A 117,963-nucleotide genomic window follows, 5' to 3' on the forward strand; every position below is an offset into this window, starting at 1 on the left:
GTTAATATTAACATGCTACTTTCACATACCATTTCAGTCTTGCCGCCATCGTTAGTTCTAGTTATAATTTGACAACCTTATTTGGCTTATTTTTGTAGGGAACAGACACAAAGAGAAGGAGGAGGATTATTTGGATGCCAGCAGCACTTGGAAACCTTAATAAAAGTCCCAGAGGAGAGTTTGTAAATTCTGTTAGCGCTACAAATATAGATCATGAAACTGTCCAATTGAAGCAGTGATAAAGAACCCATAACAGAGAGAAAATATGGCAGTAAGAGAGTTCAAAAAAAGCCTTACAGCCAGATAAACTATGTTGAAAGATTAGTTTAATATAATTTTTTGATTTTGCTATGAAATTCTGAATGAAAGGCTGCGCGCGAGACTGGTTTTTCGCTGGGTTGAGTCGTGTGGGTTTTTGAGTGAGATACGGCACAGCAGCCTGTCAGTTTACTCTTGCTAGGTTAGTTTGGCTATTATCATTTATATTTATCTGCAACAATGGATATCAGGAATTGGTTCATGAAAGGAATATGGCAACTCAGCGCCAGATGCAGGCAGGCACGCACATTAGAAGAAATCAGTTACGTTACTGATACGTTGGTAACAAATCAGTTACGTTACCAACGTAACTGATACGTTGGTAACAAATCAGTTACGTTACCAACGTAACTCATTTGCCAGGGACAAGGGAGGCTGGCAATCAATTATATTTTGAAGAGAAATTGACTCAAGCCAGCTCTCTCACAAACTCCGGCTCTGGGCGCAAGCAGACCGCTGCACACGCTATCTGACTGCCTCGCTCAATCTCTCTCTCTCCCTTTCTCTCCATCGCTCAACCTCACTCCACCCTGTGTGCGCTCCTCAAATTTGCCTGCATGCTTGCCCAAGTTGGCACAGTGTTACAAATGTGCCACAAAACCAACCAATGGATGCAGCCTATAATAAGACCGTCAACAGCCTTATGGCAACCTAAAACCCCTCTGTTTCCGTAAAAACAATTCACGACGGGTGGGCCCGCCCTGGTAAATCAAATGCCCGCCCAGAGACGTGTCTGCCGCCGGATTGTTTGTACCATTTTCAGGCGATTTGTAATCTGTTCTAGAAAAACGATGTGTTTTTTAGGATTTCAAGAAGCATATAGAACAAACAATGGATGTATTTTATGAACATTTATCCATGCTGAAAGTAGATTTAGATGTGTTAGGAGTGAGATAGAGATTATTATCTAATATGCATCTGATGAAGCATTGCATGAAGTCTGTTGATGATCAGAGGCTGTTCTTGGGGCTGCATAAACGTTTTTTTATTTTTGTTTTGTAGACAGACCATGCAGGCCTCAGAGTTAAACTTGGGCCTGCGACCATAGTTTTATTGTATTTTGTTTTGAAAATCCACAGCGGAGGTTTGTGTCGTACTACATGCGGTGTATTTTGCATATCTCTCAGTAGCCAACAATCTGTGAGTCTGTTGGCTCGGACTAAACTCGTGTTTAAAATAATACTACATAATAAAGATTGTCTACATTTCATAATAAGAGGTGTAAAACCTGAGAGGATTTTATATCGCATTTGAACTAAATGCAATCTGTATTTGTATTGTTGATTTAATGTGTGAACGAGGCGATATAGAGAAGGTTAAGCTGTCATTATTAGGCTGTAATTTGTTATATACTGTTGGAATGGGTAAGCAGGCCTATTGTTTTTGGATATTTGTGGAGTTAGGTGGTCCATGAGTGTTTTTTATTGGTTAAGTGGTCCTTGGTATGAAAAGGTTTGAGAAACATTGCGCTAGTGGATTGTCAAATTATACAGATGGCTAGTCCGCCACTGATAATGTCTATGCAAACGTTATTATTAATAATAATTTAAAAAAAAAGAAATTATAAAAAAATTAATCAATTTTTAATTTTTTTAATTTTCCATTTTTATTTTGTAATCATCTCGCAACCCCCACTCGGGGTCTCAGGAACCCCACTTTGGGAACCCCTGATCTAAAGCACAGTGGGAGAGGTTGGCTCATACAGTCTGTTGTGTGGGGAAACAAGTGTCACCTTTTCGTGAAGCAACTCTTCTCACAAGATAAAGACAACGTTGAAGCAGCTGTTTTTAATCAATACTGTGATTGACTATGGGCGTGAAATACCAAAGAGCAGCAGTCGATACCGCACAGTGGGCTATCTCTTCAATCTTGCTTCTCCCCAGAGTGATAATGACAACAATAGATGTAAAGATGACGGGCCCGGGCGGTCTGCATTTCCAATTACACAGCTCTATTCAGTAATTGATTTCAGCATTTGTAATTTTCTGTAATCCCGGCGTTCACCGTGAGAGTAGAGGAATCCATTTTCTGCAGGAAATGAATTGGGGAACGGCCGGAGATAAATTGGATGTTGGAGAGCACACCTGAACACAAGTGGGAGAAGGATAATGAGAGTAGTTTCACCCCGAGACACCTCATGTGATTGGTCGAGCTCAACCGCCAGCGAAGACCCTGCAGGGTCGTCGAAGAGGAATTTATTCCATTTTGTTGCAAATTGATGGAGATGAGGGCAGAGAGAAAGTACATTATGGGGGGATGGAGGGAAAATGTGCGGCAACATTCATGCATTGTGAAGAGGATGTTTCTCAAAGAGCAGTAGAATAATGTCAAAGTGAAAGGACTCCTTTCAAAGCTGGAATGCTCAAAACAGAGATGCACAATAAATGAGTCAAACACATTCATACTTCTTTTAAAGCAAATAAACACAGCTGATGTCAAGTGTGGTAAAGGAAAATATAGAAATATTTGGTAAGATAAGACATCAATACCTCTCTCAAACTATGTTCGATGTAAACCTACTGCCAAAAGCTGGTTAGCTTAGTTTAGCATAAAGAGTGGAAATAGGAGGAAAATACTTCCCACAAAAAGAGCCTCTAATGTTAGCTAATGAAATGTCTTGTTTATTTAATCAGGATTAAAAAGCTAGTATTCTAGAAACTATTATTAAATTCAGGCAAACGCTTTTCTTTGTTAAGTTTTTGTAGAACTCCCCGTCCCCTTAATAATCAGAGTATTGCTCACAGACCCATGAACGCCGTTTCAACGGTTGCTAAGGAAGGATGTCAATAATAATCTTTGTTTACACACGCTCAATTACAGTGATTGGTATGAGTTTTAATTGAAGGCAGACTTTACATTTGACTGATATAATCATCTCTGACAGTAATTAAACTGTATGCATATTTATTTACATCAAATTCACATTACAGTTAGTGACAATCATAGGCATATATACAGTCTACGGTCATAATTACAACGCTGAAGCATGACACTGTTGTATACAAGTAGCTAGTAGTTCTGTAGTTTAGATAAGAATGGGTCTTGTTCCAAACTTCCAAATAACATGGTTTCTTTCAGGTCCCCAAAATCCCAACTTCTACACACATCAAATCTATAATTTAAATAGCCAAAGAGTTTCGTAATTCTCCTCAAGAGTGCAACAAAACATTCAAAGCAGTCGATTCAACACAATTAACAAAAAGGTATTCACCTGCCTCAGTTTGAAAGTTAAAGATGTCTTATTAAAACCAACACAGCTTCAGAGTGTCATCAAACAGACCCGAACAACACATGTAATTCAAGTTCAATTAAAGGTGTATAATTCAACAGCTCTGGTTCAGTGGAAACAGAGAGTCATGAATAAATATCCTCCTAAACAAAGCAACAAGGGACATTAAAAACTCACAATGTTTACAGCCGTCCTCCTCCAGTGTCACTAATCTTATTGCACACCTAATAATATAAATATGACTCAAGATATTCAATTAATAATGACCTTTTTCCAGCAGTGAAAACAAGACATATGTTTAGTACATTTCTCTGAAAGAGTTAAAGAGTAACAATAACAATAACAGCATAGATGGTACATATATATTTATACAAAACTTTACATTATAACAAATGGCCAGATCTGGGACAGCTTAGTTGTGACGAAAGAGAGATTGCAGAATAAAAACACATAAATACAGACTCGGTGCAGTTTGAGGCGCGTTGTCAGTCCACCTATCTGGTGTTGATTAGCCTTTGCCCGTTGCCATGGCAGCGGCAGCCCAGGGCTCAGAGCAGGTCGGGCAGGATGAGGCCGGGGGGTTTGGGCTCCACACAGTTGATCCAGAAGTTGGCACAGCTGGCGTGGTACTGGTGGCCCCCGTACAGCAGCTTGAAGTTGTCCGTCTCCGAGTTGAACGCCTGTCAGAGCGAAAGGGGGAGAGATCACACACCTGCATCAGGGAGAGGCATTAACTCATCTGAGCTCACAGGAGGAGAAGCAGGATATGAGACACTTTCCTATGCCTTTACTGTGTGGTGATTTCATTCTGGATAGGGTTACAATGATGTATCAGCCTCTAATGCATCCCAAGGGTTAATGTTTGAATACTAGAAAGTCCCATGTTTATATGAGAGCAGCACTGCAGCTCATCCTCCATGTTCCTGACGCTGCCGTACATCTCAGCCTCTGGCAAGAGAAGGGCTTCAACACACATGGGTTACATGCAATGCAAGGAAATCATATTTACCATGTGTACAAACACACGTCTGCATTACGCTGTAAGCAAGTACTGGTCCACGTTTATGCAAAATAAATACAAAGCCTATAAATAATTCAAAACCTATAGTAGTCAAAATGAAGAAATATAAACAAATGACGGTTTCCTAAAAGTGCAGTCATCTTAAAACTAATACAATAATCACACACATGTCTTCAAGTGATGAAGAATAAATACAGCTCTGGAAAAAATAAATAGACCACTCAAAATTGTTCTCTCTACATGTACAGTATGTATGGCAGCCATTCCTTTCCCGTGTCTGTTCAATTCCAACACAGAGAAATGTTGTCAGTAGTTTATAGAATAAAGTCAAAAAAAGGTTAATTTTACTCAAACACATACTTACAAATAGTAAAACCAGAGAAAGAAATAATTTTGTAGTGGTCTTTTAATTCTTTTCTGAGCAATATTTATGGAAAAATAGGGATAGGGGCAAATAGAAGACTAAATAAAGAAATAATAGATTATGTTTAGTTTAGACAGTCATTGAATTACCTAAAGAGGCATTTTAGTAGCAATAGAGCAGCTGAGGTTAAGAGGACAGTGTGTCAGTAGTACAGCTGACCTCGGGCTTGACACACAAACATGATTATCATTGCCTTTATGCAACATCATATTTATCTAAAGAGTTCTATTTAGCAGTTAAGAGTCTGATGCTATCGAATATCTGCTCATCAAACTGGCTCGAAAGATTAGCCATCGTTTCATTTAGAGTAAGGGTGCAGAAGGTTTGTCCGTGCTGTGTACCAGCAGACACGCTTCACTTCATTTTGTTTAGCTGGAGACAAAGGGCAACATGTCCAGAGGGGCACCCCACACTCGTTGCTCCATAATATGATTTGCTTCTGTGGCTGATAACCTCAAATTGTGTAAAAGCCAAAGAAAATGAACAATTTGATGATCTGCTCCCCACTTGAGGGCTGTGTGTAACGAGGAGAACCTAATGTGTGTGATGAGCTGCTTCAGAGTTTGCATCCCTGGTGAAATGAGGGGGAATGAGTCATGTGCAGTGAATCCTAGCCTCCCACACAGAAGGTAGACACATGCAGAAAGCAACAACTGCATACCAAACACAGCAGAGCCTCTCCACCTGTCTGAAAGCAGTCTGCAGGATGAAGGACTTCCTCACACACTCACATAAGCAGAGCAATTTCCTTTTCAGTGCTCTTCTGTGCCTTGGCCTACTTGTTTGCACAAAACCTGCACCTACGCCAGCCAAAGCTAGAACATGTTAGCGGGGGGGATGCAGCAGAGTGAAACACAAAGACACCCAGCAGAGCCTTCCCCTCTCTCACCTGTTCTCCCCCCTTCACCCTCACCCACTCAGACTCCCTCCTAGACTTCACCTGTGTGGCAGTAAGTGTAATGCCAATTGTTCAGTTTTCACTTGACAGATGTTGTACATGCAGCCACTACACTCTGAGAAATGAAATATGGATGTTGTTTTCATTAATTGCTTTTTTTTATATTGAAACTACTAAGTAAATGCACTTTTTACAATTAAATCAAGAGACTTTAATGGCATTTATGTAAAAGTTAAACGTTTTGGGATTACATTACCATGTTGTATTTAAATGATAGTTATTTAAAACGCACTGATTGTCCCAAAGTGCTTGCCGTACTTTCTCAGCACATGCACTAGTAACTACTCTCAAACACAATGAGAGTATTCATACTTTCAAGCCGGTCAGATCTTCCTCAATAATACAGCTGACCTTTGCAGCTGCATGTTCGTGTAAGGCGGGATCAAACTGAGCTCTACCAGGTTACACGATAATCAAAACTACCCAGGTCTTCTTTTTTGCTTTTTATTCTTCAACAATGAAAGAACAAAAAATAAGCGAGGCATAGTTACCCTCACCCTCCTGGTATTGTTCCTAATCAATGTCTGCAAGGGCAAGAGGAGTCAGGATGTGCATGCAAAGTCCAGATCAAAGGTAAGTTTGCGCAGAATAAGCAGCGAGCAGATCAGCGAGTTGAGTCCAAGTTATTATCCCTCCGGACTCAAATATTCCCTCTCAAAGAGATGAGATTGATCACAAATATTGATGAAATGTCTGTTGAGTATGCTCATGGTAGCAAATCAGTGCAGTCTTCCTCAGCAAGGCTTCTCTCAGAGGACACCATTACCGTCATGACGCTTCACTTTCTGTGCAGAACACTGAAGGGTGTACATGATTTCAGTTTTGAAATGCTTTGAACAGGAACAGAGATATATCCAGCAGATCCTGTGAAACGGTTTCATGTTGAAAGTAGTGACTGAACGCCAGTGATATAAATGTGATAGACAATCAGATGTTGTTCTGTCGCTGTTATTATCGGCTTCAACAAGACACAGAACATTTCAATTACATCTTTGTTTCGGAACATACTGACAGAGGGATCTGAACATTCTGCACATCTAGACTTTGAGGTGAAAAGAGACGCAACACACATTTTCTTCACCAAAGCCTGTGTCAAACCCAACTTTGGACTGATTCACTTTAACATTCCCAAAGATGACCTTCATCTGTCGGTACGAGCCTGCCGCATCAATTACTGCAATGCTTTCACTGTGAGCGTAAAAGCAGTAATGAAATAAATCAGCAGCCATATTAGCAAACAAATATTCTTTACAAAGAAAACCAACAAGAAAATCGACAATGATTTGTCATGTGGTATTTGTTTTATACTGAACTTTTCCAGACTGACATTTTGCCATTTCCCAATCCTTTGAGGCGTGGTATTAACAGAGTCATGCATTCAACTGTTTAGGGACCCTGGTCCCCTGAGGTGCAGATCAGCAGAGTGTGACAGAGACGGGTCAACAACAGGTTGCAAACAAATCTAAGATCCATATTTCTCTTTGCTCTCTTGCCACACTTCCTCAAGTAAAAGCTACACAGAACAATCCATCCAAACACTCAAGGCACTTCAGAAACCTGCATTAATATATATACGTATATCAAAAGGAATGCTGAATGTTTCCAGTGCTTCTCCCTCTAATTGCTCAAATGAGCATTTATCATTAAGCAGAGGCGCTGGAGCATCATTAGCAGAAAACGATCACTTATGATAAAACATGAATGCAGACAAACTGTGATGAAGCTGCTGCAGGCGGCTCCTTGCTGCCTCCTGACCCGAAGGAGACACAGATGCTACCAACACATATTCCGTTCAACAGCAACAAGAAATACCATTTGTGTCAACAATAGGAATAAAACATTTATAGCAAACATTGAAATACTCAGCACAAATAAAGCAGGAGCTATTGAGCTGTTCTGCGGTTACATTTCTTTGATGGCACATCAACATCTCTTCCCCTCAGTCCCTTTGGTAGAAAAACAAATCAGCACCTCTTCACTAAAGGACATTTCAACAATCAGTGCCGTCTGCAGCAGCCTGAGCTCTTCTTTCACCTTCATTATACTCTGAGGGGATGCTATTCTCCACTTGGCTTTTATATTCGCTTTCACCAGTGGCTCTGCTAAAAATGCAATTAGAAAATGGCTTATTAATCTCATGCTAGTGGCACAGAGACAAAATAAAGCTGCATTCATTTCAGGCTGGCTCTATGCAGAGTGGGAGGTGAGAGAGTGTGTTTGTGTGCAGGTCTATTCTCGATTCAAGGTCCCTGCAGGTTTCGTCAACTCAAATTTAAGACTTTTTAAGACCTTTTTAAGACCACTTTGAATAGAATTTAAGACCTATTTCACGGCAAGAAAGTATGAAGGAAAATTGCTATGAAAGAAGAAATACGTCCCATAATTACTTACAAAGTAAATGTATTCATGTTCAACATGAGAACAATGACTGAACATAACACCTTAACAGTACACAGAACTGTGTTAGCGTGTTAGACAAAAAGTGTGTATGTGTGTGTGTGTCTGTGTGTGCTTGAGTGTGTGTGTGTGTCTGTGTGTGCTTGAGTGTGTGTCTGTGTGTGCTTGAGTGTGTGTGTGTGTCTGTGTGTGCTTGAGTGTGTGTCTGTGTGTGCTTGAGTGTGTGTGTGTGTCTGTGTGTGCTTGAGTGTGTGTGTGTGTCTGTGTGTGCTTGAGTGTGTGTCTGTGTGTGCTTGAGTGTGTGTGTGTGTCTGTGTGTGCTTGAGTGTGTGTGTGTGTCTGTGTGTGCTTGAGTGTGTGCGTGTTAGTGCTGTGCAATTAATCGTATTTTAAAATCGCAATTACGATTTTGGCCTGCACAGTTACGAAAACAACATAATCGAAAAAAAAGATTATTTTGCTTTGATAGGTTGTGACAGTGCAAGACAACATATTTGATCTAATTAATTTTAGTCTAATTTATTTATCATATTTATATATGTTTAGTAGCTTGTGGAAGTGCGCTCCAAAATATTTGTTGATCTTATTTATTGGTATTTATTATTTTTGATATTATTTATTTAATTGTATCATTTATTTAATTAATTTTTGTATTGGTTTTTCAGTTGAAATATACATTCAGGGTAATCAACAGTTAAAAAGATACTGTTCAAATTATTATTTATTTTAAAGTTCAATAAATGGATGTTTTAAGAGTCAATGAATAATCGTATTTAATAATCGTGATATTAATCGCCCTAGTGTGTGTGTGTGTGTGTGTGTGTGTGTGTGTGTGTGTGTGTGTGTGTGTGTGTGTGTGTGTGTGTGTGTGTGTGTGTGTGTGTGTGTGCTTGAGTGTGTGTCTGTGTGTGCTTGAGTGTGTGCGTGTTAGTGCTGTGCAATTAATCGTATTTTAAAATTGCAATTACGATTTTGGCCTGCACAGTTACGAAAACAACATAATCGAAAAAAAAGATTATTTTGCTTTGATAGGTTGTGACAGTGCAAGACAACATATTTGATCTAATTAATTTTAGTCTAATTTATTTATCATATTTATATATGTTTAGTAGCTTGTGGAAGTGCGCTCCAAAATATTTGTTGATCTTATTTATTGGTATTTATTATTTTTGATATTATTTATTTAATTGTATCATTTATTTAATTAATTTTTGTATTGGTTTTTCAGTTGAAATATACATTCAGGGTAATCAACAGTTAAAAAGATACTGTTCAAATTATTATTTATTTTAAAGTTCAATAAATGGATGTTTTAAGAGTCAATGAATAATCGTATTTAATAATCGTGATATTAATCGCCCTAGTGGGTGGGTGTGTGTGTGTGTGTGTGTGTGTGTGTGTGTGTGTGTGTGTGTGTGTGTGTGTGTGTGTGTGTGTGTGTGTGTGTGTGTGTGTGTGTGTGTGTGTGTGTGTGTGTGTGTCTGTGTGTGCTTGAGTGTGTGTCTGTGTGTGCTTGAGTGTGTGCGTGTTAGTGCTGTGCAATTAATCGTATTTTAAAATCGCAATTACGATTTTGGCCTGCACAGTTACGAAAACAACATAATCGAAAAAAAAGATTATTTTGCTTTGATAGGTTGTGACAGTGCAAGACAACATATTTGATCTAATTAATTTTAGTCTAATTTATTTATCATATTTATATATGTTTAGTAGCTTGTGGAAGTGCGCTCCAAAATATTTGTTGATCTTATTTATTGGTATTTATTATTTTTGATATTATTTATTTAATTGTATCATTTATTTAATTAATTTTTGTATTGGTTTTTCAGTTGAAATATACATTCAGGGTAATCAACAGTTAAAAAGATACTGTTCAAATTATTATTTATTTTAAAGTTCAATAAATGGATGTTTTAAGAGTCAATGAATAATCGTATTTAATAATCGTGATATTAATCGCCCTAGTGCAGAGGTGCCCAGTACGTCGACCGCGGTCGACCGGTCGACCGCGGGGGCAATGCTGGTAGATCGCGAGTCATTCATAAATTAAAAAAAATCCAGCTCCGTTAAAATAGACAAAACAGGTTTTGATCCCTCCTCCTTTGGCCTCCCTGCCACTTAATTCAGGAGTTGACTTGATTGACAGAAAAAGCGACCTATTGCTTTCCAGTCTGTTAACACAGAATGCAAAGCGATACAAAATCAGTCAAGTGCCGGGAGAGACAAACAACAAAATGAGTGCGGGAACGAGCAAAAAGCTAAAGACATACCACTTCCACACAGAATGGGAGGGAGAATCTTTGTTTGTGATGTCACATTCAAAGGTTATTTGCCTTATTTGTAAAGCAAGCGTCGCTCTGCCAAAGAAAGGTAACGTGGAGAGGCATTATCGGAGTGTTCACAAGGCATATGACAGCGACTTCCCTCCGAGTAGCGAGTTGAGAAAGAGAAAGGTCATGTATTATTGCTACACAAACATTATCTCTTAGTCTTAGTGTCGCCAACTCGTTTCTAACATGCAAAAAGACAAACAAATGCGTCTATGGTCGGTGTATTTTCGACCTTTCCAATCCAGACCAGATCTCTCTCCCGTCTGTGTGTGAGGGGGCGGGGCAGTTTACACACACGCAGCTGCTACATGCCAGCAACACACGGAGGAGATGGTGGAGAGAAGCGCTCCAAGGTGTGGTTACATGTTACCCGTCTTGAGGTGGACAATGCTCGTCACCAAAAGAGTTTAGCATGTAAGGGCGGTAACACGAGCAATTTGTCTAAACATTTAGCAAAAGTGCACCACATTCAGACGGAGGAATGCACCGGGTTCGACTGTCTTTCGAGTAGCTCTGTAGCCCCATCCACGAGTAACGTTTCCACCTCAGGTGTTATGTATGCTAGCAGCAACACACGGAGTTAACTACATTATACAAACATGGGTTAATGATTAGAGGTAACTGAGTTATTTATTTTGTTAAAGTTTCAGCTATTCTGTTTCCAGTTCTGTCATCAGATTATTTAATAAGATTTGTTAAAACATTGTTGTTTCTTTTGATGTGAAATATTATTTATTTAATTCAAATAAAAAGCAATGTTAATTTTGTTCACAATTTGTTAAGTTAATTTAATAATATATGTATTTTTGAATCAAGTATTCATCTTTATTGTCTTCATTGTTAGTTTCCACATGCCTAAAACAACCTCAAACTAAATCTAAAAGTTGATGGCTAAATAAGAGCGTTTGAGAAATTGTGCAAGGCACACAGTAGTAGTCCGAATAGTCGATTAATCGTTTCATTAATCTATAGATTAATCGATAATCAAATTAGTCGTTTGTTGCAGCCCTATTGTAGTTATTCCATGTAAAAATAAAACGTGTTATTCAGCAACCCTTGCAATTTGGGTTTTTATTTTTGGTTGGTAGACCTCGGTTAGCTGGTCATTTCAAAAGTAGCTCACCAGCCAAAAAAGTGTGGGCACCCCTGCCCTAGTGGGTGTGTGTGTGTGTGTGTGTGTGTGTGTGTGTGTGTGTGTGTGTGTGTGTGTGTGTGTGTGAGTGAGTGAGTGAGTGAGTGAGTGAGTGAGTGAGTGAGTGAGTGAGTGAGTGAGTGAGTGAGTGAGTGAGTGAGTGAGTGAGTGAGTGAGTGAGTGAGTGAGTGAGTGAGTGAGTGAGAGAGAGTGACAAGAGCTAAATTCAGAGCTCTGCTGCCTTGGCTACAATCTTCCATCGTTGCTGTTGTATGATTGGTGTTTAGACGATATTTAGCATCCACAGCACCTCCGCTTTTAGGGTTAACGTAGACCCAAACGTCGCCCGGAGGTCCCCCGGTGTTGTTGCGGGAGCTGCTGCACTAGCTAACGCAGCACTAGCTAACGCTACATTAGCAAAACAAACGCTAATTTATTTTTGCAAAAGGTGCAGCAGGCTTCAAACAGGTTCCCGCCACTGGTTTCAACCAAGCACTAAATTAGATGTTTTCCAACCAAATACGGTGGAACTTACACTTCCCCATATTAATTTGTAAGTGGATTCGAAGATACATCATTTTCTGACTGCCGCTAGCTGAAGCTTGGTTGCTAGGTTACTAGCTGGGTGTTCTCCAATAAGGGGCCGGGGGAAACAAAGTTAGTGATTACTGGTTCCATGTTGATTTAACTCAATACAAATTGTTGGGGGGAACTGAAAGGCTATTACCGTACTGGTTACTTTGCAGCCCGGACATTTCCCCCGAAACACATTTAGACGCGATCGCAATACAGAAGTACCTTTCAAATGTAAGACTTTTTAAGACCCCGCGGGAACTCTGTCGATTGTAATGACTAATGTGTAAGCCACATCTGCTGGCATCCATGATGCCTCTCAGTCAGCCATATCTCTCCTGGACCATCCGTCTGCTCCTGGCTGAGCAGCAGAGTGAGCAGCAGGGTGAACGTGAGAAACAATCAGCGCCACCGTCCTGCCCTCTGAACCTCAGGGTCCAGAACACCATTAGGCCCACGTCGAAGAAACAGCCTCTGTAGGCGAGGAGGCAGACACACAGCAGCTCTGCACATACTGCACCAGCCGGAGATAATAAGTGAACACTTATCAGAAACACCAATGATTGTTAGCTGCAAGGAGGTGAGCTGTTACCTCAGGAGAGAAAGGAGACAGGACAGACAATGAAACCCATCCAAGACAGAGTGATGACCTTTGTGACCTTGAAGAACCAATCCCAGAGTGCAACAACCTCCCCTGAGGTGCCAAAGTGACAGTTCTCCTCTCTCACTTATTTCAAGAGCGTACATTATTATCCGTTACGGTGATTGTCCAATAAAATCTGAGCAACCTTAACAAGGCACAACAAGCTTTGCATTTCTTCTCATGTTGAAGCGGTGCACATTAGGGTCCTGTTAGAGACAGGTGTATGCTAAGCAAATTAACCTGATTATGCTAACATTGATAGCCGTGTGATTGTACTTTTTATCATTTCTCAAACTACAGTAACTATTTCTGCACTGCAATACAAGGAAGCTTGGTTTGCTTACGGTCATAAGCTGGTGAGGAAGCCCAATCTTTACCAGGGACATTCAGATTCAGCCTCAGTCTTTCATCATGTGTGTGGCCACAAAACAAGTGAGTGGGGGCAAAAAACCCTTCTATAGCTAGCAAAGGCTGCTCTGCCAGCTTTCATTATTCTCACTAAAATCAAGTCTGGCTTGAAAAGTGGAACTGCTTTTGGGTCATTTCAAACGTGATACATGTGACTTGTGAAAATGGATAGCTTGCCAGGCATAGAAATGGTAACTAAGAGGGGTGGGCCTTAGCGACAGGTCAAGAAATCCCAAAGTGATTTTGGCTGATTCCCTTCATCTACAGTACAGTGTGGGAGAGGAGCAGTGGAGAGAAGTGAGTCCTGTCACTTTGGACCCCCATCATGCTTGTCGGTAAGAGCAGAATAGGCCCCCAGTGGGAAAGAGTTGAGTGAGATATATTTGACAGTTAAATGTCTCATACTCGTTTAAACAGACGTCCAATAGTGCTTTCTTCTTTTCTCTGCAAAACGTTTCAAAGCCAAAGAAATGTCAGTTGTTATCCAGTGTGGATGAGCATAACATTTTTGTAAACATGTGTCCGGTTAGTTATTCTGTGTGTGTGTGTGAACACTAACCTTGCTGCGAGAGTCAACGTTGAGCAGACACACACCACAAGCCAACTCCTTGGCATTCTTAATGCCGTGTCTCAAGATACAGGAGGAGAAGTCGAGGGAGGTGTCATCAGGCTACACAGAAAAAAACACATATTTTACTTCCTGCCGCACCGCTAAATGTAGTCATTTATGTTCTTATAATAACAGCAGAGAGAACAACTCTGCTTACAGTAAACATCTCCGAGCATCATCAACCTTTTAGAAAGACTCGCCTTGACTTCAGCTGTGTTGAGTAAAAACAAACACGACCAGCATAAATATATTTTCTTTTAAGAGAAAAAAAAAGCTTAAATTAAACATTTTTTCTTTTTTGTATTCTCTGCCCCTTCCTTGAGATGCTGTGTCATTATTCTGAAGTGTGAAATACGATAAGGCTCCTTGGTTTCTGCTTTACAGACGGTAGCAGAAAGCTGAATAAATAAATCTATACAATTCTTGTCCTCCCATTGAATCTGAAGGCTGACCTATCTGAAAGCTCAGCTACATCGCAAACAAATCAATGAATCATTGATTTTGAGCTAATGGACTGCTGATATTGGATTTGTTAGTATTTCATTATGCCATTGGCAGCCACATGTGTATGTGTGTACCTGAACTTGAAGAGTTTGAACATCGTTGGAGCAATATATTGATTCATATTATTTATTTATTAAAACACTTATTCTCTAGCTGTTTATGTTAATATTAAATTAATCATCGTTAAATACATTTTTATTTAGAAGGCAGTTTTGTGGAATTGGGTGATCTGGTGATTATTATATATTGAGACAGGTGGTGGTGGGATTAGTGCACCATCACGAGCATATGTTTTTTTTACCAGGGAAAACTAAGGAAAAGCCACAGGTGAAACTATTATTCTTGATGTATTGTATAATTGGAATACAACAAAATAAATGCAAGAAAGGATACTTTGGCATGGACATTGGATTATTTTTACTGCGTTAGATTTGCTTTCAGGTATCTCAGAGGCAATTTCAGTTTGAGTTTATTCTCTGTTTTATTTCACCACTACAAACATGTTTTGAAAGATTCTTTTTATGTGTTTGGGAGCTTCACTTTAAAAACTGTCCTGTGCTCTAGAGAAAGATCTCCTTTTGTTTGAGTGACTTACAGCGAGCTTGGCCAGCGACATGAAGCCCATGAGATTGTTCCACACGCGGCTGATGTCCTTCAGCAGCTGCTGCAGCTTCTCAGAGCACACAGCCGTCGCCTTGACGCCCAGCTCCACACGCCTGGTGACACGATACACCTCCACCACACCTGTAACAGGAAATACACAAGTACAAAAAAATCACAAAAACATGTTGGGTTGGTGTTTTTGTCACATTTTCAGGAAAGCAAGCTGTGTTCGGTGCCGAGCTGTGACATGTTTCCCAGTCACAGCTCGTTAAAATCAGAGAGGCACACTAAGGGAGCAGGACCTCAGAGCAGGCTGGGATAACACATCCCACCAGAGCTCACTGTCTGTCCTCTCTGTCCTTCAGGAGGTGTAAGGCCTCTTTAACAGCCTCTGGTTCACACTATACAGCTACTCCTGGCTTCTTTATAGTAGTGTGTGTGTGTGTGTGTGTGTGTGTGTGTGTGTGTGTGTGTGTGTGTGTGTGTGTGTGTGTGTGTGTGTGTGTGTGTGTGTGTGTGTGTGTGTGTGTGTGTGTGTGTGTGTGTGTGTGTGTGTGTGTGTGTGTGTGTGTGTGTGTGTGTGCGTGAGTGTGTGAAGCTTGTGTTTCCTCACCCAGCAGGTACTCCATGCCCTGAGCAGACTGGATGACCTCGGTGCACACAGCGGAGCTGCTGATGCTGTTCAGGATGTTGTTGGCTTTGGTGATGACCTTAATGTGAGGAGACAGATGCTACAATTATGTATGTATATATATATATATATATATATATATATATATATATATATATATATATATATATATATATATATATATATATATATATATATATATATATACATACACACACCCACTGTATACATTTTCTATTACAATATTAACCTCTGTCAAGTAGTGTATGCCTTATGTATGCATGTGAGTTCTTTGACAAATTACCACAAAGTCGGATCTAACAGTCTTGTTTTCTGGCCAAAATCCCTTTTACTGTGATTGCCACCCTCACAATAAGTGTTCTCTTTAAAAAACATAAATAAAATAATAAGAAAATCCTGTACTCTCATGAATACAAATATTTCAGGTAACGGCAAGACAGTGTTATGTATTTGTGCTATGTTTTCTTCTGTCAGACTTTGAGACATTTTACATAAAAAAATTAATGGAAATCATTGAGGTGTTTGCAGGGGGAAGAAAATGATTTATCCCGAAACAAATGTGTGACAGCACACAAACAAAAACAAACCTCCAGAGCACTTTCCAGACACCTTTGCCACTCGTATGCGTAGCGCTCGCTCTCCTGCAACAAAGGAGCACAAACATATCTGAAATGAACACAAAGGAAAAAGAGAACTGAGGAACATTTCTGTAGCATTTCACATTCCTGAGTACTGCGCTGATATTGTTGGTGATAACACCGCTAACATGTGGTTTAGCGCGCGGCCCTCCTCACCTCCACCTCCCCAGTCAGGTCCTTGTACTTGTCCCTGATGACAGGCAGGGCGGGCTTCTCGCTCAGGGTGTTGGATCGGTCTCTGAAGGGCTGCTCTGGAGCCGGAGAGGGGGGGGAACGCCCGATCTCCTTATCGCCCAGACTGTGACTGCGTTTGTGGGAGCCTAAGGCAAAGACAGGATAGTGAAAACCACAAATATATTAAATAACTTTTTCTGCTATCAGTTCAGCATCCCATGTTGATGAGATATGCACCTGTTTGTTGGTAATCATTATACTTCCATTCTGTTATGGCTAATTCCACCCGGACAAGGACAGCATGAGTAAATACTTCATTTGTGACAAAAAATAATTGCTTACAAAACAGAGGCACAAATATTCAGGTATGAATTATTCATAGGGCCTCACAGACGGACAAATCCTGGCAGAGCACCACAACAAACACAGGCTATTCCATTGGGGCTGGCAGTTAGTGCATGTGTGCGTGTGCGCGTGTGCGTGTGCGCGTGTATGTGTATGTGTATGTGTGTGTGTGTGTGTGTGTGTGTGTGTGTGTGTGTGTGTGTGTGTGTGTGTGTGTGTGTGTGTGTGTGTGTTGTCCAGACACAGGTAATTTACCCCCCTCAAACTCCTCCACCACCCACAGAGACATGCGTCATCCTCCACAGAACCCAGAGGCTCCACAATGATCAGATTACTGTTGCACTGGGTGAGGAGGAGAAAGTAGAGCCCTCTTCCTCACACACATTTAACGCAGAACAGGGAGCTAAATCTATTGGGCAAATTAGCTTTTATCACCGTGCAGGAAAGGCTGATCAATTATTCGTGGAGCATGACACCAGCAAACAGCATTTTAAATAAGAACAGCCTTTTGATGGATACGGTTGATTTGTGCTCATGGATTTCTTGGCCTCTGCTAATCCATCTCAGCAGTCACTGCCATTAGAGCGGGGCGGTCATCTCAACACTGCCATCTAACGTCTAACAGCCTAATTACAGATCTGAGGGGCCTAACATGTGGGGGTGAGTGGCAGAGAGGAGTGACAGTGTTGTTGTCTTTTTTTTTTGCCACACGTTTATAGCGTTTCACAACATGTTGATATTTATCAGTAGCAAATTGGTAGAGAGCATGCACACATTCATCTACCCCAGCTTTTAATCCTTGAAATATTATTGTAAACTGAGTCATTTTGGATTTTGGAAATAACTGTTTAAATATATAATCTTGAGTTCTAGTCTGTGAGGCATCTTTCAATTTAAAAGTAGACATGCTCTAAGGCGGCAGTGGCTCAGTCTCTAGGGACCGAAAGGTCGCTGGTTCACGCCCCGATCGGACCAACAACAACAAAAATCGGATTAGCTGGTAGCTGGAGAGGTGCCAGTTCACCTCCTGGGCCACTGCCGAGGAGCCCTTGAGCAAGGCACCTAACCTTGAAACTTTATCCTCTGTGTTTGTGCATGTATATACTCCCTGTGTGTGCTATGTGTCTAAACACAACAGAACGATATTTCCCTGTGATGGATAAATAAAGTATGTCTTCTTCTTCTTCTCTAAACGAGTGATTTAGGGCTGCAATTATGACTGTATTCTTGATCAATTAAATGGCTGATTATTGAGTAAAAATTGTCAATCAAATGTTCTCAGAACCAAAGATATATAGATAAATGAATGTTGAAGCTCACCTTGAACACACAGGTCAAAGGTCGCCAGTTCGTTCTTGATCATCTCCTCACTGGACTTGACTTTGGTCTGAGCGCTGGCTTTGAGGAAGTCAGACTTGCCAAACTTAGGCTTGTCCGCCTGGAAGGCTCCAAACTCATCAGAGGCCTCGCTCTGGTTCCCCTCGGAGCCGGCATCAGCGTTGGCGGCGGGCGAGTCGGACTTTTCAGAAACAGTGCTGGCAAAATCCCCAAAGTCGTCCTCGTCATCCACACCTCCCTGTTCGCTGGAGCCAAAATCAGCAAAGGCTTCAAACCTGTCGTCTGTGGATGAGCTGTCCTCGGTGGCGAAGGAGGTTGTGATCTTTGCTACGGAGCGGCTTGTGATGTTTTCCGTGCTGCCAAAGGTCAGCTCCTTCCTCTGAGCTGGCACTAAAGATGGAAGGGAAGCTCCTTCAAAGCCCTGAGGCTTTCGGACCTCGGGCAGACATTCCTCCCGGTCTGACCAGTCATAGCTGGCCAGCGTGCTGAGGGCAGAGGTCCCAAAGGGGTCAAATTTCATGTCGTCTCCTTCTGTAATGACAACACAGACATACCGGTGGTTCCTAGGAATAGCATAGATGCTGTCATGATAGGTAGATTGATGAGCCTGGAAGAAGGACTGAGATGTGTATTGGATTATCACTATGTCATCTATTTTAGGCTCCTCGTGTGTATTAGCTATCTTCACCTACTAGTGATGCCTTACCCTGCAGACAGGTTTTGATATATCGGTCTGACATTTCCACCTTCAGCCAATAAAATACAAGTTCATCAGATGTTGTTTTTGGTGCTGACAGGATTGAGAATTACAAACAAAGACAGAAAACTCCTTTCTAAAAACAATATCCCAGGTTTCCTTTGATATTCTGCACATTTGACTGACTTTTAACCTTAGACATAGTCCATATGATACAGTTCTCTGTGGATGACCTGGAGCAGTGTTTTTAAAAGAGATTTTTCAGTTGAATAATTGATATGGCATTTTTCAATCATTGTGCCAAATTCTCAGACATAATTGCAGACATATTTTGTTATTTTGGGAGTTCTGATCCTATAACTTCCCTGTCATATTATGTAGCATCGTCTATTCCGTGTAGCAATAGTGGACTGATGAGATGCATCGTCAAATAACCCCCTTCAGATATTTTGTCATTCAAAATCATGTGAAAATAAACTCTGAAATACACAGGCAATCAAATATACTGTAATTCAGCATATCTACAATGCTGACACCTCTATTATTATTATTATTATTATTATTATTGTAGACTAAGGATAGTCGTTGTAACACTAATGAATACCCTCACCCACATTTGAGAGAGTTCTGTTTTAACAAATTACCTCAGAAACAATAAACAAGTTGTTTTGATGTGTGAGCTGAATCATGTTAAAAAAATATAATGCCATCATTTTGGTGAAACACAATAAATACTAATAGTGCTTTTCTGTAGCGGACAATTCCCTTTTCACTGGCAACACTTGCTGTTCTGATTTGTGACAAACAGCTCTCATAACCACAATAAAAGCTGATCTCTGTAAACTAAGTGGAACCTGAAGGATTTTGTCTCATGGCTCAAACAACATCAATAAAATATATTTCCTGTCACTACCTCTGCTCTATTCCTTAAACTGTGTGGACAGGAAACAGTTATGACACACACACACACACACACACACACACACACACACACACACACACACACACACACACACACACACACACACACACACACACACACACACACACACACACACACACACACACACACACACACACACACACACACACACACACACACACACACACACACACACACACACACACACACACACACACACACACACACACACACACACACACACACACCTTGTTAAACCCTTCCTATTTTGCATGACACAGCCCCTTAGATACAAAAAGCAATTTGTGAAATTGACAAGGACCTAGTGCTGTACGCTTTGTGTCATTAGATCAATTTGTGGCATCTCAAGAAAGGAAAGGAGAAAAAATAAAGACGGTACGCATTTGAGCAATACCAACAGTAATATTTATTACGACAGTATGAGTAGAGAGAAAGAGAGAAAGGTCACAAAGTACTGTGAAAGAGGTCTATTATTACAAGAGGTTTGTCAAACGTACACTTGTAAAATTAGATTCCAGTCATTTAGTATACAAGGGCATGCAGATTCAGGAGAAAAAGTGAGAAAACAAACAGCCAGAAGGTAAAACGAAGATAATCTGAGGATATAGAAGCAGGAACTAGAATGAGAAGGCACATTGACAGACTAAAATCAGTTCTGGGGAGATGACAGACTTTGTTTTACCCATTAGGATGTAAAGCAACAGGTGTTTTGGAAAAGATAAGAGTACAGAACACTTGAAAAGCCAGGTCGAAAACATATTTCAAGCTCAAGGCAGGAAGCATTAACCCTTTGAGGACCTGGGGGGGATCAATGCTTGTTTGGAAAGGCTATGTACTGCACTTTAGGAGCAGTGAGGACTTCACAATTTAAGAGGCTGCCATCTTTATACATTTACAATTATCAAATAGGATTTTTGTCCCGGTTTGTATTCCAATAGCAAATGAGATGGTCACAATGCCTGCATTGATCTGCGTACAAAATGACATTGTCTTGTTCAAGTACTCAAAGGGTTACAGAAGACAAAGAGGGCAATCCTTTAACCTGACATCCCAGATAGGGTTTTAATTACATCCAATCACAGATGCAGAAACAGATTTAAAGAGACAGTATCCTTTTTCTTTGCTACAGTACTTGTTGTCAAAGCAGGGTAATGTGCACACACTCTTATGATCCCCTAAATAATAGCACATCATAAGTAATCAAGACAACAATGTTTGGTTTGGAATGGTAACCTAAAATATTGTCATCTTACTAAATACTGTTGGCTAATTTACATAGTTTGCAAATCACAACAAGATCAAGGAGTCTTTCATAATAAGAGCTCATATTCCTGTAATAAAAATACACTATTAAATCTGTATACATTTTCTCCTTTCATAAAAACAGCTTGGGTATTCTATATTATTTTCTTGTCAATTTCACAAATTGTAAAGGCAGGCACACTGCAGCAAAAAGCAAGGCAGGAAGGGTAACACTAACGTCATTATGTTCTCAGAGAGCCAGACCGTAGAGCCACACGTGATAATACATGCCGCAGTATCACAGATAAAAGACAAATAATCTTAAAAGAGTAAATAAATAGAACCAGATTCCTCAAAAGGAACCGAAAAAAAAAAAAAAATACTGTCTCTTTAAGTTTACAAACATGTCCGATAACACAGTGCAAAGCATAATGAGGTGCTCGGCCTGCTACACTTTAACAACAGGTCAGTCCCAGAGCTCTTGGAGAACAAAACATCAGATAAACAAGAGAAAACAGGGGGAGGTGGAGCAGCTGTTACGGGAGAGTAAAAGCTTCCTGGGAATGTATCAATGTTAAACTGGGTACTGATATGAGCAGTAGCAAAAACGCCTACAAGAAAAGTTAAAAAAATGAAAAACTAATATGTTTTGAGTTGCAAGGCTTCACAACGGTTGCATGCCGCCTCAGGTTACAAGAGGAACTGATGTTGAATGTTTTCTGTGTAACATGAGCCATGGAAGGTGAAATGCTCAATGAATTAATGACAACCATTGGAGGGAGAGCTGAAATGTGCATAACCTGATTAATACTAAAACTGGGTAGAATGTCTTTCAATAAATAATAAACCCATCAACAACACAATTTAAAATGCATCTTCACTTTCATGGACATGAGGTAGGGGGGGGAAGAGCCAACACACTTCTATGAAAACATCCCATAATTAGACGGCCATTTGATTGAAATAATACTGCATGGGATGTTTCAAAATACTGCAGGGTAATACAATACCGGCCATTCAACGGCCTGATAATAGCATCCTCTATGATGCGGCCAACATCCCAGCTTCATTTGTGACACATTAGCTGTTGCTCTATTTCAAAATAGCTTGTTTAATATGTAAAGAAACAATTAATGTTCAGCAAATCAAAATGATGTTACTGTATGCGCTCAGCACCAACCTAATGCCTAGCGTTAGAAGGTGAATGATGGCTTACAGACAATGCCTTTGTCCGCAGCCCATTGTGCAAAACCTGTGATAAAATAAATAAAACAGGACCGCCACCGTAATAACCTCTGTACTTGTTGGCATTCAATTCAACCTCTCCGTTTGATTGGACGGCACGTCAACAACACGCACGCCTCTACAAAAGAGGAGCAGACCTTCGCTATGAACTAGGATGGCCATCACATCAAAACCAACCACCGATCGTTTGAAAATAAATAAGAGATATGGGCCAGGACCTTTCAGTCATTACGATTATAATACATGAGTGTAGGGAGGGAGGAAATAAAAAGAGGGAGGAAGGAACTAAGGATTGGAATAAATACATAAATAAAAACATAAATAAATGAGATGAACGATGAAATGTAGAATGGACTAAATGATGTGTCTAATCTGATATGTTATTCATGTAGTGTTGCGTCTGTCTTCAGTATTTGAGCATATTACATTTAATTAGGTCCTCATTACTTTGCCCTCCTGTTAGTTTGTCTCAAGAGGGCACTGAGGAGGAGAGGCCCCTTGGATCTAATACTGCGTGTGACGGAGCGGGGGGGCCTCACCAGAGCAATCGCACTAATTCCTCACCTGTAGCGGGGGGCTGGTGGGCCGAGAGACCCGGCAGATCCAGAGAGCTGTCCGACATCACGTGTTTCAGGTCTCCGCCCATGTCCGAGAGCTTCATGTCCAGCTGCACTGAGAGCGCGTCCTCCGAGTCGTCCTTTCCTACGCTGCTCCCCCCGATGGACGGGAGGTCCAGGGACTTGACAGAAGCCGAGTCCTCTTTGGCCTGTTTGAAGGCGGCCACCTTGTCCACCAGAGTCTTTTCCGAAGCGCCGAGCGCGGTGCAAAACTTGGATGACTGAAAGTCGGCAAAGTCATCAGTGTCACTCTTGAGAGAGGAGTAGGAGCCGCCGCCGCTCTCCTTAGTGTCTTCGTAGGCCAGGCCTCCCTCCAGAGACAGCTGTTTGAACACGTCGTACTTGTCTGAGCCCTGCTGAGGTCTCTGCTGAGTGGAGGTCTCCCCCACACTGCCGCTCTCGCCTTTAGGCTCCCCACCAGAACTGCCAAACGCCATGAAGTCTGCAAAGTCGTCCTGAGGCACTGCCACAGCTCCTCCTGCGGCTGAAGCTTGAGCGGAATCAGAGGCCGTGCCAAAAAGGGCAAAATCCCCAAAATCATCCGTACCCCCCCCTGGAGGTTTGGCTCCACCTGGTAGGAGCACTAGAGAGGGGGGCACGGACACTGAGGGGAATGTGCTGGGTTTTGTCTCAGAGGGGGCAGCAACAGAAGAAGCTATAGAAGAGAAAAGGTCCAGGTCGGCCATGTTGAGAGGATTTTTGGACTGAGAAAGAGACACTGATGGCTGCTGCTGCTGCTGCTGCTGTGGGAGCTGCTGGAGAGACTGAGAGGTTGGGAAAGCAGAAGGGAAGGCAGGTTGAAAGATCTTGGCCTGGTCTGAAGGTTCTAATGGAGAAACGCTGTCCGCGGTTTTAAAGTCTGTGAAGCCATCATCAGCGCTGACAGACTTGAAATCTGCAAATCCTTCCCCTGCGAACCAAAGACAACGTTTTAATATAAAATAAACATCATGGCCGACAATAAGGGTAACTGACAGCTGAACCAGCCATGATTGCATAACTTCTTAAATCCTAAAAGAAAGGAAGACGCTGGATTATTTATGACTCTGTTGGTCAATGAGTGTCCAACCAACCGCATGCTACATCACTGCACAAAAACCTACGTCATCTAAAGACACACAGTCCCGCACAACCATGCAAAGACCTGTTTACATTGAAAAACAGAACATGATGAAACAACTCTGCAAAAATAAAGTCCATCTTAACAAGTTATGTTGTCTTGTTGTCTCTGAAAGTCTTCAACTTTCAAGGGGAATATTTCTCCCAGTGAAGTAACACAGCTCTCGGAGACCACCATTTATAATATTAGAAGAAATATATCCTTTGATTATACACCAGCAACATATATATATATGAGTTTTTATATTGTACAATAGAATAAAGTGTAATACTGAAAAGTAAAAATAAATGTCGTCAACAGAATGAGTCAGAATATGTTAGACAGTGTACTTGAGTAGCTATGTGAGCCAATGGTATAAATAAGGATTTGTGAGTTTTGCTTATATTGTATAGGTAGATGTGAGTCTTAACAATAACTTTTAACAGTTTTTACCTTTTGTTATCATTACTGTATATAGAGTGGGCTGTTTTATTTTATTGTAGATAAATGAATGAAACTCAATTGGAACGGAAATTACCAGTTAAGATGGATGTGTTTTTGCAAGGAGAAAAATGACACAAAGTATAAAAGAGCAGCAGAAAAAGAATATATATTTGTCTGTCTCGTATAAAACACAAAGAAAAAGTCTGAAAAGTGTTTCAGCGCTTGTTCATCCTCGGCAGTATAAGATATGCATGACTGAAACAGAGAATCTGTTCACACTGCCGCTGTACGGTGGAAAAGAGATAACTAATGGGCTCATTAAGGAGATGGAGCCTGACAATGCCAAGGGAAGGTCACCGCAAACCATGACTTACTGGAGTTGTAAGAGCTGTCCCCATCGGAAACTGTTCTAATGAAACAGGGAGGGGAAACATACTGGTATCAACACGGCAGGCTTGCAAAACAGGATACAGCGTAAAAAGGTTTGCATTAAATATGGCATTGTAGTGACCTGACGTCCCCTGAGTTATAAAAGAAGGTTTAACTAGAGGACATCTCACACTAGGGACCATCTCAGAGCCCAACAAGTCCTCTTTGTCATTTTGCAAAGAGGCCAGAGGAATTGTCTCAGAAATACTCCAAATATTGTGTTAGTATAAGTGTTTTAGACAGAAAATTATTGAAAGGAAAGGAAAGCGGGGCTGAGTTTCTTACCAAATGGTTTCTTGTCAACAGGTGGCTCGAGCTGTCTGAACACACTGTATTTGTCTCCTCCATCTGGTTCAAAACACATAGAAGCAATGGATAAAGTTTGAACAAATGAATAAACAGAGAAGCAGTTGTACACTTATTACAGTCTGCATGGCAAGAAGTTAAAACAGTACCAACAAAACTGTGTCCTCATATTGGCTGCTTTGGGAATCATTTCCTCTGCATTACTATTACAGCACACCTTAGGTTGCAGTAGTAGCATTTAAGGGACCAATGTTATTGAATAAGTAATAAAAAGGCTAGATTGAGGTTGATCAAAATGATAATATATTAGACTTTGAGAAGCATTAGTTGCCTATACTCACTAGTGACATTATCTATGAGTTAGTTTAAATATCCACGGATCACATTTTCCCCTCCCTTCCTGACCTGCTTTTTTCCCCAGGGTTCACCGTCATTTTATAAAATGTTTCTGCTGCACTATTTCTTAATGCCCTTAATGTCTTTCATCTTTGTTAAGCACTTTGAATTGCCTTGTGTTGAAAAGGTGCTGTATAAATAAACTTGCCTGGCCTTGCCTGCAGCATTACATGGAGAGCAAATATTGTTCCTAACAAATCCATGTCCACTCTATGTGAGGTTTAGAAGGTACCTGAGACGGGAGGTGTGGGCTCTGCAGGCTGATCCACAGACAGCTGCTTGAAGACCGCGTACTTATCAGAGGCTGTGATGGAGGCGGACGAGGACCCAGACACTGGAGTCAGCAAGGCGGGCGCACTGCAGGGACACAAAGGCTTCAGTCAGACACGAGGAATAGTTCAAAAGTAGAGTTTAATCCCCATAAGCTGATTGAACATTTGCTCCACGCTCACTAGTTTGGTGAATGTTTGTTACAAGCTTTATTGTGACGATAATGGAAGCTGAGGGAAACGTAATCTATCATTTAGCTTTTTACATGAAAATACTGACGTGTTCAATTACCACTGAAGGCTGGCAATGTGTGGCATTATGCACATCACCTCAATTATAAAAAGAAAAAAAAATGCATGTCGACTAGAGTAAACAAGCAAGTGAACATGAACATTGTGTTAAACAAAACACATAGAAAGAAAATAAAAAATCATCAAACAAATAAAATAATGTAATCCCTTGTCCATTACATATACCTTGACTTAAATCAACTTACATTTAAAAGAACAGTTTTTTTATTTTGGGGAGTTTACTTAGTTGCTTTCTTATTCAGAGTTAAAAAATAAGATTGATACCATTCGAAGGATCTAAACCACTATAAAATAAAATAAGGATTTAGATTTTAAAAGTATAACTTTTCCGTTGTTCCAGTATGTATCACACAAGCAATTAAACTATTTGTATTTCCATTTGCGTTGTTTTGCAGCCACTGTGAGAAACAACCTTTTTTTAAATAAAAATGTAAAAAGTAGCTGATTTTTGGGGATACTTCAATACAAAACACCAAAGAAAGCCACACTCCAGAGAACAAGAGTATCTTCTCTCTGTAGCACATCTGACAGTAAGTTATGTCTGCCATACCAACATGAGCTTCTCAGCTTCTCATTTAATTAGACAGCGATCTCAGGCTGTGGGGAATTCTTCTTTTATTGCTGAAAAAGTCAAGAGTGTAGGTTTTCAGAGGAGAAATAGGAAGAATTTGAAAACGCCCACACAAATTAGATATGAGGTATTTTTGTCCTTCTTTCTCTTTGTCTTAGAAAGGATAACTGCCTTTCAGCTTTCTCTTTGTGGAAGGGAAGTATCTCCAAAGGGGCTTGGAAAGTAATATCAAAAATGAGCTTATCTACTGTCCACTGAAATGAATTCATTAAGTGATGACCCAATCCCATTGCTATTCTAAAGAGGTTATTATGAGATATTAAGACAGTGTGTCTGACTGTGCAGTTTGCAAGAAAGACAAAGCGAGAGGACACAAATATTATGCAGAATAGCTCAGTTATAAATAGCAAAAATGGGCTGAATATTGGACCCTGATTAATGGAAACGTTTCCATCTCTTTCTGCATAAAAGCACAACTAGTTCCAGTGTGAAAGGAGACATAAATAACGAGGAATACTAAATACTTTCATGCATTTCCTGAAATGTAAACTCAGCATAAGGGTCATTTCAGGCAGTGAAAATCTACAACCTTCAGCTTTTTAAGATATAGCTAATTAGGTAAGATGGAATGAAAATTGGGTTTTGCAGTATTGAAATATTTAATTATAGTTAATTAATCCTACTCTGCGTCTCAATTGCACTCACAGCCATTACCTGTTCTGATGCTGAGGTGCGATGGTGGGGGGGAAGCTTCCACCGGACTCCCCCTGAAACTCAGTGAAGGGTAGTTCTCCTGCTCCTGCCTTCGGAGCCTCCTGGAAGTCCTGGAAGTCGTCGTCATCGGCTTTGGTCCCCTGAGCCAACAGAGGGTTAGTAAGTCAGCTGAGATCTACTAAAGGAACATTCAGGACTAAAGGAACATTCAGAACTAAAGGAACATTCAGGACTAAAGGAACATTCAGGACTAAAGGAACATTCAGGACTAAAGGAACATTCAGGACTAAAGGAACATTCAGGACTAAAGGAACATTCAGGACTAAAGGAACATTCAGGACTAAAGGAACATTCAGGACTAAAGGAACATTCAGAACTAAAGGAACATTCAGGACTAAAGGAACATTCAGGACTAAAGGAACATTCAGGAGTAAAGGAACATTCAGAACTAAAGGAACATTCAGGACTAAAGGAACATTCAGGACTAAAGGAACATTCAGAACTAAAGGAACATTCAGAACTAAAGGAACATTCAGAACTAAAGGAACATTCAGAACTAAAGGAACATTCAGGACTAAAGGAACATTCAGGAGTAAAGGAACATTCAGAACTAAAGGAACATTCAGGACTAAAGGAACATTCAGGACTAAAGGAACATTCAGGACTAAAGGAACATTCAGAACTAAAGGAACATTCAGGACTAAAGGAACATTCAGAACTAAAGGAACATTAAGGACCAAAGGAACATTCGGGACTAAAGGAACATTCGGGACTAAAGGAACATTCAGAACTAAAGGAACATTCAGGACTAAAGGAACATTCAGGACTAAAGGAACATTCAGGACTAAAGGAACATTAAGGACTAAAGGAACATTAAGGACTAAAGGAACATTCCATTCAGGACTAAAGGAACATTCAGGACTAAAGGAACATTCAGGACTAAAGGAACATTCAGGACTAAAGGAACATTCAGAACTAAAGGAACATTAAGGACTAAAGGAACATTCCATTCAGGACTAAAGGAACATTCAGGACTAAAGGAACATTCAGAACTAAAGGAAAATTCAGGACTAAAGGAACATTCAGAACTAAAGGAACATTTAGGACTAAAGGAACATTCAGAACTAAAGGAACATTCAGGACTAAAGGAACATTTAGGACTAAAGGAACATTCAGAACTAAAGGAACATTCAGGACTAAAGGAACATTCAGGAGTAAAGGAACATTCAGAACTAAAGGAACATTCAGGACTAAAGGAACATTCAGGACTAAAGGAACATTCAGGACTAAAGGAACATTCAGAACTAAAGGAACATTCAGGACTAAAGGAACATTCAGAACTAAAGGAACATTAAGGACCAAAGGAACATTCGGGACTAAAGGAACATTCGGGACTAAAGGAACATTCAGAACTAAAGGAACATTCAGGACTAAAGGAACATTCAGGACTAAAGGAACATTCAGGACTAAAGGAACATTAAGGACTAAAGGAACATTAAGGACTAAAGGAACATTCCATTCAGGACTAAAGGAACATTCCATTCAGGACTAAAGGAACATTCAGGACTAAAGGAACATTCAGGACTAAAGGAACATTCAGAACTAAAGGAACATTAAGGACTAAAGGAACATTCCATTCAGGACTAAAGGAACATTCAGGACTAAAGGAACATTCAGAACTAAAGGAAAATTCAGGACTAAAGGAACATTAAGGACTAAAGGAACATTCAGAACTAAAGGAAAATTCAGGACTAAAGGAACATTCAGAACTAAAGGAACATTTAGGACTAAAGGAACATTCAGAACTAAAGGAACATTCAGGACTAAAGGAACATTTAGGACTAAAGGAACATTCAGAACTAAAGGAACATTCAGGACTAAAGGAACATTCAGGACTAAAGGAACATTCAGGACTAAAGGAACATTAAGGACTAAAGGAACATTCGGGACTAAAGGAACATTCAGAACTAAAGGAACATTCAGGACTAAAGGAACATTCAGGACTAAAGGAACATTCAGGACTAAAGGAACATTAAGGACTAAAGGAACATTAAGGACTAAAGGAACATTCCATTCAGGACTAAAGGAACATTCAGGACTAAAGGAACATTCAGGACTAAAGGAACATTCAGAACTAAAGGAACATTAAGGACTAAAGGAACATTCCATTCAGGACTAAAGGAACATTCAGGACTAAAGGAACATTCAGAACTAAAGGAAAATTCAGGACTAAAGGAACATTAAGGACTAAAGGAACATTCCATTCAGGACTAAAGGAACATTCAGAACTAAAGGAACATTCAGGACTAAAGGAACATTCAGGACTAAAGCATGACCTTGTTACCTGTGCAACAGGGAAACTGGCAATGAAGTTAGTGTTTGAGGGGGCTGGAGCGGGGGCTGTGGGTTTCATGGTCATGACTGGTGGTGCTGGTGTGGGCATGGCCATCGCCATGGAAACCTGGGGCTTGGTCATCATCTGCTGCTGGTGCATAACAGGGGCCAAGGCCATAGCCAGGGCCGGCAAGTTGGGCACAGGTGGAGAAGGGAACTGACCGAGGATTTCTACATTCATCGTTGGGAGGCCACTCTGTAACAAAGGAGACAGGTTTAAAGAACATTACAAGTGATGTTTATTATGACGTTTTTCTTACTGCCACAAATCTAATGAAAATACCAAAACCAAAAAATTATTCCTTGGTGCTATATAGTTTAATTGTATTAAAAAACTATTGAAAAAAATGGATGAGGATTTACGATCATGACGACTTACGGCCCGTCCACACACAGGCATGAAAAAAATCTTTCAAAGCTTTGCCCATTCACTTGAATGGGGTGACGTAGAAGATTTTTAATCTTCGCCGAACTGCATTGTGGGGAGCGGAGCATGGCTTTGCAAGCATCGTGAGCATCAAAAGTTGAGCAATGTTCAAGCTGGGAGAGCCAGAACGCAGTTCATTTCCTCATATTCCAAACGAGAAATTACGGTAGCAAATCACCCGGTTCTTTACGACTAGAAGTATTTACCGGGAAACAAACCGGAGGAACCAGGCATGGAGGGAGGTGGTAGAGACAGTGGGTGAAACTGGTAGGTTTTCACCTGTTTGGGGAGTTTATATCCAGTTTACTTCGTTTTAACATTGCTATTGGTTTGCATGTCGGGAGCGGGAGATTCATGTGATTGGTTGTTGGTCGCAAAAAATCGTCAAGCTTCAGACACGCCCAGCATCAAGATTTTTTTCATGCCTGTGTGTGGACGGGCCGTTACTGCTGTAAGCTACTTCTGCAACAATACAAAAAACTGTACAACAGAATCAGTTGTCTGTATACACCTAGGTCGGTTCCACGGAAAAGTGCATTCATTATATATAATTATGATTCATCCTTTGTTGAAATAGCACTGAGACACACAAAACGACTATTTGTTGGCCTATCGATCGCTAAGAAGACCATCCTTAAAAACTGGAAATCCTAAACCATAATGAGCATTCATCCAGTCAAATCTACTCATAGAGCACATAGTTAAATAACTTGTATTTATTAATCAATGCCACCTCATTACTAACACCTGCTCACTTACACAAAACTTCAACGTCAAATGAATAATACATTGTTCATTTAAATCAATAGAGGTGTCATGGCACAGCGGCTAAAAGAACCTTTCGATCTGATTTCATCATATAATTACTTAAATAGGAAAAAAGGCTGATGTTTGTATGTAAATAATTGTTCTATAGTTAAGTTCCTTTTGAACAGGTGTCCCTGTCAGACTCTAACCTCCAGGAGAGAGCACTTTTTTGTGCTTGCTTTTTATGCTCTAGGTTTACATCAACAATGGTGTTTTATTACTCCTCTCATGGAAGCAGTGGCATGCAGTTTTGCGTGATCTGCCTGCAGAATTTCATCCCCCCAGGGGTGGCGGTGACAGATCCGGGCTAAGGATGATAAGAAGTTGCTGCCAAACTCGGCTGATAGGGACTCGGCCATATATTGGGCTTACAATGCTTCACAGGCCCCGGGCTAAGTCAATGCGCTACCTCTTTCTCCCCCTTCAAACACATCTTATTTCAGTATGGAGTTCATGGCGCAACTTTGTGAACACCATGGGGGATGATTAATGAAGTCGATCTAAGGGATCATTTGTTTTGACTGAGGTGTTTACCTGTGCCACGCCAATTAGTGCAAGTACAGTGTAGAGCTCCTCCTTGGTCAGCATTCCAGGCGTCGTGCGGTTGGCTGACGCCCAGATTTGCCCCAGTGCTTCCCTAGGAAGACCTGAGGACATTAGTATGGGGTAGAGCTTGGCTGTGTCTATCCCTGCAGGAGTCATGGTGAATTCAAGAACCTTCTGGAACATTTCTATGGGAAAAAAACAGAAAGGATCATTTTAATGTATGCCAGAAATTGACAGGAATACAACTCAGTTATCGGCTTCATTGGAAATTAAATAAATTTCCCACAAAACAGTGTAAATCTGATATTATGTATAATGTTAACCTGGGATGAGGCTGTCGTTGTAAACCCATGCTGGCAGCATGGGCTGGATGTGCTCTTGTTGTGGATACACGGCAACACCTGCTGTTACAAACAAACAAACACACACAGTTAGTTGTTATAGCAAAAGCCGTGTCCGGGCATACGATTTGCAAAGCCTCTTGGCAGCTGAGCCCTGCTTGTATCGAGCTCAACAAAATCCTACAACTGATGTCTGGAAGGCTCTGTGCAGACGTAATGCTCCCCTGCACTGAATCACAAGCGTCCTGCCACATCAGACATCTATAAATCACTCTGAGAGACATTCTTAGACTCAAGGAGGGGGGAGACAGGAGATTGTCTTGTAAAAAAAATCTGATTTTGCTTTACATTGACCCAAAAAAACTTCTTTCTGCAATAGCTTAATAATCATTTAAAAAGAAAAAGAGCTATAGTTTGTTTCCAGTCCCTAACAAGGCATCTGTTATTGTGCAAGGCATCTGTTTACTCCCATCAGTCTTGGGCAGTTAAATTAATGTTATTACAAATCTCCCCCGTCTCCATGAGGAGCCTCTTTATTTCCCTGGATATCACGGAGGACACGGACACAGACAAACAAATAACAGCACAAAGGATTGGCCAAGTGGCATGCACAATCAGCTCGCCTCGGATTATGTTTGGGCTCCATCCCTGTGCGCATCCCTGTTAAACCAAAGCAGTCAGCATGCGCCAGAGGGTGTTACACAGCGGGGGAACAGACAGCAGATTATTGAGTTATCACCTCAGGAATTTAACAGACCATTTCCACAATGTGTGCGGAGAGCGGCAACATAAGAAGGCCCGTCCACCGAGATTTGGACAAAGGTTTCAAGCGGGGTGAAATAAGAGCAGAGACTAGGAGAAGATGTAAAGATCCCGCCACTGCATGATAATCTCAGAGGTGAAGAAAATGTCAGCATGATTTCACTTCAGAAACTAAAATAGTATAATGACCAGTGGAGAATATGATGTTAAACCAATTATGATCCAAAGCAGGGGTAGGGAACATCCGGCCTCCGGGCCGTATCCGCGAGACCATTTGGTACGGCCCTCGAGGTAATTTAAAAACAAAGGCAAAAAAGAAAAAAAATCAAGAAATCTAGACCGACTGAAACAATTGAAATGGCCCTTGAGAGGAAAAGGGTTCCCCACCCCCGATCCAAAGAGATAGAATAGATGTAGCTGCTGCAAAAGGTGCAGGATTATTTGGTGAGGGTTAGAAAGAGTGAAAATATTTCCCGAGGACAGAAAGAAAAACTACTGCTTTGATTTTGTGCAGCAAAGCAAGGGAGAGAAGAAGAAGCTATGAAATCTAATAAGCAGGCACTTCTCTCACCACTGTCACTACGGGTTTGAGGAGACGAGGCAGCAGCTGATGGGGGGGCGCCTGGCGCTGACACCGGAGCCTCAGGAAGCTTTTCTGAGACGAAGACAGAGCTCAAGTCCTTGGGGGCCGCAGCCCAGTTCCTCGCTTTATTGCTGGAGTGAAACTGGGTTGTAACTTTAGTTCTAGGACCCATTTCAGCCAGACTCTGCCTGGATTTAAAGCTAAACTGCGCCGTCCTATCAGCAGAAAGATCGCATGAGGAGAATAGCTTCTCTTCCAGGGACGGGCCTGAGGGGATGAATGAGGAACAGGTTTCTTGATAACACACACTGGCTTTCACGGCAGTTGAAGATTAAACATTTTCTAAAGCCAAGTTACACTTTTTGTTGCTTTAGGGGGATTAGGGAGATACAGAATTTACTTTTTGGCCCTTTTTTTGATTAACAGTCAATTTAAGTTTTTACTTATTTGCTAAAGAACCACACCTGCAATAAAAAGTGTGTGTTTGGTCTTGTGTAATATATCAAAGCATTGCTGTTCAGAGATGTAGAGCTGTTTTATCAATGTGGTAGAGTCATATCTAGGAAAGGCAGTTCACCTGTTTCCTGACTTCTAATGGCTCATACTTTAGCAGTAATAATCAACGGGCAATTGAAGGTTTCAACAAAAATCTCCCAGCTATTTTAAAACCAAATTGTGTGTCTTGTTTTTTGTTGATGCTGGTTTACCTAATATTCCCTCTCAAATAACCTTCCCCTAGCTTGATGATTACATGCTTGCAGATCCAAACATGTCCATAAATGAACTGAGGCTGGGCTCATTAGCATGGTTAACGAGTAGTAGGTTAATACCCCACCAAATGAAAGAAATGTTAGCTTAGCAAATATCAACCTTTATATCTTGATGGTTACAGTATATGTATGTGCTTTCTGCTCTATACGTGGGTTCCTGTTACATTCCTGCTTGCATATAGTGTATTATTCCTTGATTTTCACCTTGTACATTTTCAAAGAGCCAATAAACAATGTCAAATTTCTTGTGCAACCTTCAACTTTGATTCTTTATCATCTGAACAAGAAAAGAAAATTGATAATTTTTCACAGTAAGCTTCTTGAAATATTCCTTAAGTCTCTCTCCTTGATCCTGAGGCCATCTAATCTTCTTATTCAAGATGCTAAACAACTAGGTCAGAAATCTCTCAGAGGAATTGGGAGATGAGACTTGATGATTGAGGGCTAGCTGTTGCATTTCTCTGGACAGAAGGTGATCTTTCTTTCCTGTCATTCATAGTTTAGAGGCCGAGAGCTGTCACGGAGCAGCTGCTCATCCCAGAAATTAGACGGCAGATGACACATGAGTGTGACAGTCTTCGATCAAAACCAAAAACAGATTCAGTTTGAATGACGGGTTCAGCTACGATATGTTTGAAACCTACTGAGAAAGCTTTTCACTTTCTAATGATGAAGCAAGATGGGCTTCTTATTGATTACGCATCCTTGTTGTTCCTATTTGAGGTGTCTGGTAGCTTTAAAGGTTCGGGTAATGAGGCCATCTGCTGTGCTGGCTGCATGCTCTCACACTGTAACGCAGGCCAAAACCAACTCACAATCCAGAAATATTAAGCATCAGCAACGAAAGCGGCACTATACGTTAAAAAAAAGTGTTAATGGTTGAGCGTAAACTATGAGGATGGGAAGGGGGGGGTGTCAACAAAGAAAAAGGAGTTACCTTGACATGTAGATTGGGTGCTGGTGTTGACAGCAGAGTGTTGGGTATCAGTGGGAATGGACACAGAGGCAGGGAGGGACTGAGGGAGGGAGGAGGAAGAGGTGGAGGACAGACCTGAAGGCTGAACTTGGGCCTCAGAGGACATGTGGAAGTTGGAGGGAGGGAAAGCATTGAGAGGACCCTGAACAAAGTCACTAAACTCGTCATCGTCCTGACAGAAACCTGTCGGGGGGGCAGAGGACGAAGGCTGGGCGAGGGCCTGAGATGAAAAGCCGAAGGTGGAGGAAGTGGAGGAGGACGGAGGGAAGGAGGCAGGGCCGTCTACAGGCCCCTGAAAGTCACTAAACTCATCAGTGTCCTCGCAGAAAGCTGGGGGGAGGGAGTGAGTGGTGACAGACAGGTGTGGTGGCGATGAGTCTGCAAAAATGAAGAAATAATGATGATGATGGCACAACACATGACCCAAACTACAATGAAGAATGAATAACGGGCTGCCCATTGCAAGAGAGATAAAGATACGAAAAGGAAATTGCAGAACTGCAAATTCAATAATATTTTGATTTAATACAGGGTACAAGCGTTTAAACTGACGAACGATAATCAAATTGTAAAAGCTGCCAGAATAATGATTCTAAAACAAACTGCTTGTAAGGGTGGATCACAAGGTTAACCTAAAGGGCCTTGAGATTATTAATGAGATAAGAACAAAAAACATAGCTGTGCAACTTACATTTATTACATTTTTAAATGTTCTCTTTTCTTTTTCTTATGAATTGCGAGATTTGTGTAGCTACAAAAATAAATAATACAAATGTGAAACTCTTCGCAACTCAAGACATATTCGACCTGTGGCAGAAGGAGCAGACACAACTGAGTTTCAGTTTGAACGAAGATACAAACATAGATGTTTTGAAAACAACAGTTTCCTGTACGCACTGAGTAAGTTAAGGGAGGGAAATATATTTTGTTAAGACAATGTTAATTCTCCAGAACGTGAACACTGACATTTTATCAAACAAGTAAACTAAAGACAGTTCAAGTGTAGTAATGAAGTGAGGGAAAATAATATCATGTGAAGTAAAAGGAATGGGATCAAGATTATGTGATGAAAATGAAACAGAACTCAAACGGCTGAGCAGTCATCATGCTGATCTGCCTCTAATCCAGTTCATATTGTTGTACAGGCGCATTTGAACAGAGAGCGCATATGCTGATGGAAGGGAATAAAACATCATGGATTAAAGGGAAACGTGCTGAGTGAGGGTACCTGGCTTCTTGGTCTGTGATGATGGGGTGGGGTGCATCTTGGCGTCTCTGCTGAAGCCATCCAGGTTGCCTTTGATTGCCTCCAGTGCGTCATCGCGGCTCTTCTCCCCTGTCTGAGTACAACAGAAGATCGAGAGACCAGAGGGTCATGTATACGAGCGGTGGACATGTCATTAAAAAGACACGTTAATGTGGAGAGAAACTCACCTTGGGTTTGACACTGCTGAGCAGCCTCAGCTTCTGTTTCTGCTCCTCAAACTGTCGTCTCTTCCTGTCCTCCTCCAGCATCTTCTGTTGCTGCTCCAGACGTTTCCTAAAGGGCAAGAAGAGTAACGACATTATGGGGAGAGAAGTTCAATAGTTTGGGGAAATTACAAAATATGTGGATTAGGTTTTTTGAAAGAGCAAAAACAGAGTAATAATACTGTGTGCAATTTCATTGACACGTTCATAAATGAAATGGAAGAAAGTAGGATGTCCATCAAACAGTAGCTCCTTCTTGATTCCGAGTATGATTGTAACCAATAAAATAATAACCATTATTTCTATTTAATATAAAACCATAAGCACTGTATATTACCGTAATCTTCGGACTATAAGGCGCACCTGAATATAAGCCGCAGCAGCGGCATACCACTCTCGGTTCCACTTTTACTTTTGCGCGCTACCTGTCTCACTCTTTTCCGGCCTCCAGCTTTTCCTGCTGGAACCCGCCGCTTAAAGGTGGGGGTCCGCGGACCGGCCATAGAGCCCATAGAGTTAAAGGTGTTGGCCGTTAGCTGTAAAAATCCATAGATTAGCCGCACCGTTATATAAACCGCAGCGTCGAAACATAGGGAAAAAGGCGCGGCTTTTAGTCAGAAAATTACGGTAACTTAAATGACAATTATTTTTGGGGGGGGTTCAAGTTAGCTTAAGAATGAGTCAGCATATTGACACCCCCCTCCCTTGTAAAAAAAAGATATGGTATAACATGAAAATGCTATGGAAAGTTATCAAATGAGTGGTAATAGCAGCAGCACTGGAGCGTAACGAGAGTCAGTGTCATAGTAACATTTTAGTTCTGGAAAACAACTCAACAAGATTAAGAGTTGACAGCCATGCAAGCGGCTCTGTGTGAGGCTGGATTTATGGAACAGCAGAGCTTAGAGCTAAATCCTAACATCAGAACGCTGAGATATATGTAAGCATTCATGCTAACGCACAAACAAACACAAAGCAGAGCCGTGATGTCAGTGTTAGGGTTTCTTACTGGTGCTCCTCTGCCATTTGTTTCTGCATGTCCGCCGTGTACTGGGGTCCAGCAGGTCTCATACCCATAAACTGTGGCTGACCCATGAACTGCATCCCAGGGGTCTGCATCCTGATAGCCATCCCACCCTGTGAGATGCAAAAAGAAATCAGAAATATATTGAATTATTATTATTAGATATAGTTCATGCTTACAGTAAGGGAAAGTGAGCTCAGATTCAAGAACAGAAATAAGATGCAGTCCAATACAGAAACACAAGCTCACCTGCATGGGCATTGCTCCTTGGGGCATCTGTCCCCCAAAGTGCATTCCCATCATGCCCTGCATGTTGGGCTGCATGACTGGAACCATAGGGAAGCCCTGCTGCTGCTGCTGCTGCTGTTGCTGCTGTTGCTGCTGTTGCTGCTGCTGTTGTTGCTGTTGCTGCTGCTGCTGTTGCTGTTGTTGCTGCATGGGTACCATGCCTAAAGAAACACACAAGGAACAGAATATTACATTAAAATGTGAAGCATGACAGTAAGCATGTTTTGATAACACTGAGAAAAACTTAAAACATGTCTGCAGATTGTGATAAAAAAAGTCTGAGTCTGAACATAATTCAAAATTGCAAATCAATTTCCTAGGCAGCTAGGAAAATACACGGGTTCAGCAACAACAACCTGCCTTTGTGGTAACTAGTGTGACAGCTTGGAGGAAAACAAGAGGACCAAGGGAAGAAATAGAAAAGTGTCTGTTTGTTTTCCCAGATGCTGTGTGAGCTGACAGCCAGAGACGAGCGACCGGCCTGCAAATGATTCCTCATGTTACGGCCCAACAGGGCTGAATAAGTGGCTTGTTTAGGTGACAATCTACTTAGTCTAAAATGACAATGCTAATGGGAGCATGTAATGACCCCTCAGAGACGTTTTTCCCCCAGTGGAGTGTGGATAGTTTATCGAGTATTACTGCAAAGTAAACCTAGATATGACAAGCTAGCACAGCTCAATAATGGGCGACAAAGGAATGCGCTTCAATGTTTTGATTCATGCTGCTCTTTACTTCTGCCTGTTGACTTACAGTGATCTCAAGCAGCAACATTTTGGATCAAATGTTGTGGAAGCTTGTAAATAACTTGTTACGTAAAAATGTTAATGATGACAATAATTAAAAACAGTGTAACTTTTTTGTTTTTCAAAAGGAATATTTAATTCAAATGTTCGGACATTTTGCTAGATGAGTCACATTTTGCTAGGTGAGTCACATTTAAAATTCAGAACAAAAGCTTGTTCCATTTATGTTTAGGCTTCTGATAATCAAATTGGTAAAATATGGTCCAAATTGGGTAGTGGCCATAGGTTGTGCCAGGACTCCATGCCTAGAGCCTTTAAAAGAGAGCAGTTTTCCCTTCAGTGGAAGAAGCAACAAATGTTTTACGTTTTATGTGCTACGGTCAACTTAAGCCGGGCTGTCAGTACACAGGAGGGGAATAAACACCTTTCTGCACTATGACTGTCCCACACGACAACAGCCTTATATTTAAGAGCAAGTATTTGGAAGTCAATAGACTAGAACTGCGACAGTTGAACCGACACATTTTCCTCCTTAAAAATAACCATCTCGTCTCACAACATGTTGTATGAATAGGCTGCCACTACTGACTGCAGCAGAGTGACTCACCTTGTGGCGGTCCCAAGCCCCCTCCAACAGGATACATAAAACTAAAGGAAGAAAACAAACAGGAAATTAGCTTATATGATTGAAGGCCAAAGTAAAGAAACAAACAGATAATACATTACGGTTATCTAAAACAGCAACATGTCCCCCTGTAACCTTGAACAATGCAAAGTAAAAGTCATCAGTACTTCATAAACTGCGCCTGTGCACCCCCTGTGGAAATGAGGCGGGCAATCAGAAGCCTTCGTAAAGGGAAAGTCATGACTGTATTTAGATTTCCTAACTAGTGATTGCTGTTATGTGTGCTGCATAACAAGATAGTATTCAATAGAGTAAATATAATTGTATACTGTACACTGTCATATTATTACAACACAAACAAAAGAGCTCGTTATTATAGAGAGATTATTTAGCCAAAAGTTAATGACATTTGAAACTGTATGACTGAATAAAAGGTGCCTTTACCTCTTCAAACTATGTGATTGGATTAGGTTTGATTGTGTCATTGAGTGTAAATGCCTTCCTGTACTGTAAGAGCTGTTGACAAAAATAAAGTTTATTTACAAAGACCAGATTTAAGCTTGATTTCCAAACAGCAAATCTTCGAAATGTTGTTATTAATGCCAGACAATCTGCAGGAATGGTAGAGTGTTTTTTTTACAGATGACTTGGACTCTGTGCTGTGAAACATGCCTTTAGGAGATAATCAGAGAGAGTCTCTACACGACGGCCAAGTCAATCTAACCAAAGCCAACCCACACAGGCCTTCAGCTATTTGTCAAATAACTTCTTACAGCCCAGTTCTTCAGGCTGGAACAGGGGATGCAGAGACAAGCAGAAGAAAGAGAATGACTCTGGGTTTGAGCATCACTAATCCAATGTGCGAGTGACATTATCATATTAGTAACTTTACCAACATAACTAACAAAGGGGAAACAGGGAACTCTTCACCAGACAATCCAAGTTATAGCCAAAGCAATTACAAACCCCCTGAGACGAATAAGGAATGACTTAGACCGGAACTTGACTATAAAATGAAAAATGTCCTTAAGGAAGCTTTGTTCATTTAACATTGTGAGGAAAGTGTGTATCTTCGTGCAGTGCAAAGGTTGAAAACTGTACACTAGGGTTGTATCTTAAGATTATAATCGGGATCAATAACCATGGTCATAATTTCCCTACTTGTGTTGTCTGGAAAGCAAAACAATGATTTACAATGTATTAACAGAGATATTAAACAGAGGAAAAAAGCCGATACACTGTTTATTTGAGAACTTTGGAACAGCATTTCTGCTGCTAAATGACCTAAACAAAACTCATCAAAAGCTAATCAATTCAGCTATATTCTAAAAAGTACACAGCAAAAGTATATATAAAGAGGACACAATTTATTACACAAAAATATATTATAACGTTAATAAATAAAAACACACTGTAAAGCCCCTACAATCACCATTTGAAAATAATAATTGAACAACATTATCCTATTAGCAGGAAGAAGTGGTTCCCCTCACAGTACTGATGCAATAGGGCGTTAGCTTCAGTCAGTGATGGTGCTTGACTCGGGGGGGTTTCACACTCACATCTGCTGCCTGTAATACCAGCAGCTTAACAAGCTTTTATAAGAGCACTACAGCTCTGCTGCCCACCACCCTGCAGCAAATAACAGGTCAAGGCTGGGCAGATTAACATGGAAGGAGATAAGCAGCGAGCAGCTGTTGACGCCTTGTAAAAGGCCTCTGATAATCCCCCAGATATCATACAACTGTTCATAAAGACCAGAGGACACAAGCAGGTTCAGGAGTTACTGTCAATGTCATCATGACCAAGGACGCTTAAACAAGAATGATTTCATATTATTCTGAAGCTGCTCCTTTGGTGGAATATACATTAGTTAGGGGAATACAGACTGAGACCCTTTAAAAGAGAACATTATGAGCACAATGTTTTTGATAGGAAGTCTGTAACTATTGAGAAAATTGATTCATAATCAAGTAAAATGTCGTGGTTTCAGCTACTCAAAATGTAAGGTTTTTCTTTATTTTCTCCTTTTTATTTAATGAAATACTAAATGTTTTTGAGCTTTATCATATCTGATTGACACCGACATGCAAAATCAACAACTACATATCTACCGACATGACATCAAAATTAAGGCTGTGATTGTATTTGTCAATTACCCAGTTCTCCAAAACAGATATACGATACGATACGAATACGACATACCTAAATACCTAATATATCTAGTTATAATTCACACTTGGAAATACCAACCATTCCAAAAGAGAACAATACACTAAAAGCAAAATAGAAAATCATCTGATATTCATAATGTTAACTGTCTGACAATCACCTGGCCTGTAGAAGACCGACAGATCTGCATGCATGGAGTGACCATCAGCGGACACAACTCTAGATGCATCATGCATTTGTGTTGCTGTTTCCGTGGGAGGAATACAGTCACTGCGCAGAAATTCATTGAAAAATAAACTCTAAAAACACCCACAAAAAGTAGATGCAGCTGTCTAGCAGGTTTTGTAAGTTTCAACACTGCTCTACCTCATGGCTTTGTACTCTCTCCTGACAGATTTGTTATGTATTATTTCTGTATTTCTTTAATCAAATCGTGCACGGCAGGAAAAAACACTGAACTAAACCTTTTCCAAAACTGAATTCCTTCATTTACCTTCATTACATTGAAATGTAAACCGATTTGAGCATGAACCAGATTACAGATGCACCAGGGTAGAAGTACATACACTTAATGTGACAGACAGACACCTCCCAGATAAAGGTGAGGTATTTTTTAGCAGTAGTGAAAACAATTGTAAATAGTAAAGAATGACCAACATGGATAATATCAGTTTGTACACTTGACTGGGGATGATTCAGAGAAAAATGAGTTGTCCTACTCTATTTGGATTATTCCATTATGGTCTGTTTTGCACAAATCCAGCTATTAAAATAATATAGAAGGTGAAGGAACTTCTAAACCTCGGACTACAAATCCAATATTGACATACAAGAGTCCTACTCATTGATAAGAAACATTGGGACAAAGGCTTACCTTAACACCGTAACAGGACAGCTTGGATAGGATACATTTACATTTCTGACCGTTTCTGACTGTGACTTTTAGAGAGGCGGTGCAAAATTACCAGTAAAACCTTCCTGTGATTGAATATCCGGTCATTGTTTGGTCAAAAAGTTGCATTAAGTGCCCATAATTTAATCAAACAATAGGGACAATTTCACAGAAATGACAGCACAAGTCAAATACTGTCAACCATACAACTGTTATTATCACCAGGTCTTCACATTACACCTGCTTTTTCCTACTACTCAGTGGCCACACTCATCCACAGCCTTGAGGGTTTTGGTTTCAGCCGTCAGATCAGTATCACAGGGCTAGTTGAGATGCTTGTAGTCAGAGCATATTTATTATTAAAGCTGCTCGAATTCAGGTTATGAAATAATCATGAGGCTGCAGACCATCATAATAATACTGCTCTATTAACACACCTGTAGAAAACTCCTCAAGATGTAAAACGATGTGATGGTTAGAGAGGAGGAGTGTGCATGTGACACTTGGTTAAGTGCGTGATTAATTAAATAACTACTCTTTAAAAGATATGGAGTTGCCCTTAATGTGTTGAAAGGTAAATTATTAACTAAATCAGCAGCTACCTGCACTTCCCATCTGCTTCATTTTTTTAAGCACTTTACAGATACGTAATACCCCTATGGCAGATAATGTATGTAATAGTCATAAAGTTCATAAGTAAGATCAGATAGACTGTCAGCCGTCCAGGGGCCTGACTGCACAGGTGCTAGCCACTTTCCTGACGATGCTATAAGAGATGAATATGCGTTGTTTTCTATATACACATCATGAAATATCACCAGATACCGCGAGAGTTCCTGACGGTAGCGGTTACACAAAGCATGACACGTGTTCTTTGTAAAAATACGGACATTTTGGCATTATATTGGTACACTCTGAGCATACAAAACCAGCTAGCTTACGTTAGCTGTGACACCTGACAACCATCTCATCTCATCTCATCACCCTGCACCCGACAACAGAACAACCTTTAGTCGCTGTCTTGGAGGCCATTCTTTGGGATTACTGTGTTGCTAAACGTCACTCAGAGGCGGATAATTCACAAATGGTTAACATTTAAGCGACAGAGTTGATTTTTAAAGGCTAAAATACCTGCCGCCTCCCCCAGATCCTGGCCGCAGCGCCATCTTGATAACAGCAGTCACTAGGAGGAAGATGACGTCAGCCGTGACGAAGGGTGTGTGTCGGAGGCGGGCCCTGAGTACAGCTTCTCAGGCAAAGCTTGCTTCCTGCTTCCGGGGTGTTGTTTTCACATGGGGGGGCTGTTATTAACCTACAAAAACCTAATCTAATTCATTTTATGCACCAATGTGTGCCTTCTTTACAGTATGTAAGTTTTTGGGTGGAAATTTCTTATTTTGAAAAAATGAGAAACACACAATTCAAGCACTAGGTGATACTTTTTAATATAATAGAATATTCATCAGTAAGGCTCCAATGCATTTTCTATTTCTTTTAAATATTTCATCACCTGAGCTTCTTTTTTACCTGCAAGATATAAAACAGGGCCCAACATATAGATTAACAGAACTTGATATTTACTGCAATGAAGGTTATCTTCCAGCAGATGTCAGTGTTTAGCTTATTGGCAGCTTTGTTGATGCACAGTCATAATATACATACAGTCTGCACAAAGGGTCTTTGCTCCTCTTTTATAACGACACCTGTATGCAGTGCGTGCAGTCTGAAATGTGTTGCAGTGTAGCTATTTCTAGACAGACATACCCTCTTATGATTTTGCACAAAGATGAGAATGATTTAAATCTGTGTTCTGCATGTTCCATCAGATGGAGTCAGAAAACTAAATATTGAAAGGGCATCTTTCTGCAGCACACTTGCATTTTCAAACACACTCTCAAAAGAAGCTTCAAAGTGACAAAAGTGTTCATAATATGAAAAGTTGTTTCTAGTTTTTTTCAGCTCATAATAAAACAAATGGATACTTATGTTTGGGTTATGTATGGGTGATTATTATTGAAAAGAGAGAAATATTTTTATTTTAGTGACATTTTATTTTGTTTTTGTAAACTCCCTCAACCTGGGCTTTAGCTACACTATTGACCTCCATGGGAGCAGACAATATTTCTGTATTTCTTTACATCTATACAATACAACATGTTTATTTAAATATGTTAATGTCTACCAAAGAGCCATTATAATGCTTTCATGTCAACTGTAAATAGCATCTAATGTGTTGTCCAACATTTTTACCGGCTGCTTGAATTATTTAGGCCATTGTGCATCCTGACAAAGTGATTCAGTTTGCAGTTTCATTGTTACACCAATGACAAGGTGGAGCTACAAGGAAAAGCCTCTCTGGCATTGTCTCATTGCGGCTGTTGTTGTGAAAGATTTACAGCTTAATGAGAGCAGTGTAAGACAGCGGATGACAAGCCCCGCTGCTATCCATCACCTGGTCTGCTCTCAACCTTCCCATACCTCTGCTCCATTCAACAGCAATGATTCAGAGTCCATATGCATGACAGAGGGACTGATGTGGCCTTTTAGGCTTCAGAGTGACTCTAAAAGTAAAAAACTGCAGTTTTAATTGAACCATTTTGATCTTATTTCATTTACTGTCCATCAAGCATTTAAAAAAAGTGTAATACATACAGTCTAATACAAGTCAGATAATATTTTGGGAATAATTACAGCAATAGATTACAATTTTTAATAAAAGGATTAAGCAAATAAAATGTGTTTACAAAATACAATACAATTCATAGAGTTTTCATACAATTTCATAGTTCTTGGTGGGCATTTAAAGACAAAGGTTTTGAAGACAAAGTGAATATTTTAGTGCGTATTTTACATGTAAGTTGATAAAAAAAACTAAACAAATGGATGTCACTAATAATTAAGAAGATATTAAAGTGAGGCAAAGAAAAAGAAGATAATTAAAATTCAATCTCCTCTCATATTTCATCTACAACTTGAGGCAGCTGTCAGGAGCATGACCAGACTGTGATAAATCTCCACAGGCCTTAAAAGCCTGTCATGGCCTAATGCCAGACGTATGTACCATTTAATGACCTTGTAAATGTTTAGAGGAAATTCATTTTTACAATATCCAGGTAAAACACAAAGAAATTACGGTTGTTTGTGGCTTTATGTGGTATTTTATCTGAAATAAATCATATGGAATAAACCAGCATCAAATATTAGGACCATGAGTTGTTTTACTGTAGATGTGTTTCTGGGTGAAAATGTCTGTGTTCACTAGGGTCTAAATTCACCAATTCATTTGCATGTGGGGCTGAAAACCTGTTATAGAGAAATCCTGACAGATTGATGTTGTCATGCTGATGCTGTCACAGGCTTGATGCTGGATGTGTTAATGATTTATGGGGAATGGTGGGATGCCCAGAATGGGACCCGGGTTAATGTTCACCTTTCTCGCCGGGCCTCCTCTCTGGGGGGCTGCCCACAGCCCGTCCAGATCCAAGCGACGAGGGGACATGACTGACTGACGGAGTCGGCCGGCCTCCAGCTAAACCCGGCACACACAGCAGGGAGGAAGCCCACAATCTGCCCTCAGAGGAGAGGAGGGGACAGGAGACTGACGAGGCCTAATCGTCTTTTTGATGAGTCTCAATGGAAGCAATAAAGAGCAGTAGAAAATGTATTTAAACTGTTGTAATGAGAACACTTACAAACATACCACACTGGTGATAATGAAAGTCCTGCCTCTGAAAAATGTTAAGTTTGAGCTTCACTGTGAAGAATTGTAGTTTTAGACCAGACGTCGGCTTTCATATATCTGCTGGAGAAGGAACGTTTCTGTAAGCACAAACAAGTAGGACTGTAATGTGGTCATTCCCAACAGGATTTTTATTTAACATGGATGTATTTAAGTTGTTGAATACATTTTCTTAAAAGGAAAAAGAATGCTGCTATTCCTCAAAGTAAGGTATCATATACAGCAGCCAAGATGAATGTCCCCTGAAAGGCGCTATACAAATCTAAGTAATTATTATTATTATTATTATTATTATTGAAGTCATGAGCCTCTCGCACTTGATGTGTATTATGTTGTACCCAAAAATGTTCCTTCTTATTAAACTGATCAGTAATAATAGTTATATTACCATATGGTCCATATAAATTATGTTCGACTAAAATAGCTCAAATAAACACACAAGGACACAACCTAAGTCTCGTCAATGGAAGCAAGAGTCTGTGAAGATGTCAAAGCTAAAGATATCAAAATAAGCTAAATGGACTATTATTCAGAAAAGAAACGTCTTCATCACATGATTCAAATAATGTAAAGACATGTTTGCTCTCCAAAACGTTCACCTGTTAAGGAAGTAGGTCAATTCAAATGACTTCTCACATTCACATTAATGCCCTGTTTTCTTGTCCTTACAATAGTGAATGCTAATGAGTTGAATTGAACAGAAAAACTTGAGATCAAAAGCCAGCAATCTTTTCACGCGTGCGGCCTGGCTGTCACTGTAGGTGGTGCTGCTGGCGATGTACGGTGAAGGGTGCTGATTGTTGCTCTGGAGGCCTGAGTGATCTCCATGACTGTGCAGCAGCACAACAGAGGCCTCCTTGATGGGGGCTTTTGATGGATTCTCCTGTCAGAGCAGCTCCATACATGTGTATGTATTTCTCCATAGAAATGTTGGTGTTAACTCTGGTCGCAGTGACCAATTAGCCCTGGCAGAGAGTGGCCTCCTGACCCTTGACCCCTGCTGGGTAGTCTTATCCATTAACCCCTTGGGCCCCAGCTGGAGTTGATGTAGTATCCTTTATTCTGCCTCTGCTAAACACACGGCCACATTCACCCTACAGCTTCCACTTTCTGTCTCTTTGCCCCTCGCCTCTGTTCCCCGGGTGGCAGCTCGCTCCTTGGGTTGACCTCTTGAGTCCTCGAGATGAATCTGTTATCTCCATCTTCACCACCCTGCAGCAGAGATACACTCTCTAAAAGAGCTTCTCCTACATTGTATCTCTATTTAGTGTGCATGGTTTCCTTTTCTTTTTGTATTTTAGTGATTGCTTTCAGGTAGTTTTTTTTACAGACTGTTCCCATCTTTTTGCTTATATCTTTCTAATACACTGTTGGGGGGAACATATAGATGTTATATCTGGCTAGCATTTGCAATTGTTTGGAGCTATGGTTAAATATAGTAAAGGGTGCCAATCTACTGAAATTGCCCCTTCTCTGAAACTGAGAGCAGACTGTCCAGTTCCTGATCACTGAGCTGGACAACAGTGTGCCAGCCCAGCACAATGTTGTGAAGATAGAAACCTTGGTAACTAACGGCTGAGAGAAAGCCTGCAGTAGTTTTTTGTAGACACTAATTGATCTAAGTCTCCTTAGGGTAAAAACGTTTATGTGTCCTTCTAGGGCTTCAGTGTTGTGAGCGCAGTCTACAAAGCTCAATGGCCTTGCTGATTTTGGGCTTTAAATGATTCTTGTTGCGCCATATGAAGAAGCTCTAGATCAGTCCTCTGTATTTGTGGTCTTTGTTGATGCAGCGGACAATGGAAGCGTCATTAGGAAACCTTTGGAGTTGTATTGATACCTTCTATCAGTGATAACAGTAGCTGTATTTATGGTTTTATTGCAGTATGTTTCACAGTATGTATCTTTAGTGCTGATTGAGAGGCTAAACTTGGCCTGACTGCAAATGTGGGCAGACTCAAAGTTCAGAGTTCAGTAACTCAATACATCAAAGAAAGTGATTAAATGGTTTGAATGATGGGTTTAAGATTTTCTTAAAAATGTAATGGATTGACTGACAACATTTACCCAGATGAACTTCATCAGGCCAAAGTTGAGGCGTGATCAGTCATGACCTTCCCTGTTTTATGCTCCGCTGCCTGGGAGACATGCCAAGCCTCTCACAGGAGGTGAAGGGAGAGTCAATGATCCTCTGTTCCCTGGAAGTGTTCTGCTTTAATCAGACAGACAGCGCTGCACCACAGCCACTCTGGAGCTGACGGCTATCTTGGAAAATAAATGAAAAGTCCCGTGAAGACTTCCTTGAAGATGAATACTTAATTTTATTCCTTGTGCTCCTCTCAACGGCGCATGTCATTGTCATAAAACCTATTGAGTGTCAAAACCTGGATCAAGACTGGATAAAGAGAAAGGAGACCAAACATGATTTGTTTATGATTTGGTTTGTCATTATACTGTTTTAACCTTTAGTTTAGTCGTTAGTTGAATGTACGTTTTGTTAAAACAATCATACCAAACTTGGATTAGGAGAATGTTTCTCTTGTTAAGCATTATTGCTTTAAGCAGGAATTCCTAAATGAGTAATGGTGCCCCCTGCTGTGAGACGTGGAGCAATAAAGAGTAATTTAACCTTTTTAAAAGATTACTTTTCCCAGAAAGAAATAGTCTGCGGGGGCTTGCCAAATAGCATGCTGACGTTTGTTAAAAAGTCTGCTGGTATTCTTTCAACATTTCATACAAAGTTAGCTGTAAGATAAGAATAAAATGAATCTACCTAAAAATACAAATAAGTTCAAACTGACCTAAAGTGCTTCCTGCCTAAGCACAAGCTCTTTCCTCAAATAATAAGACTGACAATACATCCCCATGGAGACAAAGCAGACAACACCTTCTACCATTATCACTCATTGGTTTTCACGTATAAAATGTTTATACAAATTATTTAGCACATTTTTTCAAGAACCTGCCAATGAATCAAGCCTGTATTCAAACCCTAATTCTGAATTAAATGTCATGAGTTCAGTGTTGTATTTCAAGTTCTAACAGATGCTAATGAGCCCTCCAGTGTTTCAGTTTCTTTTACAGAAAAGAGCAAAAGAGACACTGTCAGATCTTTAGAGGCTTCCTGGGTCTGGAAATCAAAGGCCTCATTGAAAACCAAATAGAGCAACATCAGTGGATTACAAGGCTGCAAACAGCAGGGCTCCACTGTGTAGGCTGCAGGTCAACGCAGGGATAGGAAAGCACAGTTAAGGCTTTCTCAAGGAAATCACTAAACTGTTCTTTTTGTAAGTTTTATGTTTGAAAGTGTTAACCCTTCTTTTTCTTTCATTTTCAACCATATCCATACCACTTTAATTGCTTGTTATTTTCTGTGGGCAAAATAGGGCAGTTACATCACATGTCAAATGTCTAAGTGTTGTTCTTTTTAATGTTGTTCACGTTGCTGTTTTTTTTTTGTCACAGGAATTTAGGTAGGTAAGAATTTATATTAATAATTAAGATTATACAAGGTAAAGATGAACCTTTTTGCAATTCCTTATAGAAATATAGAAATCCTCTCATCCTCATACAGTATATAGATTTAGATATCAACAGATGTTATAAGTCTTTATATTACTGCAAACTTTACACCTCCTGAACACCTGATCAGCATGTGAAATATGCAATGTAACCCTAGAGCCATGGGACATTGAGCTGACTTAAAACCCTTTGAAGATGAAGCTGTGTTTCTTTTCATTACAATAACCATATTAAAAGCTATACATGAGTTTTTTTACATAAGGCTCTGTGTCAGTACCAGATAAATGCTGAAATGAATTATGCTATCGACAAGTCAAGTTCAACGACCTTGCTTGAAATGTAAGGTGCACTTTAGATCTATGAACTTCAAAGAGGCTGTTTGTCTTATCACGCGCAACACCACAACATCTTTGTAGAGGCTATAAACAGCTTTGAAGAGACGGAAAATAACTAAGTATCCTACTGCACTGAAGTACACATTTGAGGTACACTGAATTTGTATGTTACCTTATATTTCCAAAAGCTATTGGTTACAAATCATTGGCCCAGACTTAGAAAGTTATTGATGAATATATATATTATATCTATAATAATATTAGAAAAAACAGGATCAATGCTCGTATGTATTATAACACCTCCCACATTTATATCAAATAGTTCAATCTATCTTTCAATCGTATGCCTTGCACACACACAATAACCAAAGCCATGTAATCATTTTGAAAAAAACAACTTTTACTTGAAATATCAACATTTTCTCAGAAAGTATAAATAATGATTTATGATTGATTCCATTTTATACAAAAATAATACATTAGGAGAAAAAAAAATCACATCCTGCACAAGTATGAGTGCCCTCTGATCAGATGGGAGTAGGTGTGCCTATAATAACAGTCACACACCAACCAACATAATAATAACAAATGTGATGACCTAATATTGAACAGGAGACTGGATCTGACCCACTAATGATTTGCAGGGTTGGAAAAGTGTGTAATTAAAAATAATTCCTGATGCATAATTTGGTCCCAATGTCAACCTTTCCCATCGTTGTCAAGCAAACCGAAACTGAAACTGTGTGTTGGGACAAACTTTGCATACAAAGTCAATGGAGAGAAGGGAGTTTGCCTAACAGTACTAATAGTTGGGGGCGAACAAACACAGGCTCCAACGGCAACATTTGTGGCAAATAAAGTTTGCTTCTGCCCGAACACACCTTGGCAGTGTGAGCGTGGGCGTCTGTACCTACAGCAGCCGCTTCTCTCCCCAACATTTCTCAGCCTATGTGGATTCCTGGATGATTAGAGCAGCTGCTGTCACAACACTGCCCGCTTTCAAGTCCCTCTCCTTCACAAAATACCAGACGTACACAACTTGTTTTGTTTCTGAATACTTGTCAATATTTTCATCATGACTCTGGGGGGTTCCTGCCGGCATGATTTATGATAAGGAGTTATTAACAATGTTTGTCCTATTTGGTATCTCTTCACATTAAGGCAGGAAGTGGGAGAAGGAGAAAGAGGAGGAGGGAGAGTCCCATTCCTGAAATTCACCTGAACCTGTGTGCAAACAACACGGAGGGGAAGGGCCACAGTTGAAGTGTGTGAGTCAGTCCTCTCTGCGTACATTGAAGTTGACTCTTATTCTTTGGCATATTTGTCACACACACACACACACACACACACACACACACACACACACACACACACACACACACACACACACACACACACACACACACACACACACACACACACACACACACACACACACACACACACACACACACACACACACACACACACACACACACACACACACAAACACACACACACACACACACACACACACACACACGCACACACTCATCCATCTGCTCTTGTGTTAGTTTACAGGCAGCTTTATCAACAGCAACTCCAGTAGGCCTATATATATATATAATTATATAATGTATATATGCAATTGTTGGTGATTTCACTGATAGTGCATATTCATTTCCAGTCTCAAGTATGTCGAGTTCTGTGCAGAATCCAGTTATACAAAGCATGTCTTACACCGATTGACACATTGCATAGTCCTTTCAAGATTGTCAGTCTTTTCAACCACAGTATAAACAACTTGAACAACTTGAAATGATGAATCCCTCTGTATTCATCGCCTGCACTAAATGAGTGTAGAGGAAAACATATGGAAGACTCCTTTTAAAGACTAGTAAAAATGTCCAATGCATGCATACAAAATCAATACAGGGTTATTGTGATTGTCACACAAATCTGCTCACGTGCAGGGCTGTTTGTGAAGGCCTCCAGGAACTTGAGTCTTTCAGCCTTCACAGAGGCTGATCACTGTCTCTGTTAGTTGCAGGGTGCCTCGATATTTCCACTTTAAATCACAATGTAATTTAAGTGGTCCCAGAGCCTTCGTTTAAGTCTGCACCACTTAAACAGTTTTTGAGTGCTTTTTGGGTGCTTGATTTTTGTTCCTTTGCAATGTCAGAAAAGAGGGTGATCGGGGGCATAAGAAAAACTGAATACTGTTTTCAAAGATTGTGTTTAAAATCATCCTGTTTATCATTTGTGTGCGACGGAGGTGAAGCAAGTCTCTTCACTGTTCAGGTGAGTTTTTTTGTTTTTCTCCCCCTCTGTCCCCATTTCTCATTTTCACCGTCTGGCCCGCTGCCTCTCCTTTGGTTTTGTTGACTGACTCATCATCCAGCGCGCCGTTGCCGGTTATTAAGAGTTGTCATGGTTACTGCTGTGAGAGGGTGGAAAAATGTGCCTCCGTTGCCGGGCACCGGGGAAGTCAGGTGGACGCTCTCACCAAGCTTGAAGAGGACACTGAAAGGAGAAGGAGAAAAATGTGAGACAAAGTAGTCCTGCGTTACATAAAACAATAAAAACAATCTGTCCAGTACCACAGGTTATGTGATGGGCAACAAGGCTTCCTGGAGGTGACACATTTCAATGTAAATACCAGTGGTGGAAAGTAACTACATCCAGCTTTGAGTAACTTGAGATTATCCATTTTATGCTACTTTAACAATTATTTAAAAAAATAAACATATTCACAAAGGTTAAAGAACTAGTCAAATTAGCTCCATCTTGACAAAATGCTGCTTAAATGGTTCAATAATTACACTTTTATCTATGCAGTATTCTTAATGGAGTATTTTATAGTGTGGTACTTTTACATTAATCCTTTATTTAAATACGTCTTCCACCACAGGTAAATACAACACCCCTGCACCTTCATGTGTGTGCCACACCTGACCAAATACATTCCTCATCCCTCTTCTCCTGACTCTCAAAAGCCTTGTTTCCATTTAAATGCTCTCCTTTATTTTAGATTGTTTGTGGAATTAATTTTTCCCCTGGCTCTTCAGGGGCGGAGGTAGGTGACCCTGGTGTGACCCTGCGGCCAGCAAACAGCTCCACCTGATAAAGCTGACCCGCAGCTAAGACTTGAGTCATTAGACGCCAGGCTTTGAGCAGAGGTGAGTTTGAAACAGACTCAGGTATAATGGAGGGTTCTCGTTAAACAATGAGTTATAAAGCCGGAGCAGGGCTGGTTGTGTCATGAGAAAAAAAGGCTGCCCCGTCCAAATAAAGCCCTGATAAGAAAATACCTGGGAGAGCCTGCTAGCTAATTACCACCTAAATAAATGGGTTGGTCAAATGTCTCAGGTGTATGATGCCCGTAGTGGAAAATACATATTAAGTATCAAGAACTGTATAATTTTAAGGTTCTAGTGTTTTTGGTCTTAGTACTTTTTAATTCACTATGTTTCATAAGGAGTTTTTTTACTGACAGATGTATCGTGAAGTTACTTGGTATAAAATGCATTGGTGCTGTATCGATTAATGGACACAAATCCAAAATGTGTCCATGAAATATCTGAAATCAGTCTATATTTATACTTTATACAGTCATATAAAAAAGTGTGCGTCTTGTAAAACAAATAAAGCGTCTACAGTAGTTATATATAGTTGTGAACATACTGATATCAGTATTTATCTTATCTAAAATATCAAACTAAAGAGAAAACACGTGAATATTCAATATTCAAGTTATTTTACATTGTTTGTACATTTTTCTTTTGTTTTACAAAATTAAAACAAGCTACACCCTGACCAGAAGGTATATTGCCTCCTCATGGAGGTCTGTTACACTTCGCCCCCCCACTGAGGATATACTGCACTCTGAGCTATCATCCCTTCAACCCATCTGTCTGTCAGTAGCAGCACTGCGTTACGAGTGCTCTGACTCAGCGTGGGAAATTGAGCGTGTGAAAGTACCGTGGACAACATTTCAGGCTAGAGCGATCACTGAGAGCAGGGAGAAGTAGGAAAGAGGAAGAGGTGTAATTACCCAAAAAGAAACTCTACCCCCACTCAGCCCATCTCATCTCCAGCCTCACTGTAGCATGGAGCAAAGTAGCAGCACACAAGGCTTGAGAACCCTGATTAAAAGCGGGGCTCATTTCCTAATCGCAGAGGTACTCTCACCAGGGAGAGGAAAGTGAAAGGAGGCAGCATTAATCAAGAGGCGTTCAGGCTGATGGAGCAGGTGATTGATTAGACGTCTTTTTAAGAGGAAATAGGAATTCTGGGGGGTATACTATCCATATATCTGTCTTGTCTCTTGGTTTTAAACCAAGTGAAAACATTTAAATATCAGCAGCAGCTCCACACAGAAATTATAAACATTAAAAGGAGCAGTCTGCACACCTACATAAAAGATTTGTGTGCAATTTTGTTGATTTAAAATTGTATTTACCCAGGAAAGACCCCCAAGTTGCACCATCTTGTTTACAGCACCATCCTAATGTGACAGGAATTAAACAAAGTCAACACACGATCATAACACACAAACATTTCTCCCTGTCATGATGTAGTTCCTGTTGCTGTTAGTGTGTGCTTTGAATGTGTTGTTTCTCTTAATCAGAACAAAGTAAGGGCGATTTATGTGTATAAACAGGAAATGAGTGTGCTAGTCAAACAGCACTATTTTTAAGAGATTTGATCAAACGTTAGAACTCCCCGTTGCAAAATGTAATAATTTTAACAGTAACGGCGATACCATTTTAATGTACTGCTGATTATCATGCAAATACCCCAATAGTGATCACAGACTTTTTACTTTTTTACTTTTAAAATCGCAACGGCAGACAGAGAGAGGTAAGAACATGCAGCTGTTGCCCCTGAGATGAGATATGATGTGAAGGACTCACCGTTTTGCCTGACATGGAACTGAGGGCGCTGAGGCTGTTGCCGTCTGTGACCACCATGGCCGAGGGGAAACGTGACGGGTGGGAATATTGTGGGGGCTCTTGCTTGTGAGAATACACTGCAGAGGAAAGTCAGATAGATTCAATTATATTTACAAAAATTATAATTATTTTACAAAAATGATATAACACAAAAACAGTATATGTTGTAGGGTCTTAAAAAACATTGAATGTTTATGATGATCAAAAGGTAGCAAAGTCACTATTAAAGAAGATCTGGTCCAAAATCTAGTAGTTTCTGAGGAAAGCTTTCACATCTTTCTACTTTTAGTATTGTAATACAGATAGGAAAGCAGCAAAAGATGACTGTTTTACGCTCTAATTGCATTAAAAAAAAAAGTAAACTAAACTTAAAAGATCATAAAAGAGTGGAGAGCGTTTTTTAAGGCTTTATTTCTAAAATATCCACTGCTTCAGATCAGTTCAAGTTTCCCAAAATGCTTCTTAGGGGTAATTTCTACACAATGATTTTCATTTTCTCCAATTACTCATTTGTATTGTTTTCCTCAATATTTCGGATTGTTTACCCTTTCAGACCTTAAAAATGATTTGAAAAAAGTACATCACTTCTTTGAACTGCATACACATATCTGTTACAGCAACACAAACAACAAAGGTTTGGAACCACTAGTTTAACTGACATACAAAGCATCCTAGAGGCTCTTTTACATATGTGTAACTTACTGTGTGAGTGAGTGACAGACATGAATGGCTGCTGGCTCATGTGGCTGGGGGAATGCTGCATCAGGCTCTGTTGGTGGGGGCTGTGGAGCTGCTGGGAAAACTGCACCGGCTGCAGCGCTGCCAGGCTTCCCGCCACGCTGTTGATCACTGGCACCGACTGAGACTGTGATGTGTTCAAACCTAGAGAGACACAGCAAAACTTCAGTTAAAACATTTCCATGGTGGAGTAAATGAAATGACTTTCTCTCTTTTCTAAAGGGTTGGAGGACTTACTCTGTGCTATGGCCATGACTCCAGATAGAGGCATGATGAGGTTCTGGTGGTGGCTGTGATGGGAACTGTGGATGTTGGTCAGTGTGCTGACTGGAGGAAGTCCTCCACCTGAACCTGAAATCTGAGGAAAGATAAAAGAAAGATACAATTACAGTACTGATTTAGCTTTCTGATATTTCTTACATGCAACACTTTGAGTGTCTGCTATTTAGGTTCACATAAATGCATTTTCAAAGTGAAACAGATGTTGGGTAATAAACTAACAACAGACATAAATGTTGACTCAGTTCAGATTATTTTGTATAACACTGCACTTGTGTCACTCCACTCATACACAGCACACAGGCAAATACTGATAAGGAACAAATGTGAAGAAAAAAGCAGACTAGAAATTAGGATTGTGAATGAGTTTGTGTAGCATAAAGTAACTTTGTATTGCTTCATACAAATACATAAGTAAATATTTGCAAAAAAAAACATTAATGCATTTAGTAATGGATGTCTGGATTGAGATCCTCCCACTCGGTGGCTCTGAGACTATTTGACTACTGCCAGCTGCCCACAGTGGACAGGCCGGCCAAACACACATCTGCAGATAAGAAACTGCCCGCTCTGACCTGCTGCACAATACACTGCCTGCCCTGGCTGTGGTAATTTCATACAATGACGCTCCAAAAGGCAGAAGTATTTGGGTCTGTCAGGGAAGTCAGTGCACATTTGAATATTACAGTTGACCCTGAACAAGATAAGTAGTTCAGTCAGTTTGATTTTGAGTGAAATGGAGACAGAATTTAGCTCCAAATAATATATTTGTATGTTTTATTGCTTTAATGTGTCCTTTTCAAATCTTTAAACCTAATACCCTGTTTTTGTTTAGATGTATTTCAGAAAGGCTTGTATGACACCTTACAAAGGGTCTACAGATGATGAATAGCCTTGTTGCTAATTCTGACATTGTTGTTTACTCACTTATTTACCCTGTCCCTTCTAAAATAAAATAAAGTGAAACTAAACTTTGACAGCAAATCACACATAATACATAAAAAGTATTGTTGCACCGCTGCTAAGGGTCACTGCGCAGGTTTCCTTGTCACTGATCAAATATTGGACTAGGGCAGAAGGGAGAAACTCTGAAGTTGAAACGAAAAGAAACATTGGGCACAATCAAATGTTGGCGTCATTTCTCTGGGAGAGCAAGCAGCACTCCACCTGAGGCTCCTCTGCGAGGCATTTAATCAATGAGAACAGAATGTGTCTTTGTCAGGTTTATTGGCTGAGTGATGAACATGCCTGGTACACTGTGGTGAAGGCTGTGCCCTATAGTCCACCTTCCAAACAGAGCAGCACAATGTGTTAATTGTTGGCTTTTGCCCGTGGGTCCATGAGAGAGGAGGTCCAGGAACTTGCTTTGTACGTTTATGCTAAACGCAGGCTGGGTCTTATCTAATCTGAGGCCATGAGGCCCCAGGTGTGTTCACTCACCATCTTGGCGTCAGGTGAGAGCAGACTGTGGCTGTGGTCCAGTCCTCCCGGAGACACCTGCTGGAGCACCGATTGGCTGGTGGCCATCCCGTTGCTGCTGTGGTGACTGATGGTCGTGGAGGAGGTGACCTCACCGGGGCCTTGGCTGTAACGCACTGAGAGAGAGACACACAGTTAGTTTCACTTGTCCTATCCTACAACTATAACAGCTGCTTGGTCCTACAGCTATATTACTGATGTAGGCAGAGAGATAGTAGCCTCATTCTGTGCCTAGAAACTCCACTGTCACTCCAATGAACCTGCTCTTTAACTCAGACAGGGGAGGACAGAGCAAACAAACACAGCGACCTGTCTGCTGCTATCTGTGAAGCTCAGCCAAGGCCATTCACTGCGTTCCCTCACTCACAACAGTCTCTCTGATCAGCACACACATGCTACTGATGGTGTTTGTAATTACGTCAGTGTGGAGTTTCACTAGTATCATCAAGCAAATGTAGAAGTAGAGGTTAGAGTTATATTTTATATTATTGTTTGTTAAACTGTCAGATGTTAAATACTAATGGATCAATGTGTGAGCACATTTTCACTATGGTGATTAATTTAGTTGAACAGAAAAATAAATGTGGTTCCCCTTAACACATTTCTCAAACCTTGGTTTTACCCTCTTAAGACTAAATTAAACAATCAGAGAATTTCAAATTTGTTAAATCTATGGAAAGATGTGAAAGTAACTAAAAACTAAACCTGTCAGTTCAAAAAGAGAAAAATATGTTTATTTGTCATCAATAAAGTCCTAAAAATGTTACTTAAGTACAGAAGTTCAGTACACCTTATATATGTTCACAGTGATGTATGTCATTCTTCTTTTAAGGGCTATCACAAAATCTTATGTCTAGACCTCTTGTTTTCTCTCACTGGAGGCCCAAAGGAATGCTTCTCCCCACCACAACCGACAATCAAATTCCTGTTTGCCGATGCAGGCCCCCTCTGATACCAACAGAGTAAACATTACACAATTACAAGCAATGTCAAACACATTCTTATCCTATGGTCTCAGCCTCACACAGACACAGAGAGCGTCCCTCCCTCAGTGACAGTGTAGAGACAGACTCTGTTTGCACTCAGATCTCCCATCTTGCCCGAGCCCTCCGTCCCTGACCCAGGTGTGACAGCCTGAACGCCCTGTCGGGGTCGCTCAGACATGACAGGAGGCATTGATATACAGCAATTCTGAGATAAAACGGAGGGAGAGGCGCTGACACTAAATGTGACCAATGACGGGGGCATTGATTTCTTGTCAGGACTCGAAACTGGAACAGGATGTGTTTGCTCCGTGTGAGGAAAACAAATGATTTTTCATCGTAAAAATCGTGCAATTCTTTAAGAAGTTGGATGTGTACGGATTCATGATAATTAGATGCTTTATATTCAAATCAAAAGTTTGAGAACTGGGAAATACATGCTGCAAACAGTGATATCACAGTCGCTCCTATGCCCTTCATAAAAAAGTTACAACCAGTAGCTGGCTAGCTTAGCTTAGCGTAAAGACTGGAAATGGGAGGAAACAGCTTCCCTGGTACTATTCTTTTAACTACAGACACTTAAAAAACAGATAACGCGCCGTCTGAAGCCAAAGAGCCATATTTCATCCTATAACTGCCCTCCATTTTGTTCAGCCCACAGACTTCATATTGTCTTCTGCAACATACTAGCAACCCCACTACACTCCACCGTGCCTTGTAAACACCGCCGCAGAACAATAAAGCACTCCATTGGACTCATGACCCCCATTGCAACACAATAGAAGAGGACTCATAAAAAGGCAGTTATCTTTGAGCTGGGCGACCTCTTAAAGTGTCAGAGGGAGAAAAGGATGCTATTCAGGACAGTTTTGTTTCTTTGGGTGCAGCAGTAATTCTAGCTGCAGGGAGTCTCATAGTAAGTAGAAGGACTTCCACGATCTTCACTAAGACACTCTCAGTTACTAGAAAGCTAATGTAAAATAAAGGTTTTTCTACAAGCACAGATTAAGTGACTAACCACCAAATTAAATTGTAATTTATAGATTCTGCAAAAGCTAAAGAACTGCTCTGGCAAGATGTGACAATCCATGAAAAACTGAAGGGTCTTTTTTGAGAGCAGGGGGGAGGGCGAGAACTTCCGAAGGGGAGTGGTAGCACGGATCTTCAGCAGGTTTAAAAGGCTCTAGCTCCCTGTGTGACCCATGTAATATCAAAGCCTGCCTCCCCAACCCCAGGCAGTGCTCATTGTAGTGCCGCTGCATATGACAGACCTCCTGGGTCTCTGCAGGACGTATCCAGGCTCTTCTTTGTGGCTCTCTGGGAGAACAGAGCAGTGGAAAGTGTAGAGCTAGGCCATCCTTTTTCCTGTGTGTGTGTGATGTTTCAAACCGGCCTGAGGTGACGGAAAGCAATGCAACCTACGGATAAGACCCCCCGTACTGTGTCTGATCAGGAACTTCTGAGTCTGCTTGTTTTTTAACATGCAGAACGATGATTCAGTGTAATGGTGACTCTAGCTGCCAAGTAATCATCTAAAAATACTAAATTACAAGTAAAAATCCTGCATCCATATGCACATGGACATAAGTATTATGAAAGTTAAAGTACTTGTCAAGCAGAAAAACGGCCCCTGTGTCATAAGTATAATATTTTACATTATGCGAGTCTTACTAATGTTCCAATGTCTAGGCAGTATCTGACTGCTGTACCTAGTTTTGTCTACTTTATATACAGTGAGAAGTTTAGTGCAGAGGTTTCCAAAGGGGTTAGTCCGCTTCAAATGGTCACAAAATATATCTGAGGAGTTGTGAGATGATTCATGAGGCAGGAACAGGAAAACATTTTTTATTTTTTATAATCTGTGCTTTTTGTAAGGTATTTGAGTTTTATCACTTTGGGGTTTGATTGTAAAGACTTTTGGAGGTGAAATTGCTCTTTGGGGAACATGGCCCCAACCAAAACCTGCTTTTTATAAAGCTAAATCATTAGGAACAAATCCTTTACATGCATTGTCATTTTTGTAATTATCATATCATTTTCTGAAAAAAGGAAAATAAATATTTAGATGATTTAAAATAAATTAAAGGGAAGTAAAATGTCAATAATGTCCCTCCAAAATATATAGGAGTAAAACTATAAGTTAACATACAATGGAGATTGTTTGGTAAATTACCCCCAACCGCAATGTACTACCACCACTGCAAACAACAGTTTCTTTAAAAACGAATTAAATAAGAAAATCAAACTAATAAATTGGCCAACAAATGTATGGATTAACTAACTTGTTTGGGGAATTAATGCTTTGAAGTCAAATGTCATAAATTAGATTGATTACGTGATCTCAGTAAACAATATAAGTGGATGAACAGTAGGTAAATATTAAATAAGAAAACACAGGTGCGTGTGCTCATAGAACTGCCAACAAATGTAATCTTGCCTGAAATCAGTTTCATTTCTGAAGGTAAAAAAGCCACCGCCAAAACCGCACATCACAGTGTTTGACTGTCCATTCAGTTGTGACCGACTGATCAACGAGCTGAAACAGAATCAATAAAAACTCCCAAAGTACGAGGAGTTTCTTTGATCTGACCCAGCAGTGACCTCTCTTGTGTGACTGAAGGTGCAGCAGCGGTTTAGGGGGGGGGGGACTATAGCTTTCTCTGTAGGCGCAGAAGGGGTCATCAGTCCTGTCTGGCCAGAAAAGAGCCCATTCCTCAGTGGACAGCTCCTGCTGCTCCAAGTCTGCACCCAGCCTCAGCAACTATACCAATGCCCATAAAGATGAGGGGGGAGGCTTTCAAATCAGTCCTCCTCAAGGCCCAGCAGAGATAAATGAACCTAGGTTACAGTCACTGCAGTCTTCTAATACACCACAGACAATGGGACCGCCTGCTGAGGGAGAGTATAGAGAGTTGAAGTCAGAGGAGACCCTTATCAAAGGCCTGGGAGATGTAGTAGCAAAGGATTTTAATTGTCCATTAAGCATGCATAATACAGGCCGTGCCCTAGCAACGCAATGAGACGCCCTGCTGGGATATTATTGTCAGGCCAGGGGCTGACACTGAAAAACAGCTGATGCTGTCGGCAGGATGCCAGCAGGACACCTTGTAAGCAGCCAGCTGAGCGTTTTTTTCAGGGGGTGGTTAGAGTATGTTTCGCAATGCACCGAGTCTTCCCTTCTATAACCTTATCGCTGACCCCTCTGGCTTGGCAACCTGAGGTCAATGCCTGGTCAGGTGTTCTGGGCATCAACAAAAAAAAGCTCAAGCAAACAGACAATCACCAAAGGTAAAAGAGCAAGCCAAGGCAAACAGTTTGTTTTCCCTTCAAAGCTCGCCTCGTGTTCGAACACGAGAGGACAACAATAGGCTCTGAGTGAGACTCTCAAATCACAGTTTTATGGAGGTGAGTGATGGCACGGAGGATAATGCTCTGTGAGGCCTATCAGCTTTGTTTTTATGTCGTATACACAGGTAGACTCAGTCAATACTAATTACTCCGAATGCAAACATCAGGTGAGGGTGAAATGGTCAGGGCCAAAACGCACAGCATTTCCTTGTTTTGGAGACTCTTTGAACGGAGTCATTAGCAACCTGCATGGGAGGAGGAAATGTGGAAATGACGGCGTTATGTCGAAGTAAACTGGATGTGTCTGTCCCCCCCCCTGACCCTGGCCTGACCCTGGCCTGTCACAGGATTGCTGCCCTTTGTGACATGCTTCTCCATGCTGACTTTGGAGTGGAGATTGCAGGTACAATGTGGATTGTTCTCAGTGTGTTTTCAAAGATCAGAATAACAATGGCATTTGCTCAGCTCACTCACTCACGCTCATTGATCACTTCTTCCCTCTTTCTCTGCCCCTCTGATCACATCAACTGTGCTTCTGACCATTTCTGACAGTGTTTTCACACCAAAGACACTAAATCTTATTATTTGCACTATTATCTCAAATGTAGGCGTAAATATTGTAAATTAAACGTTCTTAATGCATATTCTGTCTCTAGTCATATGGTATTTTTGTGAATGAATGATGAATGCAGATGATGAATCTACAGACATGACAGTTAAGGGAGAACCCCACTGACCTCAAAATATGTTAACAAGTCTTGGAAAGTATTTTGTGTAATAATGTAGGTACAAGGTTTTAACAAGACCAAGATATTGTTGAATAAGTAAGACAATATCTCCATTTATGCTGTGTCAATTGTATGACCTTTTATTTTAAACTGTCTGACAATGTTAAAGATGTGCAATGCTAAAATGATGGACACATGTTGTCTGCTTTCTGTGATGCTGAACTGCATGCAAAGTAAAGTCAACTGTCATCTTACTGGGAGGTGAAGCGCTGTTGTGGGGATGATGTGGCGAGCTGTGTGACAGCAGAGAGTTCATGCTGTGGGACGGTAAGGTGATGGAGTCCATGGCCAACTTCTGCCTGAAGGCTTCCTCTTTACGCCGGTTGGCGAACCAGTTGTAGACTCGCACTTCAGTGACCAGATTTGAGCCGAGGCCCTGAGCTTTGGAGGGGGAGACGCCTCTCTGAAGACACTCAGCTCTGCAGATATCAAATAAATAAAAATTAGGGTTAATGTTGTTTTGGTCAAATATTTCTAGGAAGGTATAGGAAGTTGTTGTTTTAAATGTACCTGTTGCACTCTTCTACTAAAGCTTCCCGCTCCTCCTTGCTGGGGTTCTTCTGCCGTTCGTAGGCCTGGTACAGGATTTGCTGGGACGCAGGCCCCCACTTGAAACGATTACGTCTCATTTTCTTACAGGAGGGTTCGCTTCCGACCTCTTCACCAGTCTGGCCCATGCCCTGACCAGACGGGTTGTACTCTGGGAAAAAAAACATCGGATCCTGATTGTCTTTATCTGTCATGTTGCAGCCAGAGCTGTGCACTGCCTGGTTGAACTCTGCAAAAACAAAAAGATGTACATTCAATAAAACTCATTTCAAAATGCTTTCTTTCAATGCAAAATCACAAAACCAAAATGCATATCTGTAAAACGTTTACCCACATGATAGAGGTCTTTTCTATCAAAGAAACAATATATTTCTTGCTATGATGAATTATGACTAAAATTGCTGTAGGGGAATGTATATGTCATCCAACATGGTGAGGACATGTCAAACCCACCATGATATTAAAACCCCCAAAAAGCACATGCTGTTGCTAACTACACATTACAGGACAGGGCCAATCTGTGAGAAACTCAAATATGAACTTACGTTGGAGAATCTCCCGCTGTTTCCTGACATACCAGGTGTAGAGGGCCGCTCGCTTCGTTGTTTTCATGGGCGTGCCTTTGTTGAGGTGCTGGGAGAGGTGAGACTGGTTGAGCCCTGTGACGTCCACAACCTCCCGTTGGGGGATGTTGTGCTGCTGCATGTAACCTTTGATCATACGGGCAGCACGCCATGGATCCTCTCTGCGTTCAGATAAAACAGGAGCAGAAAACACATTTCACCACTGAACTATACTGCAGTCTTTAGAGGGCAAAACCAGCTTCACATTTCACATTTATTGGGCTGACATAAAGTTCTGGTCTTAAATTAATATAAATACATGGTGAAATGCTTCATGTAAGGGGAAAGAAAATGTTATGGTAATGATTGTAGGCATTAAATGTTGTTTATGTATATCTTTTACAAAATCTACAAATGTGGAAGTATTAAACACATGTTCCTTCACCTAAATGTTTTTCAAGGCTTCAAGTTTAAAGGGTAACAAGTCCTCTCACTGAAAACCCGTTTAGCACTGTAGCCCGTTCAATAGGCTGTAAATATTTTCAAAGGTTAGTTCAAGTGGATTCAGGCAGGTTGAGGAACTTGGACTTAGTATTTGTCGCCTAAACACATAATGTAAGCCTGGAAAAAAAACTAGATCAAGTTTGTGTGAATTTAAAGCAAGCTGTACAAATCTAAAAAAACAACAGCTAAAAAATGAATCAAACTTAGGTTGACAAGAAATTCTGATATACTCAGTTATAAATATACTTGTAAAATGTCTGTATTGGAAACAACTTGATAAAAATATTAGGCTAAGTCATACATTTGAGTTAATATTTATATTATAATGTTTACTCACTTCATTCTATGATCAGATGTTTGTAATTGTTAATCAAAAATACATTGGAGTCAGGATAACTTGAAGAAATATAGTCGAACGTGTAAAATTAGATATATTTAATCTTTTAATCTTATAAAAAAGCGACGTTCAGTTAAACTCAATACATTATTTCGTTTTTTAGTGCATGTGAATTAATACAATCTTTGATTCCAAAAATGAATTTAGCATCAAATCGTGTTCTTACCTGTAGAAACAGCGATTGACAAAAGCCATACTCATAAAACGTCTAATTTCTGCAGCAGTGTTTAGGTCTATCAAAAACAATTCGGAGGTAAAACGGAGCCATGACCTACAATACGAGATTAACAGGCCCAGACACTGACATCGGTAATTATAGCAAATCTAACACGCCTGTTTGTTTTGGAGAATGTGGAGGCCTACATAAGTCTGCGGGTTAAGTGGGAGATGTTAGTTTATAACTTTTGACAATGAATAACCAGATCTCCATTCACTCTAATCACACGCCACTGTGTATCTTTCCGTTGATGATTTATAGAATAAAATTAATAATAACTACACGTGGGTTAGTTTTGATATTCTTCCGGTCGTGTTAGAGCTTTAAATATTAGTTTTACAGTAAATCCAAAAACTCGAATTGGAATAAATGGATTACGATTTGTTTGGGATGTTTTTGTTTACTGGCATAATAGGGAAAACATAAAAGATATAATACATATTATTGTATTATTGTTAATATTATAATTATAATTTGTATTATTATTATTATTATTATGCTATTCATAAGTTGTATTCATATTGTAATTAGTATTATTATAAGTATGATTAAGAAGTTGTGCATGTTATGTTATTTATATAATAATGATAATAATAATTTATAATAGGCCTATGTGTTATTCTAAATGTCAGACTGTCGTGCATCCACTTTCTCTTCGTGTCTGTCGACCATTGCCGGATTTCTTTTTATCGTTGAGAGGTGGAGTAGTTAATAATAAATAGATCTCAGTTCAGCTGATATTTTGCAAAGGTAAAGAAATAATAATCCGTGTGGGTAATTAGTAACCAGAATGGAAAACAGAACCACGGCGGGTCATTTTAAAAATGTAAACACAGAAGGGAAATGCATTTGCTATTGCCTATAGGCCTACATGTAGGCTATTTAAACAGGCCTTCTGTCCTAACATTAACAAACTTAACAGAAAGAGCATTTTGAGTGTGTTATAAAATAAACAGAATAACCTTGAATATGCGCATATTTTCACTTCCTCATGACACCCTTCAAAGTGCGATTTAACTTAATTTTAACTATTTAAAAAAAGTTTTAAAAAGAGTTATATAAAGTAGGAAAACTTACGCCAACATGCGATCCAACTCGGCCCTCTGCTCCGCAGCCTCCTCCGTGTTGAGCGACTGGAGCTCCTTCAGGATCGGCGGAGTGTCGAAGTCGTCCCCGTCGTCGGAGCCCTCGTCCCCGGACAGCTTGCCCTTGCTGTGTCCGTTGGTGAGCGTGTGGAAGACAGGCTTGGAGTCAGAGTCCGTCCCGTTCATCTTGCCGCTCTGCGGAGGAGCTGGGGAAATGGGCAGGTTCTCCAGTTTTACTCCGAAGCCCGGCGGGCTGGGGTCCAAATCATCCAGGGCTTGGATCAGAACATCTCTGGTTACTCCCGAGTCCAGCAGGGCGCTGAGGAGCTCGTGCTGCAGGGATGTCAGCTTTGATACCATTTTAGAGAACATTAAAAACACAACATAGGCCTGCTGTGAGCGCGCTGCAGCAGAGTGAAAAGGGGAGGTTGAAGTGGGATATTACAAAAAAAATAAAGTTCCTCTCTGCTCCAGTGTTGTGTGAGTTTGCGGCTCCTGACACCTGCTCCGAGAAGCTGCTTCACTTCCCTGTTGGAGGGGAGGATGGAGCTACTTTGTCATGATGCTTGAGTGCATGCAGGGGGATATAAAACGTGGTAATGAGTGGGCCGGCTGATGGGAGCCTTATGTAAATCCAGTGAATAAGGCCCGCTCTGGGCCGAGGTTGACATGTGTTTACACTGCTGCACTGCTGCTTTTATTGGCTGCCCTTATCAGCAAAACTTTCATGGACTTTGGACCCTGTTGTATACGGCATAGAGACTTTTAAGAAGGCGAGCTGCACATATTCACACCGCTGATGAAGTTAGTTATTTTTAAATAATGCATTGAAATAGCTCTGCGAGCAGTAGGCCTACAAGCAATAGCCTACTATTTATATTTCCTTCCTTATTTTATATTATTAGTTCGGAATATACTTTAAATGCCAATGCTTTTAAATTCTAAAAAGTATAGTTGCACGTTAAAGTTTCCCTGAAAAAGCAGCCATTAATTTGTATCAATAATAATCCATTGATCTCTATTTTCAAAATTACAATAATAATACAATATTTTATTCGTTTTCAACTTAAAACATCATGGAGGCAAACCCTTAGGTTTTAAACCTTGAAAACGTGGGACAGAAGTCCCTTTTAAACATTTTAATTGCCTCAATTGTCTCTTATCTGCGCACAATGACACGACCATATAAACTATGTTGGTCCCTTAAATTGCTAAATGAAACGATTGAGGTTTATCTCACTTTGCAAATTTAGAAAAATAGCAATACCACTTCAATTCACTCAGGAGTTAAACAAACACTTAATCATTAATAAGAGCAGAGTGATGTTATTAGGGACCTCTTCACCTTTGTTTCCTTGTGAAAGTTCTTTAAATAAAACAATAATAAAGCTGTTTAGCTGTTTGTCTTCCTTTAGTTGTAGGTTCTGAAACAAAGACGGACTGAGAGTGAACTCACAGAGCAGGTGTAGCCAATGCTGGTGTCCAGTCTGACTTTAAAGTGCAATTTCATTCACATGTGCTTTTCAACTTTATTTATCTTATTTTGTTGCAGATGTTAAATTATGTTTTATCGTTAAAAGTAGTCGGTAAAAAGTCATCTGGAAATATTGGCAGAAGAAGTCCTGAAAGTGGGATCGAATGCGTGAATAAAGTTTAATATTATTGATTTATGTTTAATATTTGAGATTGTTATTTGAATGATGTTTAGACTTCACAATTGGCTATAAATTGACCTTTTTCTCAAGTTTACTCTAGTCTAGAAAGACATCGTTGTCCACAGATGAAGAAAAACTTATATCTATTTAAACAAACTGTATAATGAATGAAAACAAAATAGTATTTTGTACAACGTGAAGTGTTGGTATGTTTCACCTTTTTATGATCTGGGGGTCTATCCTTGTGTAGAACAGTGTATTTTTATCAGAAGTGATACAGATAAATAAATACAAATCACCAAATAGCATTAAAAAAGACAGTTGTTTACAGTTCCTTTAAACTAGGGGGGGAAAGCATACTAAAGTTGCAAGAACTTTACAGGTGACCTGAGGAAGATACTGCTTAAACACCCTTCAGATTGACTTTCACCCTCATTAAAATGCTTATATGCATGCGAGATGAGACTTCAAATCCCTTTAGATTATACTGTGATTTCTGAACGCTTAACATATGCTTCAAAATGTAGTTTATAATGTCTCTATAATGGAAATCTCATATTATATTAAGGTAATAATATGGAGATTCTGACGACCTACTGATATTATGAGACCAACAAAATGGCATGTGTGCCAGTCAGGTTACAAATTAAGACATTTTCCAAAAGCAAATTGTGTAGTTTCTTAATTTCCCTATCCATTGAAGAGAAAGACAATTTTCACTTGATGCAAACAAAACCTTGCTGTAAACAAAAAACGACCAGGAGCCACTGACCTCCTCTGCATGATGGTTTACGACAAGATACTTAGCCAATTATTGGTTAGACGTGTAATCTTTCAGTATAGTATCAATGTGGTTGATCATTAGTAATACACAGGATTCCCTAAAGCTATTACCAACAGAGCTAATGTGTTGTGAGGCAGACAATGCTTATGCTTATCTGAATATAAAAATGTCATAAACATTTTCTAATTACAAAATTGAGGAAGATATAGAAGTTCAATTAACAACCCATTGCTCTGTCCAGGAGACCATTCTCTGTAAGAAAGTTAATGATATTATTACAATGAAGTCTTATTTAAGGTACTTTTTGTTTTCCCGAAATATATCTTCAAACTGTTTTTCTTCAATCTAAAGATCCGCTTCAGTTTTCGGTGTGGTTGGTGTCATTAAACAGATTACACTCTTATCTCCAGCTACTATTCTTGTGTAAAGTTTCCCTGAGTTACACACCTAAGCTGCACTTCGCTCCGTTGTGTAAAGTGCCACAGCTACAGTAATAACCCAGTGGAAACAGATAAATTACATTGTGTCTGCAGCCCCGTCATCTTAAGGTGACAAGTTAATGACTCATGTGTTCGTTTTTAAATCTGAGACATTGATTTGTCCTAATACCACAACAAAGGGGGCAAGTCAGTCAGTCTGACACTAAACCTTTTTCTCACAATCACAGTGGAACGGACGGTTAAAGTAAAAGTTGGATATTGGTTTCAAACTGAAGATGTATTGGTAAAAGTAGATGAGAGACATTATGTGAAATTCATGTGAAGCAAAAAAATAGATTTCATGACAGTAGTGTCAATTCATTCAACAAATGTATACAAAGACATGGATGTTATGGCAATTAAAAATCATAAACATAAAATAATGTGTTATCTGAGAAGTACACACACACACGCACACACGCACACACACACACACACACACACACACACACACACACACACACACACACACACACACACACACACACACACACACACACACACACACACACACACACACACACACACACACACACACACACACACCTTGTCACCTCTGGGCGGCAACACTTTGGCATACAATTTCTTGGCACTTTCACATGTTTCCATTCAATATGTGTCAACCATTAACAACAAATAATAACAAGCAGCAAAAAAGTGTTTATCCAGGAGACAGACCGTCACATCTGTTGTGAAAGAGACCTGAGCACTGAAGCGCTATGTGGAACACGCAGATCTTTGACACATGCGTTTGGGTAACTGGGGGGACAGGGACAGTCCGTGACTGGAACTGGCTCCTGTTACTACACCTGTCCGTAGAGACAGACCTGAGCAGATGAGTCAGGCAGAGACCAAACTGCAATTACTTTAAAGTTACCACAAAGAGTCTCAAGGTTGTCTCAATAACACTGATGCCCTTCATATGACCAGACCTACATGAAAGCAAACAAGTCGATCAAAGAGAAGATTGGCTAATTCCATCTGTTTTACTTAATGCCTGTCCCTGAGCTCTTTCTGTTTGGGTGCCGTGAATCAAAACGATTCAAGGCACCCAAACAGAAAGAGCCCATGTTTACATTTTCAACAGCAAATGTCTGCCTTGAGTGCCTAATTTCCTGGATCCTGTAACAAAAAGACCCTCAAAATGACACAGATGGATGTCTGTCCTCACCCACAACGTTGTGGTTTGGACCCCACAAAACAGGGATCCAGTTGAATACAAAGACAGACAAATGGTGTTGATTCCCTCTCAAACAACATAACAATAAGATCATTGACTTGAAAAGGGTTTGTATCTGGAAGTGGGCATAAGTGAAGTGCCAGCTCAACGAAGGCCCTCAACTGCGTCCACATCTATGAGACCGCAGCTCTCCACGGACGCAGAACGTGTAAAATTAAGGATTTTTAAGTACACAATGGTAATTGAGCCTATGGCTAACTGATGAAATCCATCCCTTACCCTAACCGGAACCCAAAGAGATCAACATGGAGATCTTTGGGAATGTAAATTAAACACTAGTGTAATCGCAAGGTCCTTAAATGTCACATTTGTGGATTTTTGGTCCATGTTAGTCAAAGGTTGAGACTTAAAGTTTCCAAGCTCAAGAATGACCTCTATTACTGCTTAAGATGTAACGCTTTACATCTATCTATTTCACACCTGCTGCACTGAAGGCCTCAATAATAATTGTTTCTGCCAGGAAAACATGAAAATACTGAAATGGAGTTTGGATAAAAGCCTAAACAAATATCAACATCCATGCAAAAAAAACTCAGAAGCCTATAGATCTCGAGTTAGAAATGTTTTGTTTTCTAATTTTGTATCTCCAATATACTGAATAAAATGGTTTTCATTATTTAATTGGTCTGTTTATGATCAATCTCTGAGTCTGGATCAGGCCAGCGTCAACCTGTTCTCTGGATCATTTGAGAACATTATCTTCAGGAACGTAAGTTACTGATGTTGGCTCAAGGTGTGCTTGGCTGCTTTTTCGGTTTCTTCACTGACCTCTCACGACCTCTAGCTCCTCACTTCACGGCCTGGTTGGTGCACAGACCGGAACATTTGGAAACTGGCTGAAATAAAAAAGGGTAAAGTACATCATGTGTGCGTGATATTCAGGAACCAGCGGCCATGTAGCGTTCCACAGACTGAGCTGGACCTTACCCTCAACCTGAACTCTCCGACCACTCGTGTCCCCTCAGAGACTGGAAAATACTGCTTGCTTTTATAACATTCTCTTACCAGTAGCTGTGAAAAGGGGGGATTCATGTTGAAGTTAATTCTAAATTGTGTAACAACTTAAACTTAGAGGAATAGTTACAGTATATCTTAGTTTATCCTAGTTTAGCATAAAGACTGAAAACACAGGGAGGCTGCTAGCTTGGTTAAGTCAAAAGGAATCAGAATATGAATACTAGCACCTCTTAAGCTTACTCATTAACATGTATCTTGTTTGTTGACTTCATGCTCCTAAAGAATTACCAAAGACAAAAAAAAACTGTTTAGCAGTTAAGCTAGGCATCGGTTAGCAGCAACATGGCAGAGAAAATCCCTGAAAAGAATGCAGCAAACTCAACATCCTCGCCTACACACATTTGTATCAACAAAAAAAGAGTTATAAATATCTAGTTTTAATGCAGTTTAATACAGGCCAAGCGACAGGGGACAGGATACTGAAGCCAAGCAAACAGAATTAAAATTAAAAGAAAGTAATATTCAACATAATGATAAAATATAACTTACAGTGACAATGGAAAGTAACTGGGACCTCAAGGTGACGGCAACACTTCTGAAGGTCATAGCTTGGTAAAGCCGAATAGTCCGGCATACAACATCTGTGAAACTGATAATTGCTATACATTAGTATTTGTATGAAACATTTGTAAAATGAGATACAACATGTTGATAAGTGAACTGTAGGGGCACTGACAGGCAGATTTAGTTCAAAAGGAGATAGGCAAGCTGTTGATAAGCTCAATTAGACCTATCCAGCTGCTAGCTTTAGCTTTATATTTACCAGACAAATGTGGGAGTCTCTACAAGAATGCAAACACGCATATTGGTCAAATCTGCCTAACTATTTTTTTTTTGTGAGCAGCGTTAACGGTGGGGTAGGTAATTTCGGAGAAACCAGCTTGAGTGCGCTAGAATTTGAAAATACACAACCGGAGAAAATTTGCCACTTCCTTACAGAGCCCCTCCTCCAACACACACAAACGTGCACATGACCAATGAGGGCACGAGATAAGTTTGTGCACAGATGGAAGGCTGACAGGCAGGTATTCAGTTATTTTAGCCGGGCCGGCTAAAATGATTGGTCGTGCTTTTTACAGTACTACGGCTTCCACAGAGGACATTTTTTCATGTTTTTTTGTCAAAACACTTCAGATATTCATTGCTATCGGATGTTAAGAGCATTCTATGGAATATAACAAAAAGTGTATCTCGAGCCGGTTTCTCAAACTTACCTACCCCACCTTTAACAGGGGACATAATAAGAGATTATGTTTAACTTTACATGAACAACAGATACATTTGCTCTTTTTGGTTAGTTTTGGCCAAGCTTTTGCAGGAACATTGTTTCAGTTGACTTAACCAGGAAGTGTGGGCAAGAAAAACATTCCTCTACAGAGAGCTTAAATAATTGAAATAAAAGATAAGGGTTAAGAGAGCACAATTCTCCTCTGTTCTTGTGAACCCCCTAAAAAAAACGTATTAATCATGCAAATCGTGTGGCTACTTTAGTGATTATCATGGGTTGTTAAGGTTTCTCTGTTATAAATCCATCAGTGATCACACTTTTCCACTTGTGCTTTGATTGCATCGCAGTGTCTTTTTATTGGGTTGAGCTGCAGCTTTGATCTCTATCAGAGCAATAAGATGTCGTCACTCCACCCATGAATCACAGGAAGATGGCTGCACACAAAGAGAGACACATTTTTGTTTGCTGCTGACTGATACAAGTGAGGATATAAGGAAGAGGAAAGTGAAATGTGGAATCCATCCACTCCTCCCAACCCATAAACATGACCTGTGAATGATCCTGCACTGGGAGAACTGTGGAGGGCTGCCAGTCTGTAGCGTTGGCGGTGTGTCTCAGTGTGTCAACACACACTGCAGCAGGGTGTGTGTGTGTGTGTGTGACCGAGTATTTCTGTGGGTTTGAATCAAGACCAAGACTTGAAAGTCTCTCGTCTGTGTTTGCTCTTCATGCAAAAGGTGTGTGTGTGTAGCTTTTCCTCATCTTTTCTTTTGTTAAATCATGTCAGATCAGAGCAGCTTTGAGGTTTTGGTTTAGTCACTGCACAGCAAATTGGTTTCCGTCTCAGTGTTGTTTGATTACGTCTTAACTTCTCGCTTGTATAATATTGTTTTTAAAGTATTTCCTTACAATGACAAAGAAGCTGATAAGAAACATCAAACAGACACAACAAAAGATTTGGGATTTTCCAGAATGTGAAGATTTGTGTTTTGAGACATGAACTAAAAAAGTAATGTGATGCAGCATATTGTTCGTCAGGTCAGGATGACCCATGGCATCACCCAGACCCCCGCCCAAACAGTCTGACACTCCCAAGCTTTTACTGGAACTGAGCCACGCTGATGTACACTGCCAGAGCAACTCATGTTTTACATTCATTGCACAATTGGCAATGTGATTTTACAGCTCCCATTATCAGACGACATTTAACGGAGATATTTGATGTTGCAAAGGCCATAAATCCTCAGCAGTTCAGTTAAGGAACCTGTTGAGCCTCTCCGAGCCAAAGCAAGGACTAAACTTTCCGCTAGATCAAGCCAACACCACATCTTGCATTTGAACGCAATTTTAGGACAAATACAAGCAGTTGTGCTCTAAAATCATTATAAGATCTAACTTTAAGTAGATAGTAATCGCCCAAATGTAAAAATGTGCCCATACTGAACAAAAGAGCGAATGCAACTAGGACTATGGTAATATCGACTGATCAAATTCAGACATGTTTCTCTCCTGAAAATGTTGAAAAGCATTCAGTATGACGATGTGCACATTACCTCTCTGAGGTGGATGTAATATGAAATAAAATGTATCTAATAGCAAAAATATATATGAAGTAGAAGTTTCGTCTGTTTTAAAAAACATCACTTGCAAATGGCACAAATGATCAACAAACACAAAACTATTTGTGTGTAGGGTGTGTTATGTGTAGTTAAACTGTACTAATATATATCTAAGGTTAAAAATGCTGATGTATTCAACAATGTATCTCGGCCTCAGGTTGGAAGAGAGGATTCATTCTCAATATCACATCGTATTGACAGTGTGCAGATGTTTTATTTTATGGTTTATTAAATGTGTGTGTGTGTGTGTGTGTGTGCGTGTGTGTGTGTGTGTGTGTGTGTGTGTGTGTGTGTGTGTGTGTGTGTGTATGTGTGTGTGTGTGTGTGTGTGTGTGTGTGTGTGTGTGTGTGTGTGTGTGTGTGTGTAGCTTATGATGATCTCCTAGCTCTCCTCCTCCCAGCTGCTTCTCTCCCCTGCTGCATGGCTGCTGGTCAATATTGACTCAGGGATCGAAGCAACAGCCACTTTGTCACGGTGCAGGGGGGCAGGGGGCAGACCTGCTATCTCTATGGCATCAGGTGAAAACATAGAAAAATCAACTCATCATATGTCAGAATTAGAAAAAGATAAAATAAATAGATTTGCACCATTAATGCTCTTTGAGACAAGGATAAAGGTATCTTTCGTACCAATGGACAAAACTACGACACTGAAACTGATGAGTTCAACCATCATTAATTAAAGTATTCACACCTGTGTGTGTCCTACTGTGTTTTTCTTAAAACAGGCCTATTGTACACCACAGTTGCACATCTTCGAGGACATGTGGGTTTCATCCCTCCCAATATTAATATTAATATTCATTCATTAATCATCTTAATAATTAATGTTTGTATCTATGGACATAATGTGTTTTTGTTGATCAGAACTTTTTTAAACTAAAGGCAGATAAGAATTATTGTGTTACCATTTTTAGATATGCTGGGGAAATTAAAGATATTTACTGGGAGAGAAAGACAATAGTTGATTTCACAAATGTATTGGTAGGGAAAACTTACTCAAAATGTAGTCAGCTCTCAGCAGAACTCAACATACAATATTTCTGATGTTTATTTCATTTGTCTGGAGAAAAAAAAACAATGTTTGGCGATACAATAAAATGGTTCACAACAAGCAAAACTGTCTGTGCACTGTAAATATGTTCCATCATTGACATTTGTTTCCTGGTTACCTATTAATAACTGTTAAACTGGTCAACTCTGGGGGGATTTGCATGACTCTGACAGCGGTTCATGATCTCCAGTTCCATACCAGTGGTTCATTTTGCATAGTCCTTTGGTGAAGGCATAGAAACATAGGGCTCCTTTTGTTTAGGAGCTAAAGATTAGCTGCAGGATGTGAAGCTCCTCTGAACCTCTTGTTGAACTCACTGCTGTCACCTAGTGACGGCAGGACATCATGCACTGACCCACTCTCATCCATGCACCTGCAAAACGGTTGGTGTTCATGATGTTTTGGTAATTTTATTCCATGTTTTATTCAATTTGTCAAACTATACCAGATTTTTCTTCTTATTTTAGAGTTGTATTGCCCTGGTCACACAGTGTGTACAAATGGCATATAACCATAAAGTTCAAACACACATATCACGCCTGACCTTATTTTGAGCAGACAAACTGTGCCAGGTCCATGTAAGGTGTGTCACTGTGCAATACAACACAGGAGAACATAAGTGAATCAGATCCAAGCCGTTGGCTGCTGTACTCAGCGGGAAGTCAAACACACGCCTACAAGGAAGAGTTTCTGACGAATTAGGGCACACGATAAGAAGTCTCTTTATTTAGCAGTGCATTTGGAAACGACGGTGGAATGCAGTTATCAGATGTTTGCTTTGTGCTTGTTAACATTTGAATGCTCTGTGAACTCTTTGTTGTGCTTTGCAAGATAGAACATATATGCATATTGGACTCATTAGGGCAACAACAGATTAAAAACAGTGGATCACAAGCTTGGTTGTGTTGCTTGAGCTGGGAAAGGTTTTCAAAAAGGAAAATAAGTATTAAGCTCAATCTCTGGAGTAAAAATAGCAGTACTAGGCTGCTTGGAAAAATACTTTATGACAAGTGAAAGTCATTGAGTCAAAATATCACTTAAGAACAGATGTGTCATCATCTCAATACTTAAAAATTCATTTTTTTCAAAACTCATTATACAGGAAATGCACCTTGTGATTTGTGTATTGGTCGGCACAGGTGTCATTTAACCTGTTAAGCCCCATCCCCCCGCCGGTGGGGGGAAAACGCATCATCTGCAGGAAACAGCGTCTGAGGCAGGGGCGGCGCCAGGGGGGAGCTAGGGGGTTCTGAAGCACCCCCCAGGATTGCCAAAGCACCCCCTAAGCACCCCCAAGAAATATGTTTTTTTTTTTTTTCGGAAATTATATATATTTTTTTAATTAAATTAGAAAAATTATTGATTACATCAATGCAAATGTGAAACAAACAAATGTTTGACCAAAAACATAAAGCCAACACAGGTGATTAGGCCAATGGCCAGCACCCATTAGATTTTTGACCTACCCATAGGCTAAATTACTTTGTGACACTTGAGTGACTTCCTGTTAGCTGGAGCCCCAAATTATTTGCTAACAGCAAAGTGACAAATGGATCGTTTTTTAGTCCTCAAACGTCCACGTGTGGACACTCAATCAAAACCACCTGAAAGCGAGAGGGATTCTGCACATAATAGGCCTCGTGAGTACAAGTAGCTTACTTCTTGCTCTCTGTGTTTCATTCAAGCTCTGCTCTGTGTGTGGCACGAGCCATTTTGAGTGCGTGCGCGAGCACCGGTGGGTCTCTACCGGAGATTGTTGTGGTTAGCATCTGGTGCTAGCTAGCCAAGCTAACGGATATAAGGAGCTTTTTCAACAACAAAGTGGAGGGAGAACTCTCTCCTGTCAGACTGAGAGTCTCAGATAACCTCAGCTCAGGTGAAGTAAAGGACTCTCAGTGTTTAGATGGTTAACTTTAGTCTAGTTATCTCAGTGGGTCTCAAACGTTTTGTTTTAAAAGGGGAGTGATTTGTAAAATATCTATAAAGAAATAGTAAATCTGTTTACAGTTCTGTTTCATATGTATGTTGAGAGATGTATCCATAGATCTCTTCATTTTGCTCTCAAAGTGCACCAGATTTATGCTTTTAACTTCAATAATAAAAAAAAGATCTTCGGGAGCATGTCAAAATGCAAGATGGGGGGGAAGTTGGGGGGTGCTAGTGGATCGCCGGAGCCCTTAGATTAACATTAACATGCTTATATTGTAGTTCTAAGTGCAATGCCTTGCGGCCTGTAGCACCATCCTTGATGGAGCATATGTGTGGGCAGGAAAGGAGTGAGTAGAGTAGTTGTCGATTTTTGTTCTGTTTTCTGTGACTATCTGCCTCACCCTCTCAGACTTTCAGTTGCGCACGCTACTAAAGAGACGTGTTACCATGGAAACCAAACAATGGTGTAGCTGTATTAAAGTCCGAGTGGAAACAGTCCTGAGGAAATCTGATTTTGTCAGAAATCGGGAGAAATGCGGGAGAAATATGACCCCGGGAGGAAACCGGGAGAGGGCATTGAAATCGGGAGTCTCCCGCGAAAATCGGGAGGGTTGACAAGTAGGAGTTGCAGTAGAAAATTCAACTGTAGCGCTGGTGCATTAATGGGAAACCCTTAAAGTTTGAGCACCCTTTATGAAATGTCAAGCTACCCCACAGCACCCCCTAGAGAAAATCTCTGGCGCCGCCACTGGTCTGAGGGCTTCTTAATATTTAATAAACTATGAATGTTTAATATCCATGTAACGGGAAGAAACTCAGCTAACTGATGATATGAACCATTTTTAGCAAAAAAAAACACAAGACTAATGCTGAGCCTCTGCATTAGCCCTGAGCGAAAGAATGCTAACGCCATTAGCACAGAACTCACGGTATAAAAGCCTTATTACTTATCGTAAATGCAAATCCAACCCATCGATTAGGATTGTGAGATTTCACAGATTCTATAGCTATCTGTATCATCACTCCATGACCAGAACTTGTGACATGAGAAACAAAAACAGACATCACACCATGTAGCATTAGGTAGCCAACACGGCAATATGTCTTACCTTTGTTGTTGTCTGATCAAAAGTTGTCTTCAATGGCAATAAAACAATGAAAACGCTGCTGAATGTTAATCCATAGGTTAATCCAATGTGTCTGTGTCACTTTTGAAATGATTTCTGATAATCCATAAGCAATAAACCTACTTTTCCCTTTTCAGATTTCAGAGCGTAGGTTTCGCTTTGGGCAAACTGTGTGCGCATAGCCCCCACTTCTCAATAGTAACGTTGGTGTGTATGTGTAAATTCCCCTTCGATTCTATTGGCTCTAACGGTTCAAAAGAGATGTCAATCATCAAAATCGACCAATGAGTTCCAGAGAAACGGCAAAAACGCCCATTTCCACCCAAATGACCCCAGAGGTGGAGTTTTGTTTTCTAAACCTCTCTAAAAAGGTCAAATGTCACTTGTTTTGCATCAATCTTGATACAGGGTACTTATTATATGTTGTACTTTGGATTCTTAAAGCTTTTAGTCTACTAACCCATCATTCAAGGGTGGTTTTCACTATAAGTAAAAACATATATTTGGACGGACACTATAATTTAAAATGTTTTACTATGTTCAATCTGAATTTTCTTTAAAATAAAAAACATCTATATTGATTCTGACTTTTCTACATCCAACTCACAGGTTTATCATTACTTTGAGAGAAAAAGATTATAATTTTCCCCTTTTAGAAGTGTAGTTATGGTCATTTGTTCTGGAAATGTCATTTTCGAGCCTGAGACATGAAAAACAGGCTTGGGGCTAACAAATATGTTTGGGTTCCTGGCATGCTTAAAGTGATAGAATGATAAGTCACACTTTAAGGCTGAGTTTGTTCTAAATTGCCAAAATCTACATGGACTCAATATTCAATGATGTAGTTTGTCAAAAGCTTTATTCTTCGTAGGAAATGCGTCCTTTTTTCATAAAAAAAAAATCTGTTTTGTATGTAGAATCTGCAGTAAAGAAACCAAACTGAATAAATGTGGTGAACTTAAAAGTACAATATTAGCTTCTACTCTGTAGAGGTTTAAAGTATCATTAAATGTCTGGGAGGCGTGTGGCGCAGTGGGTTAGTGCGCTGATCTTCAAATCAGAGGATAGCAAGTTTGAGTCCCACTGCAGTCAGCATGTCGTTGTGTCCCTGGGCAAGACACTTCACCCCAAATTGCTCCTGTGGGGATTGCCCACAGTATTGAGTATGTAAGTTGCTTTGGATAAAAGCGTCTAACATGTAATGTAAATGGAAACACTAAAGTAATAAACCCCAAAAGGTTTACTTAAGTAGGCTACGGTACTTGAGTAAAAGTAGTGACTTACTACCACCGATCATAATCTTTATAAAAGTAGAATTAAGGATCATGGCTTCTGTTTTTGACTGCATTAGTTAAATCAACTGATGCCAACTGAATGTATTTTCCATTTGAATAGATCTGTAGTTTTATGGTATTTACTGTTGGACTTAATTCAATCAGAATGAATGAAAACTATATAAATAAAACAAACTTCTTTCCTGTAAATTACTAAAAACTATAGCTCCAATGGATTACGTTTATCACCCCTGCATTGAGTATTAAAAGGTGTCCTGGTGGTGTGAACCAGCTCAGTGGGACACACAGGACACCCCAGGATTCAGCAGTAGGCTTTTGATTTTGTCTCCGTCCATGGCCGCCTCTCTGCCCCATGTTTTTCTTTCTCCTTGTCTGCGCAATTAGAGATTCTAAAGTAATTACCTGCTCTGCTTCCTCTGCCATTAAACGGCAGGTTCACAGCACCCTGATTAATGCAGAGGCATGCACACCTGCCATCAGCGGCCACGAGAGGCGGAACGTTCTGAAACCTGCAGACGTCCAAGCCTGCATAACACAGGATTACACAACATGAGCAAAGGCCCTATAGTCACACAATAGTCTAAATTCATATTTTTATTTAGACTTTTACTCTGTCGAATCCAGTTTAATCCAAACAATTTTCATCAGTTAGTTATAAGTGCAGCTATGTTTATATTATTCAGTACGTATTTTCAAATCTGAAACTCAACAACCTGTTTTCATTAAAGCCTACTTCACATACTTTGTACAAACAATTTAACAGTTGTAACGAATGCCGTTTTTAAACATAGTTTTAAATAATTATTTATTGATTATTTGTTGATTATTCATAGCATTAAAAAATACTCGGTGGCCAGGCAATGGCCCTCTTTAAAATCTCTAAAGATATCTAGAAGATTCTATTGTCAACTTGATGCTTTTTATTAGTAATTTTATGAGAACTTCTTACAAACATGATTTTAAATTGCAGATTAAGAGCCTGCCTCAGAGAATATAATGTATGGTTTTGTTTATAAACAATAGATTAGTAAATTATTTATATCTGTCATTGTTTTTTACTGTGGCCCCCCCAAAAAACTGCAACATTATTTACCTGAGTGCTTTGTCAAACAAAAATAATATACATTTTGTTCATGCATAGACCAGATAATAACAAAACCAGTATTCTATAGTCTGTTTGACCTCGAACAATGAAGAAGAAAATACATTTTAAGGGACTTTGACTTTAACTTGAGTATTTATATATTTTACACTTCAGAGGAAGATGTACTTTCTTTGTCAACCACAATGGGCAATAACATAACATATAATAAAAAGCATATTACATACATACTACAATTGAGCTTTACTTGGATGTCAACCATGTCAATTTATCATTGCTTTATAGGATTATCAGACACTGACAATGTGCCAATGTTTAAAGTAAGACTTGATTTAGCGGTTTATCCTCTTTAAGCATGGCGCATAAGTACGTTTGATACTTCTTAGTATATTTTGTTAATAATGCTGGCGTTGTTCTACTAAAGTAATATGATTTTTACGTAGAATATTGAGTATTTGCTCACTGTGGAATTGCCACTTAAGAATCAGAGTACTTATTAAAAGTGAATAGAATCTTAAAGACAAGCTGTGTGAGTTGTGTATGGTTTGTTATTCAAATTCATCCCCCTCTTAAAAATGATATCTTACATTTACGAGTGAAATCTAGTCTTTCTCTCCTTCCATTATCCAACACTCATACATCTTTATTTTGGCAATGAACACCAATAACACCAAAATGTGACAGTAGCAACAATGACCTTCAGTGTCAAGATTATATTTTCTGTCAGCAATTTATTTGCCTGGTCTGACAGATGCAACAGCAGGTTATCTTTCCAAGTCTATAAGCTCTTTTTATTTCTTTTTTTTTGTGAAAAGTTAATGTGTAACCGAGTGTTCGAGGAATCAGCACATTTCCTTTTACCTCATACAGCGATCAATGCTGGTGTGGCTTTGCTGTGAGGGAGCTAAATGGGATCATTGTCAAGAGCGCTACAGTAACTAATCTCATCCTGTCTGGAAGTTTGATATGAGAGAAAACGAATTCATGCTATGTGTTTCAAACAGTAAACTTTGGGGAAATATAGATACAAGTGACTGCTTCTTCAATGGAAGTGTTAGGAAACACCTGCAGTCTACTGTTTAAACAAACATCCAAACTTCATCCGTTGTCACATCTTGTCATCACAAGCTCCGATCTTTCTCTAAGTGTATAATCTGATTTACTGTAAACATGAACTTTGATAGGAGAGATCTTTAACTACACTTAGCTTTTGAACAATTAACATTCTGGCCCTGTGCCACCTAATCAGGAAACCAGTTATCTATTAATTCACGAGTAAAGAGAAAAGCTTCACACTCAGTCAACCATGGCATCTGTCTTGTCATTCTGTGATTGTTTAAAGCACCTACAGTAACCTTCTTTGTATAGACATCCAACATGACTCATTTTGTAATCGAAACACTGCTTTATATCCTGCCCTTTTTTGTATGTATTAATGTTAAGGTTTATTTCGAAAGTCGTTTTACTTGAACCTGTTCAGACCTTGAAAAATGCTTCATATAACACGTTTGACAGCCACGCTACTATCTTATAGGTTTTATTTATTAGGCATATGTACAGAGATGCTTTGAGCCTAAAGTAAAGCGAAGATTGATGGGAATGTTTGGACCGTAGGTGTTCAGAAACCAAAGAGTTAGACAAATGGAAAGTTAAGGGATTACCAAAATTATCACGAATTGTGCCGATGGAGATGGATGTCTGTCCCATAGTTGTCAAGATGTCCAGAAATGTCAGTCTCATGGTGGCGCAACAGGGACCATTGATTTCCCTACAAAATCAAAAAACTACAATTAAAATATATCTAAAGTGAACAAAAAGAATATAACTTTTTTAAAGCACTTAGTGTAGACATGTTTTTAATTAACAGAATACAATTTACACTTGATCATTCTTTACAAATAATTTCAGATATACAGTTTAAACGTGCTGCCAACAGCAAAAAGGACGCTTCAGTTTACAACTCCTGTTTTGAGCGTTTATTCATATGAGCCAGAGAAGTAAAACAAATTGTTGACCTACTTCATATAAGACACTGTGTGTGATTTTATAGATTCTAAAACTTATACTAGAAATTGTCTTGAGAAGTGTTCTCAGAAGCCCATTTCCCAAAGCTTACCCCCCCCCCCCCCACCCCCCACCCATGCTCCACCACCAGTGGACTCTGGACCTTTGTCTCCACGCTCCTCTGCTCATCCCTAAAATTAATTCATCCGCACATCTCTGTCCCTCCAACACCACATTAACCCCGACCATAGGAGGCATCCTGTCGGAAAAAAATGTCCCTCTCTGGCTTCACGGTGAAACATCAGTTTGACCTTTCCACCTCAGACCTTCTCTGTCTGCTCTTTCCCACCCTCACTGGCTTCATCCAGATTTCAACATGATCATGCAGGGAAATGAGGACCGAACAGTAAAGAGACAGGTGGTTGTTATAAGTGGGCGGAAAATATGTAAAAAGCAAGTATCAGTGTGACAAAAATATACAAATTAAGACATAGCCAAGCCTCGTCACTCTCCAAACATGTCGGCGGTTGCCATGCTTTTGTGAGGAAGACTCATTTCAGAGGGTCACGCCACACTGGCTGCTTTCTGGAGGACAGAGAAACTGTAATTGGGGGCCATTAGCTGTTGCCCAAGACCAGTCATGCAGGAGGGGTTTGTAGATTGAGACATGGTGACTGCACAGTCCCACCGCCTGGATCAGTGTCCCCTACCTGTGTGACTTCCCCACCCCCAACCCCCGACCTCCCTGACCAAACCCCCTGCATGACCCCCCACACACACACATACCTCCCCGTGTCCTTTGGTTTTTTGCATTGTCTTCAAACAGACCTTGAATAATGTCAGGGCCAGCTACACCCAACAGCAATCAAATAAAAACCCACTTTTATAACAGCTTTAAAATTGTGTCAAGGCAATCTAACCCCATCAGTCATACCTGTCTGATAGCTCCTGCACGGCTTTGTGCCAAGGACCCCTCTATCTCACCTCAACAAGACCTTTACTATGGTCTGTGAAACAACTCCAATCTATTAAAGGGTGAAGTATTGGGAATATAGATTACATATATATAGAAACATTAACATTACAATAAAGAATATTCTTTGTGAGAATTGGAGCCAGTTATCAAATTGAGTGTATCTAACATGGATGTTGAGCAATACAGTTTATAGGGGAATAAACTGTTGAAGAAAAAAACAAAAACAACTCTTTACAATTAACTTAAATTCATTGTTAAGTCCTGATAACTTCAGTTCTGTAAAGAGGTAGGAAAACTGCTTCTGCAAGTAAATCATTTTGATTTATTTTTTAAATCAACTTTTTGGGTAATTTTCTCCTTCATTTTGACAGACATTTCTACAAATGCTAATAGCTTTACTTTAAGATTCCTACATGAGGATAAAATGTTTTATAGTAAACGTTTTTTTTTGCAGTGCAGGACCCCTCCCGCAGCCGCAGATTCAGTCACTGCAGACGGAGTTTCACAGTCCCCCTCATAAAGAGTTGCCCTGCTTTATGGCCCTATGGCCCAACATCACATGCCTTCAGTGCAGGGATATGAACTGAGATAAGGGAAGAAAGTAGCGAAACAAGTCTCCCTCTCCTCCTTCCTTGCGCCGATCGCTCAGGTAAGTGAACAGGATGGGGAACACACTGAAGTATGGCTCTAAAAAAAGTGTGACAATAAAAGTGAAAAAAGTATTGTGTCTTACTAATTCTTCATATAGCATGGGAAGTGAAATCAAGACAATTTATTTGGAATATATCAAAGAAGTTTGAATCACTTAGATGCCCTTATTGCACACACGTTTTATAAATCATGTCTTTATGATAAGCTGATTACCTTATCCTTGACAGCAGCGCACAGCGAGGGCAGTAAAGGTGCAGGATTACGAGGTGATGGTTCATAAAGGGTTTGGCTCAGATAAGATGGTTTGTGGGAGTGAGACAGGACTGGTGACTTTAGGTCAACAGAAACTAGGTTTTCTTACTGACTATGAGGCTGATTAAGCAACATTTTACTGCAAAAAAAATCTCGTGTTTGGATCAAATTGTTGAACTTAGGATTCAAGTTCTGTTTTGCCAGGACCAAACTTTTGATGTGTTTTCAGTAGTACCTGGGCTGACAAAGTCATAAAAATATTGCGGCCCATGAAAGGCATGCCATTCCAACCTTTAACCTACTCCTCACTTAGTCACGCAGGATGTTTGCTAAGATCTGGTGACTTTAAAACTGAACATTATGTATGTATTGTATGTCTGATTTTTTCATCAAGAAAAACACTGACGCATGAGGGGCTGACGATGTATTAACCTCTGATCCTACCACCTGCAGTTTTTCCATTTACTTTGTCATTCCAAAGAAATGCCTCCTCGCTGAAGATCACCTTTGTAATCTTCAGAAAGGCTCTATTAATGGGCCTAATGGCACATGAGCGATACCACACCTGAGGGAAACTGCTTCAGCAACTTCCCGTAGTGCAATGCAAACCTTCATGGCTGCACTCCATTCAGGGGAAACCATTAGAACAAACTGCTCTCGGGTGCAGCAAAGCAGACCGGGGACCATCATTTATGAACCAAATCACCTCTGGGTGCCCTATGCAAGGACAAAGCAGTAACTGTCTGCATGCAAACTGCCACAGAGCAACCATTCACAGGTTCTGAGCAAAGTGAGAAGTACAACAAAATGAATCTAGCTACATTATCCAGAACTTTTGACCAGTCAAATCAATCAGTAATGATCAATAGCATAGCTTCCCTTTAGTGTTGGAAAATTCCACTTTTTTTTGGCAAAACTTCCTGCTGGACTTCATTATTGGATTTGTATGTAAATACTACAATAATTTAGTGGTAGTCATGCAAGCTTGATTTAAATGGTAAAATATCTGTAATTTGAATTTTGAAATCAGTTTGACTTGATTCCCTGTTTTGATGAAGTTATCACAATGTACTATGCACAATTTTCTACATTCCCTAACAAACAGTACTTTATTGTAATGTGAATATCCCTTCGTTCTTATTTCTCACTCATCAAATGGACCTTTCTATGCATCAAATGTTATGTTATGACCTCATTACTGATGGCACAAAAGCAAAAACAATAGTTGTCTAATTGTCTTAAACTAAATCAAAGCTTTTCTAATTTCTCCTTTGTGTTGCAATTGTGTTCTTCCACAATTACAATAACTGCATCATAAATTCTTCACTGGCGGTATTTACAAGCACTTGCACTTTATGGGCATGAACCATGGTATCAGACAATTGCATTTGATGTGTTGTTACTATATTTTGATTGATGGAGTGTGTATCTGTGGTCACTCCCCGTTGTGTCTACTATGTCATTACATTTTTGACAATATATAGGTTGTTTTAATCTTACATCCATTAATCAAGCATTCAGTGTTATTTCCAGAATGTTGAACCTATTGTCATTTTATAACTATGATTCCCTGGAGCTGTAATTCTATTTAAAAGCATGACTGCTTTGGAAGGCACTGTAGAGCTGTAGGGGCCTTCAGTGAACACTAAAGGCAACTTCCTTCACTTCACAAATAATAAGGAAGAGCGAAAGAAATACAAAAATGTCATAAAGAGAAAGGTTTCCCTCTTGTGGTTAAAATCAGGAAAAGCAGAAAAGCAAACTGAAGACACAACGAGCATCTCTGATATGATCCAAAAACTTTGGCTAATTGAGCTTGACAGTATACTTCCAACAAATGAATTCAAGTTAATACAATCTATCTGTGTGTCTATCTGTCAGGAACATATCAGAGGCAGCACAAAGGTCCTCATATAATAGGAATTACTGTACGGGCTAGACTGTGTCACTGGTGAACAGTTATGTAATATGTTTAACGTTTGTAATGCAGTTCTTTACAATATATTATGTAAGGAGAAGGAAATGTTTCCTCATCAATGAGCATGGCGCCTGGTGCCTCATATCTTTACTGCTTTCATGCAGTGCTTTAGTTTTGATATGTTAATACAGCAAAGGTCTTAAACAAGTAGATGACTCATCCTATAAAACAGTGTATCTATATAAGGTTATATAATATATATGAAGTATTGGATTGACATGTTCTGCTTTAAAAGATAAGGGGCTGTAGCTCTTAGGTCGTCCAAAAATATCTCATTGTTCTCTAAAAATAAATCAAAACTAAAATGTTATGAACATCAGTGATGATTCATTTTGTATTTAATTTAGCGTTAATTTCTGTGTATGAGTGCATTTTTTGCAACTAGTATTTCTATGTCATTTCTTTCTCAATTTTCTGCAATTTCCATAAAAGTCAACATTGCAAAATTCACAAAGAAGAGATAATCTAGGGGGATACAAATCTATGTTGTATGTAAATTTGTCCTTGGAAAAATACATTACACATAGCTTGTGATGTCATTTCTCAACCTCTGAACACACAGAGGTCTTCAGTGTAAAGCACGAAGAATGTTCTTGCAATGACGCATCCAAAGTAGTTTCCTCCAGGGAACAGCAGCATCCACTTCAGCCTACACACCATGCCATTCTGATGGTCCATGTGTCCAGTTGATTACATTACCATATTAATGTGGCCCCGTTTTTTATCAACATCCCTGATGTTGGAGTATGACTCACTTGCCTCCTTGTTCTGCCAGTGTTGAGTCCGCCCACTGGTCATCTCACAGTCTATGAGGCATCTGCATAGACAAACCTTCCCTGCATCAATGAGAGTGAAAGAGCAGGCCTGAGAACAAAGCAGGCCTGAGCCAAACAAACAACACTCAGTTTAGTGCAATTCAGGTCATTTAAATGTTTTTTTTTTTTTCAGCAGAACATGTGAGGAGCTAGAGAGCCATTAGCAAAAGGGAAAAAAACATGTTGCAATAAATCTTTGGATTTGAATGCTAAAACCTGATGGGAATTTTGCAGTGTGAGGGATCTTAAAACAATCTCATTTATCTTTGTCATTTGTGTGTTTTAAGGCAACAATTCAGGCACCATCATCAAATGTGCAAACTTAGTGTTTTACAACTCATAATTCTTGGCCAGTCAATTATCATTGTGTAAATATGAAGATGCTCTGACCATGAATTACAGCTCCGTGTGGGAGGATGGATGAAGGCCGCCAGAGGCTACAGTACGACAGAGAGGCAAGCAGGTGGAGGGGGAGGAGGCGCTGATGGGAGAACAGGAGTGTAACACATCAGTGAAGATTCAATGAAAAGCAGACGCACCTCTGACGCACCTCTGTTGTACAATGAGTGAATAAATACATGAGACATTATTCATTATTTCTGATGACCTTATTAATTTCACTCACTTAAGGGAGCTTTCTAAATCCCAGCACATGAGGTGTTAAGAACCTTTTAGTTTTAAAATCATGTGGATGTAGAAAATGCAAAATTGTTTTTTTTTATATTTAGTCAAATACTTCCAGTTACCTCCACGGGGTGTCTCATTTCACCCAGTTTGACCTCAGTCTGTCTCTAGAAATTATTCATCAGTGACTTGTCCTTTAATTTGTCTGCTTTCTCAGCTCTGCTGGCTTTGCATGCTCTTGTTTCTACAGATTTACAGACATCAGGTAACTTAAGCACAAACTATAATCACGATACTCGCATTGCATTTCTCAAGGAGCAATGCCAGGTCCCTGAAACAGAACAAATATCTTAGATGTTGTTATATTGTAGGTTGTGCTAAAGGAAAACATAACATGTGTAATTTTTCTATGATTAAATTACATTGAAATGCATACCATTACATCAGCCCTGATCTGGACACATAATCTCTGTAATGAAACTGAGGTCCAACTTCTGTTCCTGTGAGTCGTCTGCTGTCATGTCTACTCAAGTTTTCATGCCATTAGAATAGCAGCGCTCTGTGTACTGAGCTCACATTGACTGAGGGTTTGTTCATCAGTAAAATCAGCTGGTGTAGTATTTAAACAGGCTTTAGGAGGCAAATTTTTGGATGGCACTCGTTTGTGTAGCATTAAGAGGAGAACAAAAACAGGGACACTCTACAAGGATCTGGTTGCTACGACTGTGGCGCAATAACATAATTGATTGATCTGGATGAAGCAAAAACACATATTTTCCCTCTGACCTATAGTGCTATTTGTTAATCTAGATTATTTAGGTGCGAGTTGGTATTGGATGCAGAGATGTCTGCCTTTCATGCAAAAACATTAGAAACACTCAACAGCAATGTCTCTTTCTAGAAATCATGGCCTGGCTACTCAAGACAATGCACCAAACTTATTATTTGCTATATCATGTATGAACTGCACATATCACTGCACAGAAGGAAGTGTGCGTCTATTCATGAATGAGACTAAAGCTAAACTAAATTATTCTGCAAGGACTGGGACGGCAATCATATTGGTTATTTACTTCAAATTTCACAAACTGGGTACCCCACTGCACAATGAAAAACATTTACATTAAAGTCCATGAAGTGTCTAAATGACTATGAAATATGTGATCCAAATGAAGTAAACCTTAAACATATGGAATCAGGTTTTTGCTTGATCTAAATCACACAAACCTGATTCCATATGAAGGCAGCATTAGTTACAGAGTTTTTGAGCTGTCAAGTGTCTTAGCGATCCATTTGGGCAACTAGCACAACACTACAGCGGCTGATATCACATTTACGTGGTTTGTACTCCTCATCTCTGAGTGAAGGTCTCACGCACATGTTGCTATGGGCTTTTTTTCACACCGACTACTTGAGCCTCAGTAATAAAAACACAATGAATCCAAAATTAGGGACATACTGTGTTGCTTTCAGTTTTAACATATGAATGCTAAAACATAAGTCCTATGTTTTTCTCTTACTATAAATTTCAGTCACTATATGGACCCGTTGTACCGTTCTGTTGCTTATTGAGTTGTGCTTTATTTGCCATTTTCTTTGAAAGGATATTACTCAAGGTCAGTTTGATTGTGCAGTCCCAGTGAGCTTCAGAAAGCCAATTAGACTAGGCTATCATCTTTAAATGTAAGGTAGGCCTACTATCAAGAATGATTCCGGCTTTAATTATATAATGTACATATAATGTATTTTAAGTGTCTTAATAAGGTATGTTATGCAAACAATACATTAAAAGAGACCACTGCTGATAAAAGTAACAATTATTTTATCGTTCCAAATATTATTTTGATCAAGCATCTTATTTTCATTTGATTAGTTAAGGTTTTAGGAAATGACCATCACAGTATGAGGTTCAATGTGATCTAACATGACTTGTTTTGTATGAAATATAGCAGTTCAAACTACTTCTAAAAGCCAGAATCAGTCATTCTCACTATTTTTGTTTTTCGAAAGCTATATACGGCTAACGCCAGTTGCTTGTTAGCCTAGCTTAGCACAGGAATGAAAACCGGAGGAAACAGCTAGCCAGTTTCTGTCGAACTGTAACAAAATCTGCCTACCGCCGCACTGCTAAAGTTCACTACATTTGGTTTTTCCCATACAAACAAATGAATCAAAAACATTAACATTTTTTTTTTTTTATCTTTGGACCAATCTATCATCCAATAAACTATTGATTTCAGCAAGGGGCAATGACAAAATAAAAGGCCACAGTGTATTAAGTCAACAATATTTTTTTTATTTTATCGAGTTTGTACGATTTTGGTTCTGTAGCAACCTACTGGATAACTCTAATGAAGTGCAATTGTACTCAAGCCAGTTACAGTTGAGAGCAATGACAGGCACACGTTTTGTGCAAATTGAACAGCATTGGAACGGCTCCTACATATACACAGCAAAAAAACATGCCAGAGGAAAACAATACTTAATCAGTTTACATTGACAATAGCTAGGAAGACTTCCCTCAATGTCAATCCAAGCCAACACCGGAGAGATACACATTTACCCATTGTTGGATTATGGGAGAGAGCAAATAAAAACATTCAGTATTTACACACAACGAGAAATGTGTGGTGTTATCCAGCCAGAGGGTAAATCCCTTTAATCTGCCCTCGTGAAGATTCCTAACATTACGCATTGCCTTTCAAACGTATAATGCCAACAAAATAAAATTACCCAAATTGTTGCGCTAGGTAAGGGATGCGCCTCCTCACAATTGCTTTAAGAAGAACTCCTAAAGGTTTCGTCTTTCTTGCATGTGTGGCAGAACACTGGCAATGCAAAATAAAGATTGGGGTTAATACAACTTAAAGTAACAACGAGCCACACACAACGATACAACAATCTGAAACACAGGGGTGCTGGGAGCCTTGGTACAGTTGACTGCAGAAGTTCTAAATCACCTTCTTTACATCGGCTCAGTCCAAAATCTACATATTCAACAATTAAAGATGAGCTTTTGTTTGTGTCTGATGTCTGCTGACAGTTAAATAAATGGTGGTGTGTAACCTCCAAACATGCAGATTGTTGAGTTGTAGAGTTTGGTAACCAGTCTGTAGCATATATCAAACTTACAAGCTTAAAGTCTGTGTTTTTGAGCATTATATGCTCCATTGTCCCTCACAGTGAAATTGACAAACTTGAAATGTGTGCACTTGCTTGTGTTGGCTCCAAAATGTAAAGTATGTTAGATGTTGCAACATCTATTTTTTTCTGAAAGCCAGTGGACATTATTATTATTAATATTTTAAACCCATAATGAAACTATAAGATGTTGTATTCCCATCTACAGACAGCATAATTAACATATCAGTCATAAACTGATCTAATGCTGTTGTTCACGTTGAAACCAAAGGAAGGTCATAAATTAACACATGTTAGAAGACTATTTAGTCTCATTAACCAACCTCTTTTCATGATCACACGTTTAAATGTTGATAATGAATTGTTAAACCGGTGCACGCAGTATTATTTTTACCATCTAAATCGACAGATGGAGTCTGGGTCTGGCAATGCCACTTGTGAAGGAAAGCAAATGCACCACTACATTCTACAGCTTTCCTTTATTATACAATCAAGGGCCACGTTGACATATTTTACAACCTAGAATTGAACAGCATCAACAAAAACTACTTCAGTTGCATTCAAATGGCAACTATCAAAAAGTAAACTTACTGAAACATACATATTAAATAGGGTATAGTCCATGCAATTGCGCACGGCCGGGTCTGCGTCATTATGGTATGTCGTTATTAGTGTATGGGAGACATCAGCCACTAGTGCTTTCCGATTTAGGTTCAGGGAGCAAAACTCCTCAACAAACATCAGAAACGTCTCAGCCAGACTTGAAGAGCAAGATGGCCACTTGGCCCAAGTAGAAGTAAATAAAATGCTTTGTCTCGTGAGTGACGTAGCTGCCGAAGTTCCTCCCGACGATGCAGTGCCAGGTGGGGTTATACTTCTTGTCAAACTCCTAAAACATGTCAAAAGAAGAAGATCAGTGAAACAGGCCCTTACAGCGTCAAGAAAAAACTGACTAACTACGATTACAATTATTTATTTATTTTCAGCGTCTATTCTATCTTTTATATTTCAAGTTCATAAATGTGCTACGTTTGACTGTATAGCTTTCCAATTATCTGTGAAGCACTTTGGATAGTGATGGCCTGTTTGATTGCAGCTAGATAAAGTAAAAATACATTTTAAGTTGAAAAATAAGAGAACATCAAATATTCTTCTGTATGGTATCAAAATGTTGTGTTGGTAGATTGGGAGGGGGGGCTTGTGGACTTGTGACATCTGAAAGAAGAAACTAGTGGCGACGGCCCTGATCATAAGAGCCTTGTCTCCCCATGTAACCAAAAATAGATCCAAGAATAAAAAAGGCTTTGAATTTGCACATCATGTGCCAATGATGTAAGCATTCAGAGACTCCATCCATGCTGCCAGTCGTCTCACCTTCTTGATGTAGGCTGCGATGTCCTTCTCTATGTTGTACTTCTCCATGGCCTGGGTGGCACAGTCCACCGCGTCCTGCTGCATGTCCTCGGACATGTCTGCGTTCTTGATCACAGCTTTTCTGTCAGTCATGGTTGTGTGTGATGATATCGCCTGCCTGTGGAGAAAAAGGAGCACGATCACTGCACTGAAAATGAACACCGCACGTGGTGATGAGGATGTTTAGGCCAGCCAGCAGGACCTTCCAAAAACATCAATCATACGCAGAAGATTGCCCGTTTGGCACAGTTTTCTATCATGTGCACTGATTCACAGTCCTTACTTAAGGTCATGTGTTGTACGCTATATATTCGTATCTAAAGGGATGATTTGACAGTTGCATAGATTGGCTGCGAAACTTGATACAGGTGGAGTTAAATTACTTGGCAAAATCACTTTCAGATAAAAGCAGCTTCTGCATCAGGAGACCATTAGTATCAGAATGTATCTTATTAATGATATGCTCGCAGTACTAAGCTTGCTGCTATCCCTTCCAGTACAATCCACATGACTAAACAGTCGAAATACAACAAGGCATACGGTAGAAAGCTCACCATCATAAGATAAACTCGCAACAGAAATATTTCAAGACATGCAAGTCAATATTTTTCACATTACAGAATCTGCAACTCACCTTTTGTTGTAGCGAAGGGAAACACTTCTTTCCAAAAAATATGTATTTCACCCAGCCAGGGGGGAAGGTTCAGATGATGCTGCGGTTAATTGCTTTTTAAAGATTTACACAATAAGCATGTAGGCAGGTTGGCTCTCTTTGCTGTGCTCCAGCAGCTCCCCGCCCCTCTGCTGCATGCTACCCCTGTCATTGGCTGAGCCGCAGCCTCCCCGTGTGTTGCAAGCGTTTTTCTCCAGCTCCTGTCTGCCGGCATCTTATTTCATCCCACAATGCATCATTCACAGTATACACCACTGACTGTTGGCTAAAAGGAAACGAGACCTTGGCCGTGGGTAGGTATGGTTTGGCTGTGTGTAAAGGCTTTTTCATCGGTTGTCGTCACAGCTGAGACTCTGGAGCTTTGAATACTAAACATATGCACTGCTATTGTGTTGGTGGCGTTTAAATTAGCATAATTTTTAATCAGCCTTATTTCCTGCTGCTTTATAGTTTTAGAAATACATTTTTAATTCACTCTTAAAAGGAATGTTGTGGTTAGAAATTAGTTAAATGCCATGTACCAGGCTAATTTACTTTTAGGGAAAAAAATAGCATTTAACTAATTTAGACAGATCACGTGAATTAATATTTGAGTTGTTGATACAAATACAAACAGACTAAAAGGGTCCTTGTTTGAAAGTGTTTTATTGAAAACGCTAAGAGAAAAAGCAAGATTAAAACATACAAACTACTCCCACAGAAACCCCCACCCAACCTCACAAATATTTTATTCCCTCATACCAGGCATCTACGACTCCATCCTTTGATCCAACTTCCTGGTCCTCTGTTTCGTTTTCTTGTAAAATAAAGCCATTACCACTGAAAAACTTTAAATAGGCATTGGGGGGCCTAATAGAAAAAAAAGTTGCTCTGGGACTCCTGTTATTTAGTTCTGAAATCAAACTCATTTGAATCCTGGAAAAACTGATCCCGTTCCGAGCATCCATCCTTGCCTATCCCTTTCCTAATCGATCCACTCATCCAGCTCCAAGGATTGGGATCCACTGAGCCACTCCTCCAATCAAAACCTTGAAATACCAGGAAGAAAATCAGAGGGAGACTGTTAGAATAAAATGTCGAGAATTGTGGGCCTAATTTTTTTCATTTTTGAGCACTTGTGTCAATCAAGAAAAAAAAATGCCACTGAGCACAAAAACTATCACTCCCTGAAGTAAAAAACATTTTTTTACCAATAAGGACATTCAAAGTTATAAGTGGGAAACTTTTGCAACAAAGAAGTGATCAGATTTTTTTACATTTGACAGCAAAAATGTTACACTTAAATCACAACACTTGATCTAGGACTGTTTATTCTGTCACAAGACAGAGTACCATGTTTACAATTGTATATATGATAAATACAGCACATGGGACATGTAAATATGACATGCATGATATGATAACCAAAACGTTCAATTTATGGAATATGAAGCGTACCATTGCCTCGACCTGATTGCTCCTCAATTAGATGTCCTATCCTGACCATACAATTGAAATGTGCTCCACAATGGGTTTTATCCAAATCACTTTAATCCTTCTCTTCAGAGTCTAAAGGAAGACACAAGGGTAAAATACAGTTTAAGCATTGGGCTCGAAAAAGCCCACCCCACATATCCAAATGAGAGAGAGGCTGTTTATTTTTTTTTAACAAAACTCAATTTTAAAAAGACTTGCAAAAACATTGAGTGCAGCTTATGACAACTCAGCACAATTCCTATTTTTTTTCAAAATATTGAAAGGACAGAAAGATGGGTGAGAAAGAGAGAGAAAAACAAAAGGACAAAGCCACTGGAGAGGGTGGGAGAAAACATAAGGACATTGGGACATGGAAAGCAGAAATAAAAAAATCAAGTGCTGACGTAAAAACAAGAAGGTGAACATCAAAAGAGCAAAAACATTGGTGGTAGAAAGGTTTAAGAACGGGAGCGAGAGCGGCTGTGTCGAAGCGAGTAGCGGGGCGATCCTCTGCCTCGGCCCCGGGAATTGCTTCTACTGTGGCTGGGGCTGCGGCTCCTGCTCCGACTGCCACGGCTGCAGGAGCGTGATCTTCCGTAACTTGGGCTGCGGGGACCGTCTAATTTCACACGAATGTAAGCAGTCTCTCCCTGGCAGACACAAGAGAACTTGACATTGAAAAGGCAACATTCCTTCCTATGGTGGAAATACCATGGATAGAAATGAGGGCCAGAGGTACTTGGAACATATAGCATTTCCTCACAAGTACTCACCTGGACACAGCAAAGAAACATTATCCATGACAGTTGATCAAATCAGTACACATTAGGGATGTTAAGATTCACCGATTCGGATCGGTGCACCGGCCTAAACGTTCAAGATGCGAGTGCACCGGTTGAAAGAGTGCACATCGGCTACAGTTTGGGTGGAAATCGCGATTGCATTGGTAAAAAACCGATTTCATATAAATATCCTCTCATCCTGTCAGCACTCAGCAGAGACGATCTTTGATCTTTGCTTCGCCACTGCGGCGGCCGAGAGTCTCAGTTATCAACACACATGGAAGTCGAGGAGAAAAAGAAACACAACGCACTGAAAAATACCTACAAATCAAACGTTTGGCAACACTTCGGATTTTTCAAGAAAGACGGACAACTTGAAAAATCGCACGCAAATTGTTAACGATGCCGCGCCACTTTAAAGTACACAAGTATACGAGGAGCTTAGCGACGCACAAGAGGCGACATGGGTCATCTGCGGCTGAAAAGAAAAACCTGAAAGTTAGACATATGAGTTCAATCACTCAGTGAGGTGTTCTGTCAGAGAGAGTGGTGTTTAGTTTACAGCAGCCTGTGACTGCCAACAATAGTTTAAATGTCTTCCTTACAATTGTAAGCAGTTAAGAAATACCTGTTTGTGAAAGGTTATTTGTATTTTTTATTGTTCATATAGAAACCACTGCTTTCTGCTCACTGGTGAGTTAGCCTATGAATGAGTGTTAAGCACATGAGGCTGACAGCTGTATGGGCATTGCACTGTGGTAGTCGTTATTTGCACATTGTTAATCATGGGCAATGCATCCTTAAATAGTTTAACTGTGAGGTGTTATACATTGTAGTGTACTCCGGAGTTTTTTAAGGTAAAAAAGAAACAGCATGATGGGATGCGCATTACTAGTACAGAGAACCATATATGTAAAGCACTTTTTTGTTAATGTATGATTTGCTGCATATAAGGAATAAAACAAAAATCCTCTGTCATACCATATTGAAGTATCATTATTTTGCATCTTGTCGAATCGTATTGTATCGCCCCGAATCGCATAATGTTGAATCAAATCGTATCGAACTGTATCACAACAGGGGTGAATTGTATCGCATCGCCTGGTGTTTCAAATGTATCGTTAATGTATCGTATCGTTGGCAACTATGGAGATGCGCATCGCACTCAGTAATGGAGATGCACATCCCTAGTACACATACCTCATGCGAGCGAAATTTGGTGTTGTCCAGCTTTCGAACAGCATAGGTCATGTCTTCTTTTCGCACAAACTCTACAACTCCGCTTCCATCTCTGAAGACGTCGGCGTAGCACACGTCGCCTGCTTCACGCATGTGGTCCTTCAGGTCCTGCCAGCTGCCGCTCTGCGGGAGTCCTAAAACATTCAACCATAGCTTTGTTAGCACACTGTCCAGCTTTAGACAGTTAATTGTGAGAACGTCAACATATGTTAGAACTACAGAACTTTTTTTCTGGAAACAGACGCTGCAGGATTGAGTGTTGCAGCAGCATTTCAATTCATTCGAATGTAAAGTCCAACTGTAGTTAAAAGAAAACATGTTAAAAATGCAGGATACGTTTAGTTTTAAGATATAATTTGATTAGTCGGACGTGTTTTTATAACATAGTATAAAGCCGTGTGTTAAATTGTGGCGTGATTTGCAATTTTATATCATTTTATTTGGATTCCGGACTGACAAAACAAGACATTTAAAAAAACAAAACAATGGAATTTGGGAAACTAGGACAGACATTGTGTAGAAAAGCAATTGAGTTTTACAGACAATATATAATAATAACATATATGCGCAATAACACATCGATTTACTTGTAAATAATATATACATATATTAAATAAATACCAATTTAACTTATAGCAAAGGTAATAAATATTATTTTGCATTATCTTTCCGGCAAATTTTCAATTTGTTACATCAAGATGAATACATATAATTGTTCTGATTACATTTGTCACTATAACTGGTACTGTCAACAAAGTGTTCACCCACAAAGTAGTAGTATATATCGCCAAGCACATATACTGTAATGAGGTTAATGTTGTGTGCATCTATTACCAAGGCTGTATGTGCATTAAGTCAATAAAGTCGTCTCATCCGAAGTTAGAGCACAGTCTACTCAAACTTCATTACTTCCAAGTCATCTGGTCAGTTACCCGACTTATGAGGTTATTACAGCATGCATGATGACCCACATGATCTTGTACAGTTTAAAACTTTTTTGCGAAGCTTGTTACCTTAAAACTGCACCCACTACAATAAAAAAGGTACACTTCAGAAAGATGCATTCCCCAAACGAAGCAGCCAATGGATATGAATAGTAATATGAATGTACATTGGCAAGTTAGTACTTACCCGAAACAATGACCCTGTACTCAGAGCGTCTTGATGGAGGTCCGTATCTGCCTCTGGGAGCTCCGCCGATCCCTCCAAACGCTCCTCGTGAGCCCCTGCTGCTCCGAGGGAACTCCACGCGCAGCCTGTATCCGTCATAATCATAACCATCACGCCCATAAACTGCATCATCAGCGTCCCTGGGAACGAGGTACAGTTTAAACATTAACACGTGGAGGGTGGGCAGAGGCAATGCACGTACAACCGGGGTCAACGATGCTATCAGCTGGCTTGATCTGCCTTTGCTAATCCAACTTGCAGACGTGCACACATAATTGTGCCTCAATCAGTGCATACGTTATGTGTTATTTATCAGAACACAATGCAATATACATTAATGAACTTGCGTAACGTTATACGTGCATTGATACAACTACAACTACTAGCCAGAAACAATGTAAATGTCTGTTAACTAGCCAATGTTACAGGGAAATACAATTAAGGACGCAGTGCAAACACAAGCAGGACTTCGTTAAAAGGAGCGAGCTACACTTCTTATAACACGTTTAGGAAAGCAAACCACACTTCGCTTGCATAGCAATGTTTAGTAAGTCCAGGGAGAAGTCTGGCTCCGTGACAGCTCACGGTTAGCCACACAATGGGGCTGGTCTAGCCATTAGCTTCTTACCTGGGGTCTTCAAATTCAATAAAGGCGAAAGGTGGCCCCCCTCTCCGGTTCTTCAGGTCGATATCTCGTATTGTGCCATATTTGTAGAACACGTCTTCCACGTCCTTTGTTCGAATATCCGGAGGGAGATTCCCTACATAAATCCGACAGTCGTTGTTCCCTGCTGGGCCTCGCACTACATCCGACATGCTAACGGATAGCTCGCCAGTTCGGCTAACGGTTAGCTGTTTGCAAGATCTATAACGGTCGGCGGAGCCACACCGCAATTAGACTTCAAGCGCTCCTTCAAATCGTCGAGCGGGGTGCAGAAGGCAATCAATGCACGCCGCTGCAAATCTGCAGGATATTTAGTGGGGAGACAATAAAGGCTTCTCGATTCTCTAATTTCCCATACTCGACTCCTCAGTCCTCCGGTAGTGAGTGACCCGAAAATGGATTTCAGCGCGCCATGTTGAAGGACATCTAATTTCTCTAAATGCACATTTAGGACCGAGCCAGGCCCGGCTCCAAGATGAAATGGCTAAGGGGGCTGTTAAAAAATGAGAGGGGGCGATCTTTTTTCACAACAGTGAAAAATACTGGCAATGTAATGAATTGACACACCAAGCTTTTTTCCTTCTAACTTCTCTACAATAGGCGCGTTCACACAAAGTACTTTTCCCACAAAGGTTCCTGAGAACTACTATTTAGTTGCGTTCACACCAAAAAGTCCCAGGAACTAAATTAGTTCTAGAGAACCTTTTTTACCCCCTTTTCAGTCCCTGCTAGAGAGCAGGGACTTTCGTGGGAGAAAAAGGTTCCTGTGTCAGATTGGCTGGGCGGAATGCAAACCATGCCCCGTCAAACTCCCAAAAACGTTTGTGAAGCCGCCATTTTTTTAATCATTATTAGCATTAGCATTAGCCCAGCGCAGAAACGAAGAGAGACTAACTTATGAGAACACTAAATAAAACATGGGAGCGGTGGAGATGAGGAGGTGTCAGCGTTCTGGTCGTTTACTCGGAAGGCTTCAGTAGAAGCTGCTGGGACTCCCAGTCCCTAACTCCGGGGACTTCCGGCCCGGGATTTTGGGCGGCAGTATACGCCGTGAAGTTTTTTGCGGCCTGCCAGTAAACCCAAAGCAGAAGAAGAAGAAGTGACGTCAGCGGCTTCATTTGCCTAATCCACCCCCAGGAACTAATTTCCGGTGTGAACGCGATCTGTACTTAGTTCATGAGAACTAAAGAGTGCTCAGGAACCTTTGTGGGAAAAGTACTTGGTGTGAACGTGCCTAATTTCTTTGCTTCTTCATTTTTATTCTGGATTTACCCCTCTCATTCTGTTCTTTTCCTCTGATCTTTAATAATGGATAGTACATTATCAGATGGCTGCAGTTTTGTTAACAGACAAACATTGATTTGAATTTATACATTGATTTCCTCAATGTATACATTGACAGGCTCTGTAATTATACCATAACCTTTTCTCCTCTATCCCTTAAAGAGCAACTTCCAGGTTAAAGACACCTGTGAATAAATGTGTAGGAAAATGATGAATACACTAGATTTTCCCAAAAATATACAGAAATATAAACTACAGTGACATCTGGCGTCGTTTTTGTAAGAAATGTTCACCCACTAACATGGGGGAAACAAGGGGGAGAGCGGCCGGTGTAACATATTAATAAACATGGATCCCAATGCTAGTTTCGACACAGAAGACACAGAAGAAGTTGAACATGAATATTCAAATGCATATGACGGACCACAACTTTATAATTATGAGCCTGCTAGGCGTCCAAGAGGCCAGGAGCAGCCAAGGATTATAAGAAATAACGGCCATCGGAGAGAAATTGAGCTGTGGTGTGAGGAGAACTGGGCAGCTATCTTGGTGAGTGACCGGCGTTAGCTACAGAATGTTAGCAAACGTCACATCACAACATTGTGAAGTTAGCTATCATATATCAGGCTATAACTAACGTAGCATTGATAATATAGTAACGTTACTGGCAGGACTGTTGATACTGATCCATAACAGAAACTAATGCGCAAGTATCAGCCGTATCTCGCGTTACCTAATGCAATGCAGTGCTGTGTACCGGAGGAGAGACGCGAGATACGGCTGATACTTGACGATCTGGCGGAGAAAGGTTGCGGAGCCTCGGTTGATATGCCGTTGTAAATGGCTTGATGGAAAGCAGGTGTGCAGTCGGGGAGGGTGCACAGCTGATTGCAGCAGGTGTGTGGAGGTTGAGCCAGGAGCCAGGAGTGACAGCCACCACGCACACACAAACAACACAGACAGGGGGAAACAAACAAACACAAAGGAGACGGCTGGAGCAGTACAGCCATCACAGCGTTACCTAATGCAACTCCACACTACGTCTTACGGTGCCGTGTACTGGAGGGGAGAGAGAGAGAGCAGCGAAGGGGGGGGGGAGAGAGAAGTAATACAGTTTCCTGATAAAGCTGTGGAGAGTATGTGTTTCAGGGAGGTGGATGCACAACGCACCCAGGAACAAATGCTAGCTCCGGTCCTTTTTACTGTGGACTCGATGTCCTGACAGGCTGGTATTTGTGCAACCTGCACAAACACAATACTGCACCATGATTACAAATGGTGAAATACAATGTAAAACTACCGAAAAATACCAGCTCACTAAAACACAACCGCTCAACTCAACGCAACTACTAACTATACCCGCGGTCAGAGAGCGGAGATGTGTCCCCTGTGTGATGTAATATGACGCGTTTGACGTATGACCTTAAAAAAAGCCGTTTTTAAGAGCAGAGCTCAAAATTGCTCCTTTCCCTCTGAATTCCTGCCCTTATGTCTCGTAAAAAATATCAAATCCAACATTCAATTTTTTTATTGTAATTTTCAAGCAAGTTTAAGCATAAATGTAGAAAAAAATAAAAACCTGCAAGATGCTCTTTAACTCGTCTTCTAATCAGATTTACTTACTTAGTTACTATCTACTCTATGTTAGGATTAAAGAACAATTAATCTGGTTGATTTTTGATTTTCAGGATTGAATGTTCAAACCAAGGCCTAAAACCTGGCATTTCATAAGAAAGTGAATAATATATAGACAAACTGCAATATAAGATAAAATACTACACCAAATGGACAGACACAGATTAAACATAAAGTCCCCTGGTTTGTCTCTAGAGTCTACATTTCTAAAGAGTTGCAAATTTCCCCTCTGTGGGACTAATAAAGGTATTCTGATTCTGAACTGCCATGGGAATTCAGATCAATGTTCCACAATCCGCCACTAGATGTCGCTCATTGTACCGATATGGTTTATTTAATACATATCTATGGTGGCCGGCAGGTGCAAACGCTGCACAACGGCCCAAAACGCATACATAAGCAGGAACACCTGCAAATAATGAAATGAAAAACAAAGAAACCCTGAAAACAAATACAACAGAAAAACGCTGCATTTACAGAAATGATGCAAACTAAATACAACGCACAAACCCCGAAAATAAACGCAACAAAAACACGCTGCAAAAACCAAAACGATATGCAAAGTCCAAAGCACGTACAAATCCCAAAACACATACAAAAAATAAACATTCCGGAAGTGCTCCAGGACTCTAGGGGGCGCACTACGTGGAACAGATTGGTGTCTGACCAGACATAGAGCGAACGAACAAGAGTGATGGAAATCGAGAGGAAAGAAAGTTAATTTAAGTGGAGAAAGATATAAGAAGGTAAGTTTTGTTTTTATACATAGAGCGTCATATTTATATAGTTAGCATTAGCGTGCCTAACTACTACACCAGCTGAGGAGAGGAGAGCTTCACGTGAAGAGAAGATAAAGTGAGGGAAGAACATTGTTAAAAGAGATGACAAATCGAGTGCAGGAAAATAACATGGGCCATAGTGAGTACCGCGGAAAAAGGACATTTGAATTCTTAGCAGTTTGTTTATGTGTATGTATTTGTGTATAGATCTTGCAACTATACAGAGCTTTAACAATTGCCTGTAACTATGATCAAGCTAATAAAGCTATTGAATTGAGAGAGAGAGAGAGAAAGAGAAGTGACACCATGTGAAGAGGGACAAAGTAATGCAGGATAGTAGTGTGCATTAGACATGCTCAAGAACAAATATAGAGAAGACATTCAAGGAGAGAGAGAGACTAACCACTATTTAGACTATGTCTTTTTGATTGACTTGATTAAATGGATTTACTCCATCAATGTATGTATTTTCAGGCTGCCATGTTTTGACCTTTCTGTGGCCAACATCTGGGGAAAGTTCAAGTGTTCTGTGGCTCCTTTGGCAAAAATGTACAGTTTTTGGCAGAAGTTGAACACAAAAGTAAGTTCACTTTTTTTATTGTATCTGTTTCAAATGCAAGAAATAAGGATTCAACACACTACTCTGTTTAGAATACTAATTGGCAGATGCATACACTAGTTATCAGCATGAAGGACACATTAGCCTCATCCCAATACCCCTCCTCGACTCCTCCCTTCCCCTCCTCCGGTACTTGACCTGGAAATCAATCAAGACACGCCATTTTGAAGGACGTCCCAATAGCTGAAATGCACACGGAGGAGTCGAGGAGGGGTGAGGGAGGAGGGGTGCGGGAGGATACACGGGAGCAGACTACGCGGAAGTGTTTTCACTACTCGCGTATAAAAGCCCCGCCCCCACCTTCACAGCTGGTCGATTTCAACAGAGGAAAACCGACAACTGGAAGATGAGTGGAAAAGCGTCACATAAATGTATAAGTGCTCACAGCTCCGTGGGAATTATTATGTGCAATTCATTTCTAAAAGGCTTTCACATTACTATAATTATAGTTTTATTTAAATGTAGGCTACATTTTACACGAAAAGGGAACACAAAAGCAGGACCAACCATCATGCATTGAATTCCTTGACTACGAAGAGAAAGATGAATTCATTTAAATAAATATTTAACAACAAATGGGCCAGTTCTAAAGGGTTATTCAGTTAAGCCCGATGAGAGGGGATACAGCCGTGCACATGTCATCATTAACAGACGTCGTTTAAAGTGACGTTTGAGTGAACGAGGACATCCCAATTAATACCTGAGGACTCCTCTGTCCTCGCGTCGCCTCCTCGTGTTTCTCGCTCGCATCTTACGGAGGCGGAGCTAAGACGCAAGGAAGGGAAACGAGTGAGGGAAAGGAGGAGTCGAGGAGGGGTATTGGGATGAGGCTATTTTTTCATTGTCTGTTTATGTGAAATATGTAGAAGCCATCATTAAATGGTAGACCAATGCATTAAATACACAAAACAGCTTATATTATACATGAATAATTGTGTATTAGTTCTATCTTTATAGAGAACATTATACATTTAGAATCAGATTTTGAGACAGTGAGCGACTGGGAAAGTCACATCGCCATGGGGCACAAACAGTTGCTGACGTGATGTTTCCTTCATTCTCAGGCATTCCATAAGGAGGGTCAGGAACTCACGCTTGGGACCACCAGTGTACCCTCCATCCTCAGTTTGTCCCTCATCATCAGTGAACTTAACTGACATCTCATGAGAGGGGTCGAATGAGACACCTTTGAAGCCGCGGATTGCCCCACACATTGGCTCTATTAATATTGAACCTGCATGCAGGGGCGTAGCTGGAAATTCTGGGCCCCATGAAAGAATCTATTTGTGGGCCCCCAATCCATGCGAGTCCGCATTAGCGCGCACGCTAAAAAAAATGTGGCCATTTATTTATTGATGAAAACGCATAATATGGTTTTTACCTATACATTCGGATCAGCAGTTCAGCACCAGTTCAGGATGTCGCATTGCGTTCATCTTCAATGAATGGACCAATGCAATAGTCTACCAAACAACCTTGAGTTGCACTAGCTAGGCATATTTTCCCCTATTCTTGTGACAATGTTTTCTGATACTCAACATACAAAAGCTGTTACTTGTCCTGTCTCTCTGTAATCCCATCTCCAACACAAATAGTCTACTCAAGCACACTATTAGGTTGACAGACACTTACATTTTGATGTGCTCTGTAGTATATAATCGTTCCCTGCTTGGATATACCTTTTACGAAGCAGATTTTGAACTGTCGCGGGCAGAGCACTAGCTTTTTTGCTGTAGCGGCCGGGTTGCTGCCTTTCTCAGCAGAGTGCTAAAGCCCTACCTGTTACACGCGCAAGTAATTCGAGGAGGCGCGAGTGACAAGTGTTGAGTTATTGGTGGGGACAATTCAGGATTCTTGGATACTGGTGGGGTCAGAACCTTGCGTCCACCCCCAAAACGACACGATGAAACCCAACCTCGAAAACCCTGTTGAAGTTAATGAACTGTAATGGACTGCAAGAAATCAACATGCACTGACTATCAACTTTATCTTCTGTCTATTTAATTGAAAATTACACCCAATACAGGAATGAACAAACAAAAAATCTCAACATTCTTTGACTTATTAAATTAAGATATGAACAACACAAGGACAAAAGTATAAATTAACTGAAGATTTGAACATAATTATAAAACAATAAACTCTCAGGACATGAACACACTTACAGCAAACAATGAAAAATGTAGTGCGAGAGGACTATGCATCAGATAGTAATTGTTCACAATGTGGGCTGTAGCCTGTCAGCTTACTATAGGGAAACATCCCACAATCCTGTCATAGACTGGATTTTTATTCCTAAATCCCGAACGCCAATCGCCGGACCTTCTTGGTGGCAAAATCTTTTACGAGCTCTTTGAAATCAAGTGACAGAGCCAGCTTGCTTTCAATCGATAACATTGCAAGGCTGTTCAACCTCTCTTGCGACATGGTAGATCTTAAATAGCTCTTGATAAGTTTCAACTTACTAAATGATCTTTCACCATCAGCTACGGTAACTGGGAGCGTCAAGAAAATTCTGAGGGCAATGCAAACGTCTCCAAAAATGCTCTGGAGTTCCATCTTGTATATTGCATTCAGTAGATCAAGAGAGCTACAATCAGGGGGGAAAGTGGCAGAAAATATTTGATTGAGATGCCTTATCTCACTCTCAAACTGATCTGTGAGATCCTGTGAGTATTTCTCCCTCAGTGGCTGACACACAGAAGCCATGACACTGTCACTCAACTTCCCAATTTTAAGTATGGCAGCAAATTCTTCAACAATATTTGCTGTTGTTTGGAACCGAGTGTCCAAGTCACTTATGATCTGGTCCATGGCAGTGAGAAACACAGTGTTACGGAATGTTGTTTCTGGCCTATCCTCCTGACCTGTTCCTTCAGCAGTTTCATCATGAAACCTCTTCCTCCTCCTCTCACGGCAAAGTTCTTTTTTGAAATGAGGTGGAACCTCCATTTCCTTAGCTACCATTGATGCCTCAGACAGAATAGCATCCCATCCATTTCTGAGAGTCTGCATCTCATCTCTTAGTGCAGCAACATTACCTGCCTCCACCTCTATTGAGATTTTCCCTGACTGGAGTATCACATTTCTGTCATCAATAGATTGCAATACTTTCACCCAAATGGTGAGAAGGACAATGGCATCAAATGACATGAGGTAGTTCCTCAGACCAACAGCTTCAGTTCTGGCCTCACCTGTGAGACTGCATGAGCTCAGTATGGTAGCAAGGGCTTCAATGACACCAGGTAGGTGCTTTGCTACAGGTTTCACAGCATCAATTCTCGCACTCCAGCGAGTGTCAGATAGCCTATGTACAGAGCAACCTGTTTTCTTTTTGTATATAGACCAACGAGATGGACTGGCACTTACAAATGTGTAGAGGCGGTTAATGTAACCAAAAAAGTTGGATACTTCAGGGCTCGATTCTGCAGCATGCACGCCTACCAGATTCAACGTGTGGGAGGCACAAGGTGAGAAAGTAGCAAGATTATTCTTTTTCAGTATTTGTGCTTGGACTCCCTTGATTTTCCCTGACATATTCGCCCCATTATCATACCCTTGCCCCCTGCAATCACTAATGTCTATCCCTAGATCCAGAAGCACACTCTCCATCATGCCTGCTATTTCACATCCTGTTTTTCCGTTGAAATCTTTGAATTCAATAAATCTTTCAGTGATCTCCCATTCGCCTGTGTCTTCATTATAATGTACATATCTTATGAGCACAACATTTTGCTCGGTGTGGGAAATGTCAGGCGTTGCATCACAAATGATTCCATAGTATATGGCATCCTCCCTTTCCGTCAGAATGGTTTTTAAAACCTTTCCCCCACACAATTCAATAAACTCGTTCTGGATGTCTGGGCTCAGATAATGAGTTAGCTGGCTTCCTTTTTTGGATGTCCTGATTTTGTCTAAGTGGTCTTTCAAGAGTGGATCATATCGTGACAAAAGTTCTAGCGTACCTACAAAATTTCCATTGTGGACATCGCCCAAAGCATGCGTTTTACCTCGGAAAGCTAAATTCCTCGGTGCCAAGTGCAGAGTGACATCAAGGAGTCTCTGCAAGATAGCTTTGTTTTTCTCAATTTCAGACTGTAGCTCTCTCTGCAACTGATGATCAACGCCACATGCAGTCATAACCGAACACTGTAGGTGTTTCCATCGCAAATAACAGTCCCTGTGATTCCTACTTGTTTCATGGCTTGGGAATTTATCATACATGCGACGCCACTCGACGTCACACATCTTGTATCCCTGGTCACTACTCAAAGCACTAAGAGAGGGTATTTTTTGCTCCTTGGAGAAAAGAACACATGGTATGCAGAACAGTGCATTTGCACTTTCACTGTGAATCAACCAGTCCCTTTTCACTTTTCCCCTACCCTTATCTGCTTTGGTGTATTTCAAGTAATCTGGAAATCTCTTTCCCTTTGAATCATGTGGAATTTCTTGATCTGTTTCTCGCATTGCTAATTTCTTTACAATAGTTGCCCTGTCCTTGTCACTCATCCTAGCTGGGAACAACCCTGGGTCAAGTGATAGCAGATCTTCTACCTCAGACACCACTACAGGTGGCTCAGTATCTGTGGCATCCTGTGTCGGAGCCTCACTTTGTCCCTGACATTGACTGTCCATAGCTGCTTCCTCCTCATCTGTGCTGCTTTCATGGTCCTCGACCTCTTCTTGTACTGGTACCTCTGCCTCTTCACCTCTGCTCTCCTCGTTGGCTGCCTTGCTCGAAGGCCCTGGCTCTAGAGTATCCATAGTGTACATAATTTATAAAATGCCCTATAATAGTAATAACACAGTACAGCTCGAGCTATCTCTTAATTGTTATAATAATAATAATAATAATAATAATCATTTTATAGATATTTTTCAATTGCTCAAATCTAGCTATAGCTACTGTAACAACCTCAATTTAATGTGCCAGTGGTCAATGGTATTGCAATTACTGGAAGAACTAGAGTAACTAAATGTGAATATTACCTAAAGTTGTATTCAATGCATGGTAAGCATATTTAAAATCTGTTTGTTAACCCCAAGCCCTGCTGCTTTACCTCCCTCTCCTTCAACTGGGAACCGGCCTGAGGGAAGGGGTACTGATCCTGAAGCCGCATCTGTGCATTAGAGCAGATGTGATTAGCATGTAACATTATACAGGTTAGGTTAGCTAGCCATAGCAAAAGGGCATAGCTGCTGGATACAAATTCACTGGGCTCATCGACACTCATCTAATTTTTGATAGCAACAGGTAGCTAACGTCAGCCACAAAATGTTGGCTAAGCTGTTATGGGCTTCAAAACAAGTTCTGTGAATAAATACCTTTCTTGTGAAAATACTTGGTGACTATCTGTCGACCTCTTTTATTATTTTCCTCTTGCTGACGTTTTTTCTTTCGTTTCTGAGCTCCTGATTCATGAGCTGTAGAGGACATTTTCCTGTCAGTCTGTTCAAGCTGCAAGCTGCTGGTGCACTGCTGTGCCGCCTAGTTATAGTTGAAAGTGGGGGTGCAAGATTAGTAACTGGCAGGCAAGGGGTGGTTTGGAGTGGGTCAGGCACGACCACCTCCATGGCAGAATTGTTTTAATTTAATGAACACCTGTACGTGCAATTTCCTGCAATATAGAGCACAGAACTGTCTCAAAATCCTATGGGATCCTAAAGGATTCCTATAGGGTTCCAAAAACGTATAGAGATTCCTATAGCATTTTTTGACTAGGGATGTTATCCTAGGTCTCTTTCTCACTTCCTCTGCCTCCTCCCTGAGTCTGCACAGTCACCACATCATTCTACATTAAGGAGAGCAATACACTTATGAGTACACTGAACTGGTTTGAATACACAATCTTTATGCTACTCTGTAAAGAAAGGGAGAGAGGGGGGAATATATTATCCAAGTATTTGTGTCTTAATTTGTTATGTTATCCTACACTTTAAGCTGACTGATATTTCCATTACCTGTAACTCTTGTGTCTCTTTCTCTCCTTCTCTGCCTCCTCCCTGAGTCTGCACACCACCACATCATTCTACACAGGAGAGCAATACACGTATGAATACACTGAACTGGGTTGAATACATGATTTTTTATTTTTTCTGCCATGTTCTACCTGGTTGGCTGGCTGGCTACACACACACACACACACACACACACACACACACACACACACACACACACACACACACACACACACACACACACACACACACACACACACACACACACACACACACACACACACACACACACACACACACACACACACACACACACACACACACACACACACACACACACACACACACACACACACACACACACACACACACACACACACACACACACACACACACACACACAGTGTGCAGGTTAGTTACAGTAGGAGATGGGCTTCTATCATATTATCTTCTATCATTCTATAATTCATTCTTCTTTTATTTTCATTTCAGGTAGTTGTACCTTAAGAGAATTGAAGGCTGGCATCTGTAAATGCAGATAGATATAAGTACTTTATTCTTATTTTATTATCATTATTTTCTTTCCAATGAAATGAAATCAGAAAATAAGTGGTATATGATGGAAAATATGAAAGTCAATGCTTGAAGGAAAATGCAATTCAATGCAGCGAAAATGAAGAGAAGGTGATGATTATAAATGTGTTTTATTGTATTGAGTGGTAGAAGTAAAGACATGTCTAACATATTCTTTGTTTGAACAACTTACTGAAAAGGTCTGCCACCAATGACAGACTGTTCGCGGTGATTTACACTCAGCCTACCTGCATCAGGACTGCTGTGGGTGGGAGGCAGTTGATCAAACCATTGTGAGCGAAATGCGGGGGGGGGTCACAATCTTTGGAAACTTAAAAACTTGCTATTAAGTTTCTATAATCAGCACAAGTTCTTTCATTGCGTATTATTAATTCGATTGAAATTACACACTTATGTTTACAGTGATATATTGGGGGGGAAATGTCATATTTTTCATATGATCAAAAAGTGGGGGTGCAAAAGCACACGTTTGCTCCCCCAAGGTCAATTGTGGGGATGCACCTGCTCCGCTTGCTCCATTGCTCAGGCGCCCATACCATGCAATGAATGAAGGGAGGGGTGCTCATTCTGTCAAACAGAGTAACAAGCACCTGTTTGTTTCTTTTGGGACGTTTTTTTTTAATACAGGCAATTATACTTTTGAGTCATTTACATTAACTTACTTTAGGATAATAATAAAACCATATTAATAAAAAGATAATAATAGTGTTCTCTGGGCCCCCCCCCCAGTGCTGGGCCCTTGGAATCATCCTAACCTCCCCCCCCCCAGCTACGCCCCTGCCTGCATGCTGCAAGAGGTATTTGTTATTTTTGCCGAGAGTTTTGCAACAATGTCCTCCACAGTCAGGTATTCTGTGCTGGGAAAGACAAAGTGATGTATTGTAATATTAAATGATGAAGATAGTAATAAGATTGACAGTATAGCATAGAAAAATTAAGTGGTAATAGTAACAATTAATACCGTTGCTCCATTTTGTCTTCTGGCTCAGACTGGCTATCAATAATGATAAGTGCATACCCATTTGTGTAGTTGCTGCAGTGAGAAGACAGTTGAATAATTATTTTCAAATACATAATATATGCATGACAGTCATATTTACAAAAGGATGTCGATCCTCTTCCTGTTTTCTTTTTTAATACATTGGGTTCTAAACTGACAACAGCACTTTTGTTATACTCCTGCACAATCCTTGTAAACATTTGAAATTGATGCAAGAAACATTATCTGATCTTTGAAAAATATTTGTGGGTGTTTTTTGTATCGTCTTCACTAAGATGTCAGATATTGTGGGTGTCATTTGGAAATGTATGAAAGTATAATTGTTCTGCTTCCTGGCACGATGCAACTGTCAACATTGTTTACCTATAGAAGTTGTTCTGACCCGGGGCAGACTGGACCTCTTCCTGGAATGGGGTTGGTGCTCCATCCAATTTTTACCCAGGAAATAAGTGCACACAAAGGTATTTATTGATTTCATGTTCACAAATTCAAACCTACATGGTATAATTACATTTTTAATTAGTCTTACCCGATCAGACGCTGGTTGTGGGTGCCTGAGAGGTCTGATAAAGGTAAACAACAAATATATTCAAACTACTGTACTGTTAAAACATTCTGCTTCTTGTGGCACAAATTAATGTTGACAATGTTTTATTTTACCCTGGCAAACAGTTATTCATTCGTGGAGTGCTCACTTTTGGAACATTTGGAATGTTCCACACCTACATACAAATAAAATAAATTCACTTTAATTAAGAATAGATGCCACGATAAATCCAAACTGACCAAGGTACATTAAATTGTTGACCGTCCTTTAACTCTCACATTAGGATTTACATTGGGGCACAATAAACCAACTCCTCTCTGCACCTAATATATCTATATGATGTCAAGAGTTACATTTAGGTGCACAGTGCTGTCTCGACTTGCAAACTCTTTTACCAAACAAGCAAATGCTAGCTGGGTAAATATGACGCTCTTTGTATCAAAACAAAACTTACCTTCTTATATATCGACTTATTCCACTTCGGTCAACTTTGTTTCCTCCGGCTTCAATTTGCAGCACTCTTGTTCGTTCTCTCTATGTCAGTGGTCAGACATCAATCTGTTCCACGTAGCGCGCCCCCTAGAGGCCTGGAGCACTTCCAGAATGTTTATTTTTTGTATGTGTTTTGGGATTTGTACGTGCTCTGGACTTTGCATATCGTTTTGGTATTTGCAGCGTTTTTTTGTTGCGTTTTTTTGGGGGTTTGTGTGTTGTATTTAGTTTGCATCATTTCTGTAAATGCAGCGTTTTTTGGTTGTATTTGTTTTCAGCATTTGTTTGTTTTTCATTTCAGGATTTGCAGCTGTTTCCTGCTAATGTATGTGTTTTTGGCCATTGTTTCGCGTTTGCACCTGCCGGCCACCGTACATACCTATTATTATTATTATTATTATTATTATTATTATTATTATTATTATTATAGTAAAAGGGCTCGCTTTGGCAAACGCCTGATCCATACAGGCAGCCCTAAATAATAACAGGTAACCATCATGTGTGGTGCTATCTGTAGTTGTCTGTCTTATTTGTTGTTGTTTCATATTGTTTTCACAGTGCTGTAAAATGAATTCCCCCCTGGGGACAATACATCTAATCTAAACTGATTTAATATTCAATCCCACACTTGGCCATTGAGAACATAAATTCGTAATTTACCTCATTTAAAGCACTTTTGTTGTAATACTCTTGATTTAGTTGTCACTACTAGCCAAGTTTATTTTGTCCAATATTTCGCGGGGGCAGTTACATTGGCCCTTTCTCATTTCTCTAACTCCCCTCCTCGACTCCTACCCTCGACTCCTATCCTCGAGACTTAGTCCCGCCCACAGGAGATGCGAGCGGAGGAGCCGAGGAGGGGAACCGAGGAGAGAGGAGGCGAAGCAGGGGTCATTTTAAAGAGACGTCCATTAATGATGACAGGAAGCACAGCAGCCCTCTGTCTGATGGACAGATGTGTTCATGACCACTTATATATTTACTTTTAATTCATTCACAGTGCGGTATAATGAGACAATAACAGGCTACAGATGCGGACACACACACACACACACACACACACACACACACACACACACACACACACACACACACACACACACACACACACACACACACACACACACACACACACACACATATACAGTGGGGCAAAAAAGTATTTAGTCAGCCACCAATTGTGCAAGTTCTCCCACTTAAAAAGATGAGAGAGGCCTGTAATTTTCATCCTAGGTATACCTCAACTATGAGAGACAGAATGAGAAAAAAAATCCAGAAAATCACATTGTCTGATTTTTAAAGAATTTATTTGCAAATTATGGTGGAAAATAAGTATTTGGTCACCTACAAACGAACAAGATTTCTGGCTCTCACAGACCTGTAACTTCTTCTTTAAGAGCCTCCTCTGTCCTCCACTTGTTCACGTCCATTAATGATGACAGGAGGCACAGCAGCCCTCTGTCTGATGGACAGATGTGTTCATGATGACTTATATATTTACTTTGATTCATTGACAGTGTGGTATAATGAGACAATAACAGGCTACAGATGCAGACACACACACACACACACACACACACACACACACACACACACACACACACACACACACACACACACACACACACATATTTATATAAATATATACAATTTCAGAATCAAACAAGTATTGGAGCACTCTCATAATAACGTAACACAATCAGAGACTGGATATATCTTTGTTTGTAGATATCTACTAAACTAAAGCAAATATAGAGAGTAGGCCTGTTATACTGAGTGATATCTATTATACACACTGCTCTGCTTTCTGCATGGACCTCACAGCTGTTCTCTCTGGAAACATCGCAACGCGATGAAAGCAGTTTCTAAAATAATATCCAGGGGATGCATGCAGAGCTGTCATTGGCTGAGATAAGTCCGGCCGTGCGTCACGCCTCCAAAGTTCCCGGAAATGCATCCGCAGAGGAGCCGTGGAGGAACCATCAGTGTCTCCTCGGGGCCCATCTCAGGTCGATTAAATGGAATCCTTGCGTCCCTCACTTGCGTAGTTTCCCTGCGTTTAGTCCCTCCCACAAGGGAAGCGGAGAGACGCAAGGAAGCACGAGAAGCAGGGAAATTAGTTTTAAGAGCAATGGGACGTCCTTTCCTCCGGAGCGTCACGTGAAGCGACGTCCGTTTGTGATGACGCCGCACGCACAGTATAGACTGAGGAGTGACTCTCGTGAGTTTCATGTATTTTCTTCACTCCGCTGGGAAACTGCTATCATGTCAAGAAGCATCAGATCAGTGCATGCGCTGCATCGTCCAATCAGTGAGCGATACACAGTAAGGGGGCGGAGCGAGTATCTGAGGATTTCATCAGAGGATGGTCTGGTGGTTCCTCTGTTATCGCTCCTCCATTATCGCTCCTCGATCCTCGGCCCTCCGGCAGAAATAAGAGCCAAGGGACACTACTCAAGATGGCGCAGACAAATCAACTTCCGGTGATACCGAGGACCGACGACCGAGGAAATAAAATGAGTCGACCTGAGAAGCAGCCTGTGCCCTCAATTGGCATTTAGAGAAATGAGATGTCCTTCAACACGGCGTGCTGAAATCCATTTCCGGGTCACTACCGGAGGACCGAGGAGTCGAGGAGGGGAAATTAGGCTCGGGTCTCAGGTCGACTATTTTCATTTCCTCTTCCTCGGTCCTCTGTATCACCGGAAGTTGATTTGTCTGCGCCATCTTGAGTCGGAGCGTCCCATGGCTCTTATTTCTGCCGGAGGATCGAGGAGCGATAATGGAGGAGCAATAACCGAGGAACCACCATATCCTCTGATGAAATCCTCAGATACTCGCTCCGCCCCCTTAATTCATTCATTCATTCATTTCTTCAGTAAACAATTTAATTATACAACAATAGCGCACAGTGCACAATATTTAAGGTTTTGGTAAATGTAGAAAAAGGTAATCTTTCTGATGTCGTGAAAACATGCTTTTGGAATAAAAGGTAATTCACTTAACCCTCCTGTTGTCTTCGGGTCAAATCTGACAGATTTACTACTTTCATCAATCATAACTTTTTTGTTTTACATTCGATTGCATTAAGGTTTCATGATATCCTTCACAGTAGACATTTGAACATATAAAATGGCTGATCACCACTTTCATTGCATTTTGGATGACTTAGTCAACTTTGTAACACCCATGCTGTTCCCGGTCAAAAATTACCGCCATAAAGAAAAGGAATTAGTAACCATCCGGATCAGATAAAACACACACATACTCTAGATGTGTCTCCCCCTTATGTGCCCATCCCCCCATGTCAATCACACCTGGCACACACAAACACACACAGAACAATTTGACACATTTCCCGCTCTTATGTGCCCATCCCCCCACATGGATCCAACCTGGCACACGCAACACATGTTCAGTGTTTATTATATTTACTGCAGTTTTTCATGTATACCAGTAGTCTGATACAATATTTACCGTTTTAAAGGGTGTTCAATGAAATTTGGTGATGATTAATGGTTTTTGTGTTAATGTATAGCAGTTTAAACAGGACCGGTCAAATTTGACCGTGAACACCAAAGTAAGGGGGAGGAATCGAAGCCAAAAATAAAACAAAACACTTATAATACTTAAATGTGAAGTGTCAATTCAATTGATGCTACCTCGATCCCAAGCTAAATATATAGGAACAATTCAAATGTAGCCTATAAATAGCCGTAGGCCTACTCCTGAATATAGCCTTACAATATTTAAGTAAATGTTTTGACCTGGCCCAGGGAAGCCTAGACACTTATTATTCAATCTACTGTCCTGTGAATAAAGTTTTCCAAAGTGGTAAGGAGCAAAAAAGTTATGTATTCTCCCTAAATGCAAGGTATTTTCTATTAAATGTATGCTAGCAAGTTAAAGATTCCGAAGAGTTTAATATTAAATATACTTTGGGTTTCAACAATGGGAATACAATATATACCGTATATAAAAGCAACGCATCAATTTTATGCAGATTTTAAATAACTTTTTACACAGCTCTGTAGCTTAATTTTAAATGATTATTATTTATGATAATATTTTTGTATTGATAAATAAATATTGATAATGTTTTAGGCCTATAATTAATCTAAATGTAAAAAATTACTAGCAACTGAACTCAAGACCCTCAATTAATGACTTAACATTTCTTACTGCAGACAATATGGCCGAATAGAAAGTGAGAGGCATTCATTAAAAACGATATAATCATTCCTATAAACCCTTAATAAGGGTGATTTATCATAAAATAATTAGTATGAAAATATATCTGCAGGCATACACAAATTAACAAATATTAAGCAACAGAGCAAAGGCTTAAAGTGCACGGTAATAGAGCAAACTCTCTGTTTTTAGGGAGCATGGTTGGCAATGTAAGGCCCTGAAGTATCAGGTGGATTGTCTCTAGATTATTCAGACCTCCAATGATCTGCTAAAGTGGTTTTGGTGCCAGAGAGAGGGAGGGGCGATCTTAATTTGGGAGATAAGCAGGAGGTGGTGTTGGAGATTTGGAGGATGTTTAAAACCAACCTCGTCTCCGCGTGTCGTTTGGTAAACTGGGTAAATTCGTAAAAAGGAAGGGATTAAGAAACACCAGAATGCAAGTTAAACAATAATCTTGTTTTAATGATACAAAGTAACAATACAAATACATCATCGAATCACGAAGCACTCTGCAGAGTACTCCGGGCTCAGGTTCTACCACGTGTGAGACAGGTCTCAGGAACGGCCAGTCAAAAACAAGAGCGCGAACCAAAGGAAAACACAGGCTTTCATACTAAAAACACAGGAGGAGGTGTGTGCGTGCTTTCCCCCAGAGGTCATCTTATTGGGAGAGACCAACACATGGCCTGTCGCACCCAATCAGTGCGACACAGCAGAAGAAACCCGGAAACAAAAACTCTCTTTCAGTTTGATGAAGACCAGATACCTTTTGGTGTCTGGTACGAACCTGCTCTAAACAACAAGTTTCCTTGTCTTATTTCACATCTTGCAGCCAGCACACACACATCCCCTTTATGGCCCTTTGTCCCTGAGTCCATCTTCCCGCCTCAGGCTACCACACACAAGTTAAAAGTATGTTTTAATATATAGTTGTTATAGTTGGCTAAATATACGTAATACATGTAAATTACTTTCATATCAATAATAACGAGGAACACATTACCTATGCTCTTAAGCAGTATTAGAGATGCTTTTCAAATAGTCAAACTTCACACAGGCCCAATATAGAGAACACACTCATCTGTCCTGTTGTCTTTCCAGCCATTTGAGCTATTGTTCACATCTCTACTTCAAATAAAAGGTTTCACATTGCATATTTCCAGCTTCCTTTACACATACTGTTATTATTAATACAAAGTAATTAACCACACACATCTATTGAAAACAAGTAGATTTCGCTGATAATTGACATGCTGAAAATCTTAGGAAGAATGTCCCCTCCCCCAGCTCTCTCGTCCCTGTCATAAAAGCTGCTTCCATTTCATATAGAGTAATAAAACATGTTTAAGCTAATTTCTCCACAATGTTTGTAGCCATTTAGTACCCGCACATGAAAGAATAAAAACAGAGGTATAGTTGAACAGTAATCACGCAGCACATATATTTACTGCAATGAAAACACACACATTTGCCCTAAGCATGTGGAACGCACCCTCTTCTTTTATGAGGGAAACATTCCAGAGTTTTGGAGCTATCCCCAAATTAGGATGTCCCCTGCTCGCATCCCTCTCTAAACACAAAGACTTCACCTCAATATATTGGGGAGGGAAAATATAATTTGTCCCTTCAAATTTAACACACATGAATATATATAAGGTGACATTAAAATGAATATACCAGATTTAACTTTCCTGCCATAACACGTTACTTTAATACTTCAAATAATTCAACTAATCCTTCATTTCCCCCTTTTGGTCTCACCTCACGAGACCAACACACATAAGACATTTGAAACAAAACTACTGTCATTCTTTGATACTGTGTCTGTCCCCCTTCATTAAACCTTTGGGAACAGAAAACAACCTCCAATGACAGTGAAGAAACTATCAGAGTTAGAGCCTGAGTGCCAGAAAGCAGCATCCTTGCGTGTTGTTGAATCATCAGGCCCCCCCCCCCCCCCCTTCAGCGGAATACGCCAACAAGGGCAGCTGATAGGGAGGGGGAGATGCGGCCTTTCCTTCAAAGGTGGAACTGATGAATCTGATCAGAGAGAAGTAGACTCCTCTGCTGCCTCGAGAAGTCCCCCAGCCCGCTGACGCCAGCTTCCAAGTCGTCTGCTGTAGGGATGTCCGCGTTGATGATAGGCAGGTCCGTCCGGATGTCGTTGAGGGTCCTTCCAGGTGATTTCCCCGCTGCACACTGGCTCCAGTAGTACCAGATGTCCCCCTTTGCTCCTCGGCGGACGGCATGAGATGTCCTCTGGGTCACTCTGTAGAGGCCGGAGAACCTGGGGTTGAGTCACGTAGGCCTGACGAACTCCGCTGTGTCGGCCTCCTGCTCCTCGGGTCCCCCTTTTGGCGTCAGCAACCTGTGTGGAGAAATCTGATAACCACCCCTCAAGTCTATGCTCAGGGCTTCTGGGCCCTCAGGTGTTTGACCCACCACTGGTAGGCCGCTTCAGAATTCTAATACTTGGCCTGTGTCAACAAAATAAACCCCAACATCTTCAGGTGAACTAAATAACATATCTCAATAGCTCTGAATTTCTGACAAGCATCTGTGTTATTATAAATGAAATCCTTGAGATCCTATTTAAAATCTAAATATAATATGAACTGCTAATGTCTCTGGTAA

The 117,963-nt window shown here is 40.3% G+C and overlaps 4 protein-coding genes and 2 long non-coding RNA genes across 15 annotated transcripts; 1 reads left to right on the plus strand and 5 right to left on the minus strand.

Annotated features, from left to right (window-relative positions):
• Window positions 1-3,132: 3,132 nt before the first annotated feature.
• On the minus strand, window positions 3,133-43,657 carry synrg (synergin, gamma). 6 transcript variants are annotated; one of them, XM_079675067.1, is made up of 23 exons: window positions 43,536-43,657; window positions 39,323-39,363; window positions 37,931-38,130; window positions 37,667-37,794; window positions 36,622-36,727; window positions 36,416-36,527; window positions 35,149-35,565; window positions 33,430-33,708; window positions 32,079-32,159; window positions 31,744-31,940; window positions 29,926-30,171; window positions 27,582-27,721; window positions 25,948-26,072; window positions 25,299-25,361; window positions 22,989-23,951; window positions 18,280-18,828; window positions 16,597-16,760; window positions 16,390-16,443; window positions 15,764-15,860; window positions 15,143-15,291; window positions 13,993-14,103; window positions 13,839-13,877; window positions 3,133-4,227 (listed from the first exon to the last, which is right to left on the minus strand). In XM_079675067.1, exons 1-23 carry the CDS (start codon window positions 43,568-43,570, stop codon window positions 4,096-4,098), a joined length of 4,428 nt encoding a protein of 1,475 aa, XP_079531193.1. In that variant the 5' UTR covers window positions 43,571-43,657; the 3' UTR covers window positions 3,133-4,095. The 6 variants fall into 6 exon arrangements, with proteins under 6 accessions (XP_079531193.1, XP_079531194.1, XP_079531196.1 ...); XM_079675068.1 differs by lacking the exon at window positions 13,839-13,877 and having other exon boundaries at window positions 43,536-43,656; XM_079675070.1 differs by lacking the exon at window positions 33,430-33,708 and having other exon boundaries at window positions 32,079-32,156; window positions 43,536-43,655.
• A 6,719-nt stretch (window positions 43,658-50,376) lies between these two features.
• Window positions 50,377-69,190, minus strand: hnf1ba (HNF1 homeobox Ba). Its single transcript, XM_079675666.1, has 10 exons — window positions 65,854-69,190; window positions 63,641-63,840; window positions 63,057-63,324; window positions 62,742-62,965; window positions 57,389-57,543; window positions 55,907-56,027; window positions 55,634-55,813; window positions 54,893-55,008; window positions 54,439-54,483; window positions 50,377-52,499 (listed from the first exon to the last, which is right to left on the minus strand). Exons 1-10 carry the CDS (start codon window positions 66,231-66,233, stop codon window positions 52,479-52,481), a joined length of 1,710 nt encoding a protein of 569 aa, XP_079531792.1. The 5' UTR covers window positions 66,234-69,190; the 3' UTR covers window positions 50,377-52,478.
• Window positions 69,191-79,635: 10,445 nt separating this feature from the next.
• Window positions 79,636-87,088, minus strand: LOC307038311. Its single transcript, XR_013807957.1, has 3 exons — window positions 87,007-87,088; window positions 82,052-82,158; window positions 79,636-79,813 (listed from the first exon to the last, which is right to left on the minus strand). It is a non-coding gene; the product is annotated as an uncharacterized lncRNA (long non-coding RNA).
• Window positions 87,089-89,965: 2,877 nt separating this feature from the next.
• On the minus strand, window positions 89,966-93,032 carry dynll2a (dynein, light chain, LC8-type 2a). Its single transcript, XM_079673694.1, has 3 exons — window positions 92,879-93,032; window positions 92,206-92,362; window positions 89,966-91,720 (listed from the first exon to the last, which is right to left on the minus strand). Exons 2-3 carry the CDS (start codon window positions 92,335-92,337, stop codon window positions 91,583-91,585), a joined length of 270 nt encoding a protein of 89 aa, XP_079529820.1. The 5' UTR covers window positions 92,338-92,362; window positions 92,879-93,032; the 3' UTR covers window positions 89,966-91,582.
• A 150-nt stretch (window positions 93,033-93,182) lies between these two features.
• Window positions 93,183-100,521, minus strand: srsf1a (serine and arginine rich splicing factor 1a). Of its 5 annotated transcripts, none has more exons than XR_013806993.1 (5): window positions 98,192-100,250; window positions 97,525-97,703; window positions 96,355-96,527; window positions 94,355-95,022; window positions 93,183-93,945 (listed from the first exon to the last, which is right to left on the minus strand). XR_013806993.1 is itself a non-coding variant. In XM_079673691.1 (5 exons), exons 1-4 carry the CDS (start codon window positions 98,377-98,379, stop codon window positions 94,391-94,393), a joined length of 615 nt encoding a protein of 204 aa, XP_079529817.1. In that variant the 5' UTR covers window positions 98,380-100,518; the 3' UTR covers window positions 93,183-93,945; window positions 94,355-94,390. The 5 variants fall into 5 exon arrangements, 4 of the variants coding, with proteins under 4 accessions (XP_079529817.1, XP_079529818.1, XP_079529816.1 ...); XM_079673691.1 differs by having other exon boundaries at window positions 94,355-94,465; window positions 98,192-100,518; XM_079673692.1 differs by having other exon boundaries at window positions 93,183-94,465; window positions 98,192-100,521.
• A 1,300-nt stretch (window positions 100,522-101,821) lies between these two features.
• Window positions 101,822-103,780, plus strand: LOC307037633. The gene is made up of 3 exons (XR_013807735.1): window positions 101,822-101,892; window positions 102,400-102,505; window positions 103,609-103,780. It is a non-coding gene; the product is annotated as an uncharacterized lncRNA (long non-coding RNA).
• The last annotated feature ends 14,183 nt before the right edge of the window (window positions 103,781-117,963 follow it).

The sequence above is a fragment of the Notothenia rossii genome, assembly GCF_949606895.1.
Source record: "Notothenia rossii genome assembly, chromosome: 4".
In the NCBI taxonomy this organism is placed as follows: Eukaryota; Metazoa; Chordata; class Actinopteri; order Perciformes; family Nototheniidae; genus Notothenia; species Notothenia rossii.

What these genes read in the sequence shown, in the direction of transcription:
- synrg (XM_079675067.1), bottom strand. Translation starts at nt 43,570, where the DNA reads ATGGCGCTGCGGCCAGGATCTGGGGGAGGCGGCAG. An exon ending in CCAGTTTCCCTGTTGCACAG is followed by an intron (nt 27,722 to 29,925) that starts GTAACAAGGTCA and finishes CTGTTGGCTCAG; the next exon opens with GGGACCAAAGCCGATGACGA. An exon ending in CTTTGACCTGTGTGTTCAAG is followed by an intron (nt 16,761 to 18,279) that starts GTGAGCTTCAAC and finishes TCTTTGCCTTAG; the next exon opens with GCTCCCACAAACGCAGTCAC.
- hnf1ba (XM_079675666.1), bottom strand. Translation starts at nt 66,233, where the DNA reads ATGTTCTCTAAAATGGTATCAAAGCTGACATCCCTGCAGCACGAGCTC. An exon ending in ACAGCGGGAGATTCTCCAAC is followed by an intron (nt 63,325 to 63,640) that starts GTAAGTTCATAT and finishes TTGTTTTTGCAG; the next exon opens with AGTTCAACCAGGCAGTGCAC. An exon ending in GTTCCATGTCAGGCAAAACG is followed by an intron (nt 54,484 to 54,892) that starts GTGAGTCCTTCA and finishes CTGTCACATTAG; the next exon opens with GATGGTGCTGTAAACAAGAT.
- dynll2a (XM_079673694.1), bottom strand. Translation starts at nt 92,337, where the DNA reads ATGACTGACAGAAAAGCTGTGATCAAGAACGCAGACATGTCCGAGGAC. An exon ending in TCGCAGCCTACATCAAGAAG is followed by an intron (nt 91,721 to 92,205) that starts GTGAGACGACTG and finishes GACATGTTTTAG; the next exon opens with GAGTTTGACAAGAAGTATAA.
- srsf1a (XM_079673693.1), bottom strand. Translation starts at nt 98,379, where the DNA reads ATGTCGGATGTAGTGCGAGGCCCAGCAGGGAACAACGACTGTCGGATT. An exon ending in GTACAGGGTCATTGTTTCGG is followed by an intron (nt 96,528 to 97,524) that starts GTAAGTACTAAC and finishes TGAATGTTTTAG; the next exon opens with GACTCCCGCAGAGCGGCAGC. An exon ending in CGATACAATTCACCCCTGTT is followed by an intron (nt 95,069 to 96,229) that starts GTGATACAGTTC and finishes TTTCCACCATAG; the next exon opens with GAAGGAATGTTGCCTTTTCA.